This window comes from Choloepus didactylus, chromosome X (genome assembly GCF_015220235.1).
Source record: "Choloepus didactylus isolate mChoDid1 chromosome X, mChoDid1.pri, whole genome shotgun sequence".
NCBI lineage: Eukaryota > Metazoa > Chordata > Mammalia > Pilosa > Megalonychidae > Choloepus > Choloepus didactylus.
In genome coordinates, this window is record NC_051334.1 from 120,477,154 (window position 1) to 120,599,049 (window position 121,896).

A 121,896-nucleotide genomic window follows, 5' to 3' on the forward strand; every position below is an offset into this window, starting at 1 on the left:
CGTAACCCTACCTCAAAGTAAACACGGAAAAGCAACTCTAAAGATAGGTGGTAGATCTACATGAACCACAAAATAAGGTTTCTGGAAGGTGTTCATAAGGATGTTTTTTTTGGCGTCGACCTCAGCACAGATTTTTCAAATAAGATCAAATGTCAAACAATTGTATGCATGTGTTGATTTAAATATTTAAATATAAGTACTTATAATAAATCATTCAAAATTACATTTATAGCAGGACATTTTAACATACATTATATTGTAGATTAAATATGTGACATTAAGATATATTATAAAAGTAATAAATTTATGATGAACATAAGATATAAAATGGATTTATATCTAACACATACTCTAGTAGCAAAAGAATTTAGCATAATTATAATATTATTTACAAATAACATCATATAAATATATGTGTATATCAGAAATGTAAATTTGTAAATTTAAACAGTTGTATACTCCACATATAATGTCTCAGTGTGTTCCCAAGATATGCAGATGTGACAAATAGGGGCAGTGAATGGGATTTATCAGTAGCTGCATAACCAGATATTTAATCAATGGATTACACCGGCAAGAAAACAGGCAACTGCTCCATAATGTAACAAGTCCTCCAGTGGGAGAGTTATTAGGTGCTGTAAGAAACTATGATTCTTTTCCCCATAATCCTTTTTAGTCCCTGGCATGTTGGTAGCAGATAACAAAGGGCTCACAAAGATATTTAGGGCTAATGTCAGGTGACCATTGGGGACGGTCCAGTTCAGTGGACATTACCACAAGGACCTAAGGAAGTAAAAGGAAGATGACGTTACATGGGAATTGACACCTACTGCCCTTGCCATTTGTCCCAAGTTCCGTCTTTAATTCTGCTTCCTATAAGGTGTGCTCAGACGCGTGTCCTGGAAACATCTCTCCTTCTCTTACTTAGGGCCAAAAGGATTCAACGCCTTTCAAAGAACAGACCCATAATTTATATTTTCATGCCCCACAAAGAAAAATGTTTAGGTAGATGTGGGCCCACAGTCCCTTATGAAAAACCCTTCAGAATTAAAAATAGTTTGAAATTTAAGAAGTTGATAAGACATATATAGTAAAGAGACTTTCTCTGAAAAACTCAGTAGAGAAGTACTGCATAACGGGGTAGCATTTTTCAGAATTCATAGTTGCTAAAGGATATAGTATTACAGTCAAAACAATGTGATAGCAGTTTGGCCAGAATTAAACAGCAGTGTTTCTGAACACTAGGTAGCAGCTGTGAGCTGGACCCTTGGCTAATGAAACTCCTGTCTGAGGAAATCGTCCCCACTCCCTGCAGAGCAAGGAAAGGAGATGCTGTGATTTCTGGGATGGAAAGGTTCACTCCTTCCTATATCCTTTGTTAGGAGGACTTATCTTTGAAGTGCCACATCTGTGTTGGTCCTGTATGGTTTTTAGTTTATCCAGTAGGTTTCCATTGACCACAAAATTGACTCAAGAGTTTTCAATTCATAACCAATAAAAATATCAGACAGAAGGGAAAAAACAACTGTGTTAACAGTAGTGATCCAAGGAATTATAATTTGTTAACCAAAGGAAAATTGATAAAGACTTTTGCGACCTCTCATATGTTCAGGTTACTTCAAACCATGAGGAGCATGTGATATTTTAATATAATAGGCTTTAGCAAAAGTTATTTCAAAATTGATTTTCATGGAAACAGTATGAAACATTAGCCATTATTGTGTGTATATATATATGGCAGGTATAATTACTGCTCAACTAAAAAATGCAAATAACTGTTTGATATATATAAACAGTCCCCGTCATACAGGCACTGCTAATATTATTAGTGGTAAATAAGTGGTAGATAACTGGGGTATGAGTAGATATTAAGTGTATTTTATGGTCACATAAATATTTTTAATGAAGGGCTAATCAGTGGTAACAGATTTGTTATGACAAGCCTTCCCTGGGATTTCAGTATGTCAAAGGATGTTGCAAATTGTCCAAGTGAGACATGTTTTATGCAATATTTATAAAAATTATTTGATCGAGAAACCAACATCTTGCAGAGTATCATGAAAGATTAGTGATCTACAGAATATTTTGAAGAGCATTTACATAAACAAATCCCTAGGGCTCTGAAATGGTGATTCCATGACGATGATTCAATCAGCTAATATTTAGTTATTTTGCCTGTTAGAAGCACTGGTTGCAGATATGGAGATATAACTACTGTCCTTGAGGAACACTTTTGCAAGTGGTATGAGGTACTGTTGATAGTGTAGCCTGAGAAGTATCGTGAAGTTGCTTAAGATCCTCATTCTATGTACGTTAAAATTTAATTCCTTCTTTTCTGTCTAAAGTGAAATTGGCAACATTGATTTTAAAGCCTCATACTCAAGAAAAAAAATCCTTTATTCTGGACCTTAGGACTTGTCTCATGCTTCATTTTGTGAAACATTCTTTGGACCCAGGACAGAATTTCCTTGGCTTACATTTTGGGATTTCTAATTGAAAGTTGTCATTGCTTTGCCTATAGAGAAAGCCCTTCCTGTTTAACTCAGACCTGGAATCTGTTCCCCACCATATCCCTTCTGGCTTAATCTGTGGCCATCCAAACCTTCTCATGGTTTCTTTCTGCTGACTCTCTCCTAGGGGTTGGCCTTCTCGTGTGTTTGGTGATGGGGTCTTGGAAGCTCTTGTTAGATTTTCTTCAATGGGTGTCCCATACATTAGAAATACAAGATCCTTCAAAAGCTCGTGGAATCACTTAGGAATTCCAGTAATTTGTCTGGAGATTTCCTTGGACTTGGTATGTACAAAGAATATCTTCTGTGAATGGTGAAGCTTTTAGGTCTTCCTCTCCAGGACACATGGGGTACATTTCTATTTTCCTTACACCATTTCGTTAGGGTGTCTAGACCAATGATGAATAGAGTGGCTCTTTCTTTTCATAGGGATTTCAAAAAATATTTTACCATTGATCACAATATTTGTACCAGATGTTTTGTAGCTATCCTTTAGCCTATTAAGGAAGAGTCTGCCATCAATACTAGGCTAAATTTTTTAAATCATAAATGGTTTTTACTTTGTCATGTCTCTCGATTCATCAAAATCATGTTATAGTTTCTCTTTTCTGTTATTTATGAACCACTTTGATTTTTTTAAAATGAAAATCCATCTTTCAGGTGGAAAGGATTGTTTAGTTTGTCTCAGGCATTTCATTCAACAGATGACCACTGTAAACTCCAAACAAAACAAGAATGCCTCTTTAAAGGGACTACAGAATGATATAAAGCAGACATAAATTGGGCAGACTCTGGATCTTGAAATAAGGGAACCATGTCGGGTGCATTTAAAACATATACGCCATTTGGTGTTATGCAATTATCATCCGTGTTTGTTAGACAAATAGATCTAAAGTACAAACTTTGTGTCTTATGTTTTTGAGGTATCAAAAGATAGAGTTTGAAGAGGAAACTCCCAGAAATAATGATTAAAAACTCCACTCACATCCTGGGATGACATCTGAACTCTGTGTGTGTGTGTGTGCACATGCACGTGCACAGGGGTTGCAAGGAATCCAGAAACAAACAAACAAAAACAGCTAGGAGGCTCAAACATTTAAGCAACAATTTTAATTGCTGCCAACTGCAGTAGAGAGTTTGGATTAGGCGTCTCTTCGAGTTAGAGGGTTTAAGACTCTGAGTTTCCCAAGAAAATCCCAGGAGCTTTACACCTTATGAACAATTATTACATAATAGAATGAACAGATTAGCATAAAACTAATTATAAAACCAGACTACAACCACACTAACAAAACTAAAATCCATTGTTTAACAAGTGCAATGGTGTAAGCCAATAATTTAAATAGAACAACAACCAGAAACAGTTTTTGGAGGCAGACAAAAGGACCTAAAATCTCTGTAATGTTTGATCCAGAGTTCAGTATACAATGAAAATTTGATGACTATGTAGACACTTGAAAATATGACCCACGATTCAAGAGAAAAATTAGTGGATAGAAACTAAAGGCAAGATTATGTGGAGGTTGAGATTAGCAAACAACTACTTTGAAGACACAACGATAAATACCTTCAAGGACGTCAAGGAAGTGATGACTGTATGAGTTGAATGGTGTCCACGCAAAAGGCATGTTCACGTACTAGCCTCAGAACTCAGAGCATGACCTTATTTGGAAAAGGTAATTAGTTCATACAACATGAGGCCTTATTGGAATAGGATGAGTCTTTAATCCAATATGTCTGCTGTCCTTATAAGAAAGGGGGTAGAGATACAGAGACACGCAGAGGAGGAAGTCATGTGAGGACAGACACAGAAGCTTGAAGAGGCAAAGAAAGGATTCTCCCCGACAGGATTCTGAGGGAGCACAGCCCCTGGCGGTGTGGTGTCAGACTTCTGGTCTCCAAAAGTGCGAGACAATAAATTCTGTGTCTGCAAGCTGCCCAGTGTGTGGTACTTTTTATGGCAGCCCTAGCATCATAAGTAGCGTATAATTGGGAATGCCTGCGGGGAACAAAAGGAAAATAATTTTTCCCTTTGCAGTTTTTCAAAAGGCAGCTGGTAGTTCAGAGTACAATTTATAACATTTTATTTTGGAGTCATAAACCTGAGTGGGTATAAAACTTATGACGAAGCACAAAGTACAAAACGTATTGTAAAGTTTAATTTTAAGTGAAAAAGAATGGTATTAACAATATTATTATATAAAGGCTACATTAAATTAAGGATACCTGTGGAATGTCCTAGAGCAACTACAAAAAGAATAAAAAGAGTTATGACTAAATAACCAATACAATGAACCATTAAAATTTGATTAACCCAAGAGAAATCAGGAAGTGTCCGTAAAGAAACAGAATCAATGGTACAAGTAGAGAACAAGTAGAAAAATGCCAGACATAAACCCACCCATATAATTAACAGCACAAAATATAAATGGACTAAAATTCCAATTAAATAGTATGTGTTTCATCTCTGGAGAAATTGGTTATTTAACAACAAAAACAAAAATTGCTAAAGGAGTAGTGCAAATTACGTGATTTGCTATTAATTTTGCTCTGGGGAAATTGCAATCAACCATAGCATCTGCTATTTTGTTTAAAGTATGAAGAGGCATTTTCCACTTATACTGAGGGTGGGGATTTGTTTGAGGAATGTCATAGAAATGGCTGTGTCAATAATAAGGGAAAGCATGTAGGCAAATACCATTTGTATTAGTTTGCTAGAGCTGCTGTGACAAATACCACATAATGCTTTGGCCTAAACTGCAAGCATTGATTGGCTAATGACTTTAGAGACTACAAGTCCAAAATCCAGATGTCAGCAAGGTCGTGCTTTCACTGCAAAGTCTGTAATGATGGTTGTGGAGCGGACTTGCTTCGTTGTTTGGGTTTCCTTGGCTCACATCTCTGCTTCCTGAAACTTGATCTCTCTCTCCTGTCTACTTTTCTGGTTTCCTCTGAGTTATAACTTCTACCTGTGGCCTTTTTTTATTCCCTCCAATTTCTGACTTCTCTTTATAAGGCTCCTAGTAATATGGGCTATAATCTGTCTGCATTCAGTTGTGCCACAGCTAAACAGGATTTTAGAAGATCCTATTCACAAATGAGTCTGCATCTTAACCGGCCATATGCATTCAAAGGGACCTATTTACAATGGGTTCACGCCCACAAGAATGTGGGTTAAGATTAAGAGGACGGTTTTTGTCAGGTACATAACTCAATCTACCACACCATTTAATATGTAAGGCGTTACTTCATATTGACTGTATTCTGGACTTTTTTGTTAATTTTTCAGCATTAGATAGCCGTGCTTTGCAGGTGTAAAGATAAGTGAGAATATGCTCAATATTGCCATTTTTTGATAAGTTTTTGAAGAATGGCCATGGGGCCAGGAATTCTGCATGTTAGAAGAGAGACTGCATCTGTACACTGAGCTGTAGGGAAGAAATTCAGGCGAGTGTGAAGCTGTGCAGAAACAAGTTGGGTAAATCACGTGAAATTCTTAACAATATCAGGCAATATGGGTAGTGGAAATGATGAAGGGAGCCAGAAGAAATGGAAATTGAGATCAGGTCTGAGACCTTTCAATTTTGTATTCAGATAGGAAACATTTCCTGTTGTGGCAGTACCCAGGAAAGGTAGAAAATAGGGTGCCTAGGTGAGCTGCAGGCTGGAGGAGGCAAAACATGAACAAAAGAGTCTATTCTGTGAGCTTCTTTATCTTCGGTTGCTGTCTTTCTACATTCCTGCACTTCTGAACTTTGCTCAAAAGCCAGTTGCCTTTAAACCGGTCCTGCAAAATAAAATATTCCCAGTGATCACACAGTTCCTTGAATCAGCAAAAGCCACGTGATCCTTTTGGCATTTCTAAGCTATAGTAAAATATTTCAACATTCTTTGTACTCTTCTTGGTTTAGATATTATACCAGGCCTCAAACCCATCTGAAAATGAAGAGCTGTGTCCCAGTTATGATAGGAATTGCATTCAGAAATAAAACCATTTAAAGAGTTTTAGAGAAATTTGAGTCTTGTTTCTTTTGGTGCTTTCCTTCTTATTAAAGTCTGCAGGAGACTTAGAAAGCATGAATGGAAAGATGTTAGAAAACATATTAGTGGAAGGCAAGGGAAAAAATTACATGTACAGGAGGTAAACATAAAATAGAGGTGGGAAACAGGATGGCAAGGACAAAAAGAAGAGAGAGAGAAATTAAGATGGAGAGAATGTGGACGTGCAACACAGCCTCAGCTCGACACAAATATTTTATGGGTGCCACTCACAGATGTTCAAGTAGGGCCATGAGTTCATTGAATTATAGATATCCTTGTATCAGGGAAGGGTAAGAATTGCTTGCAAATGTTTGTTTTTATCTAATGAAAAACCGAATCCCATGGATTTGTAGCACAAAATGCAAAAGTTTGGTATCATTCAGGGACATTTTAAATCCCACACAAGTTAGAGCTAATGGCTGCAAAACTTTTAATTAAAAAAAAAATTTACATGATAGAAATACTTTATATTCCTGCTGTATCATTATAAAGATATGTTTTATTTTTTATAATTGAATATAAATCATAACATATTTATTGCACATTTAGCCTATAGTGTGGACTTTTTGTGCATAGCTTAAAAGAAAAAAAATGTTTACTATTTGAGCGCTTTAAATGTGTTCTATATTTCTAGAACTCATAAATTAATAAAGGTGTATAAATCTGTTTCAAACCCACATATTCAGCTGCAATGCTATGAAATTTGAAGGTACTTCTGACATCCTCAGTCTTCATACTTTATGGAGAATCTGAGGACCTGAGAACCTTTGAGATTTGTTAGAGGAAGAAATGGAAATATAATGTATACAAGAAGATCTGAATCATTTTGGACCTCAGGTATCAAATATAGCAGAGAAGTTCAGTCATTTTTACTGACTGTTGCGAGTCTGGATGAGTTAGTTATCATTTTTGTGTCTGCTTCTTGTTTAGGTAAAAGATAAAAATAAGCATTCTCTAACAGAGTGATTATGAGGGTGAAATGTTAATGTTTATAGAATTCTTGTAAGGTTGGATGGCACACAGTAAGGTACTATTAATAACATATTGCTATTTTAAAAATATTTTTCATGTTTAATACCTCAGTTCACAAGGATTCGTTTAAATTATAGCACGAGATAACCATAAGGTCTGTGTCATTAGCAGCCATGGTGACATTTTGACTTATGTAATTAGCACATGAAAAAAGATAATAGGGAATTACTGAAATTATCAACTAAAAAAAATTAATTGGCAAAATCAACCTTCACTCTTCCAGGTTATGCGATCTATTTTTTTTTTCATTACATTTCTTAAGAGCTTTGTATGATAAGAATTAAAATGATATATATGAGGAAAACTACCACAGGGAAATTAAGCTTATAATAAATACATGCTGATAGTCTGACGTAGGTTCTTAGATTCCGTATCCACCTTTAAACTGCAGTGCAGTGAGAAATAAGAATGAGAAGGACCTTTCACATGTACAGAAACTGTACATCAGGAGAAAAAATTTATACAAATAAAGAAAAATTAAATGTTTCTAAAAATGAAAGAAATAGCTTAGAACTGCAAATAGAATATTTTTCTTGTTTTTGCATATTCATTGAGCTGACATTTCCTGGAATTATCTGATGGCCAATTCTGACCTTCTGGAACCTTTGAGAAACAAAAGATATCTACCATACTCCTTTGTGTCTACGAATAGATGTTTCCTTTCTGTGGAAGAACACAGCTACACTTGTCCATTCTCTGGCACTTCATATGTTGTCTTTGGTAGTATTTGTCCATGAATCTGATAGGTGACCATGGTGATAAACCCACTTGCCAAGAGTGTTTATTGCATTCTCATTGGACTACCTTTAAACATCCGATCCCATTGGCATTCTCCTGATTCTTTGTGTACTTCCAGATGAGTTCAAAATGTCATTTCCTGCCTGGAACATTTCTAGACACCCAAGACGAAGAAATGTTCTCTGTCCTCCATGCTTTCTTTGTGTCTAAACCTTCTATTGTGTAGACTTTACTTAATGTAAAAAGCAAAAGTTATGGTCTCATTGACCCTTTTTTCTACATGACAGAACAAAATTCTTATGGTCTTGATCAATTTTCTTATTGCTGGGATTGGTGGCTAAGCCAACAGGATTCCAGTTTCTTGTAAACTCTAAATTTCTCAGCTGTACAAATTAGACACAGAGAGAGACAAAAGCAGGTCATTCTTGTGATATTAAGTTTTTCTTTACTTTTCTTCAGCACCTAAAAGCTTATTCCCAAATGATCAGAAATTATGAATACCTGGATTATTTCATAGCATTTGTTCATAGGGCATTGCATGTCCCCCGAGCCCGTATTGGCTTTAAATAGTTTTAAATGATCAAGAGTCGCATCCTGGTTGGCAATGACGGACTTTAAATGGCATTTTTATGTAACGGTTGAATTTTTATATTTGATCTTTAAGCTATTTAGCAGGTCATAATGACCAAATGATTTTTCGAGGACAATGATATTTTCTTTTCTTTCTCCACTGTGTAGTTATTACAAGTTTGTAGCCCATATATTCCTGTTTTTCCTTTAGCTTAAGTGATATGTTTATCTATTTATATCTATTTATATATTTATATATATATACTTATAAAATTCTTTTTGTTTCTACTTTAGTGCTCTGTCTTCCAAAATCTGCTTAACTGAACCAAGTGTTCACCTCTGATTCATAGATCATGATCATAATTCTAATGCAAATAAAACTACGTCAATCATGACAAGTCCATCTTATAAGCCTTACATATCTTTTTAGCTGGTGTTTTAATTTCTTAGGGTTGCTGTAACAAATGACCACAAACTGGGTGGCTTAAACTCCACAGTTGTGGAAGCCAGAAGTCTGAAATCAAGGTGTCGGCAGGGCCATGCTTTCTTCAAAGTCTGCAGGGGAAATCTGTCCCACATTCTCCCCTGGTGTCTGGTGGGGGCTCGCCAGCACTTCATGACCTTCTCTTCCTCTTTTGCCACTTGGTGTCCTCCCATAATTTCTCTGTGTCCCAATTTCCTCTTCTCTCAAGGACACCAGTTTGTGTTGGCTTTCGGGTCCTGCCCTACTCAGCTGCAACTTCATCTTGACTTGCCTAATCCCATCTGCAATGACCCTATTTGCAAACAAGGCTACATTCTGAGGTCCTGGAGCTGAGAACATCAGCATTTCTCTTTGGGGTGGGGATGTGAGTACAATTCAATCCCTAACAGCTTAGAGAAAGGAAAGCCCTAGTATTCTCTCTATTAGGGGAAATGCATGCACAAAAGGAATTAGGGAAGGCTGGGGGAGCCATTACAACATAATGCAAGGTCTAACAAGGAGTGAAGTTGAAAAGGAGAGACGTTTGGAGAGAACATAATGCAGTGTAAGAAAGCTTCATTGGCATCACCTGAGGAAAGGTGATGTCAGTACAGATGCTGGATGGATTTCAGAGGTCAGAAGCTGGCTCTCCGTCTATGACACTCCCTGTGGTAGGAAGTCTGGCAGGCTCATCTCCAAGACTGCCATACTATGATATTCCCCACATCTGCGGCTATTAAAATGCTTAAATGGTTTATCTTAGCGTCCTTGCTCCAAAGGCACTCCGTGCTCTGCTTACGTTCTGCCAGCAGTTTGATGACCTGACGTGGAGTGCCAGACTTCACCTTTGTGGGATCTGCTTCCTGATGGTCTTATTTTACTGTGCAAACCCACTTTCCCATTGAAAAGGAATCCCCTTCATTAAAAACAGCCTTCCTTGCTCCTTTTGTGTAGGGGTAATGCGTTTCCCTCCCAAACACCCTTTCCAGCAAAGTACCCCTTTCATCTGCCTAATTATTCAGAGGCAAGAAGATCCCAAAATGTCCAGGAAGCACAGATTAGCACTATACAGGGATACTTTAATAAACCCTCAAAGATATTAGAAGCTGTAGCAGTTGAAGGAAACATTACCTAGTATAGATTCCAAAGCACAAGCTCTGTGATGCATTTGGGTATTTGCAAGTTACCCCATGTGTGTATAGCACAGGTGGGGAAAAAAAAAGTGTGTGGTGGATAGTAAGTCTTGTTGACATGAAATCATTACCTGTAATCTCTGCACAACAGGACAGTGAAAAAGAGCCTGCTTTTATGACAACATTATTATAGTTGTTTTAGAAAGGTCTTCCACTTTCATGAAGGTTTATTTGGAGAAGTCAAAAAGAAAGTGTGGGAAACCAGTTGATGAGTCCATGCAGTAATCCTTTACAGAGACAGTAGGTTTGCAAAGTAAGTCAAGGTTACTGGATTGAAGGCGGAAAACTCTTTAATAGAGATTAGGTATTAAATTCTGCATTGTCTGTCCTGCGAGCTGTTGACCACACATTAGTGCAGCTTTCTTTACAGAGAATACTTCAGCTCAAGCAGATTTTTTTACCAATGAGGCACTCAGCTGGTGATATAACTGATGAATGTACCTAATACATTGCCCTATTTTTTCCTCGAAAGGATGACAGTGATAGCCTAGCAACATATTGGTCATACTTGGAGACTTATTCCATCTTTCATACGTTTACAAAATATTTCCACCTACTTATAATGATGACATCCATTGACACCACTTAGCTCAGCCATGAGTATCTCTGTAACAAAGTTGATGATCTGTGATTTCCTACCAAACCAAATAATTTGATATATATATATATTTAATTTACCTTTCAAGGATTTTTGAATTTGATGTCAGATTGCTCATTATTTTGAAGCAATTATAGTATCCTAATGATGTTGCATCTTTGGAAAAAAACACAAATCTTGCTTTGATTTGGTTAATTAGATGTAAACAAAAATGTTGACTGTTTTGTTATGGTGCTGTGATGTTTTCAGGGCAATTGAAAAAAAGCATCAGATTAAATGCTTGTATTCTGTCTGGTGGCTAGCATTAGATACTCTGGTGCTACTATTTTATTATATTATATTATTTTATTTTATTTTTCTATTTCTATTCTATTCTAATTTTCTTTTAATTTAATTTTAATTTTACTTAGGAGAAAGAAGGTGTGCAAATAACAAAAAGTAAATGACAGAATGTGGGCCACGACACAGTGTATGTTGTCCTAGAATTACTGATAATGATTGACAAATTATGAATTCAATATCTGGGTGTTTTTGTGAGTAGTAACAGGAAACCTACGACAGATAATAAAAATTCAAAGTTAGAGAATTCACATTTTTTATCCAGTATGTTATAACTGTATCATTACAAATTAAATTAAACCAAAAATTAATGGAATCTATTAGTTGCCAAGAGATTTTTGAAAATATTTTTCTGTATATTTTAATTTGTTTCTCTCAAAAAAGTTTTTATAATTAAATTGCAAATTTATTTTCACCAGTGCTTGTGGAATTATTTTTATTTTGAGAAACACTGAATATACTGAATACAAAGAATAGTGTAACAAACATAACTAAATAGTGAAATAAAAGTATGATCTGAATGGATCACTCAGTATGCGCCAGGGATGAGTATTTATGATTAGTTCAGTTCTCACACTGGGGTCTGATAAAGGAAAAATAATTTAAAATGCACCCATACTTTTACAATTCAGAATAAAGAACTGTTCCCATTTTCCATAGAAAATTTCACTATATGTAAGCTAACATCTTATTTGATCATAACCTACAGCATCATATGATGGACTGATGGATGGTTAATTTACAATTTTTCATGCTTACAAACAAGTTGACATGAATATGCTGCGTATTCCTGAATATACACATGAGCCAGAGTTTCTGTGGGGGTCTAAATGTGTATTTTGGATGTGAAGGTGCACATTTTCTGTTGTACAAGGCACTTCAATTTCCTCTTTAAGAAGGCTGTAATAATTTACATGTGTTTCAGAGTTTGTGATAACATTATTTCCCAGAATCTCCAAAAGTGGATATTGTCAGATTCTTAAAGCATATTTTTCACAATATGAATGTCTACATGACATCGTAATACTGCATGAAAATAGACAGTTTCCATATAAACTTGTGATGTATGTGGGCTATTTCCTTTCAATTAGCTACCTTCAAATGTGTTTTATATCTGTATATATATATAAAATACTTGATCAAATTATCTTTGAGAGCTATAGGATTTTTCTGTACAATTGCAACATTTAAATAAAAATAAATGAAGCATGCAAAGAGAGAGGTAAGACCAAATGATCAAAAAAGGAAGAGAAAAATGGTCAAATAAACATAGACCTCTAATTAATCCACATATCAGAGCTATAATATTCACCAACAGCTCATCTGTTTGTTTGCTTCCTTCTAGTAGGATCGGCTCACAGTTTCCATAGTTGGTTGTTCAGTGCCCTGATTTGGAAAATTTCCAGAGTGTGAAATTAGCGGCACTCCCCAGTTCCTGAACTCCCCCTAATTCAGGGTTTTTAGTCCTTGTGAACCTTGCTTCCTCCATGACTTATGACAGCTCATATAAGGTATTTTTTTTTTCAATCCTGCTTTCCTAGTGATTAGCAATGGAATCATTTGCTTGCTGTCTACTTCTTTGTAGGGGAAAGTGAAAGCTCTTTGTTTATTTGAATGATTGTCCTATTCCAATGTTTACAGCTTTTTAAAAACATGTGCTAATCACACACACACATAAACACATGGATATATACACAAACATGTATAGACTTATATGCAAGCATGCATATATGTAATGTGTGATACATGTAAATGCATGCATCCAGGTTGTATTATATGTATGTATGCATCCAGGTTGTATTATATGTTTGTATGACTAGCAGATATTTTTTAAAGTTGAAAACATTGGAAATTCATGTATGTATCCATGCTTTATAGATACATACTATATATATATGCATCATATATGGAATAAAATACGTATATATATGTGAGTTATTTTATTGATGCCTCTCCCTCTTTTAATACATAGAGGACTTTATTCATATTTATTTAAAGTTTTTCACTTAAATGGTCTGATGATCTCTATTTTCTCAGGTGGCAATTTCCCAGTGGCATGTTGGAGTCTCTGTACAAAAACTCTCTTATTGTTGCAATGTCATATGCCTTCTATATTTACCTTAAATGGTTCCCTCAGTCAGGATCTTTGTTCCATGCATGGGCCTCCCAGAGAAGGGATTTGACAGTTCTGTAGACCCAGATGCAATGGCACAGTGCTTGACATAACATTTTAATAAAACAACTCTTGTAGGGGCATCTGCCCCAATAGATGGTCAGTTCTAACCCTGCACCCACTTATATCCTAAGCCTTTTGCCTTGTGATTAAACCCTTCTCTGTTCAAAGTCCCCAGACTGTGAAGCATTGTAGACTGAAAACCATTTGCTTAGAAGCAGATATTTCAGTCATCCCCATGAGCAGACACACACACACACACACACACACACACACACACACACACATACACACACACATTCAATCTATTTTTTATGTTGAATTGGAGCAGAAGTGGGGGGCGGTTTCCAGGTGCTTCCTATAAACCGTCAAGAACAAAAGAACAAATATTTAAACTAGAGTTACAGAAAAAAGAAATCACTATACACAGTTCTCTTAAAACCTCAGCACTGTTTGGAGAAAAATACATCTGAAAATTCACCACGGATTTAATCTCCAGCAGCTGGCAGCCTGTCCCAATGATTTATAAACAAATATTTAATGCATTTAATTGTCTTTCAACAAAGTACCCCACTTTTCAGCTTCTCCTTGTGCAGAGGGAAAATGTTTCATCATATATTTTATGTTGATTTGATCAGTGATTTTAACAAAGACAGAACTGTAAATCTGACAAATAGCTTTAATTATACGTGTTAGTATATCTGATATTGTCAAAACAGTACCGATCCAAGAGTTCTCAACTTTAATAGATTTCATTTATTTCCTTTTACCCAGAACATATCCTAAAAAGTAAAAGTCTCTACTCTCATAAATTTTAATAAGGAATTCCTTAATATTTGATCTAAATGCATTCTCAAAACTTTATTAGTGGTGTCTTGTTTTTATTGAAATTGCAGTGGATTTCCTGCTTGCAGTCATTTTTAAATCACGGATACAAGACTAACAAGCCTTGTAGCAGAATAACATATAGTAGTTCTAGACCTGTCCCAGTAGCAATAAAATTAGTTGAAGGATATAGCAAGATGTGAGCTATCTCATGTATACATCGACCTGTAAATATTTCACATTCACTTACACCTTGAATCCATGAAGTAAACCAAAGAAACTCATTCCATAATATAGAACAATCATAACAACTAAAAACCTAATAAAGAGTATCAGTGGAGAAGAAACAAAAGTTACAGAAAGGGAATTGGAGAGTGAGTTGCAATAATGGTGTGCCATGGGGACACAGGTGCAGGGCATGACAGAAACTTTCAGCAAATGATCCGTTTATTGTACAAAATGAAGAGTCAGAAAGGTCACATATCCTTGTCACTTTCATGATGCTAAGAGTCCAAAAATACAGGGGAAGAAGTCTTCCCCAGAGAAGGGGTTGGGTGTATGTGACCCAGGCATGGCCCTTTAACAGATGTCTGTGACTTCCCTAACAGGAATCACGCATGTTTGTCTTTCAATCATCAGTTCACTTACATGAGGATTGATACGTGATAAAACACTAATTTAGCTCTGTTTTCTGTGTCTCAGATGATCTGTGATAACATGGAAGGCTACCGTATTTCATATAATTTTAAAATCATATTAGGATATGTATATTTTCAGTTTCTAATGTAGTAATAACCCTGTTTAGAATTGCGGATAAAGAGAGATTAAAAATTTCAAGTCTGGAATATGATACATAGAATTTCCCAAAGGAGTTTGACTTTGACATCTTTTCTTCAGAGCATTTTGAAGGAAATTTATCTGTGGAATTCACTTTAAGATGTACTGGCTTAAACATATCCTTCCAAAGTTTAAAAAAAAAAAAAAAAGTTTACGTAACAGAAGTGATTTTGGTAGCTTGCTGAATTGGGCATGAGTGAAAATGATGATCTTCCAATGAGCTGCAGATATAATATTAATATTTTACATGAATCTTATGACAAAGTATGTATAGTTTAGCAAGGAGACAAATGTAAAAACAATAATTTCTAAATGAACCATTGGAAAGAAGCAAGATTTTGATGCCTAGAAGATTTGATATCTACTGAATGGTTATTTAGTATTCTGTAAATTGTCTCATTAAATTCCTAATAGCATAAATGTCCAGGACCCTGAATATAATGCTTCATCACTACCACACTTGGTTTTATGACTAATTTACATTTTTAATCTTCTCTTAGGAAACTGAGTCTTCTTTAGGAAAGTAATTGACATCCTGAGTTTCTGTCCTTCTCTCACACCACCCTAATACCAATTGCATTACAGCCTGGGTATCTAGCCATTGCCATGCGCCCCTCCCTTCACAATGCTTGAACATTGAAGATATTTCACTCCAAGTGTATGTTCATATAGAAAATACATTCCTTTTGAGGGACTGGGCATAAGTGATTATACAAGCAAAAGTAAATATATATGATTACTGAAGTAAAAGAACAAAACTGGGTGAGTGAATAGAGTCTGGGAAAATAGGCAAAAAGACTGCTCTGAAGATTTGAGACGAGAATGAAATAGCTAGAGGAAGGACATCATCAGTCTCGTGCCCTGAGCTCTATCTACTGCCTTCTACAAGCTGTCCTGAGATCGTTGCTCAACCGTCTCCAATGCCAAGAGACCACTGGTCACACTTCACTCTATTTCTGGCTGGCAATAGCTTCTCTGGGGCCAGCTCTGTCTTGCCTGCAAATCCATCCAACGTGCTTTCTCTATTCCCCTCTCTTCAGGCATGTTGCATTGGAGAGTGACTCTTGGTTAAAGGCCATGTCTAGGAATACTCAATAGAGTGTGCAGATGATAACTCTCCCACATCAACTGAAATAGCTCAATCCTAATCCTATTCCTAAAATTGCTGGGAGTTTTTCACAGAAAATTAAAATCTGATGGTAAAATTCATGAGAAAGTATAGATATACAAGAGCCAAGAAAAGATGAAGAAAAAGGGTGCCTTCCTGCATCATTTTTAAGAAGTATCATAAAATTATCATGATTTAAACAATTGGTTGTTAGCACTTTTATAACCAACAAATACCTATTGGTTACCTACAATGGATCACACATTTTTACAGATGTGGGAAATAAGGTAGAGATCCCAAAAGATAACGATCCCCCCAAATATTCCTTTTAATGGGAAAACAGATTATAAAATTACAAATACATAAATGTATAACATGTCAGGTGTCAATAGGTGCTATAGAATTAAAAATCAAGATGCAGACTCCCCCACTTTGGGTAGAGTTTTTTATATGTTGTTGTCTTCAGAAAAGGAAAATCTAAAATTCAAAGATGTGTAAGAAGTTGGGGGCAGTAGAGATGGGTTATGTGAGTGTCTGGATCAGAAACCAGCCTCGCCAGAGGGAAAAGTAGAACAAATGGACCAATGGAACACAAAAATGAGCTAGAAAATTACCCATATGTGCCTGAGTCTTGATTTGGAGAAAGGGAGAACAACAAGTTATTTTGGAGAGTATGGATTATTGAATAAACAAGACCATTATGATCGGCAATGCATATTTTAACAAAAAGTATATTTAAGTTCTTAACTCACACCGCACCCAAAATTGAATTCCAAATGCACTGAAGTATCAGTTACTATTTGAAACTCTCTACCTCGAGTGTCATCCCACCTCATCATGTTTTTTTAACGGGACCATCATAACAACAAATCCTGATGTTAATTAAAGCATTTTGAAGAAAAGGCAACTCCATAAATTTTGAAGACAGTATTCATGGAATTGTCTTCCTTTATTTTAAAAACCTGTTTCTAATCTAATCGTCCCATCCAGTTCAAATCTTGAGAATTTTCTCCTGATATTTCATAGCATCTTTCCTATCTTTACTTCTTGACAACATTTTGTTTTAAGCAAGTCGTGCCTTTTAATCACTTCTAAAGGGCTTCTGTTTGATATACCCAACTGGCTTTCTTGGCCCTATCTATTGACCCTTTTCATAAACTTCAGACTCATTCTGAGTCCTGGTTCAAGGACCGAACCCAACTTTCATGTACAACTACTTACACATTAGTGATGCATCTTTTTATAGACAACTAGAATAAGATTATCTTTTTAAGGTCTCTCTTGCTGCAAGCCCAAGCTGTAAACCACTGCGTCCTTGACAATCCATGGGCTTTAGTTAGCAAATGGCAGCTCTGGTTGGGACTGTTTGCTTCCATACTAAAATAGACATCCACTTGTTGCTTTAAATTTTGTTTTATTTATTTGTTTTGAGTGGCAAGTGCACCAATTATCATGTGTCGCTTTTATTCATTTAAATGTTGTACGTTTTATTAGTATATACTATTTCCTCTCTCCCTGGAATGGATGCCTGAATTTTTTAACCCATCCCACCAAAAGAGTTCCATTGCCAAATTCATTTTGATGACAAACTGGGTATGCTATTCACCACAGACAGGGGTTAAACATGTTCTATGTCCTTCAACAAGGGACTGTGAACTCTCCTGAGAAATGGAGCTGCTTTCTGCTCTCTGAATATCATCTTTAGACCTTGTGCCTTATATGTATAGCTGCAATTCCTGTGTTTGCCTGTCAACTCCACCAATTCTCCAAGTGTTGCACTGACCCTGTTTGGATCTCATACCAGGTAGCAGCTGTCACAGCACCTCTGGATACCACTGATCTGACCTGAAGGAACCAACAAGCCCTCACTCCAAAAAAGAGCTTTGCAGAATGAAGGCTCATAGCATGACGTGCCCACGTGGAAGCCTGAGTAGGAGTCTCCTTCAAAAGCACATCCCTGCTCTTGGGGACTAATTTTTTGAGATGTTGCTTGTTCTCATCTTGTTCAGATAAACCCTCCTTTCTCTCCCACCCCCCAAGTTGTACCAAGTTGGAAATTCCGTAAGATAGTCAACACACCGTACATGACGCTGGCAGTAACTTTGTTAATCCTACCTTGAGTCTTCTCTAGCCATTCTCTTAGAGACATGTAATTTTGTTGTAATTGTGTAAAATAAGAAATGAGGTCTATGATTTAGAAACGAGGGAGCTTTCTCCACAGGTCCACATGAGTTTGTGCACAATTTATTGAAATCAGCTGAAATCTGTTTGCATCAGATAAAATGTAAACAGTGGAGCAGGAGAAGGGATGTGGAAAAGAGTCGATGGTATTCCAAGAAAAAAGAATCTCATTTGAAGGCCAAAGTCACCTTTGTCATCTTTTCTTCATATTGATGATTCTGCTGCCATCTTCCTTGATCACATAATTTTCTTTGGCATGTGAAAAAATAGCATACATTTAACCTGGTGCAGCCTGACAGGGCTGAGGATAAGAAAGAAATACTTAAATAGTTGCATAAGACATTATTGTGACTGTCTTTGGGAGAATTTAAAACACTCTATTTTAAAACAATTTATTTCTGGAATGTGGGGTGGTTCCATCTAGAATTTTTCCTGTGGATGCACACATTGTGAGACCTGATAAGAGGACTACTCCAGGAGCTATTAAGATGCCTAATCATGGCCACAAATTGTTCAAAGTTTATTTACTGTGCCTTGTCTGAGTCACAATGCTCTTCTAAATATTATCAGGATTAGGACATAATCTGTGGCTTCCTGAGAGTATATTTATCTTGAAAGCCAGCAGGTTAAATCATATTCCATAGATCCTCATTTCCCAATTTTTTACCCTATGGGGCACAATGTGAAAATCCCACTGTGTCATTTATGTCAATATTATTTTCAGGGGATGTCTTCATTATGGAAGTTCGGACATCAAGCTTTCAAAGAAATCTTGGCCTTTTAACATCCACCAAGAAATATTTGTTTTTCTTATTCAACTACTCAAAACAATGATTATCATAACAAGATATTCTTAGCCTCCCAACAAATATTGAAAGGTGTTGGCATCCCAGTTTCCACTCACCTAATTGATATCCTTAGGACAGGTGTCTATGAAAGAAAATGAAAAGGAAAAAACAACCAATCAATACATTGAAAGTTTTTTTTAAATAAATAACATTGAAAAATGATAGAAACAGTATGCTTCACTGTAGTAGATTTTCATAAAATGTAAATTGCACATTCCTGAAAAATGTATCATCCCATTACCTGAATCTGTGATTCTTATAATACTGCTTTCTGGGATACCATTTTCCTCAGCAGACTCCACAAATTCATTGTAGTCTTTCTCACTGAGATCATTTATAGAGCCTGCAAACCATAGGGGAAAGTCAGAGAGCATTTTCCATTAGGATCTGTGAGAAATTCTGAGTATGTATGTGAGATGAATGAATGTGGCGAGCAGGTCTTAGGATGGTATAACTGACAGAAACCAAATTATTTACTATTGAACAGATGCCAATCACTGGTTCTAAAGAGTACTGAGGAAATTCAAGACAATTCAACCCATGACTGTGAGCTTCCCTATATCAGAAATAGGCTACAAGACACATCGGAGGGACACAAGAAAAGTTAGGGCTGAGCTTTCAGAATCTCAAAACTGTAACTTCTCATTTTCTCTCTACCATGTCTTGGTACTCAAATCCCATTTCCTACTCAACTGAACATTGCCCCCTCCAAAAAAATAAAGAAGAGTTGACTATTCCATTGTGAATATTAGCCTTGCCATGCATGATAGAGGGGGAAATGTATCTTGTTTTCTTGTGTGTTTAATACCAGTTCTACCCCATCCCTTCCTCTTTTAATCATACACCATGACAGCTGTGACATCTCTCTCCTTGTCCAATGTGGTCAGCAGGAGGGAGAACCTTGGATGTAAGGGATGACATTTAATTTGGGTGCATTTACAGAACAGCAAATAAGATAAAGGGTTTGGGGTTGAGCTCAGTGCAGTTATGAATGTAAACTTGTTCTGCCGAGTTGAAGTTTTCACTTCTAGGATTCACCAAGGTGATACCTCCTACTTATATCAGAGAGACGGGTACAAAAGAAAAATGATGAATGAGAGTATGAGAAGGTGACCTCCTAGGTCCTTTTAGGAATATTCAGAATGGTGTGTTTTCTATTAAGAAGTCTTCCCTGAAATGGTGACATGGTCTCCTCCGTTTCCTGCAGACCTCTGTCTAAGATCTCTGATGCAGAAACAAGTGTCTCTCTGTGTGTTCACATCTCGCACCTTGCAGCTTCATTATAAATAATGAACTCGCATGCTTGTTTGGTTGTAGCATCCCTGACAACACAATCCTGGGGTTGGACAGGTAAACATACCGATGGCAGCCATAATGCAGCTTTCTTTGCTATTCTCATCCACGTTGACCACGTAGAGCACAGAGTGATCCGTTTCTAAATGAAGGATGTTGAACTCAACTTTGCCTTCATCTGTGAAAGAACATGGTATATGTATCACGTTAGGGGATGTATTCCAATTTAACTTTCTCGTGTTTAGCATAGCATTAGAACATTCTCCAAGAACAGTCACCTCTGCTTTGTTCTCTTACTTCAGAAATGGTTAGAATCAGTTATGAGTGGTAGGAAGTAGGGATGAGTTTTGCTTATTGCCACTGCCTTACCTTGGTCTTCCAGGGTTATCAACTTTATTTTCAGAATGCTCCTATTTAGATGCCTCTTGGAGCATAAGGAGCTTTATGTTTATAAAGCATTTTGTGTAATAACATTTTCAATATTTTCTATATTTAGTTTCTGAAAACAACAGAATTGCATAGACATGGGGACATTTAGAATATTGCTTAAGTAACTTCTGAAGGTCTCAGAGTGCTACTGTAGGCAAGATTTCTTTTAGACATTATGCATTTGTTATTTAGTTGTGTTCTCAGCACTATCCATGGAGAGTACTTGGATCTCTCCTACAGTCAGTTAATAAAAGCCATGAATGAATTAGCTAACTGGCTTCATCTTTTAAATCTGTACCAGTGTGTGTGTCCCACTGAAATTCTCTCATCAAGCAGTAGGTGAAAGCAAATCCTGTTTCTCAAATCCCCTGTGTTATGTAAATACACTCTAGCTCTTTGTACCTTGGGTTGATTGGAGAAATTTTAAGTTCCAAGTTAAATGAAACTTTGGGGTAGTAATATGCAAGGATATTATAGTTTTGGTTTAAAATAGGGAATTTAGAAAATGAGTTTCTAAAAGGGATTATTGGATCTAAAGAAGTGTGCTTTATTTGCCTAGATTCTTGTATATTGAGGAAACTGCTAGGACTTGGATTAAGCAGGGTCTCAACTATTTCTTTACAAAATAAATAAATAAATAAATAAATAAATAAATAAATGGGTAGTTGTCAATTCCTAGTTTTAAAGGAATCTGGGCTCTAATTTCAGCCAATTATATTGCTTTTCAATTCCTATATCACTGTCCAAAGTCCAGATAAAGAAGAGAACAGAAGAAAAGATGGTAAACAAATGTGATTATTAGCACAATAGAAGATGATATAGAAATAAGAGAATTTGAAACAGAAGTGAAGAGTATATGAGGGATAATAAGAAAACAGAGCTATTCTTAAGGCTATTGAATGATGACTTGGAAGGCAAAATATCAGCCAGGCATTTTAGTTATTTGTATTTTATTGTGGTTTAGCTACTGCTTATTAAATGTTTTTGCCATTTATTATGCCAGGTAAGGATTTGTTCCACAGATTGTACATATTTTCTTTTACCAAGTATTTAGAAACCTGGCCATTTTTGGTTTGAAATACCATATTTAGAAAATAATTTAAGCCCACTTATACCTCTGGGGAAATAAAAATGAAATCCTGTCCACCTTGCTTTTTACCGAAGCTCTAAATATGTGAAATTTATTTGATTATTTTATTTGATTATTGATACAACAGATTTGTTGTGATTGACTTCAGCTTTAAAGTTAGTCAAATCATTCCTCACATGTTTATCTAAGAAGCAGCTTCTAATGTACAGTTTTTTATTAAAGAAAAAATGAATGTATTATTTAGATTATAGGTTCATTACAGATACACTTGCCATTTTTGTTGTTTAACTTTTTATATCAAAATAATTTCAAACTTACCAGACAGTTGCAAAAATAATACAAACCCCATATGGAGAACTCCAATTTACTCCCCCAACACACACCCCAGATACCCAGATCCACCAATTTTAACATTTGGCTACTTTTGCCTTCCCTCCCTCCATCTTTCATTCTATCTATCTATCTATCTGTCTGTCTGTCTATCTATCTGTCTATCTACCTACCTAGCTATCTACTATCTACCTATCTAACTATCTTATGAAATGTTAGGAGCAGGTTGCACACATCATATTCCTTCAACACATAATACTTCCATGCATATTTCCTAGGAACATGGATATTCACTTACGTACAAATACACTTTTTTTTGTTTTTAATTTAAAATTTAGTTTTAAGTTTTTCTGAACTCTTCTTATCCTGGAGGATCATAGGAAATAAACACACTGGGATATATTCTTAGAGACTCACAGGAAACAAAAAGATAATATGAACTTAAGGGTCATATAAATCCCACTCTTGAAAATGAAAAAAAAAAAAAAAAAACAGAATAGTTGAGAATTTATGGGACTTTGGCCAGGACGCACTCCTAAATGGTAGTAGAAACTGGATGAAAATCCTGCCATGCAGATTGTTGTTTGAAGCCAGGCAGCAGGAGACTGTGGAGTCACAGTTTGCCGTGTACATTTCCTCATCATCTGTTTTCATTCCCACCACAGTCTGCAACTGACATACACCATTGATCCTGGAAAGCAAAACAAATTCCAGATTATCATCAAATGCAACTTCCAATATGTAAGGATAATTTATAGCAAGTGATATTTCATGCTCCATATTATTTACAATTTTTTTTGTTAGAGAAGTTGTGGGTTTACAGAATGGTGATGCATAAAATATAGGATTCCCCTTTGCCACCCTACTATTAACAACTTGCTTTGGTGCAGAACATTCGCTACAATTGAAGATAGCACATTTCAAGAATTGTGCTATTAATTTTAGTCCATAGTTGAACTTAGGGCTCATTGTTTGTGAAGTGTAGTTCCATGGGTTTCTTTTAAAAAAATTTATTCTGTTACCAAATATACAATCTAACATTTTCCCCCTTTTAAAAACATTCAGATATATATTTCACTGCTGTTGATTACATTCGCAATGTTGTACCACCATCACCACCATCCATCACCAAATGTTTCTATCATTCCAAATAGGAACACTGTACATCTTTGGCCTTAAATTCCTATTCCCTTTCCTCGCCCCATCCCCTGGTAATCTATAGTCTAGATTTTGATGCTATGAGTTAGTGTCCTGATTTGAAATAATTAGAATAAGCAAAGTATAGAACTACCATATGACCTGGCAAACTTACTACTATGTATATACCACAAAGAATTGAAAGCGCAGAATCAAACAGACATTTGCACACCATTGTCGTATTTTAACTTTTACAGTATCCCTGATTCTGACATCGTCATTGTACACCTAGAGGCAAAATGGTTTTCAGATCAGAAGTGACTTGCACAAAGTCACTCCACTCCCAGATGTGAAACTTAGTTCCAAGCAGAAATAAGACTATATATAATCTATCCCAAGCAAAGGTACTGGAACATAAAGGAAGCAAAATTGCATAAAATACCCAGAAGAAATAATCTCTATCTAAACACGATGCTTTCTGGAATTGCAAGAAGCCAATCCATTTCATCGGCTTATTTACAAGCAAGATCCTGCAAGATTCTTGAATTTTTGATGTTTTACTTTTTCTGGTGCTATTCTGGTTTTGAATTCCCTCCTTCCTTCCTGCCTCCCTCCCTTCTCGCCTCCCTCCCCTCTCTCTCATTTGCTTGTTCTCTCATTTATTTTTGCTTCCATTTCTCTCTCTCTCTCTCTCAATCTTCACCCCTATCCTTTCTATATCTAATTCTTTCCACATTGCAAAGACTTCATCCTCTACTTTGTCCTCTAAGAACTTGTTTTTTCCTCATTTTGTTTTTTCCCACAGGCCCTCAGCCTATGAGAATTCACAACTCTTGGCAAATTCAAAAAAAGTCTCTCAATTTTGGCTTTCCTTGCTTGTGCTGCCCCTTAGCTGTTTATCTTTCTGCTCTTTGCCACACTTCCTGAAAAACTAATCTTCATTCCTTCATCCAAGTTTACTCTTTTTTTTTTCTTTTGTTTATTTTGAAATATTTCAAATTTACAGGAAAATTGTAAAAATAATACTGAAACAATACATAGAACCCCAACATAACCCCCACCCAGATACACCAACTATTAATTAGCATTTTGCCACATTTTTTTTATCATTTTTATCTATCTATCATCTCTTCATTATCTAAACATTTAAAGTAGGCTGCATACATCATGTTCCTCTAATATCTAACAGTTGCATGAACATTTCCTAAGAACATTCATCTATAAAGCCAGCTTAAATACAGCTATCAAGTTCAAGAAATTTAAAATTTCTATAAAAAGCATACAATCCATATTCCAATCTTTTCTATTGTACTAATAATGTCCTTTTGGCAATTTTCTCCTCTATTATTAGATCCAGTACAGGATCATGTATTGCATTTTTTTAATATTCATTTTATTGAGATATATTCACATACCACGCAGTCATACAAAACAAATCGTACATTCGATTGTTCACAGTACCATTACATAGTTATACATTCATCACCAAAATCAATCCCTGACACCTTCATTACCACACACACAAAAATAACAAGAATAATAATTAAAGTGAAAAAGGGCAATTAAAGTAAAAAGAACACTGGGTACCTTTGTCTGTTTCTTTGTTTGTTTCCTTCCCCTATTTTTCTACTCATCCATCCATAAACTAGACAAAGGGGAGTGTGGTCCTTATGGCTTTCCCAATCCCATTGTCACCCCTCATAAGCTACATTTTTATACAATTGTCTTCAAGATTCATGGGTTCTGGGTTGTAGTTTGATAGTTTCAGGTATCCACCACCAGCTACCCCAATTCATTAGAACCTAAAAAAGGTTGTCTATATTGTGCATAAGAGTGCCCACCAGAGTGACCTCTCGGCTCCTTTTGGAATCTCTCTGCCAATGAAGTTTATTTCATTTCCTTTCACATCCCTCTTTTGGTCAAGAAGATGTTCTCCATCCCATGATGCCGGGTCTACATTCCTCCCCGGGAGTCATATTCCACGTTGCCAGGGAGATTCACTCCCCTGGGTGTCTGATCCCACGTAGCGGGGAGGGCAGTGATTTCACCTTTCAAGTTGGCTTAGCTAGAGAGAGAGGGCCACATCTGAGCAACAAAGAGGCATTCGGGAGGAGGCTCTTAGGCACAATTATAGGGAGGCCTAGCCTCTCCTTTGTAGCAACAGTCTTCCCAAGGGCAGGTCCTGTGGTAGAGGGCTCAACCCATCAAACCACCAGTTCCCGATGTCTGTGAGCACTTCAGCAACCATCGCGGTGGGGCAGGCCAACACCCCTGCATTCTCCACCAGTCCTCAAGGGGGCTCTGCATATTTTTTTCCTTGTTTTTTTTTTTAAACTTTTTTTTTTAAATCAACTGTATGAAAAATAAACAAAAAATTTAAAAAAATTTAAAAAAACATACAATAAAAGAACATTTCAAACAGACCATGACAAGGGAGTAAGAAAAAGACACCTAACCTAAGATAACTACTTTACTTCCAACATGTTCCTACTCTACCCCAAGAAAGTAACCTAATGTAGCAACATTTCTGTGAACTTGTTCCTACTATACCCATCAGAAATTAACAGACCATAGTCATTCCTGGGCATTCCCAGCATGTTAAATTTACCCATGATAGCTTATCTGTTCTTCTTGGATTATTGTTCCTCCATCCTTAATTGCTCTCTATCGCTAGTTCCCCTACATTCTACATTATAAACCATTTGTTTTACATTTTTCAATGTTCACATTAGTGGTAGCATATAATATTTCTCTTTTTGTGCCTGGCTTATTTCGCTCAGCATTATGTCTTCAAGGTTCATCCATGTTGTCATATGTTTCACGACATCGTTCCTTCTTACTGCCGTGTAGTATTCCATCGTGTGTATATACCACACTTTATTTATCCACTCATCTCTTGAAGGACATCTGGGTTGTTTCCATCTCTTGGCAATTGTGAATAGTGCTGCTATGAACATTGGCGTGCAGCTATCTGTTCGTGTCACTGCTTTCCGATCTTCCGGGTATATACCGAGAAGTGCAATCGCTGGATCGAACGGTAACTCTATATCTAGTTTTCTAAGGAACTGCCAGACTGACTTCCAGAGTGGCTGAACCATTATACAGTCCCACCAACAATGAATGAGAGTTCCAATTTCTCCACATCCCCTCCAGCATTTGTAGTTTCCTGTTTGTTTAATGGCAGCCATTCTAATCGGTGTGAGATGGTATCTCATTGTGGTCTTAATTTGCATCTCTCTAATAGCTAGTGAAGCTGAACATTTTTTCAAGTGTTTCCTGGCCATTTGTATTTCTTCTTCAGAGAAGTGTCTTTTCATATCTTTTGCCCATTTTATAATTGGGCTGTCTGAACTATCGTCATTGAGTTGTTGGCTTTCTTTATATAGGCAAGATATCAGTCTTTTGTCAGATACATGGTTTCCAAAAATTTTTTCCCATTGAGTTGGCTGCCTCTTTACCTTTTTGAGAAATTCCTTTGAGGTACAGAAACTTCTAAGCTTGAGGATTTCCCATTTATCTATTTTTTCTTTTGTTGCTTGTGCTTTGGGTGTAAAGTCTAGGAAGTGTCCGCCTAATACAAGGTCTTGAAGATGTTTTCCTACATTATCTTCTAGGAGTTTTATGGTACTTTCTTTTATATTGAGATCTTTGGTCCATTTTGAGTTAATTTTTGTGTAGGGGGTGAGGTAGGGGTCCTCTTTCATTCTTTTGGATATGGCTATCCAACTCTCCCAGCCCCACTTGTTGAAAAGACCATTATGACCCAGTTCAGTGACTTTGGGGGCCTTATCAAAGATCAGTCGGCCATAGATCTGGGGGTCGATCTCCGAATTCTCAATTCGATTCCATTGATCTATATGTCTATCTTTGTGCCAGTACCATGCTGTTTTGACAACTGTGGCTTTATAATAAGCTTCAAAGTCAGGGAGTGTAAGTCCTCCCACTTCGTTTTTCTTTTTTAGAGTGTCTTTAGCAATTCGAGGCATCGTCCCTTTCCAAATAAATTTGATAACTAGCTTTTCCAAGTCTGCAAAGTAGGTTGTTGGAATTTTCATTGGGATTGCATTGAATCTGTAGATGAGTTTGGGTAGAATTGACATCTTAATGACATTTAGCCTTCCTATCCATGAACATGGAATATTTTTCCATCGTTTAAGGTCCGCTTCTATTTCTTTTAATAGAGTTATGTAGTTTTCTTTGCATAGGTCTTTTACATCTTTGGTTAAGTTTATTCCTAGGTACTTGATTTTTTTGGTTGCTATTGAAAATGGTATCTTTTTCTTGAGTGTCTCTTCAGTTTGTTCATTTCTAGCATATGGAAACATTACTGACTTATGGGCATTAATCTTGTATCCGGCTACTTTGCTAAATTTTTTTATTAGCTCTAGTAGCTGTATCATCAATTTCTCGGGGTTTTCCAGATATAAGATCATATCATCTGCGAGCAATGACAGTTTTACTTCTTCCTTTCCAATTTGGATGCCTTTTATTTCTTTGTCTTGCCGGATTGCCCTGGCTAGCACTTCCAGCACAATGTTGAATAACAGTGGTGACAGCGGGCATCCTTGTCTTGTTCCTGATCTTAGAGGGAAGGTTTTCAGTCTCTCACCATTGAGTACTATGCTGGCTGTGGGTTTTTCATATATGCTCTTTATCATATTGAGGAAGTTTCCTTCAATTCCTACCTTTTGAAGTGTTTTTATCAAAAAGGGATGTTGGATTTTGTCGAATTGTTTTTCAGCATCTATTGAGATGATCATTTGATTTTTCCCTTTTGATTTGTTAATGTGTTGTAATACACTGATTTTCTTATGTTGAACCATCCTTGCATGCCTGGAATGAACCCCACTTGGTCATGGTGTATGATTTTTTTTTTTTTTAATGTGTCTTTGGATTCGATTTGCAAGTATTTTGTTGAGGATTTTTGCATCTATATTCATTAGGGAGATTGGCCGGTGGTTTTCCTTTTTTGTAGCATCTTTGCCTGGTTTTGGTATTAGATTGATGTTAGCTTCATAAAATGAGTTAGGTAGTGTTCCATTTTCTTCGATGTTTTGAAAGAGTTTAAGTAAGATTGGTGTCAGTTCTTTTTGGAAAGTTTGGTAGAATTCCCCTGTGAAGACATCTGGCCCTGGGCATTTATTTGTGGGAAGCTTTTTGATGACTGATTGGATGTCTTTGCTTGTGATTGGTTGGTTGAGGTCTTCTATTTCTTCTCTGGTCAGTCTAGGTTGTTCATATGTTTCCAGGAAATTGTCCATTTCCTCTACATTATCCAGTTTGTTGCCATACAGTTGTTCATAGTATCCTCATAATTTTTTTAATTTCTTCGGGATCTGCAGTAATGTCACCTTTCTCATTAATTATTTTGTCGATATGGGTCTTCTCTCTTTTTGATTTTGTCAGTCTAGCTAGGGGCTTATCAATGTTGTTGATCTTCTCAAAGAACCAACTTTTGGTGTTATTTATCCTCTCTATTGTTTTTTTGTTCTCCATGTCATTTATTTCTGTTTTAATCCTTATTATTTCTTTTCTTCTACTTGGTTTAGGATTGGTTTGCTGTTCATTTTCTAGCTTCTTCAGTTGATCCATTAGTTCTTTGATTTTGGCTCTTTCTTGTGTTTTAATATATGCATTTTAGTGCTATAAATTTCCCTCTGAGTACCGCTTTTGCTGCATCCCATAGGTTTTGGTATGTTGTGTTCTCATTTTCATTCGTCTCTATAAATTTAGCAATTTTTCTTGCTATTTCTTCTTTAATCCACTGATTGTTTAGGAGTGTGTTGTTTAACCTCCAGGTATTTGTGAATTTTCTAAGTCTCTGATGGTTATTGACTTCTAATTGTATTCCATTGTGGTCAGAGAATGTGCTTTGAATAATTTCAATCTTTTTAAATTTATTGAGCCTTGTTTTATGTCCCAGCATATGATCTATTCCGGATAAAGTTCCTGAGCACTAGAGAAGAATGTGTATCCTGGTGATTTGGGATGTAATGTTCTATATATGTCTGTTAAATCCAATTCATTTATCAGATTGTTTAGGTTTTCAATTTCCTTATTGGTCTTCTGTCTGGTTGATCTATCTATAGGAGAGAGTGATGTGTTGAAGTCTCCCACAATTATTGTGGAAACATCAATTGCTTCCTTTAGTTTTGCCAGTGTTTCTCTCATGTATTTTGTGGCACCTTGGTTGGGTGCATAAACATTTATGATTGTTATTTCTTCTTGTTGAATTGCCCCTTTTATTAGTATGTAGTGGCCTTCTTTGTCTCTCAAAACATCCCTGCATTGAAAGTCTATTTTATCTGAGATTAATATTGCTACACCTGCTTTCTTTTGGCTGTAGCTGGCATGAAATATTTTTTTCCATCCTTTCACTTTCAATTTCTTTGTGTCCCTGTGTCTAAGATGAGTCTCTTGTATGCAACATATTGATGGTTCTTTTTTTTTTTTTTTGATCCATTCTGTGAATCTATATCTTTTAATTGGGGAGTTTAATCCATTTACATTCAAAGTTATAACTGTGAAGGCATTTCTTGAATCAGCCATCTGATCCTTTGGTTTATGTTTGTCATATATATTTTTCCCTCCCTCTATTAATATCCTTTAATGTACCCATACCGAATCTCTTTAGTACTGAACCTTTCTCCATGTCTCTCTCTCCTTTCTTTGTTTCTCTGTCTGTAGGGCTCCCTTTAGTATCTCCAGTAGGGCAGGGCTCTTGTTAGCAAATTCTCCCAGCATTTGTTTGTCTGTGAAAAATTTAAGCTCTCCCTCAAATTTGAAGGAGAGCTTTGCTGGATAAAGTATTCTTGGTTGGAAACTTTTCTCCCTCAGAATTTTAAATATATCGTGCCACTGCCTTCTCGCCTCCATGGTGGCTGCTGAGTAGTCACTACTTAGTCTTATGCTGTTTCCTTTGTATGTGTTGAATTGCTTTTCTCTTGCTGCTTTCAGAACTTGCTCCTTCTCTTCCGTGTTTGACAGTGTGATCAGAATATGTCTCAGAGTGGGTTTATTTGGATTTATTCTATTTGGACTTCGCTGGGCAGTTATGATTTGTGTATTTATGGTGTTTAGAAGATTTGGGAAGTTTTCCCCAACAATTTCTTTGAATACTCTTCCTAGACCTTTACCCTTTTCTTCCCCTTCTGGAATACCAATGAGTCTTATATTTGGACGTTTTATTTTATCTATCATATCACTGAGGTCCATTTTGATTTTTTTTATTTTTTTCCCCATTCTTTCTTTTGTGCTTTCATTTTATGTTCTGTCATCTTCCAGGTCAATGATTCGTTGGTCAACTTCCTCTAGTCTTATACTATGAGTATCCAGAATTGTTTTAATTTGGTCAACAGTTTCTTTAATTTCCATAAGATCATCTATTTTTTTTTGTCTTGCAATGTCTTCTTTATGCTCTTCTAGGATCTTCTTGATGTCCTTTATATCCTGTTCCATGCTCTTCTTTATATCCTGTATATCCCGTGCCATGGTCTCATCATTCATCTTTAGTTCTTTGATTAGTTGCTCTAGGTACTGTGTCTCATCTGATCTTTTGATTTGGGTGCTTGGGCTTGGGTTATCCATATCGTCTGGTTTTTTCATATGCTTTAAAATTTTCTGTTGTTTTTGGCCTCTTGGCATTCGCTTAACTTGATAGGGTTCATTTAGGATTTGTAGACCAATTGAAATCCTTATCTCTAATTTGTCTGATCTACAGCTTCGTGGAGTACACTTTCTCTAACTAACCAGCAGGTGGCGTCTACGAGCCACCTGTCCCCCTCAAGCCAGTTCTCCCCCGCTTTGCCTTTGTGGTGGGTGGGGGAGTGAGTCTTGTGGGGTCCAATTGGTGTACCAAGCTTGCATGTGTAGTTGGTATTGCCCGCCCTGTATATGGGGCTTGTTTCTGGGCAGTCAGGGAAGGGGGATGGCTCCAATCTCCCTGGTGGTCCTGGAGTTTTAAAGCTGCTGCAATAGTCTAATCTTTCAGTTCAGTCCTTCCACAGTTTATCTCTGCCACTGACCCACAAGTCCTTGGTATGGCCCCTGAGACTTGCGAGTGGGTCCCTCTTCCAGGCCTTGCACCCCCTGGTCCTCTGTTGAGGGATGACCGTGCTATGTCACAGGTGAGTGCCATCCCCCCAGGGCAGTTCTGGGCTGCAGGGTTGTGTAGGGAGGCTCCCAGTCTGCTGAGTGGATGCCCCCCTTTTCTTGGGTAGTTGTGGTGTTTAGTGAATTTTCTCAGCCACTGGATTATTGTCTTTTGTCTCAGCGCTCTCTTAGTTCTGCTCTTGTCTTGACCTGCCCAAATTGCAAGTCTTTGAGGCTTTCTGTATTGGGCTTCTTAGAGTAATTGTTTTAGAAAAAGAAGAAAAAAAAGATTAAAAAAAAGATTAAAAAAAAAAGGGCCCTCCTCACAGATCTAATGGGTTATTGAAATGCTAAGAGACAAAGCAATTAGGGCCATTAAGGAAAAGTCCAGGGGGCAGAGAGATCAGTTTTTCTTCGGGATTTGCATATGAGCCTCAGGGCCTGAGCTCTGCCCTTGCACTTTCTATGTTCACCAGAACTCCAAAAAGCCTTCTCTTTTCTTTTTGGGCTTTTCTTGCTGTTTCTCACTATCCCTATCTCCTCTCTGCTGGGCTGGCTGCGCTCAGATTCTCTGGTGTCTGCTCTCAGTCTATCTATGATTGGAGTTTGGATCAGTAGAATGAGTTTCTGATAGGAGCTGCCACTGCAGTTCTCCCTTCTCCTTCCCAGCACTGACGGCCCCTCTTCCCACGGGACTGAGCCTGGCAGGGTGGGGCACGGGTCCCCTGGCCACAAAAACTTACAGATTTCGCTGATCTCAGCAGTTCGACGTGTTCATGAGTGTTGTATGAAGTATGCCCAAAGTCAGATTGCTCTGCAGTGTCCAGTCCATGTAGTTCCTGGCTTTCTACCTACTTTCCTAGAGGAGTAACTAAAACATACACCTCACTAATCCACCATCTTGCCCCGCCTCCCCAAGTTTACTCTTAAGGACAGGAATATTTGGCTCAGAGAGTCTTGAAAAGCTTGCAAGTAACCTTCTAATTGCCAGATCTCTTTATTTCATTGCCTAATCCATCTCTCTGCACAATTGGATGCTCTTGGCTATCCTCAGTTCCTTTGATAGAAATGATTCCAGTCTTTCTGTGTTCTCTGCTCCATAGCTTGTTGGCGTGCCTTCATCTTCAACGACAGAGCTTCGTCAGGGTCTATACTAATTATTTTTGTATCTCCTGTTATGATTTATTGTTCATGAAATATATTCTATGCATGACCACAGAGTAGAATGATCAAATATTTCCTGAACAGCTCATGTTCATTGACACAGCTTCTCACTTTCTCTGTTTTTACATTCATACTTTTGAAGGCACCATAAATCCATATAATATTTGTATTTTGAAAACTTTCCCAACAGATGACAGATGTAATTATTCCTTTATTGTGGCATTTATCACAAATTACTCTTATTGTCTGCCTCTGTATTTGGGTCCCTTTATTTTGAACACTCAAGGCAGAAGAAGATTCTACTCTAATTTCTATTGTAAATTAGGAGTGAATCCTTGGAAAAGCCTCCTATACTTGCAAGTACTCTTTTACTTCTGTTTTCCAGTTTTTTAAAAATTATCCCAGTGCACGGTATAATGTCCGAGATGTAGTGGGTGTTGCATGTAATTAATATATGATTAAAAATTAAATGGAGGAATTAATTGCTAATTAGTTATTAATTGTAATATGACTGCTCAAACTGTGAAGTGAAGATAATATTTCCTCCACTTTTGCACATTGGAGGGTTTCTAAACAAAATTGACAAATTTCTGGGGCTGGGTTCTACCACCTGTGAAACCTTGGATAGAACCTAGAGATATGTTTACTGAGAAGGAAAAGCTCATGGCAGAACCTTCCGGGTTTCAAGGCACTCTTTCCCCACTCATGCCTTAAATTCTGAATTCTTTAGTGAAATAATCCAATGAGGGCTTCCTTTACCTTCTGCTCTCTAAGCAAACAGTATGTGGGCTTTTCCAAGAGATATATGGATATGCAAGAAAGACCTAAGAACAGCTCTTGAGCATAATTCAGATATTCCACTGCAAATATGAATGTCTCACCTTACCTCAAGGCTGAACCACTTTTAGAGCCTTGGCTCATTGTAACTGGTACTTACTTGGTATAAAAAGTGACAGAGAACATGGTACCATCCTGACTTGTGTTCAACTCTCTGGACAAAGCCCCTCAGTGGACTGTTTTCACGTATTGCCTCTGGGTTGTTGGATCCTATGTATAAAGTGTGCAGTGATTCCATAACCTAGAAAGCAAACGTCTCATAAGAAATGCTATTCAGTGAGAGACAGACACATGGCAGAGTAGAGGCAAAAGTCTTCCCTCTACCCCTAATTAGTCTATTTCTGTTACGTGTGGGGTGTCTTCCTCAAATGGAAGGTCATCGTCTGCGCAAACCAGAACAAGTGCAAGAGTCAGCAGGATTTTCATCGCGTTGGTGTTTGTCAGTCCTTCTTCTTGAAGAGTCGAGAATGTATGTGTGGGGGAGACCCCAAAGTCTGTCCTCTTTTTATACCATCTGTCTGTGGATGTGTCCATTTGTGAAACGCTTGTCATTAACAATAATAATACAGTGAGCTAGAAATAATCTTGAAACAACAACATGCATCCTGGTTGGCAATGATAGATTGTGAATATCCTTTTGCTGTTGTCTTGGATGTCAAAATCAGGTCCTCATGTGGTAGAATTTTATTGTTCATGAAAATATTCTATGCATGACCACAGAGTAGAATGATCAAATATTTCCTGAACAGCTCATGTTCATTGACACAGCTTCTCACTTTCTCTGTTTTTACATTCATACTTTTGAAGGCACCATAAATCCATATAATTTTGTATTTTGAAAACTTTCCCAACAGATGACAGATGTAATTATTCCTTTATTGTGGCATTTATCACAAATTACTCTTATTGTCTGCCTCTGTATTTGGGTCCCTTTATTTTGAACACTCAAGGCAGAAGAAGATTCTACTCTAATTTCTATTGTAAATTAGGAGTGAATCCTTGGAAAAGCCTCCTATACTTGCAAGTACTCTTTTACTTCTGTTTTCCAGTTTTTTAAAAATTATCCCAGTGCACGGTATAATGTCCGAGATGTAGTGGGTGTTGCATGTAATTAATATATGATTAAAAATTAAATGGAGGAATTAATTGCTAATTAGTTATTAATTGTAATATGACTGCTCAAACTGTGAAGTGAAGATAATATTTCCTCCACTTTTGCACATTGGAGGGTTTCTAAACAAAATTGACAAATTTCTGGGGCTGGGTTCTACCACCTGTGAAACCTTGGATAGAACCTAGAGATATGTTTACTGAGAAGGAAAAGCTCATGGCAGAACCTTCCGGGTTTCAAGGCACTCTTTCCCCACTCATGCCTTAAATTCTGAATTCTTTAGTGAAATAATCCAATGAGGGCTTCCTTTACCTTCTGCTCTCTAAGCAAACAGTATGTGGGCTTTTCCAAGAGATATATGGATATGCAAGAAAGACCTAAGAACAGCTCTTGAGCATAATTCAGATATTCCACTGCAAATATGAATGTCTCACCTTACCTCAAGGCTGAACCACTTTTAGAGCCTTGGCTCATTGTAACTGGTACTTACTTGGTATAAAAAGTGACAGAGAACATGGTACCATCCTGACTTGTGTTCAACTCTCTGGACAAAGCCCCTCAGTGGACTGTTTTCACGTATTGCCTCTGGGTTGTTGGATCCTATGTATAAAGTGTGCAGTGATTCCATAACCTAGAAAGCAAACGTCTCATAAGAAATGCTATTCAGTGAGAGACAGACACATGGCAGAGTAGAGGCAAAAGTCTTCCCTCTACCCCTAATTAGTCTATTTCTGTTACGTGTGGGGTGTCTTCCTCAAATGGAAGGTCATCGTCTGCGCAAACCAGAACAAGTGCAAGAGTCAGCAGGATTTTCATCGCGTTGGTGTTTGTCAGTCCTTCTTCTTGAAGAGTCGAGAATGTATGTGTGGGGGAGACCCCAAAGTCTGTCCTCTTTTTATACCATCTGTCTGTGGATGTGTCCATTTGTGAAACGCTTGTCATTAACAATAATAATACAGTGAGCTAGAAATAATCTTGAAACAACAACATGCATCCTGGTTGGCAATGATAGATTGTGAATATCCTTTTGCTGTTGTCTTAATGAGATTAGTTTAAAGAGCAGCTTAAATTGGACTGAATGTTTGACCTTTGAGTGAGAGACTATAATTTACAGGAGACATTTCAAGGAGTGCAGTGTTTGCTCACTTAGGCTTCCTGAGACATGGAGAATACAATATAAGATATTCATCACCCAATTAAGTTATTGTACCTTTAGCCCGCTGATTAAGATATCGTAAATTATGAATTACCTTAAATATTTTGTGGGACAACTAGCCCAATATGGTAACCTAGCTACTGGGACATTTGCCTGAGGGGCCAACACTTGGTTTTCACAGACTTTTTTCTGGAAAATCCATAGGGGAGTTTCTCCCCTGAATACAGAATTCTCCCAACCCTAATATTCCAATGAGGGTTTGACAGAACTAGAAAACCCAAACTCAGTATCATTTATGATTTCCCTGCATATTCTATGCCAGATATCATGGGATTCTTATTTTCTTGAGGAATTAACTTAAACTGTCCATATAGCATTCAAGCAAGAATACATGCGTAGCAGATCTGAAATAATGGTTGAAGTCATGAATTTTCTGTAATGGTCAACACCAGTTAAGCCTGCTATTAATTACTCAAACAGTCTAAAGTTGAGGATAATATACCAATCAAGTCCCTATAAATGAAAAGAATATGCTTGGAACTGAGCATCCAAAGCTCTTGAAAGGTTACAAGACATTTCAGCTAGACACTATATTTCTTTCCCTATATACATGAACATGTGCAGATACACATGCCTGTACAGATAAATGTATATTCCAAGTTATTTTATTTTTGGTTTGGTTACATCTGCCTCACTCAGCAGTTGTGATTGCTAAATACCTTACAGGTTCATTTTATTCTTCATGTAATCTAGGTTGCTTGGAAGAAATTGATCCTCTTTCAAGAACATTTGCCCGGTTAGGAGATTGTGTCTTGATCACTTACAAAAAATGTCAGAACTGTAAATCTGCTTTTCCATTTTAATTTTTAAAAATTTCATTTTTTTTCATAGTATGTTTTACAACATACCTGTTGTTCAGGCTGATATATGCCAGGAATACAGCACTGAATGACTTACATGGGAGAGACATTTGTGTAAACTAATAACTGCAATATATAGTGATAACTATTATTATGGTGTTGTGACATGCAACTCTCACTGTTGTTAAGAAAAGACTGATAATGCTGTCAAATTGGTCAGGAAACATTTTGAGTGAAAGAGACTTTTGATGTAGGTTGTAACAGTGAAAAAAGTTTTCAGGTGGAGATAAGGAAAAACATCCTACATGAAAATTCCAAGGCACTAAGATATATATACTGTGTGGTGTTCAGGCCCAGAGAAGTTTATCAGTGTGGTTGGAGTAGTGTCTGTAGTGACATAGCCATAAAGTAGAAAGATCCAGTTGTTGAGATCTTGTGTAGATTGAGAAAGAGTTTAAATGGTAGCACTGCAACAACCAGGATCCAAAACAATGGGCTTGATTGGTTTTATTTTTTATTTTGAAAGTGAGCAGCTTCAAAGACACTAGCTTTAGAAATGCCAGCAGTATTCAAGTAGGCTAAATTGTAGAAATCTAAATGAGTATCTGCCAAACCAATGTGCGCTACGGAAATGTTGAACGTCAATGGTCAGATTGAGTGTGTATGAAGATGCATGAGCACATTAGAGTTATGAGATTTATTGATGAGAAAGGAGGCATCAAAAATCCATCATTTTTGGATTTTCAGCTATTACATTCTTCAGCCAGAAACACAGCTACATATCCAGAAGCCTGGCGGCTCAAAATTAGCCTAATAATTTAGTTAGAACAGACCTTTTAGAGGCAGAAACAAAACTGCGAGACAACAATCTGTGTGGCTATGTTCTCATTCATATCATAGTACTATATATTTGTGACTTGTTTCTTTTCACTGAGAATTTTTTTTTTTAATTTTGTTTTCTAATACTTGGTTCAATTACAAATTCGCCAGAATACAGGCCACCAGGTGAGGGAGTAAGTAGAAAACTGGTCGTCAACTTGGGGCAAATTTGTCCCCTGCTCTCTGGAACCTATGAATATAGGTTGCCTTACATGGAAAAAAGGGACTTTGCAGATGTTCGTAAATAAGGACCTTGAGATGGGGAGATTATCTTGGATTATCGAGGTTGGGACAATAGAATCAATGGGGACCTTGTAAGAGAAAGTGTGGAGCAAACAAGGCCGGGAGTGTGAAGGTGGGAGCAGGGACTGAAGCCAAGGAATGCAAGCAGCTTCCAGAAGCAGAAAAGGACACAAAAATCTTCCTCTCTAGAGCCTCCAGGAGGACCCAGCCCTGCTAAATACTTTGATCTTAGCTCGGTGAGATCCAAGGCTGGGCTCCAGAACTGTAAGATAATAAATCTGTGTTTTAAACCGCAGAGTGTGCAGTAAGGGGTTGCACCAGCAAAAGGAAGCTAATATGCTGCTCTAGTTTAGTCTTCTGCTTTGATGCCACATCACTTCCTATATCAGTGTGTTTATGGTGGCCAGACGAGTTGGGATCTAAGATCCACTGAACGGACCTTGAACCCTAACAGAATGTGTGTGAATCTGACTGCAAAAGACTCGTCACGTGACCTTTGCCGATTCCCTATTCAAGCCTTCTGTTGTCCTATCTCTAAAATAAGCTGGGGACAAGCCTACCTTTCTCAGGTAGCACCCGCTGTTCCTGCCTCCCCAAACAGCACTTCACTAGGATGTGCAATCTCCATTATTTAAAATCCATCCCGGTCTCCTATTCAAGGTAAACACATTAAGGCAAATGTTCCTTGTTCCTTGGTGAAGGACAGAGAGGCCAAGTTAGCTCAAAGGCAGCCTTGCCAAGATGCCGAGACGTCAACAATGAGGCCATGGTTTTCTGAGGCTCAAAGGAGAGCAGGTGCCTTAGGAGGTCTCTTGGGGGACGTTGTTTTGGAGGAGACTTATTTTTACATTTTGTCCTTCTGTTAACTCCTGACTCTTTTTCTCCATTTCATATTCCTCAAAAATTTGTTGAGTGAGTTAATATATACAGTGTGCTGTATGCTTGTATACAGCATATGTTCAATGCTTATATATAGCTTATATGCTTGACAGAACATCCTATAGAAGTCACATATTTGCTGTTGTATTTATCTATAAGGATAGCAAATGGATAAATTATGAGAATAGCTCAGTTATTCCAGAGAATGCCAATTTTCTCACACTTGAATGAGATTACTATTCATCATAACAAAAGCATCTCTGTAACCATTTGCTCAAGCTTTGACAAGTATTAAACATAAGGAAAGAACTCTAGAGTCTACAGGAAGACGACAAGGGTAGAGACTTTCAGGCTAAATAGCTATTGATTTTAACAAAAAAAAAAATCAAAATTAGTGTTTTCCAGTGCCAGCATGTTGGACTGATATCCCCTGAATTTCTGCATTATCTATGTTCCCTTTATGGCATGTTAGCTAAGGGCTTGGAAACTTACCCCAGTTTGTGGGTGTCATGAAAGAATCCTGGAAATTTTCTCATGAATCTGAGGCTATGACTTCAGAGGGAGAAGAGATGTAAAATTCCCTTTCTTCTCCCAAAGCAACACTTTTGGGCCACCAAAGTGACAACTATGGAGAAGGGGTCAGTTTCCCACCAACCTTTGGAAGTTGCAAGTGGGAAAATACCCTGCTGTCTGTATAGATTCAGTTGGGATCGAGGAACATAAAACAACCAGAGAATAATTTCTTTAGACATATTTTCCTATGTACAGTATTTATTTATTGCTTAGCAGTATATTATCAGACAAAGAATTGTTTTCAATTTTCTCCTCCCTAAGACAGAAAAATGGTTGTGTGATGGATAAGTTCCAAGTCTGATGAGCCTAAGAACCCACAGTCTTTATATAAGGGGCCTCCTCCCCAAAAGGCCTTCAAACCCTCAGAATCATTTGCTCATTCTGCTCTCTGACCTTTCAAGAAGGCTCAGCCCCCAAAATAAATAAACTAAAATGATACCTTTTCCACCTACTTTCTGTCCTTAGCCTTTTTACAACCCAAAAGGCCATGAGCGATGTTCATTCTGATTGCGTCCTTTCAGATTTTAGTTTTGCTCTTTCCTGTTGTATCCAGATTTTTAAAAACATTCCATAGGTGACCACACAGATGAAATATAAAAAGGTGAGAAAGATGATATTTGAAATATTTGCATGAGACGATGATCCACAACAGTTCTTCACCCTCACTTTCCTAAACTGGTGATAATCACCAGATTTGCGTACCTCACACAGGTACTCAAGTTTTGTCCAATTTGGTACATTTTCCACAGACTTTCTCTTAGCATCTTAACTCCACATATTTTCTGGAATGCTGCCCCAGTATCTCCTTGAAACTCAGTAATTCTTTAGAAAATTTTGAGCTTTATGAGCTTCTGCTTTCAAATTCATTCAGACTTAAGCAACCTCTTAACTAGCTTTCCCGTGCTAGGTTTCAATCAGAAACATTTTATCCAAGTGTAAGTTTATATCTTTATTTTGATTCACACCACCGAACTGTCCTTGAGGCCTTCGTACTTTTTGATCCCCCTTCGTAAATGCCCTTCCCTAAGATACACACATTTGACTCTCCAACTGATTTCAGATTTATGTTCAAAAGCATTTATCATACAAACAGTTCCCCCAAGTAAAAGAGTATGCCCAGAATACCTATATACATACATACAAAATAAAAATATGTTTTGTGGAGGATTTTAATATGTATATTATGAGATACTTTTCTATAATTTTCTTATTTTTGTGTCTTTTTTTTTTACTCTTCATCTGGTGTGGTGTCAGGGTAATGCTGGACTTATAAGTTGGAAGTTTAGCCTCTTTGATTATCTGGAAGGGGCTCTGTACAATTAGGGTTAATTCTTTTAACGTTTGGTAAATTCTCCAGTGAGATCATCGGGGCCTCAATTTTTCTTCGTTGGAAGCTTTTAAGTTAGTTATGGGTTCAATATCTATACTACTTCTAGGACTATTCAGATGACTTATTTCAACTTGGGTGAATTTTAGTGATTTGTGGATTTCGGGGGATTGGTCTATTTCACTCAGGATTTGAATTTATGCACATAGATTTTTTCATCATATCCCCTTGTTTTTCTTTTAGCGTCTGTGTGGTCATGTTTCTGAGAGCAGGAACTACAAAGAAAATTAAATACAAGCTAAATGTCTGCCATTGTCCTCCCCAAATCAATTTCAGAGCTCTAAGGGGCTTCATGGAGGTTGGTCTTTAGTTTTAAGATTCTGTAACTCCTTTGTCATTTATCTGCTCCTAGAATCCATTTTAGGCTTTGCTCTCAACCAGCCACACTATTAAAAATTGAATATTCCACCAAGAATAACTGTGCTCTCACACATGGTGATGAAATAACATACTAGTTTTCTTTTAAAGATAAGTCTCCACCCCCTTTTCTGCCACCTACATATCGTAAGTCATGAAGGCTTAAATACATCTGCCCATGAATGTGGATGTTAGTTGGAGGTGGAAACTGTTGACTTATATAACAGTACTGTAGTTGAAGGATAAAATCTGATTCATGTGGTGCCACATGGCCAATTCCTAGACTATTGTAACAACTGTGATAAAATAAATAATTTGAGTTGAATTCAATATAGTCATGTCAGGAAATCAGAAGGTCCATTTTTATTTTCAGTGCCACACATTTTTCAATCCCAATTCACTTAAATCATACAAGTCACTTCCCTCTATAACAGTGGCACTTTAGAAGAATAATCTATGTGATAAGGAAATGTGGCTTCCTTAGAGTGTATTTTGGAATCTCCAGAGCAAGTTTGTGTAATTTTAAAAAAGATTTTTGGGAGGTTCTAATATGAGTGTCCATGACTTTATGCCACCTTTCTCAGTACTCTACCATCTGGGATTCTGGGTGTAATATTTCTAAATTCTTGGTTTACCTATTTTTACACATCTTGTACATTGGTTTCCTTAATAGCCAATAAGGCCAGTAACCACTGGTCTTACTAATTATACTGACAGTGCAAATAATGTTTGATTTGGATGGGCAATGAAACATAGCAAAGATATCTGTCATGTTTGCAATCTCATCTTCTTTATCCACATCAGCTGCATTTATTTCCAAGACATTGTTTTTGAATGAAATATTTTGAAACATGTGGTGCCTGAATCTGAGAGAGAAAAAAAGGATTTCAGTTGAATTTATTCATTCCATTTTAACTTTATAATGTTTTTTCTTTTTTTTCTTTAACGTATCATTAGAATACTTTTCTCAACAAAGAGTTATGTTTCACACACCTTACGAATCCATCCCAAGAGTTGGGAATGCAGAGAAGAGTTTAACACATTAACGACTTTTGACACTGAAAAAGGTCTCAAGGCAGAAAATCTTACCTAAATAGTTCCATAACATGTTTTCAAATGTTTGCATGATATTTTTCAAGTAGCATGATCTTTCTTGTTACATGGAATATTATATATTCTTAAATATATTTTTGAATCTGTACATATTTTAATCAAATTGCACTGACTTTTGGTTCAAACTTAGAAAATCAAAATGTTGCTTAAGTATTTTGTATACTGACTGCTCAGTCTATTCCAGGCACCATTTTGGATAATTTTTATGTATTCTTGCACTCTATGTGTTCAACAACCCAGTCTGATTACCTACAAATGTAATTTTACCCATAATAAGGCAGTTATGATATAAGCCAGTTTTGTTACTGAAGCTAATGAGTCTGAAACAATGTAAACCAACTTCCTGATATCACTTATTTAATGATTAATTTTGTGCTTCTTTCCTCTGTATCTATTCCCATGAACACTGTCAAAATTGTACAAAAGACATCAATGCATCTTTGGAAGATAAATTAGTGCCATTTTTAAGACTTACACAGGCCTACCCATGTACTTAACCTATGAAATCCAGATGAATCATTTTTTTTTACATTATTTATTGTGAAATATAACATGAAACAAAAAGCGAAGACTTTCAAAGTTCAATTTAACAAGTAGTTAAGAGAGCAAATTTCAAAACTCTTATGGGTTACAGTTCCGAAATTTCAGTTCCTTCCTTCTAGCTTTTCTAATACCCTAGAGACTAAAAAAAAGTATTTAGATAGAGATTTTGTATTTGTAACCCTTTGTTAAATCCTATCTTGTCTGTGGCTACTCCACCCTCTCATTTGATCACTGTCTCAATCTTGAGGGATATTTTAGGCAGTGACAACCCTACCTTGTCATGTTGAAAAGGCTGTTGAATTATGGGGACAGGGATCCATCTGGTTGATATTCTTGACAAGACTGGTTGTCTATGGGTTTTGGGACTTATCTTCCATAGGAACACTTGAGAGGATTTAAGTTTATGAGAAATAAATTTAGTGAGTGAAATGTGTATACGAGTCTCCAGTGGGGACTTGGGTATTCTTTAGGATTTTCGGGACAATGGTTGATTTGGGCTTGTCATACTGTGGCCAGTTGGACTATCTAGGTGGAGACTGCCTAAGAGTAACCTTCAGGACAGCCTCTCGCCTCTATTTGAAATCTCTTAGCCACTGAAACCTTATTTTGTTATCTTTCTTTTCCCCCTTTTGGTCAAGAAGGCATTCTTAATCTCTTGATGCTAGGGATAGGCTCATTCCTGGGAGACATGTTCAACGTAGGGGGGAGGGTGATGGATTTATTTGCAGAGATGGTCTTAGAAGGAGAAAGGCCACATCTGAGCAACAAAAGAGGTTCCCTGGAGGTGACTCTTAGGAATAAATATAGGTAGTCTTAGCTTCCCCTTTACAACCATAAGTTTCATAAGAGCAAGCTTCAAGATCAAGGGCTTGACTTATTAAGTAGAGGGTCCCTAATTTCACATAGCATATATTCTTCCAAGATGAACAATCTGTGTCTCACATTATCTTCACTTAGTTGTACAATCATCATCACTCTCAATTTTAAACAATTATGACCCCAAACAACCCAAAGTTCTTAACCCCTAATTATTTATCCCTAGTATTAGTGGGGTACTAGTAAGGTATTCCTAATATAGCCCACAGTAGGTCATAGGTAGTTTTTCCCATATATCACTCTGTTGTTAATGCTTTGCACCAGTGTCAACCTCAGAAGCTGATCATGCTAGCACTTATTTATATTCATAGTGCTAATGTGTGGGATACATGTCTTTAAATAACCCCTTTCAATCATATTCGCTTCAATGTGGCACTGATACATATAATCACATTAACGAACTATCATTACCCCTGTCCATTCCCATCCCATACCTTTATGTTCAACCTCATTAACAGGTCTGTACATGTTAAGTAATCATCCCCCCTTCTCTAGCTTCTATCTCTGGGTCCCCTATATTCTACGTTAGACACTGATTTTACATTGTTCAGGGAGTTCATACTAGTGATAATGTACAATATCTCTCCTTTTGTGTCTGACTTACTCAGCATTATGTCTTCAAGGTTCACCCATGTTGTCTCATGTTTGAGGACCTCATTCCTTCTTACTGCTGCATAATATTCCATCATGTGGATACACCACATTTTGTTTATCCACTCAACTGTTGAAGGAAACTTGAATTGTTCCCATTTCTTGGCAATTGTGAACAATGCTGCTATGAACATTGGTGTACAAATGTCTGTTCTTATCACTGCTTTCAGATCTTCTGGGTATATACTGAGTAAAGGAATTGCTGGGTCATAGGGCAACTTGATATTTAGTTTCCTGAGGAACCACCAAACTATCTTCCAAAGCAGCTGTACCATTATATATCGTCACCAGCAGTGGATAAGAATTCCAATTTCTCCTAATCCTCTGCAGCATTTGTAGTTTCCTGTTTGTTTAATGGCAGCCATTATTATTGGTATGAGATGGTATCTCACTGTGGTTTTGATTTGCATTTCCTTAATAGCTAGTGAAGATGAACATTTTTTCATATGGTTTTTAGCCATTTGTGTTTCCTCTTCAGAGAACTGTCTCTTCATATCTTTTGCCCATTTTATAATTGGGCTGTTTGTACTATTGTCATTGACTTGTAGGATTTCTTTATATATGCTGGATATCAGTCTCTTATCAGATACATGGCTTCCAAATATATTCTGCCATTGAGTTGGCTACCTTTCACCTTTTTGACAAATTCCTTTGAGGTATAGAAGCTTTTGATTTCGAGGAGTATCTACTTTTTTGTTTCCTTGCTTGTGCTTTAGGCATAAGGTCTAAGAAACTACCTCCCATTACTAGATCTTGAAGATGTTTCCCTATATTAACTTCTGGGAGTTTTATGGTACTGTCTCTTATATTGAGATCTTATATCCACTTTGAGTTAATTTTTGTATGGGCTGTGAGGTAGGAGTCCTCTTTCATTCTTTTGGATATGGATATCCAGTTCTTTCAGCCCCATTTGTTGAAGAGACTGTTATGTCCCAGTTCAGTGGATTTGGGGGCCTTATCAAAAATCAGTTGACCATAGATCTGGGGGTCTATTTCTGAACTCATGATTCAATTCCATTGATCAATATGTCTGTCTTTGTGCCATTGCCATGCTGTTTTGACCACTGTGGCTTGGTAGTAGGCTTTAGAGTCAGGAAGAGTAAGTCCTCCCAATTTCTTCTTCTTTTTTAGAATGCTTTTGGCAATTTGAGTCCTGTTTTTCTTCCAAATATGTTGGATAACTTTTTTTTTTTTTTTTTTTTTTTTTTTTTTGCAAAGTAAATTGTTGGAATTTTGATAGGAATTGCATTGAATCTGTTGATCAGTTTGGGTAGAATTGACATTTTAATGATGTTTACCCTTCCTACCCATTAATATGGAATATGTTTCCACCTATTTAGGTCCTCTTTGATTTCTTTTACCAAAGCTTTGTAATTTTTTGCATAGAGGTCCTTTACATCCTTGGTTTAAGATTATTCCTAGGTACTTGATTTTCTTAGTTGATATTGAGAATGGAATCTTTTCTTGATCGCCTATTCAGGTAGGTCATTACTGGTATATAGGAACATTACTGACTTTCATACATTAATCTTGTATCCCACCACTTTGCTGAATTTGTTTATTAGCTCAAGTAGTCATTGATTTCTCTGGATTTTCCAAATATAAGACCATATCATCTGCAAATAATGAAAGTTTTACTTCATCCTTTCCACTTTGGATACCTTTTATTTCTATGTCTTGCCAAACTGCTCTGGCTAGAATGTCTAACACAATATTGAGTAATAGTGGCGACACTGGATATCCTTATTTCATTCCCCTTTTTAGGGAGAAGGCTTTCAGTCTCTCACCATTGAGTACTGTGCTGGCTGTTGAGTTTTTTATATATGCCTTTAGCATATTGAGGACGCGTCTTTCAATTCCTACCTTTTGAAGGGTTTTTATCAAAAAAGGGTGCTGAAATTTTTGAGCAAAACTGATTGATTTCCTTATGTTGAACCACCTTTGCATGCCTAGAATCAATCCCACTTGGTCATGGTGTACACTTTTAATGTGCCTTTGGATTCAATTTGCAAATATTTTGTTGAGAATATTTGCATCTCTACTCATTAGGGAAATTGACCTGTAGTGTTCCTTTCTTGTAGTATCTTTATCTGGTTTTGGTATTAGAGTGATATTAGCTTCATAAAGTGAGTTAGGTAATGTTCCTTTTTCTTCAATTGTTTGGAAGAGTTTGAGTAGGAATGGTCTCAGTTATTGTAGGAAAGTTTGGTACTATTCCCCCGTGAAGCCATGTGGCTCTCAGCCTTAATTTGTAGGAAGATTTCTGATGACTGATTGGCTCTCTTTACTTGCGATTGGTTTGCTGAGGTCTTCTTTTTCTTCTTGGGTCAGTCTAGGTTGTTCATGTGTTTTCAGGAAATTGTCCATTTCCTCTAAGTCATCTAGTTTGTTGGAATACAATTATTCATATTATCCTCTTAGGATTTTTAAAATTTCAACAGGATCCATAGTAATATCCCCTCTCTCTTTTACAATTTAGTTCAGGGTTTGTCAACCTTGTTGATCTTCTCAAAGAACCAACTTTTGCTTTTATTTATTCTCTATTGTTTTTCTGTTCTCCAGATCATTTATTTCTGCTTTAATCCTTGTTATTTGTTTTCTTCTACTTTCTTTAGGATTTGTTTGCTGATCATTCTCTAGCTTCTTCAGTTGTTCAGTTAGGTCATTGGTTTTAGCTTTCTTTTTTTTTTTTTTAAATGTATGCATTTAGAGCTATAAATTTCCCTCTCATCACTGCTGTTTGCTGCATCCCATGGGTTTTGATATGTTGTGTTCTTATTTTCATCCGTCTCTAGATATTTACTGATTTCTCTTGCAATTTCTTCTTTGACCACTGATTGTTTAGGAGTCTGTTGTTAAACCTCCATATGTATGTGAAACTGCTGGTTCTTTGGTGGTTATTAATTTCCAGCTGAGTTCCATTATGGCCAGAGAATGTGCTTTGAATAATTTCAATCTTTTTAAATTTATTGAGACTTGTTCTGTGCTCCAGCTTATAATCTATCCTGGAGAACATTCCTTGAGAATTACAGAAGAATGTATATTCTGGTAATTTGGAATATAATGATCTACATATTCTATTAAGTCTAATTCATTTATCACATTGTTTAGGTTCTCAGTTTCCTTATTGATCCTCTGTCTAGTTGATCTATCTATAGAGTGGTGTATTGAAGTCTCCCATTATTATTGTAGATGTGTCTAGTGCTCTGTTCAGATTTGCCAACGTTTGTCTTATGTACTTTGGAGCTCCTTGACTTCGTACATAACCATTTGTGATTGTTATTTCTTTGTGGTGCATTGTTTTTTTTATTAATATATAGTGTCCTTCTTTGTCTCTTATGATATCTTTGCATTTAAAGTCCATTTTGCTAATATTGGTATAGCTACCCCTGCTTTCTTTTAGCTGCAGCTTGCCCTAAATATTTTTTCCATCCTTTCACTTTCAATCTCTCTGTGTCACTGGGTCTAAGAGGAGTCTCTTGTAAACAGCATATTGATTGGCTCATACTTTTTAATCCAGTCTTCTAGTCTATATTTTAATTGGAGAGTTTAATCCATTCACATTCTAAGTTATTACTGTATAGGCAGTTCTTGAATCAGCCATCATCTTATCCTTTGGTTTTTACTTGTCAGATCCATTTTTTCCCCTCTTTTTTTTTTTTTCCTTTAGGTTATACCCTTACTAATACTCCTCACTTCCATGCCCTTCTCCAGACCACTCTCTTCTTTTTTTTTTTCTCAGCCAGTAGTACTTCTTCTTTTAGTATTTCTTGCCTGGTGGGTCTCTTGTTAACGTATTATCTCAGCATTTGTTTGTCTGTGAAAATTTTAAACTTCCCCTCACTTTTGAAGGAGAGCTTTGCTGGATAAAGAATGCTTGGCTGGCAATTTTTCTCTTTCATTATGTTAAATATGTCATACCACTGCCTTCTTGCTCCCATGGTGCCTGCTGAGTAGACAGTGCCGAGTTTCATGTGGTTTCCTTGTATGTGGTGACTCTTTCTCTCTTGCTGCTTTCAGGACTTTCTCCTTTTCAGCATTTGGCAATCTGATTAGTATGTCTCAGAGTGTGTCTCTTTAGATTTTTCTAATTGGAGTTTGTTGGGCTTCTTTGATTTTGTGTATTTATGTCCTCAAATATTCTTTTTAGCCATTTACTCTCCTTCTGGGACACCAATGATTCTTACATTTGCATGCTTCATATTGACAATCATCCCCGAGATCCATTTAAAATTTTCAATTTTTTAAAAAAATATTCTTTTATGCCTTTGCATTCAATTTTACTGTCCTCTAGTTCACGTATTCTTTCTTCTGCCTCTTCAAATCTGCTGTTGTGTGTCTCCAATATATTTTAAATTTGATCTACAGTATCTTTTATTTCCATCAGATCTGGTAATTTTTGTTTATCCTTTCAAATTCTTCTTTATGCTCCTCTAGAATCTTCTGTCCCTTACATTCTTTGTCAACCCATTGAAGTTGTTTTGGAGATTTGTATGTATTCTTTGATTAATTGTTCCAAGTTCTGTGTCTCCTGAAACTCTTTAATTTGGGCATTTGGTTTGTCGTATCGTTATTTTCTGTTGATTCAGTGCATTTGCTTATCTTGATAAGGTTATTACGGGAAATGCAGGATTATTTGAACCTTTATATAGAATTTGGCAGAACCACAGCTTGCTGGAGTGCACTTTCCCTGTCTTCCCAGCAGATGGCACTCTTAAACCACCTCTTACCCTCAAACCAGCTTTTCCCTAATTGCAGCCACACTTTGGGTGGGGTCCAAATCAGGTAGAAATCCAATCATTGCAGCCATTCTCTGTACACTGGGGACTGCCAGCCCTGGGGATGGGGGGGCGGGAGTTTGCAGTTCTGCAGTGAGTCCTCTTAATGGCACAGTGGGTCTGGTGATTCCTAGGACCCCGAGTGGATCATTCTCAGATTGTGAGGCTGTGTGTGTCACCCTCCAGCTCTAATGTGCCCCAATCTCTACCTGCCATGTGCCTGCAGGCCTCTGGGAGGGGGAGGGGCTCCTGGTGCTGCCATGTGGAACCCTCACTAATCCCTGCCACTTGCCCATGCACACCATGGGTTTCCATGGTGGAAGAGTAAATGCAATGGGTTTTCTGTGTGTGGCCAACATAGGTCCACTGGGGCTGAGAAGGATTAGCTCCCCAGCTAGTTGCTCAGATGTGTGTGTGGGTGTGGAGAGCTGCTCCCCACTGTTGGTCCTGGTTGAATAAACTCACCCCACCTTTTTAGACATCATTTCTCTGCTTTTTCTTCTAAGTCCCCACTATATATTGTAGAGGTCTTTCTCTGACCACTTGTACCCTGGAACTGCTGTCCCGGGTGTTTTGTCTTTTCTCTAGTTTTTTCGTGGAGGAGAGGTTTGCTCTGCCTCTCCTATTCTACCATTTTTTCCAGAAGTCCCCAGACGATTCCTTAGGACAACTTACTGCAAATCCAAACACATACTAGACCTAATTGCAAAAGCCATACCAAAAGGGATATTTTTTGCAGAAAGCATATTAACATACATGTGGGTACATTGTAATAAATGCTAATTCATAGAATGTATCATTTTCTCTTCCTTATCAGAATAAATAATTTAAAAGAAGTTTGCATTCACTTGGAGCAGAAAGCACTATATTCAGTGTGTCTGTAACACATTGTTGTAGAACCTACCTTGTCATAATATTCATGACATAATTTTATTAAGTCCAGAGCGGCAAGAGGTGAAAACTACACTGGGGACTTGTTAGGATAGTCACCAGTGGGTGAGAGAATAAATGTGAAAGTCATTTCATGTACCAACAACCCAGCAATGTTTTTATTGATTGCTTTAAGTTTTTGGAAATTATGAATAAAACTGCTACAAATACTCACATGCAGGTTTTTGTGTGGTTATAACTTTTTAAATCAGTTGGGCAAATGCTTAGGAATTTAACAGCTAGATCATATAGTAAGGCCTTTAATATTATAAGAAACTACCAAGATGTCATCTAAAATGCTTAGACCATTTTTTGTTCCCCCAGCAATTGATATTGTCAATTTTCTGGATTTTAGCCATTCTAATAGATATTTGGTGGTATCTCATTGTTTAAATTTGCAATGAGCTTATAAAATATGAAGCTGAGCATATTTTCATATGCTTATTTACCTTATTTTTTTTTTCTTTTTTTGGTGATGTCAGTTCAGATATTTCTTATGTATTTTTTTTCTTTTTTTTTGAATTTAAATGTTTGTTGCATATTTTGGATATAAATCCTTTAGCAGATATGTATTTTGCAAATATTTTCCCTCAGTCTGTGGTTTGTCCTTTAACATCCTTTTCTTTCACAGAATAGAAATTTTTAATTTTAATAAAGTCTAAAATCAATTTTTTCTTTCACAGGCTATGCTTTTGGTATTGCATAAAGTCTCATCCACAATTCCAAGGTCACCCGTATTTTCTCCTATATTTTTCTAGACGTTTTATCATTTTTCATTTCATATATTGGCACATGATTCATTTTGAATTATGTATAAAAGACCTTTTGTGCCTACATTAGTTTTTGAATATGTATGTTCCAGCCCCACTAATTAAAATGACTCTAATTTATCCATCGAAATGCCTTTGTCCCCTTGTCAAAAATCAGTTTGAATACATTTGTGTGGGACTATTTCTGGCCCTTGGTTCTGTTCAATATTTTCTATTAGTCTATTTGTGTGGCAATACCATGCTGTCTTGATTACTAGAGGTTTATAGTAAGTCTTGAAATCGGATATTTTGAATCCTACAACTTTGTTTATCTGCAGCATTTGTGTTGACATTACATGTATTTTCCTTTCCATGTGAGCTTTTTAATCAATTTATTGATATCAATAAATTAGCTTAATGGGGTTTTGATTTGGATTGCATTAAATCTATAAATTAAGCTGGGAAAATTGAAATCTTACTACTGAGTCTTCCAAATCTTTAGTATGGAATATCCTCCTATTTATTTCATCAGTTTCATTTTCTGCATATAGATCCTGTACATATTTCCTTAGAATTATGCTTGGAGATATTGACTTTTGTATGCTTCCCTTTGTATTCTGTGACCTTGCTATACTAACTTACTACTTCCAGGATTTTTTTGTGTGTGTATTATTTGGTGTTGTCTACATCTATAATCATGGCACCTGTGTATGAACACAGCTTTGTGTTCCTTTTCCAGTCCATATAACTTTTCTTTTCCTTGCTTTACTGTACTCACCAGGGATCCAGTATGAGGTTGAGCATGAGTGTTGAGAGCATATCCTTAATTTGTTCCTAAGCTTAGGAAAATAGCATCTATTTTCTCAACATTAAGCATGATTTTAACTGTCAGTTTCTTTTATATATTCTTTATTAAGTTCAGGAATAAACCCTCTTTTCATAATTTACCATGATTTTTTATCATAAATGAGTGTTGATATTTTTTCAAGTGCTCTTTCTACATCAGTGATAAGGACATATGATTTTTTATTTAGCCTCTAGAGGTGCGGCACTACACTGGGCATAGTTTTCTGGCATTTTCCTTTTACTATGTGATCAATAGTGAAGGCCATGCTTTCAAATCTGATATTTTTTCTTTTATCTTTTTTCATAGTTGACCTGACTAGGGACTTACCAATTCTGTTGATCTTTCCAAAGACCAAATTTGATTTTCATTTTTTCTATTGCTTTCCCATTTTCAATTTCTTTCATTTCTGCTGTATGTTTTTTCCTTTCTTATCCATGGTTTAGGCTCTCATTGCTAGTCATTCATTCATTCTCTAGTTTCATGAGTCAGAAGCTGAGGTTTTTCTTTCCCCAAGTTGTCTGCTCAATTCATCATTCCTATGTGTATTAACACTGTATGTCAATTATTACACATCATCTTGGGTTGTACATTTTTCAGCTAACATTCAGTTACTTTCTTATTCAAGCTAGTCATCATAATTATGTTAAGAGTGGTATAAAAAATAAAAACTGACCAACATAATAGAATTTTCAGCCACAGCTTTTCGTAAGTGTTGTCAAATACCAAGCTATTGAAAAGAATTTTGATATCCTTCTCTAATTCTCATTGCAGAATTCTGCATTTGACAGTCCCAGATCACTTCACAAGCCTACATTTTATTTATTTATTTTCCATTAAGAAGGGATTAGGCAAAATTCTGAATTCATGGTTGAACTGTGTGGTAAAGCATTCTTGGATGTTTTTCCCACTCTGGTAGTCCTCATGTGAGCTCTAGCTGAAGGCTTTTCCACTTTGATTTTAGGGTTGACATTTCCTCAGCAGGAGAAATTTAACATTGTTCAAGAAATTCAAAACCACTGAAGACTCTTTATTCTATACACAGTTTGTTTTATACAATGTGAAACCTCACATATTTTCCACACATTGCTCTGTAAGTAAAGGATTTGTCACATTTTTTCATGGAATAATTACTCTTGTTCTTCTGGAGTTTGCTCCTCGTAGACTTTCCTATCTAGTTTCCTGGTTTAGTAGTTATCCCTACTCTGAGCTATGCTTGTGCATGCCAAATTTGGAAGACAGCTGAATTCTAGTATAGGTAACTACAGACATGGGGTTCCTACCATGATAGTACAGTCATGTTGTTTAAGGATGGATTATAATTAATGGCACATGGATTGCACTGTCATGGATTTAGCCTCCTGTAATTTTTTGGCGTGCTATTGTACAGAGACTGGGCTACTCGTATGCCAATGATCCCTCTCCAACAAGACAAGACAATGTCTTGCCAACCATTGGTGCTACCAGGAGATGATACTAATTTCCAACGTTCATTAACATAAGAATGGACTGATGAAAAGAAATTGAAAAAAATGTTATTAAATAGGACTTCAAAGTAGAATTACAACTATACAAGTAAGAAATCTTAAGTTGAGAGAAGGGAAAACTGACTTGGCAGAGTTTGCTAAAACTTCAAATAAAAGCAACATAAAACCATCTCAGAGAAGAGACCCATTGGGACATAAAAGAAAAAAAAAAGAATCATTGCTAAAAGTCACTTGTATATTTGAAGAACATGGTTGAGAATTAGAAAAAGGTCATTAAGTTAAACATTGTAAATGAGTACAGAGAAATTAGAGAAGCTTAGGTTTTTGATGAAAGGTATTCCTCATTCCCAAATATATGCATTTGATGTATACAGTTCTTTTTAAGCAAGTTCTTCACTCAGTTCCACATTTTTTCATTTTAATTTAATTCAAAATATTTTTTGTGGAATTTCCAGCTTTCTGTTTTGGATCTTGAGTTTAATTTTATTGTGGACTGAGAAAATCCTTTGTGGGATTTCTTGTTTTAAGTTAGGTGAGAGTTCTGTTTCACAACTTAGAATGTCATGTATCTTAATGCGTGGTCTATGCAAGTATGGGTAGAATATTCTAAAAATATCACTTATGTCAAGTTGATGTATAGTGTTATTCAAGTCAACTGTTTCCTTAGTGGCTTTTTTTTTTTTTTTTTTTTTGCCTGTTTGATCAATTACAGGAAGAGGTATGCTTAAGCTTACAACTATGGTAGTCTATTTCTCCTTTCAATTCTGTCTTTTTTGTTTTGTTTTGTTTTTATGGTCTCAATTTTTGATGTCCTGGTAGGTACATACACTGTCAGGATTGTCACCATTTCTTGGAGATTTGACCCCATTAACATTATGTAATGGCCTACTTTATCCCTGATAATTTTCCTTGTTTTGAATTCTGTTTTATCTGCAGCTAATTCCAGTTTCTTTAAAACAATTTTTTAGAGGAATTGTAGATTTACAGGAAAATCATGCATAAACTACAGACTACCCTATTATTAGCATATTGTATTAGCACGGTACATTTGTTGCAACTGATGAAAGAAAATTTTTATAGTTACACTATTAACTATAGTCCATGGTTCACCTAAGCTTCCCTTTTTGTGTTGTACAGTCCTATGGATTTTTTTAAGGTTTTACTCTAGTAACACACACAACCCTAAATTTCCCCTTTAACCATATTCAAATATATAATTCACTGCTGTTAGTTACATTCACAATGTTGCGTTACCATCACCACCATCCATTACTGAAACATTACAGTCAATCCAAATAGAAATTCTGTACAATTACAGCATTTACTCCCCATTCCCCTCTGCCACCCTTGCCACTGGTAACCTATATTCTACCTATACAGATTTCATGGGTTTACTTATTCTAATTATTTCATATCGATGAGATCATACAATACTTGTCTTTGGTGTCTGGCTTACTACACTCAGCATAATGTCTGCAAGATTCATTGATGTTGTCACATGTGTAAGAACTCCATTCCTTTTTTATGGCTGTGCAACATTCCATCGTATATATACACACTTGGTTTATCCATTCATTGGTTGTTGGATACTTGGGTTGCTTCCACCTTGTGGCAATTATGAAAAATGCTATTAAGAACATTGGTGTGCAGATATCTGCATGTATCCCCGCTTTTATTTCTTTTGAGTACATATACAGAACTGGGATTACTGGGTCATATGATATGTCTATACTTAATTTTCTGAGGAACTGCCAAACTGTATTCCACAGTAGTTGCACCATTTTACATTCTCACCATAAAAAATTAGTATTCCCTCTCCAACACTTGTACTTTTTCGTTTCTTTAATATTAGGCATTCTAATGGGTGTGAAATGGTTTCTCATTGTGGCTTTGATTTGCAACTTCCTAATGGCTGATGATATTGAGCATCTTTTCACATGATTTTTGGACATCTGTATATATCTTCTTTGGAAACATGTCTATTCAAGCTTTTTGCCAATTTTTAAATTGAGTGTCTTTTTGTTGATGAGTTGTAGTATTTCTTTATATATTTTGGTTATTAAACTGTAATCTGATCCATGGTGTTCCTGTTTGCTAATTCTGACGTCTTGCAAGACACCAGAAATGGATTGGCTTTTATGAAGGGGGTTTATTTGGTTACAAAGTTACAGTCTTAAGACCATAAAGTGTCCAAGGTAAGGCATCAACAATTGGGTACCTTCACGTGGCTGGTGTCCGCTTGCTCCCAGGTTGTGTTTCAAAATGGCACTTTCCAAAATGCTGTTCTTGGGGCATTTTGTCCTCTCTTAGCTGCAGCTCCTCCTCAAAATGTCACTCTCAGTTGCTCTGAGGGTCTACTGTTTGTGAGCCCCCCTTATAAGACACCAGTGAACTAATCAAGGCCCACCGTGAATGGGTGGGGCCCCATTTCCATGGAAACATTCAATCAAGAGGTCACACCCTAACCAAAGTTGTCAGTCACAGTTGGGTGGGTCGCATTTCCATGGAAACAACCTAATCCAAAGGTTCCAAATTAATCAACACTAATACACCTGCCCCCACAAGGTTGCATCAAAGAACATGGCTTTTTCTGGGGGGGGGGGCATAATATATACAAACTGGTACACATGGATTCCAAATATTTCCATGCATATTTTAGGCTGTCAATTTACTTTTATAACAAAGTTTTTGATGCACAAAAGGTTTTAATCTTGAGGAGGACCCATTTATCTATTTTGTTGTTGTTGTTGCCTGTGTTTTGGGTACATAATCTAAGAAACCATTGCCAGCACAAGGTACTGAAGATGCTTGTGTCTTTTCTTCAAGGTGTTTATACTAGGGTCTTTGGTGCATTTTGAGTTGATTTTTGTATAAGGCATGAAGCACAGGTCCACCTTCATTTTTTACATACAGATATCTGGATTTTCCAGCACTAGTTGTTGAAGCAACTATTCTTTCCCCATTGAGCAGAATTTGCTGTGTATCTGTGGATTAATTTCTGCATTCTCAGTTTGATTCCATTGGTCCATCTGTCTGTCCTTGTGCTGGTTTGATTATTGTAGCTTTGCAATAAATTCTAAGATAGGGACTCCTCTTTGTCTTTTCTGTATCTTATCCTGGCTTGTGCTTACTAGTGGTCTTATGAGTTTCCCTGTTTATTGGAAGTTAAATTGCCCCTTCAACTCCCCAGGAAATGGATCTTCTCCCTCTTTCAGTTGTTTCATTGCAGGATTTAAAGGTATTAAAGCCTTTTTCCTGGGCCAGGAAACTCAACTGTTTCTTACACTGCTTTTGCTGTCTCAATTTGCTTCTGCCTGGAGAGTGAATTCTAGGAGGGGGCACACTGAAGAGGAATTTCCCATCAGACTTTCCCAGCTAGGAAAAAGCCAGGGACATACACAGGGAGTGCCAGCCAGCTCCAACCACAGCCCTGGGGAGATGGTGAGAGACGGGACCAAAGGAGTTCTAGTGATTTTCTTGTCTAATAATTCCTTGCATAAAAATGCCCAGGATACATATTATTCTTACCTAAGATTGAACAGTTGTACAGTCATGAGTTCCAAAAAGGTAAGTGAAAATACCTACAGTTCTGACAAAAGGGGCCCCGTTCCAAGAACAGGGCCTGAGAAGTAGTTTGGTAGTTTGGTAGCTATGTTGTTTAGGAGACTTGGCTGAAAGAAGGCAACTCCAGGCTACTTCTTCAACTGGTCACAGGCCTTCTCACTCAGAAAGGAACAACATTTCTGGTTCAATATTGTCGTCTTCACTTCAGGACCCAATTTTTCCACCTTCAACATACTTCTCTGTATGTTGTGTGATACTCTCCTACAGTGAAAGACATAAACGAGAACTATTTCATGTATGATCATGTTCAATCCCATTCATTCCAGTGTTATCTCCCTGATTTGGATAATTTCAAGAATAGGGATAATTCTATCCATTATGTGGATTTAAGCCATTATCCCTCTCTTGAGCTATTCTTAAATCTCTCTCTTCTCCCCAGATCAGTTACTGTAGTCCTAAAACCATATATCCCCCAGAATGTGTCTGCCAATCATTAAGCTTACCATGATCACCCTAACTGCAGAAAAGGAAAAAATAGTGTTTCTAAGAGATGATCACAACAGATTGACATTTAGACTATGTGAATCCTTCTCTTATTTTATTCCTAAAGGAAGTCCTAAGATCTTCATATCAATAATCTTTTTCTATGTGGGCAAATACTTGGTCAGGAAATGAAAAAAGAAACAAAAGAGGCCCCCAATGCTAAGGATAACTCCTGGAACCCAACAAAGGATGCATTAGGTGTTCTATGTAGATCTTCTTGGTCTTTCATCTCTCCCATGTGTCCCAGTTTCTATAACCCCTTCTCATGTTTGTTACAAGTAGTTTCACCCTTCTTAGATCTCACAAGTCCTTGCAAAATAGTGCAAGGAAGCCTTAGTGCCTGGCCAGGAGAGAAACCCTGTCCCCTTCAATGATTCTTGACCAATATTCCAGTGTGTTCAGAATCTAAGATAAATAATCACATGTCTACTTGTTGGGATTCTCTAAAATGGGGACTTTGGACTTTATTGGGCCAGAGGATTACCAGAGGAATTTGTTCAAATATAGATTCTGATACACTGGGTAAGGGGTTGGGCCTGAAACTCCACTTCTAGCAAGCTCCCAGCTGATGTCATTGTCAGTGGTCCTAGGACAACAGTAGCAAGGGCTTAGAACATTCTCTCCAACAAGAAGATGTCTATGTCTAAGTTCTTATCCTGCAGTTTTTTGCTAGATTTAGGGCAGAGTGCTCAACTGGAGAGAATTTTACCAGAAAGAAGACATTTGGCCATGTCTTGAAACATTTTGAGTTGTCAGAATGGGGGAGACAGACAGAGCCAGGGATGCTGATAAACCTCCTCCAATGCACAACATAACAAGGACTCACTCATGTCAAGCAGGCTCAAGTTGAGAAGTCCTGATTCTATGTGCTAGCTTGACAATCCCATAACAAGTTAAAACTCACCTTCCTACAATGTTCAGCAGTTCCCACTCTTCTCCAACTTCTCAATCTCTTTCTGACTCTGTTCTAGCCCCACTGAGCTTTTGGCAGCTCAGTTGTATTTGTATCTGCTGTACCCACGCTCACTAACTCCTTTCTCCTTTCCCTTTATAATTTTTGCTTCCCTTATATGTAATCTCCAAACCCTGGAGAGTATCACTGTACTTTTGTTCTTGCCTGCATCCATCATGCCCAGAACTGGTTAATGGATGGTTATGTCCGAGGGTATTCTTTTCATTGGGAAAATAGAGACAACACTGTAATAAAATAGATGATTCCAGGTAAAAGAACATGCCAAAGTAACTGTTAAGACTGCAGGATCTGGAATCATGCACATGGGTCATAAACTCAGACTCAGGCTTAAAGAGGAGAGATTGTTACCTTCAGAGTCATTGGACCATGAGGCATGGCTCTTGAAGTTTGGAGTGTGCCCTGGTGCAGGCGTGTTGTAGGAAGGACAACTGGGGTAGCAGTGCTGACTGTATGTGTAGACAACATAACATCCTGAGATAAGAGAGTCAAGACATGCTAAGACAACATGGGAATGCATAATGAAGAAAGAGAGACAAAAAGTCCTTACCTTGTGAAGTTCCCACCTGAACAGGAAAACAGGAATTATTAAACAAAGTTCTGGTTTTAGTGTCACTCCAATGGGCAATTTAGTCTGACCCAGTCAGGGGACCATCCTTTCCACATCAAAAGTTATTCCTTTGGAAATGGTTTGTGGTCTAAATCTAAGAAGAGACTGAGCCCTTCCAGAGTTTGTGCTGAGGGCAAACAGCTGGGACAGTGTGAGAAACAATTACATTGAAACATACTGGGGCAAAGACTACCTGCATTAATTCACTCAAAAGAACACCTAGGAGGGAGAGGAGCTCTTCCTCAAATCCAGTAGAAGTTTGATTCAAACTCCTATAGACTGTAAACATGGAATTCCTGGGCAGATAAGATAAGACAGAGGGAACCCTACATTTCCCATTTGAAAGGAGGTTCAAACAACTAACTATGTACAAGGAAATCTCCATTAGATTAAGTGCTGGTTTCTCTACTGAAAGAAAACAATTATCAACCAATAATAATTTTATATCTAGCAAGACTTTCTTTCAAAATGTGAGAGAGATTTAAGACATTCCCAGATAAACAAAAGCTGAGGGAGTTCATCACCATTGGACCTACCCTACAAATAATGCTAAAGGGAGTTTTTCAGACTGAAATGAAAAAACACTAGACAGTGGTTCAAAGCAGCATAAAGAAATAAAGACATCCAGTAAAATAACCAAATGGATAATTCTAATCATCTGTACTAGTGTATTTTATTGTTTGTTATGTACTTCCACTTCTTGCTTCATATAGGTATTAAAATACAAATGCATAAAATCTATGATAAATCAATGGTCTTGTACATTGTATGTCAAAGGATATAAATTGTAACAAGCATGCAAACAAGGGGAGATGGAAGGGTCAAGGCACAGTGTATAAATATGCTATTGAAGATGAGGTGGTATCAATTAAATGCTTGCTATGGATTTAGGATGTTAAATTTTAACTCATACTAACCGAAACTAAAATAAATAAAATATATATGTTCAGAAAAAAATGAGAGGGGACTCAAAATGGTACAATAAAAAAGACAAATATATATGGAAGTAGGCATTATCAGAATTGAGTGTCAAAAAAAAAGGTATAAAATTTTCAAACACAAAATGGCAAAACAAAGTCTGGCATTGTTAGTAGTTTCTCAAAATATAAATAATTAAGCTCCCCAAATAAAAAGCAGAGATGGAGAGAATAGATTAAAACAAAAAGCATGATCCAACAATATACTGTCTATAAGAGATGTGCCTTACATTTAAAGGCATCAGCAGGGTGAAGATGAAAGGATGGAAAGATATATACTATGTGGTTTAGTTTGCAAGTCTGCTGTCATCAATATACCATGAAATAAGATGGCTTTTAACAAGGGGAATTTATTAGCTTATGGGCTTATGTTTTCAGGACAGGAAGGTGTCCAAATCAAGGCATCCTGATGATGCTTTCTTCCTGAAAAACAGCTGCTGGTGATCCTGGACTCCTTTGCCTCGTGGTAAGGTATATGGTGGCATCTGCTGATCTTTCCCTTTTCTTCCAGTTGCGGTGATTTCAGCTTCTTGCTTCCATGGTTTTCTCTTTTTGTCTGAATTACATCCCCTTTATAAAGGACCTCAGAATGAGGATTAAGACTCACTCTGGGTCATGCCGTAACTGAAGCAACTTCATCAAAAGGTACTACTTCCAAAAGGATTACACCAACAGGAATGGATTAGCTTTTAGAACCAGATTTTCTGGGGTACATCTAGTTTCTGGGGTACATCTAGTTTCAAACTACCACACCATGCAAGGTGTAACCCAAAAAGGGCTGATAACAGATAAAGTAGACTGAGATCAAGGGGTCAATTCAACAGAAACATTCAACAATCATAAATATAGATGCACCTATACAGAGCTCCAAAATATATGAAGCAAATATTGAAAGATTTAAGGGGAGAAATAGACAGTTCTACATTAATAGTAGGAGACTCCAATACACCAATTTCAATAATGGATAAAACATCTAGAGAGAAAATCAATAAGGAAAAGAAAAGACTTGAATAATATGATAACTCAACTAGACCTAACAGGCATATAGAAAATTTCACCCAACAGAATACACATTCTTCTCACCCAACAGAATACACATCCTTCTCAAGTGCACATAGTTCATTCTCCAGGATAGACCTGTAAGTTAGGTCACAAAATGCATTTCAACTAAATAAAAATGTTGAAACCATGCACTGAATCTCCTCTGATCCCAATGGAATGAAGCTAGAAATGAATAACAGAGGGCGGTATGAAAAATTCACAAATATGTGGAAATAAAACATACTCTTAACCCGTTGGTGAAAAACAAAATCACAGGGGAAACAAGGAAGTATCTTGAGGTGAATGAGAATGAACCAAAACATAGCAAAACTTATGGGATGAGGAAAATTTATAGCTCTAAATGCTTACATTACAAAAGAAGAAAGATCTCAAATCAGAGACCATAACCTCAAAACGAAAGCTTCCAGGAGAAGAACAAAGGAAAGCTAACATAAGCATAAGGAAGGAAATCACAAAAATTAAATGAAATACAATCAATAAAATAAAAAGGTGGTTCTCTGGAAACTTCAACAATCTGAACAAACCATTAGCTAGACTGATAAAGAAAAAAGAGAGGATGCAAGTAACTACAATCAGGAAATAGTGACTATGAACAACTATATGACAACAAATTGGATAATCTAGATGAAATGCACAAATTCCTAAAAACACACAGCCTACCTATCCTGACTCAAGAAGAAATAGAAGATCTCAACAAAAAAATAACTGGTAAAGAGAATGAGTCAGTTATCTAAAACCACCCAACAAAGAAAAGTCCAGTACCAGATGGTTTCAAAGGTTAATTTTACAAAACATTCCAGGAAAAATTAACATATACCCTGCTTAGTGTTTCCGAAAAATTGAAGATGTGAGAACACTACCTGATGAAATCTGTGAAACCAACATCATCCTCATACCAAAGCCAGAGAAAGATACAAGAAAACTAGAGACTCTTCTCCCTAATGAATATCTGTGAAAAAATCCTCAACAAAATACTGACAAATCAAATCCAGCAGCACATCAAGAGTTATACACCATAATCAACTGGGATTAATCCCAAGTGTGCAAGCATGGTTCAACAAAAGAAAATCAATAAATTTAATACCCCACATTGACAGAATGAAGGAAAACACACACAAACACACATCATATTCCCATTGATGCAGAAAGGGTATTTGACAAAATCCAGCACCCCTTCTTGATAAAAATACTTAGAAAACCAGGCACAGGAGGATATTTCCTCAGCATGATAAATGGCATATATGGAAACTGCACAGCTAACATCATACTCAACGATGAAAGACTAAAATATTCTCCTCTAAGACTTGGAACAAGATGAGGATGACCATTGTAAACACTGATACTCAACACTGTACTGGCAGTTCTAGCCAAATCAATTAGGCAAGAAAAAGAAATAAACACTGCAACAAATGGCCTACAGATTTGGAATGATTTGATGATCTTTCTTGTTATCTGAGGGAGAAGCTATTGGAAAATAAAGTATAGGTCAACACAACCTTTTTTCCGAGCATGTGTTACAGAGAATGTATCTTTTGGAGTAGCTCTACCATAAACTGGTCTGCACTCAGTAAATACTGATGCAGTGCCTGATTATGCCACTGAGAGAACACAGTGTTCTGGAAGTTCTATCTTGGATGGAGAAGTTATTTTCATAGGGAAGGGTTTTAAGCAGAGCAAGTTATGTGTGTGTCTATGTGAAGAACATGCTAGACAATGAAATAGAAAGTTCCAAGGTCCTTCAAATGAAAGTCATACTCTCATGTTCCCCTTACTAGGATGATTTCATTAAATTTATTAATATACATACAAGAGAATGGCTGGAAGGCCATATGTAAATCTCATGATTATGCAAATTGGAAAAGTAAGTATGCAGGAATGACAGCTTCTCCATACCTAATTTTCCAGGATGAGTGTTGCCTGGACAAAGGGGAGTCAGGATGATTGTATAATACCATGAATTGGACCTTTCACTCACAAACAGCTTTGCCAGTGTCCCCTACTCAGCCAACCTCTGCTACTTCACCCTAAATCACCATCATTTGCATAATGCTTTGTCACAACTTCTTCTGCCCTATTTACCTCATCCATTATGACTTTGTAAGGTCCCAGTAGAAACAAAGTTACCTCTCATATAGAAAATATTCTATCTTGACATAATTTCACTTATTGGTCAAGAATGTAAATTACTTTCAAAAATATGGTTCCTATTCAGTTACAATATTTGCTTGTTGAATTTCTTTATTCATGGCTCCAATAAGAGTAACATGTAACCTACTGAGAAAATATAACAGGCTTTGAAGACACTGCTTCCAATCACCTAATTAATTGGAGTTCTTAGGAAAGGTATCTGAAAAAATAGGAACAGAGGAAAAAGGAAGTGATCAGTACAGATTTTATAGAGAGGGTAATTTTTGGAAAAAGGAATTTGAAAGAAAGAAATTTGTTTCCTGATTGTACATTTATAGACCAGCCATTTAGGAAAAAGTAGAGTCACATTACCTGTTTTCTTCTGGAAACCCCTGTTGCCTAGGGAAGTATGAAGTTCTCAATGAGTTCTTCATGAACATACATTTCTCTGCCTGAAAATCATCATGTAAAAGGAAGAATGTTGTTCATTAATATCCAGCAGACATTCTCAGTATGTGAGATGAATGGATGTCAAAATCAGGTCCTCATGTGGTAGAATTTAACAATGTCTCAATATTTAACAAGTATCACATCACAGATATCAATAGCTCACTTCAGTCCATAATGGAAATTAAACACAATCCAACTCTGTGAACTTTTACTTGCCCCGTCATCGGCAGGCCTCCAAAGATACATCAAGAACTCAATGAACTTTGAACCCAACTTCTAGAATCTCTACTTTTTGCTCCTGTTATCTATGGAATCAATATCTGATATTCTTGACTTGTTCTGAAGCCAAATAATCTGGAACATGCTCTATTCTTTCTATCAGAGACAACTTATTAGTAAATCACATTCCTTGTCGATAAATTCTTGTTCTGAAAATTTGAACCTCGTATCACAGAGAATACAGCACACCTCTCAATAGCTTTACATTCATTCTGGATTTGACAATGTCAATGTGTATGAGATCAATGGATTTGATGGATAAATATCTGAAGGTTTATTTGAAACTCTGGAAACTATATATAATCTATAATAAAGGGAATAACTTGAGGTTGACTTGAATTAGCCATGACATGAAATCAGCCATGATTAGACAGTTTAATCCTTTGAGATTGGGATGTGATACATACCAAAATTTGCAGTCATCTTTGTGATGAAGCTCTTCTCCTCCACATTGATAGCCTCTGGTATCATAATATCTTGTGTTGTATACATAACTTAGCAAAAAAGGTTTACCTGCATATGTAAGGGGAAAAAAAAGTTGACCTTCACCTTAATTGGTTTATTCTAGATTAGTTTTATCCTGGCTTATTGAGCAAATTGTTGACAATATCTACCATGTAAATGTTATCTATCTCACTCTGTCTTTGTAGAAAATGTTATCATCTATTACAAAACCAAGGAAGCAAGTCTTGCATATGGTAGCAGGGCTTTTCCTTAGGGGCATTTCAAATACAGGTCCACATTTCAGATCTTCTCTTCTTGAAGAAGGGGCACATCCCAAATATGGGTTCATTGCTTGGCACAGCTAATAGAAGTCACACCAAACCTGGCTGAAGAGAAAAAGATGGTTTATTTTATGCTGGCAGAAAGCAGGGGAAGTTTTCCCAAATCTGCTTCCCCAAAGTGTTTCTCCAATTTGGTTTTATACCCAGGTTTAGAGACAAAGAGAGAGAATTATGCAGCTAACAGGCAATACGAATGATAGACAAAAGGCCCATCTATTTAGGAGGTTTGGGGCAGTCTCCCAGTGATTCTTTAATTGGCTATACCCATTAGAGACAAAGGGAATCAATTTAGTTATGTCCCATTTTCTTCAGGAGTCAGGTGGCATTTGCAAAAGGTGCAAACTTTACATTTACAGATCATGTAACAGGTTTGGAGAACTTCAGTAATTTAGTTATTTCCCATTTTCCTGTTTTCTTCAGGAGCTAGGAGACAAGGTGCAAACTTTCATTTTCATATGTTTGCAGACTTACATTTACAAATTGCTCCTTTGTGAGAACAAGAGCCTGCAGCTTTGAAGGTTACATTTTATGATTTCCTGCCTGTTACAGTTTTTGGTTATATTTTAAAAGTTACTGTTACATTCTTACTACAACATCTCTACACATGTGATATAATGTTGCCAAAGTGTTTAAACAACATGAACCCACAGTTTTTATATATATATAATCCCTTATAACAGCAATGAAATTCTTCACAGCATGGCTGAAGGGACATGTATGTGTATTGTATGCCTGCCCTGGCCCACACTGGGTTCTGGACACTCGACAGCAATTCTTGCCTTTCCTCGTACCACAGTGCAGGAATACAATGTCTCAGGTTGAACTCTGTCACTAACAAAACCAACATGGGATAAAGTCACTTTTACTTGTGAGGAGAGGAAGGGGATATGTGACAATTACTTCACATCCAGCTAGGGAATCTGGCCATGCATCCAGACAGCTTTGCCTATTGAGCCAGGAAAATAAACCTTGATCTACTTTTCAGAATCACTGAACCCTATAACATTCTATCTTCTAGTCACAATATAGTCCACATCCTTAATTAAATAACTTATCAGGATTTGTTTTTAAAACTACACCAATGTGTCCCTTCCAGAAATATCTTTAGTTCTTCACAATAAAAATCCCAGTAGCACCTTAAAGAACCTCAAAAATTTATAGCCCCAAACATGTATAGCAATCTTGCAAAATCTCACTGTAGACCCATGGATCTTGGATGACAAGATAATCTCTTCATATACTTAGTCATCAAAGAACTCATACAGCGACTGTGCAAAGGAGAGGTTTTACGGTAAAGCTATCAAAATAGGTGTATAAATGTACCAGTGGTTATGATTCCATGATATAAGTATGTTTTCTCAGTCTTCTCAGAGGTTGTGTGGAAAAGCTACTGCTGGCAATTTGCTTGTGATTATTCCATCTTATTTTCTCCAAGATAAAGCTATTCCAATTCACAAGGGACCCATGTCAGCCTCTGTTTTTCCCCTTCCATTCTTACACTTTTTGTTGCATCAAAATCCTCATGAAATATGACAGAAAATGCAGAGAAATAAAGATGTTAGACAACATTCATGAGAAATACAAAACAAACCAAGTTTATAATAAATGAAAACCAAAAGAAACATATTGGAAAGTGTGTACTGTTGATGTACACACAGTGAAACTAATGAACTGTAGGGCAGTATATCTGGAATATATATTTTTTATTCATATGTTCATTGCATAGTCATTGTGCTATATCTTTTGTGAGGCAAGAGTTAGAAACCACATGTCATGCAATTAAATTTTAAACAAATATTTAGACACTGTGCCATTTAAAATTTGGGGTATTGTTTATGGGCACTGAAAAGAACAAGATACACTTCTGAATACCTCCTTGGTCTTTAAGAGAAGCTAAGGTTATGAACAAATGTGCTTGATTTATAATAACTCTGATTTCTTTAGTTTAAATTAATCAAATGATTCCTTAAATAGATTTATTAGGATGTTTTAAGATTATTGGTTAAGACTTCTTGGTTATAGAAAACAGACCTTGGTATTTAAACAAAATTGTCAGCTGATATGGAATTCAGGCATATGAAGATCTTGTGAAAATGTGACCAGCAATTCAATTCTGAATATACTTTTACCAGGAAAACATTGGTACTTACATTCAATTTCAGAAAAATTTCCTTCTGTTTTGTTCCAGTTGAAAGTTTTCCTTTATATTTTCCATGAACACTTGAAAACAAAGAGCCTCATGTTAACTGACATACATAATACAATGACCATATAAATTTTTTCCTTAGGCAACCCTCACAAAACCCAGGGTAGGTATAATCTGAGTATCTTTACCATAGGATCTTCAAAAAAATAAAAAAAAAAAAGTAGAAATGCTGGTTTTTCTACTAATGGAATCAGAGCACTGGTCCCAAGGAAAAACAGCCACCAAATAAGACATGCTTAAAGCTAAACAACACAGGAAAAATGTAAAAGTTCAGAAAAGAAGAAGAAGAAAAAAATCTTCCTTTCCTTAAAAAAAGTCCTTAAACTAGGTATATAGGTGTAAAGATAAGTATTTATGGTTCTCAATATCAATGATTTCTTAGTTGACAGAAATCATAAACCATGACTGGAAAAAAATAACATTGATCTCATAAAAAACATAAACTTCTAAAAACACGATTAGGGCTTTAAACACGAAACCTCCTGTACTCACACGTATGTATCCAGAATTGATAGACATAAAGATAGATTATATCTGCCCATTATATATGGCTATATATATATACACAAATCTATACATATATATAGACACACAAAACATTCAAGATAATTGTGTGACAAAATACTTAATATGTGTGTGTATATATGCAAAATATTTGTGTTCAGAATATATGAAGATTGTATACAATAAAAGTAAAATGAGAAACAACCAAACTGAAAATTGGTAAGTTATTGGAACATATGCTTCACCAAGATGGGTCACCTGTAGAATGGTCACGATTATTAGTTATGGGGTAAATGCAAATTAAAACCCCAGTGGGATGCCACTTCTCATCCACTAAATGGATAAAAATTCAAAAAAATGGCAACACCAGGTTTGAGAAAGAACGTAGAGTTCCTGACTATCATACATTGCTGGTGACAATGTAAAATGATTCAGTCACCTGGAATTCCATTTGAAAGTTTCTCATCTTTTATTAAGCACTTAAACTGCGATGAGCCAATTGCACTCCCGGATGTTTACCCAAGAGAAAAGAGAACACATATCAACACAAAAACCAGTACAGAAACCCTCAGGGTATTGGTGGAAACCTCCTAACTGCTGGTTAATTGGAGAATATATGGATTGTGGTATTGCCAAACCCTAATTCCACTGGGCAATGAAAACAGGATGGACTACTGAGAAATGTGTCCACATGGATAAATTTAAAACACCGTGCTGAGTGAAAGAAGCCAGTTGCCAAAGACACCATCCTATATAATTCCATTATGTGAAGTTCTAGAGCAGGGGAGAGAAAGGAGAACAGATCAGTGCCTGGTAGACGGGGAGGCATGAACTGGGAAGGGAAACAGGGGACTTTCAAGTGGGGTGGTGTTTAAAGGGGCGTATGCGTTTCTCAAACCTGACCTACATACTCCAAATGGTGAATTTTATTACATGTAAATTACACCTCAATACATTGAATTTTAGAAGGAGTGGCTACATGTAAAGCCAATTAAACATAGAAGGAAACAAAAATATAAAAAATGGGAAAGGAAAAGGCCATATGATGTTCTTGAAAAATTACTAACAGCAATTTGTATCGGGAGAATTCTGTGTGATCAAGTCATGACCTGCTTTCCTAATTGTACCAGAATTCATTACAAGTGATTTTAAGGTTTTTCTTTTTGTTACTTGAACTATGCAGCTTTGTTTTGATGTGGGCTTGTATGAGGGTGGGGGAAGAAGAGAGAGAGGTAGACAAATTGTCCGTTTCTTGAGTAAATAATGAAGGTCCTCAAAAATCTACTTCATTCAATTTCTAAAACACACTTATTTCTACCTGACCTTAATCCCTTTATAATAGGAAACAAAATGACCTCCTAGTTTGATTCAGTACATTTTTGTTCCAATGACTCCAAGATTATTTATTCCTCTTCTGATTCCAACCCCTTACATTTATTTATACTAATACTTTGACATATAATTTCCTAATGACAAATCTAATTGTTCCTTTCTTCCAACCAGGACATTTTCCCAGTTCTTCCAAAATATAAAAATATTTCCCTCAAATCAGTTTTCTCCCACAGTAGCACCCTGCAAATTTCCTCTTTTTAAAGCAAACTCCTTGAAGAAACCCTCTTCCTCTTTTTATTCATTTACATTCATACTAAATGCCTTCAGCAGAGTGAGCATTTCATTAATAATCATTGAGAAATTGAAAGCTTTAATAAATTTCATAATTTTAAATGGTCACAATTAAATTAATCATGGTAGAGAGCATATTGTGTTTCACCTTCTATGCACAACTCTTTGGAGCATGTTTCCCCTAACTTTGAAACTTTTTAAAATTCATACTTGGAAGATTGGGCTGGTGGTGAAGACCTCTTGGATTTTAGATCACTCCTCATTCTTTGCTACCTGCCCATTGATACTTTGGTGACATGAGTCAAATTCAGCTTCCCTGGCTCCTTGTCCTGTAAGCCAGTGACCCTGGTGTTCCCAGGATCGTACGTCAGTGTAGAGGACACAACCGTGAAGACACTTGTGAGGAAAAGCTCCTGGATTTTGCTCGATCAAAATCCAGATGTTTCACTACAAACATGGAGTCAAACATTTCTGTGGGGTTTGTTCTGCGTAATCTTTACTTACAGATATAATGTTTGAAGAGGACTCTGTCATCTGCGTCATTAAAATCAATACTATGGACATAAGTCTTGAATGGCCACATTTTCTTTCCTGTCTTTGTTACTACCTGAAACAAAAAGCAGGTTCCAGTGTCCTGAAAACTATAAACAAAGCTCCGATAAGAAATCTTAAACTCTATTTTTCCAAGACCATATATCAAGAATTACCCTTCACCTTTATCTTTGCATTAAAAACACAGTATTAGTAACTAATGTAAAAACCAAAATCAGTGGTAACAGGAAATTGAGATGCTCCTGATATAGTTTAAGCACAGTTATGAAATGCTATGAGGAACTCAAATGACATGCCTGGGATCTTTGGCTAATAACCCAAAGCAGGTTTAATAGAAACTTAGTGGCTGAATGAGGGAAGCTGGTTTGGAAGGTAAATGGCTAGACTAGGTCCCCCTGCATAGATGCCCACATAAAAAATACAAAAGGGGAACACACTCCTCCTGCCCAGTCACCTGCCCTTCATACCTTTGGAGAGCTCTCCCACAGATATGCATTTCTGATCAGCACACATCCAGAGCAAGTGCAAGCAGCAACCGTAGAATCTTCCTATCTTTGTGGCATGTCAGACTCTCTTCTGGAGGCTCTAGGAGTGAGTCAATGGTTGGTGGAAGATTGGGAGTTTCTGCCTCTTTTAAAACCATCTCTCTCTGGACATGGCAGTTTGTAATCATCTTGTCAAACATAACACATTATTTTGAAATACTGACAGTACACATCCTGGTTGGCAGTTATGTGGCAAGCCTCGGGCAAGTCTTCCCATGTCTCTTTAAAAAGTTCAGGAACAGGGCCGGGGGGGGGGGGGGGGGGGGGGGGGGGGGGGGGGCTTAGCTGAAATTTACATGTCCCAGGTGACCTGCAGGTACCTGTCTAGTGTTTCTTTTATTTGCATGAGCCATGCCTTCTTGCTTTGGGTATCACTTTTTTTTTCCTTCATGGAAAACCGGTTGATTTAGTCAATCTATTGTAACTAATTTGGATTCTGATTCCTACGTGATTTGTTGTTGTAGTTGTTATTTGTTATATCTATTTTCTGTAGATATACTTGAGGAATTCTTTAGATTCTATACTCCATTTACAATCTGTACTCTAGAGAGTGTATGCAGTCTCTGCTGTGTGTGGATTTTTAAAAAAATTCCCTTTTTCTTCTTTTTTAGTCCTGGCTCCCGAGGAGTCATCCCTGAGCCAGCACAGCTTAGTATTCATGGAATGATTTCTCACTCTTCCTTAAACACCTTGAGTTAACAAATGGACTTCAGTGTGCATTGAGGCAGACCCTCAAATCTCAGGCAGGTTATAATTGGCGAGGGATGGGTCAGTAACAGGAGCCCTGGGTCTTTCCTCAGTTCCTGCAACCCTTGCTCAGCTTTCCAGACCTTCAGGAATAAATCAGAGGATTCCAAAGCTTCCTATGAAATTCTCATTTTCCATACCTCCCATTTACATTGGTGACTACCATCTTGCTTGCTCCAATACTAATGTAGTCTTAGGGGGCTGTGACATTCTCCTCCCCTATCCTTTGCTAACAGTCAATTGCTCTTGTTTTTGACAGTGCCTCTGGGTTTGGGGCATTTTTGCAGCATGCCAATTAAAGACAGCCCTTGTCAAGGGCAGTGAGAAGGCTGGCTCATGGGTCCCAGCTGTAGAGCTGAGTGGGATGATAGCAGCTCCAAGGAAAACACTGTGGACCTCAGTCTTCTCAGCAAGGTCCAGTTTATCTTGAATGAATATTTATCAAATTATTGTATGCTTTTGGTAACTTGCCAGATTTCTGAAATGGTTGTCTTTTGCCATTTTCTCAGATTTGAAATTGTTGGTTGGGGGAGAGAATTTGCCAAGCTTCTCGTTTCACCACTCTGGAAGCCCCACCTCAACCTCTGGGTTCTGCAAACTGAAGCTGCTCCTTTGATTCATCCCATTAATGGGGTTGCATTGAGGAAGTGCACAATAAATGTTTGGGTCAGCATGGGTAGATATTTATGTATTCTGTCCAACAAAAACCAGGCTTCAAGTTTCTGTAGATATCCTAGTGGTTCTGGCTCTCTGAATTCTGTCAGCATTAATGCGGCCTCCAGAGATTATGCATTGTGAATGCAAAGACAACTCTTTCATTTGCATCTTCATTGGATCTGCTTCCTCCATGTCAGCATCTTATCCGATCTTACACCATCCCTCAATTGTGGTGATTGATGAACATAATGTAAGGAAACATGAGGTCCCCCACTCAAAGCAGCAGCTCCATGAGGCTGAACGTTGGTGGATTAACAGCAGTAGTGGTTTCTTCTAAATTATGCCTTGGGACCTATCATATCTTCTGGTAAATCCCAGTCTTTAACCCTCAGGCAGCATGTCCATTCTCTACAACCATGCCATGATTAACACATTGCCTGGTGTCTTTTAGGAATACAGGAGCTGTTTTTAAACATGTTCTGGCCATCCTACCTCATCCCATGAATATCATTGGACAGAATGCTTACACCATGTTTTATAAATAGCTCCCATGATGCCATACCTAATTTTTCTCCCCTATGACCTTCCTAATAATCCTGCCGTTAGTCTTAATTGGAACTGTTTCTCCTTCCATCATAAGCATGCTTTTCTGGATGATTATATTCAAATAGATATTTTTGTACATTACAAACCAGGTCCCATTTTTAAAAGACACATCTGAGAATATGGATGAAGTCAGTTCATTTAATCATGTAGATATCAAGTAAGAAAACAGAGCCTAGAAGTTGACTGGAAGAAAAGACATGAGGCAAATATCATGGCTTCCTTGGATGGGAGAATATATGATTTGAAAGCAAAGGCTGTTTATCTTCCCATTGATGGTTGTGAGGCCATGGAGAAGATGGTGTAGCTTCTATATTTCATGTCATTATCTTCTTCAACCACGTAAAATAATTTAACAGTATAGATTAACCAAAGTTTGATATGATAGGGATGAGGGTGTCAAAAAAAACAAAAACGCAATTGTTAAGAACTCCCCCCATGTTTGTGCATGTGTAAGGCCAAGGTAAGGGTGCTTGTCTGGAGTTACTAGTCTACTTCTTCAGGGCTCCAGAATATATAAATTATTTTCAATTTATTTCTGTATGACACACTTGTCTGATAATCTTATTTGAAGTTACTAAAGACAAGGCAAATTTAAGGTAATTTATGCACACTGAAGGAAGAATTAATTGTGTCACCATCCATTGATTTCATTCCTTCATCCCCGATGGATGGAATCCCTCTGTTTAGCCTAGATCAATGTCCTTTTTTTGTGTGATGATTTAAAACCAAACTAGTATGGAAGTCATAAGCTTTGTCACCCTCCAAGTAACATTTGTTATTCAATGCCTAAAAATCAATAACCTTAAGGACAAGGAAGTTTCAATGTACAGAAAAGTCAGGAGGCATAAGTAGCATATCTCTACTTACCTAATCAGTGCTTTCAGGGCAGGTGTTTGTGACAGAATGAATAGAAAAAAAAAATCAAGGTTTTTCAATATTTGTAAGGATTATTTAAGAAACAGCTTTTTGCAAAGATGTTTGTGAACAGGAATTTTTTATGGCCCATTACTAGTTGACCATTTGTTTTTGTTTTGCTTTTCTTTCATAAATTTATTTTAGAAGTTTCAGCTTTATAGAATAGTCACAAAGATAGGACAGAGGCTTCACATATATCCTGAATCCAATTTCTCCTATTCTTCTATTAGCATGAATATGTTTCTCACAAGTAATGAACCATGGTAAAGTCCATACTTTATTCAGATTTCCTTAAATTTTGCTTTCTGTCCTTTTTTTGGTCCCAGAATGCCATCCCGTACACCACCTTACATTTAGTCATCATTCCTCCTTAGTCTCTCCTAGACTGTCACAGTTACTCACACTTGACTTGTGCGGGACACTGATTACGTGCTTTGACTTGGCGGGCCTGGGCTGGGGGACCTGATCAGCCCCTGGGGAGGGTGGTGGGCACGGGCGACAGCGCCCTCCACAGCCCCCCGGGCCTGGGAAAGTGAGGCCGGAGGCAGGCCCCATTTCCTCACCCAAAATACTACTGTTGGGAGAGGCTTGCCGGAGGGAACCGCCTTTTCCCCACCCCCTTATCTCGCCTGGACACTCCCCGTTGCCAGAGCAACTCCCCCACCGCCAGTGCGCATGCACAGTCACCGGAACTACTCCCGCCCCTTGTCTATCAACCTCCGCGCCCTCTCTGAACCAATCCAAGCCTTTGACCTCTACAGCTACCCCGCCCCCTAAGCGCCCAATATAAGCTGGTGTTCTCCCCTAATAAAGCTCTCTTGGTTTCATCCTCCCTCAAAGAACCGTGTCCCGCCTGCTCCTTCTCGCCGCCCTCCTTGCACGCCTCCGCCGGGGACTAGGGCCCAGTCCCCCGCCTCGCCCTCGCCTCCGGGAAAGAGCCCCCGCCGCCGGTACCCTCTGAGCAACGCCGAGAGCCGAGGGTTCAGCAACCGGCCGCCCCCCCCCCCTCAGACAAATAAACGACGACTGCAGACTTGTTTCGGAAGTCCTTGACGGTTTTCAGGAAAAATGGCCAGGAATTTTGTACAATTTCTCAAAATATGTTATCCCTAGGATGTCTTTCTTTTCTTCAATGTTTGTTTTTCAATAGAGTAGTTGTGGTTTTATAGAACAATCAAGCATAAAATATAGGATTGCCGTATGCCACCCTACTATTAACATTGTATTGGTGTTTTTTTGTTTGTTTGTTTGTTTTTTACAGTTGGTGAAAGGACATTTTTATAATTGTACTATAACTATAGTACAAGGTTTCACTTAGGGTACCCTGTTTATGTCGTGCATTTCATGGATTTTTTTTACATTGTGTTCTGTTACTATATGTACAACCTAAGATTTCCCCTTTTAACCGCTTTCAGATATATATTTCCATGCTGTTAATTACATTCACAATTTTGCGCTACCATGACCATCATCCATTACCAAAACATTTCTGTCATTCTGGATACAAACCCTATACATTTTAAGCCTTAACTTCCCATTCCCTCTCTCCACCTCTTCTCCAGCTAATCCCTATTCTAGATTCCAGCCTTATGAGTTTTCTTGTTTGCTGAGCAGGAAATTTAAACCAAAAATCATCATGGTGTAATTTTACATCAGCTAAATTTTATACTCTGGGAAAAGTATAGTGGTTCTACCTGTATCAGTGACTTTTAAGATGTTTTCTTTTGGAATACCCTTTTTGGTAGTCACCTCTTCAAACTTCTCATATTCTTGGGCACCAACATCATTGCCTCTTGCTGGATAAGCAGAAGAAATGCCCATTAGTATATTCAAGTACTTGAGTTTTCCAGTGAGATGGCAGAATGTGGAAATCGGGTCTTCTTTAGTAAAATTTGGTGGAGTCCAAACATTTTATCTTTTTTGCCTTTTCTTAGGACTACTGAGGCAGTTAAAGGCATATCATCTAGCAACCTTGACCATACCCATACCAAACACAGGGACTTGATTATAATTGAGCCTGAGCCTTCAGAAGTTTCAAAATGGTAGCTGTTCCTTTTCTCTACCAACTGCCCCACTTGATAAGAGCAAACTCACGCTCCACTTTTGTCAAAGAAAAGATCATTCTCCATCTATTTCAAATTTGGTTCTGATAGTAGAAAGACTACAAAGCAACTCTCAATGGCTTTGTGGAATTATTTAAAGACATACATGATCCACTTGGGTGAGAACAATTGATTGAAGGAATAAAATATGATTTAGTGTTTCTTTTTATTTATTTATCATTGCATAGCAAGAGAATCATAACTGGATTCTTAAAAAATGTGATAAAATGAAATATTTGGGGTTGAGATGAACACACTGAATGCTGGAGATGAGATGGAATGCCAAAATTGCATTTAAAATCCCAGTTCATTTGGGTGGCATAACCCATCTCTATGAGTAAGTAGTATTTGACTACAAAGTCATGGAACAACCAGGGTACTACTGGATATCCATAGCAATTTCATGGTGTTGTTAGAATAGCCTTCTGATAGGGGTGACAAAAGCATGTCTGCTACATGGCTGTATCACAACCTTTCAACATCTGTGACTGAGGAACTACAAATTTTGAATTCTCATGGGTGAGCATTTCTCCACTGTAAAGTGCTTAATACAATCATGCCCACCCATAATTCTGTTCATCATAAAAAGAAAAGTGATGTTAATACAGTTTATTCTACAGAAAATACACAATAATACATACTCTTGAGTGCAGTGAAATGCATGGTTTTACTGCTGTCACCCACATTGACAATATCAGGTATGAATTACTTGCATCAACAATACTGAGAGTATTTTTCCATCAACTGAAAGACAGAAAATATTTCAAACCTCACTCTTACTTGTTCCTTTTTAATTCTGATATATATTTTTTAGACATAGCCTTATCTATATTTTCTTTCACAGTGATCTCTGACTCATTAACATGCCTCAAACAGGTTGGAATCAAATATGAGCGCTAGCGTGGTAGAGCTTTGTTTTACCTACCATCATCCTAATCCATCTTTCATAATTTCCTAAATATGATCACAATGTATGTCTGTCAATGATAGTAAAGCTCCTTAAGTCATGTGAACCCTGTGGATTCATGGCAAATGGAGACATGGAGCCACTTCATACAAACTCACAAGAGCTGACTGTTGAATTTTCAAAAAATTTGTGAGCCAATTGTGAAGTATAGACATTACCTATGTGCATCCATTTAGAGAGCCTCTCTTCTTACCCACTACTCAGTGATTCCAATATTGATACATTCCATGGTTCATGGTGTTTTAAATCATCCTAATGCAATTTAACTCCAAATTCTCAGTGACAAATTATTTATGTATTCATATATAGTCTAGTAATAACCAGTAATTGCATATGCCCAGGTTTGTCTTCTTATTACGGCTATGATTAGACTTGACTGGGTGAGTTTGGGTTGACTAGAGGGAATTTCTTTACTGCACAGTGCCCATAACCAAGCCCAATAAAATCCTTTTCTCATTGCTTCTTACAGAAATACCTGAAAATACCAGAAACAGGAAAACCTAGAATGCATGGAAGGAACACAGTAGACAATGTTGCTTTTATTATTTTCTTCTGTGGATAATCAATGAAAGAAGAAGTACAATAAGTAATTGAAAGAGCAAACTACAAAATCAGGTATTGGCAAAATCTTGGGTATGCGTTGTATGCATTTGTACTCCAAGTAGATCCGGCTGCTTGTTTGTTAAAACATATCATCAGCCACAATCAGGACTTAAATTATACTATTTCTTCATAAAAAAATCAAACGCTTAAAGATCTGGCCCATTAATTTTATAGTATTTGTGTCTGAATATTAGCTACAGCTCCTTTGAACCACATGGCTAGAAATTTGTTAATTCTCTCACTGTTTTCAACTAAAGCTCAAATTACCTCAAAATACTCTTGGAAGTTTTACTGCATTCTAAATTACACTGACACTTATTTTTTAGAATTTAAAATAAGCAGATCATATTTACTAAACAGTTTCATGTCTTTGTAAGATTTAGATTGATTATTTTAGTTATAGGCAAAAGTAGTCTTGGTGGCAGAATAAGAGATAAAATACTGTTGAAAAAATTGGTTTAATGTGAAGTAACTATAAACACTTTCCCATGCACATGGACCCTATCAAATAAGTGTACGGGGTCATATTCTTGAGAGACATTTATTAAAAACGTTTTCTACTTGGACTTTCTATGACATAACATTTATCCTGAGTCTGTAAGACAAAAATGAATGTTTGGAAAATTAATTGACTTTTCAGGTTGAATATGCTAATTAGCATAGGTATTGTTGTAGAATCCAGACATCTGGAACCCCTGGAGAGAACAAAGACCATGAACTAGAACACCCTCCATGGTCTGAGATATGTACTCATACGAGAACATCACTACTTACAGTCTAGGTTGTATGTTTGGTCTTCTCTTCTCACTCCCTCTGTGGTGGCCTTTTGACATTCACCATGAACCCTTGAAACAAATGAAACATCTGTGATTCCTTATTCACATGCTTTTATTTGGCTTGAGGGACTGCCAAGGTTAAATAACATGTTAATTGCTAAAAACAGTAGATTTTTCAGTCTTGTGATCATTTCATCTCCCCAAAAGGTGCTGGAACAACCTATTCCAGGGTTTCTCCAACTGAGCGCTTATCGATATTCTGGACTGATAATTATTTATTGTAGGGGCAGTCTTGGGCATTGACAGATGTTGAGAATCCTTAAGTTTCCACCCAATAGATGCCTCTAGCAACCACTGCCCTACAAGTGGAGACAACAGTGGTATCGACAGTCATTGCCAGGTGCCCACTGTTGGGCATGTAGAAACAATTCCACTCTCTCTATTTTTCTATCCTGTAGACCTTCCCTCCACCTCTTTCCTCAATATTGGTGCTTTCCTACATCTCAAGTGTTCACTCTCTCTGAGCTAAGTCTGCAATTCTGTGAATTCATGGAATCCTTCTTGAGCAAAAAGTATTCAAATAAATCAGAGATACAGAAAGTGATGGAGCAATTTGAGATCAAAGGTCAGGTAGACATTATTTTGGGTACAGCACATCACCTTAAAGTGGATGTTAGAAGAAACTTCATGTAAGTTGTCTCCAATACACATAAAAACACAGAAGTAACAAGCATGTAGATTGTTGCAGATGACCTCCGCTGGTCTACATGTCAGGCTTTTGGGACAAAATGTTTCCTCATTGTCTCCCTCTCTCCATTACAAACTTTTCCAGCTGGGCTACCTCCCTCCTTGCCCTCTAAGAAAATACAACATGTCTATGTCCAGTTGGGTTATTATAATACTGGCCATACACCACCACACTAAGAGAACCCTTCTAAGAATGAATACCCAAAGTGTAAATCCTGGAACATGATTCTGACATTTCAGTGCAAATTTGATGCCAGACCCTATCTGAGATGTCAATATTCTTGTTCCTTTAATATAGAGCAAATTTTACTCACTTGATATAAAAAGCAAAGACGATATTTTTGCCTCCATTCTTGGTATCCATCCTATGGGCATAAAACCAATGTGGGCCATTATTAGCTATCTTGCTTATGTTATCAGATGCTAGGTAAATGGTTTCCCATGCTCCTGTAATCTAAAGACAAAATATTTTCATAAGAAAGGTTAGTCTGTATCTGCTCTAAACCATAACCATCCTAAACATTGCTTCTACATTCTTTCAGAAAGGAAAAAAATTCCTATCATATTGAACAAACACACAATTCCAATCACTGATGAGTAGAATTACATACAATGAAATAATGATCCAAATTCACATATGAAATATGGAATTAGGAGTCTCTTGAAAGAGCCAAAATGTCCTGGGACCTCAAAGCCAAATTCTGGTTATTCAGCTTTTTCACTTATAGACAAATAAGATGGATCCATAGAGCTGGAAATAGAAGTATTTAACTACAGATTATAGAAAGAGAGAAGAAGATTCAGGTAACTTTGGATACACCCATATGTAATGGAAGACTAAGAAACCCACCTCCTCCCCAGAACCCTCTTCCTGCTACCTTAGACCCCTGCACCTCAGGTGAAGGGTCCTGATCAGCACAAACCAAACCGAGTACAAGGGTCAGCAGCAGAATCTTCATTTTGTTAATCTGTTGGTGCTTGTCAAGCCCTCTTCTGGAGTTGCAGAGACCGAGCTCCTTGCTGGAGAGAATCTAAGCTTGTGCCTTGTTTTATACTCTTTGCCTGTTGGCATGACTACATCTGTCATTGATCATTAGACAGTGGTTATTTTTAAGTTCTGATAACATCCTGGTTGGCATTGATTGGCTTTATTTAATTTGATTAATGAGACATGTTTCAAGAGAAACTCAACCTGGCTGGATACCTGACTTTTACCCTAAGTGAGAGAGCACAATATATCCAAGATATTCCCAGGGCAGTGATATTTATTTTCTCTTATATCTTGAGTTCAAAAATGGGTTACGCAGTATAAGAGATCAGATCCAGACCCCTGCATTCTTTCTTTCACTGAGGAGGTACATCCAAACCAACTTTCTAAAACTGTTACTGCTATGGTGGTTTAACAACATTAAAATGTGGCACCAAACCATGAATCACAATTTTCAAGACATCCATCAGAGGGGACTTGTGCTAGTTTGGACATATTATGTCCTGCCAAAAGCCATATTCCTTAATGCAATCTTGTGGGGGCAGACATATTAGTGTCGATTAGATTGGAATTCTTTGATTGAGTGTTTCCATGGAAATGTGACTCAATCAACTGTAAGTGGAACATTTGATTGGATAATTTCCATGGAGTTGTTACCCTGCCCATTGAGGTTGGGTGTTAATTGGATCACAAGTTCACAGACAGAAGGACCTCAGAGCAACTGAGAGTGACATTTTGGAGATAGCTGCAGCTAAACATTTTGGAGAACACCATTTTGAAACACAACCGGGGACCAAAGGAAGAAGATGCCAGCCATGTGCCTTCTGAGCCAACAGAGGTTTTCTGGATGCCATTGGCCATCCTCCAGTGAAGGTACCCTATTGTTGACACCTTACCTTGGACACTGTATGGCTTTAAGACTGTAACTTTGTAATCAAATAAACCCCCTTTATAAAAAGCCAATCCATTTCTGATATTTTGCATAATGGCAGCATTAAACAACTGGAACAGACCTATATTTAAATCTTTCAGAACATTTTCCACAAGAGTGCATTCTCAACTCTAACCCTACAATGGTATCACTCCCAAATCTATTTCTACAGTTTTGGTTTACCATGTGTGTACAACTAACTCTCATTATTATTTTTTTCATTCCTGCTGTATTTATGCTCTTTCCACTCAACCTGTTGAAATCTTCATGCAGTGCCCAAGTAGATCCCATTTGTAGATTTCCTAAGTGAATCTAGGCAGGTTGTCAATCTCTCTAAGGTCCAGATGTCTAGAGGACATGAAATTTATCTTCCCCCAAATAGCCTCATTTAGCACCTGTGATGACCATTCTGGTTAAAGGCTCTCCTCCTTATTGGAGGAAGAGTAGAAAAACAATTCATTTTTCTAGTTCTATTTTTCTAACACATTTATTAGAAACTAATTTTAAGCCACTATATATTGATATGAATGATAGCCCAAGCAACCACAGAAAGCTGCTAGAGATCCCCTGCAACTTTGACTCATGCCCCCTGTGATGGTCTTAGCATCACACTTTGTGGCAGCAAGGGTTTAAGAGCTGTGTTTCCAAAGCACAGCCTGTTTTAAGAATCCCCTGTGGTACTGGTTAGGAAAATTTTCTGTATCTAGGTGTTTATCCAGGAATTTTTTTTTATAGGAGTTGGGACAGGTTCTACTGATTAGGGTATTGATGCTCAACTGGAGAAAATTTTACCAGACAGAGTTCATTTGGCAATGTCTTGAGACATTTTAGGTTGTCAAAACTGGAGGTGGGAGTGTGTATTGTTGCTGTTTTGGTTAAGAACCAAACTGTTTGGAACCTGTTAAGAACCCAAAATCTGGACTCATGCCCAAAGGACATACAATCAGACTCAGGCCTAATTTATTACCTGCAGAGTCAGTTGGGCCATGAGGTGTGGCTGTTAGAGTGTGCCCTGATCCAGGTCTGTTGAAGGAAGTAGGAATGGGATAGTAGTCCTGATTCTATGCCTAGACAAACAGAACATCCCTGAGATAAGAGAAAGTCAGGTCATGCTCTCTAAGACACATGGGAATGCATAATGAAGAAAGAGAGACAAAAAATCCTTACCTGGTGAGGCCTCCACCTGAAACAGAGAACAGGAATTAAAAAAAAAAAATCCTGGTTCCTACATTTTAGTGTCACTCCTGTTGGGCAGTTTAGTCTGACCCAGGTAGGGACATCCATCCTTTTCACATCCAGAGTCATTCCTTTGGAAAGCCTGGAGTCTTTAGTCTGAGAAGGGACTGAGATCTCCCAGCTGTGGGCAGAGCAGCTGCTTGCAGACAGTTGGGACAATGAGAGGAACAATTAAGTTGAAACAGCCTGGAGCAAACGCTACATGCATTAATTCACTCAAAAGAACACCTAGGAGGGGGAGGAGCTCTTTCTCAAATCCAGTAGAAGTGGTGTTTATTCAAACTCCTGTGGACTGTAAGCATGGAATTCTTAGGGCTTCAGCAAGCACAAGACCACAAGAAAAAGTAGGCTCCCCAGCTTTGGCTCCAAACAGGCACATATAAGACAGAGGGAACCCTGCCTTTCCCATTTGCCACAGGTGGATCTTCCTGATAGGAGTGCCAAGCAGCTAATTATGTGCAAGGGAAATCCAGTAAGATTAACTGCTGACTTTTCATCAGAAACCATGGAGGCAAGAAGGCAGTGCTGTAAAACATTTACAGTACTGAAAGAAAACAATTACCAACCAATAATTTTATATCCAGCAAGACCTACTTTCAAATATGTGAGAGAGATTAAGACATTCCCAGATAAACAAAAGCTGAGCAAGTCCATCACCATTGGACCTGCCCTAACAAGCAATGCTAAAGGAATTTTTCAGACTTCAATAAAAGAACACTAGACAGCATTTGGAAGCAGCATCAAGAAATGAAGACCTCCAGTAAAGCAACCAAATGGGTAACTATAATTGTCAGTACTACCATATTGTATTGTTATTTAATTCAACTTCTTGCTTCATACATGTGCAAAAACACAAATGCATAAAATCTATAATCAGTGGTATTAGAAATACAATACAAAAGGATATAATTTATAATAAGTACACAAAAAAAAGAAGGAAGGGTCAAGGAACAGTGTGTGTGTGTGTATGTGTATATATATATATATATATATATATATATATATATATATATATATGCTATTGAAGATGTGTTGGTATCCAAATAAATGATTTTTATGGAAGTAGGATGTTAAATTTTAACTCATAGTAACTGAAACCAAAATATATAAAATACATTCAGAAAGAAATGAGAGGGGACTCAAAATGTACAATAGGAAAGCTGCATGTACATGGAAAAAGGCATTAACAGAAGAATTGAGGGTCAAAAACTTTTAAAAGTTACACATACAAAATAGCAAAATGGCAGAGGAAAGTCTGACATTATAAGTAGTTATTTGAAATATAAATAAACTTCCCGATTAACAAGCAGAGATGGCGAGAATAGATAAAAAAGCATGATCCAACCATCTGCTGTTCACACAAGATGTGCCTTAAATTCAAGGGCATCAGCAGGGTGAAAATGAAGGAAAAATATATAATATCTGTTTTAGTTTCCTATGCTGCTGAAGCAATATACCATGAGATGAGATGGATTTTAAAAAGGGGGATATATTAGCTTACAAGCTTACAGATTTCAGGCCATAAAAATGTCCAATCAAGGCATTAAGATGATGCTTTCTTCCTGAAAAAACAGCTGTTTGATTTCCTGGATTTCTCTGTCACATGGCACGGCACATGGAAGTGTACACTTGTTTCTCCTTTTCTTCCAGTTGTGGTGCTTTCAGCTTCTTGCTTTCATGGTTTATCTCTGACTCTCTGTCTAAATTACATACACTTTTTAAAAGATCTCAGGAAGAGGATTAAGACCTACCCTGGGCCATGCCTTAACTCAAGTAACCTCATAAATAGGCACTACTTACAAAAGGATTATACCCACAGGAATGGAGTAATTTTAAGAAGCTGAGTTTCTGGGGTACATAGAGTTTCAAACTACCAACACCATGAAAGGTATAAGTAGATTTAATAGATAAAATAGATTTTAAGTCAAAGACTGTTTTCAAGGACAAAGAAGGCCATTATATACTGACACAAAGGGGTCAGTTCCACAGAATGATGTAACAACCATAAATATAGATGCACCTACAGCAGAGTCCCAAAACATATGAAGCATATATTGAAACATTTGAAGCATGAAATAGATGGTTCTACATTCATAGTAGGAGATTTGAATACACCACTTCCAATAATGGATAAAACATAGAAGATCAATAAGGAAAAGAAAAGACTTGAACAATACTCTAAACCAACTAGACCTAACTGGCAGATATTGAACATTTCACCCAACACCATCAGAATAATTGTTCTTCTCGAATGCATGTGGATCACTCTTCAGGATTGATGAATATGTAAGGTCACAAAACACATCTCAGTTAAATTTTTTAAAAAAAAGTTGAAATTGTGCAATTTATCTTCTCTGACCCCAATGAAATGGAGTTAGAAATGAATAATACAGTGAGAAATGGAAAAGTCACAAATATGTGGAAAGGAAAAATATACTCTTAACCTGGGGATCAAAAAAGAAATCACACAGGAAATTAGGAAACATTTTGAGGTGAATGAAAATGAAAACAAAATACACCAAAACTTATGGGATACAGCAAATTCAGTGATGAGACACAAATTTATAGCTCTAAACGCTGACATTAAAAAAGAAGAAAGATCTCAAATAAGAGATCATTACCTCAAAATGAGAGGATCTAGAAAAAGAAGAACAAAGTCTATTTTGAGTATATGGAAGGAAATTAAAAAAATTTGGCAGAGATAAATGAAATAGAATAAATAAAACAAAAGGTTGGTCCTTTGAACACATCGGCAAGCCATTAGCTAGACTGACAAGGGAAAAAAAAGAGGTTACAAATAGCTAAAATCAGAAACAAAAAGGACTGTGAACAACTGTATGCCAACATATTGGAAAGCTTAGATGAAATGCACAGATTCCTAAAAATGCACAACCTACCTACTTTGACTCAAGAAGAAATACAAGCTCACAACAAAATAACTAGTAAAGAAAATGAAATCAGTAATTTCAAATCATCCAACAAAGAAAACTCCAGGACCAGATGACTTCACAGGTGAATTTTACAAACATTCTAAGAAGAATTAATGCATATCCTGCCAAAGTCTCCAAAAAACTGAAGAGGAGGGAACACCACCTAAGTGAATCTTTAAGGCCAACTATATCCATATACCAAAGCCAGATAAAGATACTACAAGGAAAGAAAACTACAGACCAATATCCCTTATGAATATATGTGATAAAATTGTCAACTAAATACTAGCAAATCAAAACCAGCAGCACATCGAAAGAGTTATATATAATAATCAAGTGAGATTTCTCCCATGTTGCAAAGGTGGGTCAACAAAAGAAAATCAATAATTGTAATACACCACATTAATAGAATGAAGGAAAACACACATACACACGAACACACATGATGTTGATGCAGAAAAGGTATTTGACAAAACACAGCACCCATTCTTTAGAAAACTATTTAGAAAACTAAGAACAGGAGGAAATGTCCTAAGCTGGATAAAAGGCATGTATGGAAACTGCATCATACACAATGGTGAAAGATTTAAATCTTTCTCTCCAAGACTTGGAACAAGTCAAGTATGCCCCGTGTCACCACTGTACCGGAAATGCTAGCCAAACCAATTAGGCAAGAAAAAGAAAGAAACACTGTAAAAAATGGCCTATATATTTGGAATGATTTGACAATCTTTCTTGTTATCTGACAGGTAAGCTATTGGAAAACAGAGTACAGGCCAACGTTGTCTTTTGTCCAACTATGTGTGTGTGCTACAAAGAATGTATCTTCTGGAGAAGGTCTACCATAAAGAAGTTGGCACACTCAGGCATGGTATCAGTATTTAATGAATACAGACCAGAGTCTCATCCTAGAAACACAGCCGTGAACCAGACAGCTGTGAACAAAATGTAGGTGATGTGGTTTAACTACCAACCATTTAATCTTTAATCAATAAAATGTCTAATCTATCATTTTTGTCAAGTTCTTGGATGAACAATAAACAAGATAAGAACACAGTGTTCTGGGAGTTCTATCTTGGATGGAGAAATTATTTGCATAGAGAAGGTTTTTAGGCAGAGACCTGAAAACAGTTGGAAGAATAATTTATTTGTGTATCTGTGTGGAGAATATGCTTGGCAATGAGAATAGAAAGTTCCAAGGACCTCTGAAAGGTCATATCTATCAAAATTACAAATGGACATTCAATTTGCTTGGTCATTTACCTTTGCAGAACTTGTTAATGATTGATAAGTCTTAAATGACTCATTGGTTTGTAGTTTGAGCTATAAAAACATTTAAAGATATTTAAAATGGTGTAGCTATGATACATTCAAAATAGCTAATATAAATAATTAGGATATATGAGGTCTCTTTGCATAGACAAATGAATAATCTGTAAAATATCATTAACTGAAATAGAACAGAAATTATTCTATTTGTCTTATGTACCTCATTTTGTGCATGTTTAAAACAAATACTATATTCTATTATATTGGTATGCATATACCTTATAAAAAGCCATGTGCACTTATAATGAAAAATGTATTCCAAAGTGTCAGAGTACTCAATTCTCGCAAGGGGCAGCAAGAGAAAGTTTTCATGGGAAATATTTTAATATTAACTTACGTGTGCATGTACCTAGAGATGTTTTTGCCATACTTCGGGATTAAAGCTATACTTGCCTGATACAATGAGTCTGGCAGAGTTCCTTTATCCCCTTTCTGAAAACATAGTCAAAGTTCAGTGGTTTCTCTTCCTTGAATGCCTGATAGAATTCAGTATTGAAAGCTTCTGGACCTGAAGAAACTTTATAGTCAATTCATATCACCTACATTTTGTATTTTGTTCACAGCTGTCTGGTTAAATACTGATGCATTTCCTGAGTGTGCCAACCACTTTATGGTAGACCTCCAGAAGACTATATCCAAAGTCTTTAATAGGTAAAGGACTATAAATATTTTCTCATTCTTCTATCCTCAATTTTGGTCACATAGTTTTAAAACATACTCCCATTTCAAAGTTGTGGACTTTGAGAATACAAACTAACTGAAAGCTTTCTCTTCATACCTGTAGAATTTGTGATGTGTGTGAGTGCTCTATAATGTGCACAACAGTTTTCAAATTCATTTCTGCCAGCTCTTGTCTTTCAGCCTGAGTTTAGGTGTTGGGTTGGAATTAACCTCCTTCAACTGTATACTTTTGCCTATGTGTATGTCTACTCACACTCATGCCAATCACCAGAACTCCAAAACCATTCCCTCTTTAATGCCAGAAGCAAAATGAAACCTTTCCTTTGAGATCCCTTTCACCACTATCTGCTGCCATAATTATATCTGTCATTGATATTCCTTGGGTTTTGCCAACTGTTGGTTCTTAAAGCTAATTGATTCCTGTGGGTGTGAACCCATTTTAAGTAGGACCTTTGGATGATGCTACTTCATTTAAGGTGTGGCCCAAATCCATCAAGAAAGATCTTAATCTTCTTATTGAATTCCTTTGTAATACAATAAAATTCAGACAGAAAGCCACAGAAGCAAAGAGCTAAACATCCATGGAATCCTTAAGTGAGAAGAGAGGTCACTGTGTACATTGCTATGTGACAAAGTAGCTCAGGATCAATAATCACCAGCAGCCAACCACAGAACACAAGTCTTTGGGAAGAAAGCCTCATCCTGATATTGCCTCAATTTGGACTTTCATTTAACTAAGAACCAAATGCTAATAAATTCCCATTGCTTAATCTGACTCATTGCATGGTATTTTCTTGAGAATCCTAGGAAGCTAAAAACATAGGCTATGTGTGTCTCCTTAACTAAAGCACTCATTTTACTTATTCTCCTAAATATTGCTCAGCTCCAGTTGTATTTCCCAGCACAGTGGGATCTCGGAATGTTGACCTGACCCTTTGGACAAGCTCTGTGCCCGTGTTGCTCATCTCTAGGTGGTAAACACCTTTTTATTGGGGTACATGGTGGATGTTCTCTGTCCATTTTAAAGGCATGGTCCTTACTCAGAAACACCCCTGCTGTCTGAAGCACATCAGAACTTCCCTCACTGTGTGAGCTGCACCTATCCACTGGAGCTCTCCACCTGATACCTCCCGCAGGGACACTTGGACTGGTTCTAATCCTATGCTTCATCTTTACTCTAAGGTAAGGAAGCAGGAGCTGTCCTCACAATTTCAGAGGATGGTGGTGAAATAGGAGTCTGCTGGTGGCATCTTAGACTGTTTCTGTGCAAATCACCCCAAGCATCCTACAGTGTTCCCATTTCCCATAATGGGTAAAGTGCTTCCTGGGGGCTCTTTCCCAGACCCCTGCCCATACCCTCATCACAATACAGGAAAAGTAGCCCCAGGTAATGCTTTAGTTCCTTTTCCCACTTTCACCTTGACACCTCCTGGGATAATTCATTTACTTATCACCAAAATTTTCTCAGTGGAACACTTATTCCCTGAGAGACATAGTCTTCTGGAGATCTCTGTTTAAAGGGGGACATTTTTGTGTTTTAACTTTAGATGGCATTTCTCACAGAGACAAACGTATATTTTGTTTATTTAAAAAAAATTATTTAAACATTTAGAAAGGAAGTGACTAGTGGAGATTGAAAGGCGGACATCTTGTGGGTGAGAAAGTAAATGTTAAAAAGGAACAAGGGCATGGCTTACTGTGGCCTTTGGGATTTCTAGTTGGAGCTTGCATAAGAGAAAGCCATGCCCTTACCAATAGTAGACCTGAAATACCTAGGTTCCTATCTAATATTCTATAAAAGGTTTACTCACTAAGTTTTATCTCTCAGAAATGTAAATCCACCAGTGTTCCTATGCCAGACAATTCCTAAAACCCAGAGGCAATAGCCTCTTTAAGAACATCAGATGCAGCCCCCTTCCCCCTACTGTTGACACCCCCTTTCAATAAGAACAAGTTAGGGTGCTCACTGCCTAGACACCCCTGAAGATCAAGAAAGTGATTAAGCAAGAGGAAGGGGTAGCAACATACAAGATAGGATTTAACAAAAGATCAATTCTGAAACATATATATATATACACATACATATATATATACATATATACACATTTATGTTAGAATAGCTAGAAGGAAATAACTGAAATGGTGGAACTGTAACCTATAATATTCTTTGAAATTTGCTATATAGCTATTCATTGAATTGTGCTTTGAAAGTTTTAACCTTTCTGTATATACCCTGCATTTCAGAATAAGGAAAGAACTGTAACTACGGAACTGTAACCCATAACAATTTTTGAAATTACCTATATAACTGCCTGTTGCAGTATACATTGAAAGTTCACACCTTTCTGTATATATGTCACATTTCACAATAATGGAAATAACTGAAATTGTGGAGATGTAACCAATAACATTCTTTGAAATTTGCTAATTATTTGTTAAATTGTACTTTGAAAGTTATCACTGTTACGTATATATGTTAAAGTTCATAATTTTAAAAATGCATAAAAACAGAAGAAGGAATGCTTTCTTTATATTGATTATTCTGATTCTATGCAGAAGTTCATGTTTAGGCTACTTGATGTCACTATCTTCTATAGGGCAATGAAAACAGGACAAAGTGTTTAATTGAATTCACCCTTTAAGAGCCTGATAGGGTGTTCAGGTATAGAAAATGGGGGGGGGTACATCTTAATTTGTACAGAATTTCTATTATTTAAGTTAATTGTAAAGTTTTGGAAATGATGGTGGTGATGGTAGCACATTTTTGTGAGTGTAATTGCACTGTACTATATATATGTGAACATGGTTGAAAAAGGAAATTTTAGGTCATATATATGTTACTAGAATAAAAATTAAAAGATAAAACATAGGACAGTATAACACAGTGAACCCTGTTTTAAATGACAGGCTAGAGTTAAGACGACTATTTTAATATTCTTTCATCAATTGTAACAAAGGTACAACAGTAATGCAAAGTGTCAATAGGATGCATATGAGAATAATGTAATCTTTACATGATATTTCCCTAAATCTACAAATTCTATAATAAAAAGTAGTAGTGGTTCAAGGATTGGAGGAGCTGTAGGTCTGTTCATAAGTAGATGAATTGTCATGTGGAAATTAAATCATTGTGTATCTATAACTTGGCAGGGTCCATTTGTAACTTTTCCAGGAGATATACATACATATATATAAATACAATATATATGTGTATTAAGTGGTTCTAAGATTGAGTTCTACTCTTCTCCTACAATTTAAATTATTTGTAGCTTCAATATATCATTTAAGCACCCAACAAGTTGGTGGTTTTGCTTATTTCCTTTTTTTTCTCCTGTTTTATTTAGCAATGGGAAGAAAATTCATACTTTAGCATAGTTCAATGTCATTTTGTGAGCCTAGCACCCTTTAGGAAGTATAAAAGACACAGTTATTTCCCCATTGCTAGGATGATTCATTAAATGTAATACACATGTAAGACAGTGGTTGTATGGCCACCAGGTGACTCTCATGATTATGTAAAATGGAAAAGTATATTTGCAGTAATCACAACTCTCCATACCCAATTTTCCAGGAATACTGTTGCACAGACAGAGGGAAGTCAGAACTGATTGTATAATACCATGAACTGACCCTTCCTCTCCTGAAATGCTTTGCCAGTGTTCCCCTAATCAGCAAACTTCTACTACTTCTCCCCAAATCACTATCCTTTCCATGATAATGCTTTGTCACCAAAACTCCAGCTATAATTACCTCCACCAGTATGACCCAGTATTGTCCCAGTAGAAACAAAGTTATCTATTATATAGAAAATATTCCCTAGTGGCATAATTTCAGTTATTGGCACAAAACTATGTTTCTTTAAAAGAATATAAGACCTGGGAAAAATATAAGCAGAGGGATACAAGTACCGGAGAAAACAGAGAGGGATGTCCCCATTCACTGTAGCTGGGGAAGTAGAATGGTGCAGCCCATCTGGAAGGCAGTGTGGTGTTCCCACAAGAAGCTAAGTATGGGGTTGCCATATGGTCCTGCAACCTCATTATTGGGTATATACTTGGAAGAACTGAGAGCAGGGACATGAATGGACATTTGCACACTGGTGTTTATGGCAGCAGTGTTCATGATCTGCAATGGATGGAGGTGACCTAAGAGTACTTTGACTGATGAACAGAGTGGTGAACTGTGGTGTATGCACACAACAGAATATTGAGCAGCTGCAAGAAGGAATGAAGTTGTGACTTATGCAACTAGGTGAATGATTGGATTCTGAGGACAGCATTTTGAGTGAAGTACACCAGAAATGAGAAGACAAACATTATAACGCCTCACTAATATGGACTAACTGTGATGTGTAACCTCTAAGAATTGAATCTTACAGCACAGGTTATCAGGGGAAGGTTTATTGTAAAGGTCCCTAGATTGTAAGCTCTTACAGCAGTCACATTTATTGCTGAGTTGTAATGGTTTTCTCTAAATTCTGAGATGCTGAGCTCTTTGTGTATGAACTAGTCAGTCCATAGAACTTTGAGTATGTGTGTGACACAAGAGACTCAAAGACAGAGTGTGGCAGCTATGAACATCAGTATTAGTGCATACCACAACTGCTAAAAAAAAAATCTGAAAAACAGCTCAGAATTCAATTAGAGATACAAATGAAGTGGATCTGGTTAGGACTAAGGGAAGTCAGACTAAGAAGAAAAGGACGATACTGACTGTGTTTTAAAAGTTCATGTTTTGTGTGAGACCAAAGAAAGATATGTTTATTTGTTGCAAAATCTATATATTCTGTAGCACACCAGATAATTTAACTTGTATGGTCAGTGTACTCAAACACCATGAATACATAGAACTTTGAATAGGGAGTGAGTTTTAGTTGGTTTATTCAGGATATTGTGAAACCCCCATACATCCCAAAGTAATTTGGCTAGAGAAAAAAATATATATTTGCAAACCCCCCTGAGGGACTGGTGGAAAATGTGGAAATATTAAACTTCCCCACCTGGGGAATTACTGATATCCTCACAAGCATTGGGAATTACCAATTTAGAAGGCTGAGCCCTCAATCACGGGACTTGCCCTTGGGAAGACTGTTGCTGCAAAGGAGAGGCTAGGCCTCCCTATAATTGTGCCTAAGAGCCTCCTCCCGAATGCCTCTTTGTTGCTCAGATGTGGCCCTCTCTCTCTAGCTAAGCCAACTTGGCAGGTGAAATCACTGCCCTCCCCCCTACATGGGATATGACTTCCAGGGGTGTAAATCTCCCTGGCAATGCAGGATATGAGTCCAGGGGATAAGCCTGGGCCCAGAATCATGGGATTGAGAAAATCTTCCTGACCAAAAGGGGGAAGAGAAATGAAACAAAACAAAGTTTCAGTGGCTGAGAGATTTCAAATGGAGTCCACCTAAAATAGCATGGCCCAAAATCGAGAAAATTAAAGGAAAGATGTTAGAAACCTTCCTGAGATGTACAAAACAAATAAAGTTTATAGGTATAAATATACCATAAAACATATTTGTACTAAGTGTTCTGGTTTGCTGATGCTGCCATTATGCAAAATACCAGAAATGGATTGGCTTTTATAAAGGGGTTTACTTGGTTACAAAGTTACAGACCTAAGGCCATAAAAGTGTCCAAACTAGGGCATCAACAAAGGGTACCTTCACTGGAGGATGGCCAATGGCGCTGGGAAAACCTCTGTCAGCTGGGAAGGCACATGGCTGGCATCTGCTCCAGGGTTTGGTTTCTAAATGGCTTTCTCCCAGGATGTTTCTCTGTTAGCATCTGGGGGTGTTCTCTTAGTTTCTCCCAGGCAAACTCTGGGCCAGCAAAAGTCTGCTTTCAATGGCTGGCTCCAAAATGTCTCTCTCAGCTTCAGCAGTCTGGGCCTGTGATGGTTCTTTTTAAAGGACTACAGTAAACTAATCAAGACCCACCCAACAGTTGGATGAGTTGCATCTCCATCAAAACAACCTAATCCAAACATCCCACCAGATTTGATTAAAAGATGATGTCTTTGAGGGAGACGTAATATATCCAAAGTGGCAAACTAGGTACTATTGCTATATAAGCAGTGGAAGTAGTGAATTGTACGGCAGTATATCTGGAATACATATTTTTTATTATTATGTTCATAGCATAGACATTATGCTGTATCTTATACGAGGGAAGAGTAAATTGTAATCAAATATGTAGTCACTGAGCCGTTTGATGTCTGGGGTACTGATTTTTTGCCACTGAAAAGAAAAAGGATAAAAATCTGAACAAACACCCCCTTTGCTTTTAAAAGAAGCTCTGATTATGAATCTGTGCTTGATTTTTAATAATTCTGAATTCTTTAGAGTTTAAATTAATCAAAAAATACCTTTAACAGGTTTATCAATATGCTTTATGATATATATTGATAACAAATATATATATTTATTCTCAAGATAGGTATTATCCGTTAGTTTGTAATGTCATTTTTAATTATCTCACAGCACTTTCTGATAACCTTAAGAAACAAATTATCAGCAAACATACTTAGTGACTTATTGAATTACCTTCAGAGTACTATGTGCCTCAGAAGACAAATGATTTTTCCCACTATGTATGACAAAATTATGTGCTTGAAAACTTAAGTAGTTTCTCTTCTAATTGTTGGATGAACTGGAATTGAGATATATGAAGATCTTTAAGAATTTGACCAGGAATTCAATTCTGAATTTTCTTCTACCAGGAAAACATTGGTACTTACTTTCAATTTCATAACAATTTCCTTCTGTTTTTGTTCCAGTTGAAGTTTCTTCTATGCATTTTCCATTAACACTTGAAAACAAATAGCTTCATGTTAATTCATATACATAATACAATTTCCATATACATAATAAAAATTCCATTACAAAACCTGGGTTAGGCATCCTCTGAGTGCATTTACGTCAGGACTTTCAAAAACAAGGAATGTCTATTCTCCAGCCCAAGGAATCAGAGCAGTGGTGCCAAAGAAAAACAGTCAACAAAACAAGTCATGCTTAAAGCTAAACATGGAAAAAAAAAAAAAGTAAAATTTTAGGAAAGAATAAAAAAAGAATCTTCCATATCTAAAAAAAAATGTTAAACTAGAAAGTATCGGTATAAAGAGGAATATTCATGGTTTTCAACAACAATCATTTCTTAGAAATCTAAAGAAATGATGGAAAAATTGTTTCATCTCCTCAAAATCACAAATTTCTTTTGTCCAGTAATACCACAAAGAAAATTAAACACCAAGCCTCATGTACACATCCATGTACCCCTAGAACTGTGTATGTGTGTCTAATTGTATCTGGCCATGGTACATATAACATACATGATAATTATGTGACAACATACTTAATATATGTGTATATGTATATAGATATACATATATGTGTATATAGGCAAGATATTTGTGTTCAAAATATATGAAGACTCCATACAATAAAAATAATAAAATGAGAAACAACCAAACTAAAAATTGGTACATTATTTGAACATATGCTTTATACACTTGGGTCACATGGAGAGATGGTCACCATTATTAGCCATTAGGTAAATGCAAATTAAAACTCCAGTGAGATACCACTTTGTACACACGTGAATGGATAAAATTGCAAACAATGGGAGCACCATGTTTGAGAAAGACTTTAGAGTTCCTCACTATCATACATTGCTGGTGAAAATGTAAAATAATTCAGTGAACTGGAAATCTATTTGAAATTATCTCATAGTTAAATAAGCCCTTAAGCTGTGGTGTGCCAATTGCACATCCAGATGTTAACACCAAAGAAATGAGAACATATGTCAACACAAAAAACAGTGCAAGGAAACACTCAAGAGTATTGGTGGAAACCTCCTAACTGCCTATTAATCGGAGAATATGTGGATTGTGGTATCACCACCCTAATTCTCCTGGGCAATGAAAACAGGATGGACTACTCAGAAATGTGTCCATGTGGATAAATTTAAAACACCATGGTGAGTGAAAGAAGCCAGTCGCCAAGGTGCCAACCCCTACAATTCCATTATGTGAAGTTCTAGAGCAAAAGAGAGAGAGGAGAACAGATGCAGTGCCTGGTACACAGGGAGGCAAGAACTGGGAAGGGAAATGAGGGGCCTTTCAAGTGGGGTGGTAGATATGGGGTGCATGCATTTCTGAAACCTGACCTACACACTCCAAAAAGGGAATTTTATTACATGTAAATTACACCTCACTACATTGAATTTTAGGAGTGGCTACATGTAAAGCCAATTAAACACGGAAACAAAAAATGTAGAAATGACAAAGAAAAAGGTCATGTAATGTTTCTGAAAAAAATACCAAAAGCAGGGAGGTATTTGTATTGGGAGAATTCTCATCGGTCTGATCAAGTTGTGACCTGCTTTGCTGATCATCATCGAGTTCACTGCAGGTGACTTTGGTGTTTTGCCTTTGTTATTTGACATGTGCATCTGTGTTTTGTCATGTGCTTGTATGTGTTTGTGGAAGGGGGAGAGGGAGAGAAATTGGTCATTTCTAACTTAAATAATTAAGGTCCTCAGAAATTTACTTCATTCTATTTTTAAAGACCCTTATTTGTGTCTGACCTTCAATCCTTTACAAGTGAAAAACAAAATGGCCTTCCCAGTTTGATCCAGTACACTGTTTTCCTAATTATTCATAAATCAACAATTTTGTTCCTCTAATTTCAGCCTTTTATATTCATTTAAAATAATACTTTGACTTATAATTTCTTCATAACAAACTAATTTTTCTCTTCTTTCAACCAGAGAGTTTGCCCAGGTCTTGCAAATTATAAATTTCCCTCTAATCTTTTTTTCTCCTAGAATAGCACCCTACAAATTTCCTGTCTTTTTAATTTCAAATTCATGAAAAAACAATTCACCTTCCTTTTTTCATTTGACTTCTTACCAAAATAACTTCAATGGAGCGTTTTATTATTCACTGAGGAATTGAAAGCCTTAATATTTTTAATAATTCATTTTAAAAGGTCATGCTTTTATTTATCATCATATAGATCATTATGTGTTTCATCTTCTATGTACACATTTTTGTAGCAGGTTTCCCTTAACTTTGAAGTTTTTGTAAGGTAATATTCATGACAGATTTATTTGCAATAGTCAATAACTGGAATCTACCCAAATATCCATAGATGAATAGATAAATGAATCGTTATATATCTGCATAACAGGATACTGTGCAGTAATGTAGAAAGAATGAACTACTCATATAATCACAGTTGATGAATCTCAAAATAATTATGCAGTATGAGGGGAAACAGAAATTAAGAGAAAATGAATCCAATCAAATGAAATTCCAGAAAATGGAATTACTCTACTATAAAGAAATAAAAAATACTATAACAGAGCATGAGGCAAATATAGGTGTGACAGATATATTCATTATCAGGATTATGAAATGCTTTCACAGGTTTCCATCTTTTCAAAACTTAAATTGTACACTTTGAATAGGTGCAGCTGATTGCATGTCAGGTAGACACTAATAAAGCTTTAAAATAGTTCTAAATGACCATCTAGATCTCACACGCTTTGGAAAGTCAAGTTTGGCAAGTCCATATTGACGCTGACATCTCTCTCCTCATGGGAGGGGCAGCCTTGCCTTAGGGAGCTGCAAATATTCACGAGCAATGAAGGACATTCCCACCTGAGTCAGCGGGAAGGCTGGCTGGGGCTCAGGAGCCACATCCCTGCACTGTGGGGTCTCTCCTCTCTATCCTCGTTTCCCTGCCTGGGCAGGAACAGCCCTGTGTGAACAAACCAGAGAGGCCATGGGACTCCCCAAACCTTTTTCTCTAACAGTGACCTTGCACTAAAAGACCCGCAAGATTGGAGGTCCTGAGAATGTACATACATTCATCCCACATGCCTCTCTGGCATATTTGTGGATGTGCTTTTAGAAAAGGCACATTCCAACTATGCTGCAGTCTCCTCTATTCTCTAATAATCCAGTGTTTCTGTACCAACTGCAGCCCCCCTGCCTCTCTAACCTCACAACCAGTGACACTAGCCCAGTCAATTCTGGACAGCAGGGCACATGGCCACTTTGAAGGACATAAGGGATAAGATTTCCCTCTGCACTGCAGAGCATTAGCTGTTATCCCATTCAGGCTATGCCCAGAAGCACTGGACATTGTCTCAACTGCCACTCCACAGAGTGGCCTCTGAGTGCACAAAAAATCCAGGCCACAGATAAGAATTGCAAAGCTCCGGAGTCTTGCCTAGGAGGCCTAGGGCAGCATTGCAAATTAGCCCCAAACTGGAGAGGCATTTTCTGTGCTCATACTGTCTGCTGATGGACACAAAGTTTGGGATGTCCACAAAAACCTACTCACTCCTTCATGCTGACAGAATACAATTATGTCTTTAACCCAACCCACACACTGAATAAAACCATCAGGATTAAAGGTGGCTTAGGCAAGCCAGAGCAAAATAAGGAAGGTATTTCTCACAGTGATGATGTGGAGGCTAGAAAATTCCATAGCAAGCATCACTTGAGAATAACAGTGTCCCTGAAAATGTTTGTCCTTCTGTGCAGGCACCAGCAGAACATAGATAAGATCCTCTGGGCCAAAATTTAGTGTAAGCCATGCTCTAACCTATTCCCAGGGAAAGAAACAGGATCCCATAAGGGCTCAGGCTATTCATGATTTCTTCTAGTGAGTGGGATAGAGCACAGAGGCCTGCTTCCCTGGTTACATGAAGTGAAACAGGTGAACTGGCTCCTGCCCCAGCAAATTGCAGTGACAGAAATCGAGCTAGGATCCTGAGAAGGTGGGAGAGTAGAACAGAGCTCCTTAAAGCTTTCCATGTACCAGGAGTTTATGGGGAAACTCCCCACTGGGAATGTTTGCATATGACTTTCAATACAGAGTGATAGTTCCCTCACAAAAGTTCTCCTCCAATATATTATCATGAACAAGGAAACAGGACAGTCCCAACACATCTAAAATATTTCCCGTGTGAACTTTCTGGTACACAGGGAGGTAAGATCTTCAACTGAAGACTTTCTCCAGTATAAGTTCTCCCATGTTGAATGAGGCCAGAATTTTCACCGAAAGTTTCCCCAGATGCAGCACATTCATAAGATGTTGCTCCAGTGTGAACCTTCTGGTGTTGTTTAGTTGCAATCCTTTGCAACTAAAGGATTTCCCACATGCATTGCACTCATGAGGCCTTGCTCCTGCGTGAACTCTCCAGTGTTGAATTACACCAGAGCTTTCGCAAAAGAATTTCCCACGTTTAGCCGAACTCAAGGCCTTGCTCCACTGTGAACTCTGGAATGTATGATGAGGTAGGAGCTTTGGCTAAAGGATTTCCCACATTCGCTGCACTCATAAGGCCTGAATTGAACTACGTTGAGGTCAGAGCTTCGGCTAAAGGATTTAGCAACTTTGCTGCAGGTATAAGGCCTTGCCCCAGTGTGAAGTCTCCTGATGAATGAACCAGGAGTATAGGGAAAGAATTTTCCATTCATTGCATTCAAAAAGGCTTTCTCCAAGTTGGATTTTCTGGTGCAGAAAAGGGCTAAACCTTCATTTGCAGGTTTTCCCACATTTGCTGCATTTACAAAGCCTATTTCCAGTATGTAGGCTCTTACATTGACTTTCTGAGGCTGAACAAGTGGCTGAAGGCTTTCTTGTACTGTCTACAATTGTAATCACTGTTTCCACTGTGAAGGGCACTCCACACTCATTGCCATCATTTGGCTTCTCCATGGAGTGTCTGGAATAAATCAGAGAATTCCAAAGCTTCCTATGACAGTCTGGTTTTCCATACCTTCCTTTGACATTTTTGGCTAACTTCTTGCTTGTTCCAACACTAACATAGTCTTAGGTGCCTGAGATGTTCTCCTTCCCCATTCTTTGCCACCAATCAATTGGTCTCATTTCTTAGAGGGCCTCAGCATTTGGGGCATTTTTGCAGCCTGCCAATTAAGGACAGCACTAATCAAGGGCAGTGAGTGGGCTGGCTCTTGGGTATCATTCGTAGAACTGAGTGGGACGATAGCAGCGCCAAGTGAAACACCACAAACCCCAGTTTCCCAACAAGGTCCTGTTTATCTCGAATGAACATTTCTCAAGTCACTGTATGTCTTTGGTAACTTGCCAATGTTCTGAAATGATTGTCTTTAACCATTTTTACAGAGATGAAATTGTTGTTGGGGGAGAAATTTTCTAAGGTTCTCATTCCAACAATGTGGAAGTCCTACCACAACCATTGGGTTTTTGCCAACTAAAGCTGCTCCTTTGACTCATCCCATTAATGGGGTTGTGTTGATTGAGTGCACAATAAATATCTGGTTCAGCATGGGTAGATATTCCAGTATTTTGTCTACCTAAAAACAGGTCATTAGTTTCTATAGATATCCTAGTGGTTCTAGCTCTCTCATTCCTCACAGTATTGATACACCCTCTGGCGTTTATGCATTACATATGCAAAGACAACTCATAATTCATATCTTCCTTGGATCTGCTTCCTCTATCTCAGCATCTTATCAGATCTCAGATACTCTCTCAATTTTGATGACTGATGATCATAATATCAGGAAACATGAGGTCCCTCACCTGAAGCAGCAGCTATATGAGGCTGAAACGTGGTGAGATGACAGTAGTCGTGACTTGGGACATATCATAGCTTCTAGTAAATCCAAGCCCTTACCCCTCAGGCAGCGTGTTCATGCTGTTCAACCATGACATGATTAACACATTGCCTGGTGTCTTTTAGGAATACAGGAGCTGTTTTTAAACATGGTCTGGCCATCCTACCTCATCCCATAAATGACACTGGATGGAATGCTTACACCATCTTGTATAAATGGTTCCCATGATGCTGTACCTAATTTTTCTCCTCTATGACTTTCCTAATAATTCTGGTGTTAGTCCTAATTGGAACTGTTTCCCCTTCAATTATAAGCATGCTTTTCAGAATTACTATACTCAAATAGATGTTTTTGTTCGTTGCAAACCAGGTACCATTCTTCAAAGACACATCTGTGTATATGCATTAAATCAGTTTATTTAATCACTTAGAAAAGAAATAACAAAACAGAGCTTAGTAATTGAGTGAAAGAAAGCCATGGGGTAAGTATCACAGCTTCCTTGGATGGAAGAATATATGATTTGAAAGCAAAGGCTGTTTATGTTCCCATTGATGGTTGTGATCCATGGAGAAGATGGTGTAGCATCTATACTTCATGTCATATGCTTCAGCCATGTAAAATAATATACAAATATAGGTTAACTGATGTTTATGATAAGGATGAGGATGTCAAAGAGAGATGAACTCATGCAAAACTCATCTCACAGAACTCCCTCCATGTTTCTGCATGTGTAGGGAATATAAGGTCACTTGTCTGGAGTTACTAGTCTACTTTTTCAGGGCTCCAAAGCATATAAATTATTTCCAGTGTATTTCCATAAGATACAACTCTTTGATAATCTTATTCAAAGTTATTACAGATAAGATTAGATTAAGGTAATTTACGCACACTGAAGGAATCATCTTTCACAATCCATTGCTTTCATTCCTTCATCCCTGATGGATAGAATCCCTCCGTTTAGTCTTGAGTAATGTTATAGATTTTGATTGCTTACAACCAAACTAGTATGGAAGTCATAAGTTTTGTCAACCTTTAAGTACAAGATGCTATTCAATGCTTAAGAAATCAATAACCTGAAGGACAAGGAAATTTAATGTACTGAAAAATCAGGAGGCTAAGTAGCATCCCTCTACTTACCTAATCAGTGCTTTTAGGGCAGGTGTCTGTGACAGAATGAATAAAAAGGAGATGAATTTCTCAATATTTGTAAGGATTATTTAAATAAAAGTTTTTAAAAAGATGATTTGTGATAAGAAATTTTATGGACCATAACGCGTTGTCCATTCTTTTTAGTTAGATGTACAGAAAGTTCACATATATCCTGTATCAAACTTTACATTTGTATGTCTTCCATTAGTATGAAGACATTTATCAGAAGAAATGAACCAGGGTGAAATCCATACTTTCTCACATTTCTTTAATTTTTGCCTACTGTTCTTTTTCAGTCCCAGGATCCATTCTAGGAACACATCTTACATTTTGTCATCCTGTCTCCTTAGGCTCTTTAAGATGTCACAGTTTCTCATACTTTCCTTGTTTTGGAAATCCATGCTCTTTTCACGAGTAAGGGTCAGGTATTTTGTAGAATGTCCCAGAATATGGGCTTTTCTAATAGTTTCCTTGGAATCTCTTTCTTATTTAAAATTTTTAGCATAAAATATCAAGCATAAAATATAGAATTGCCATATACCACCCTATTATTAACACCTTAGATAGACATAGAATGTTTTTTAAAACTGGTGAATTATTAATTATAATTGTACAATTAATTATAGTCCATGGTTTCATTTAGGGTTCCCTGTTTGTGTCATGAAGTTCCATGAATTTTTAAAAAATGCTATTCTTTTACATTTGTGCATCCTAACATTTCCTGTTGAAACCACATTCACACATATATCAGCATGCTATTAATTACATTCCCAATTTTGTGCTACCATGACTAGCAGCCATCACCAAAACATTTCTGTCACATTTTAAGCCTTAACTTCCCGTTCCCTCTGCCCACCTCTTCCCCTGGTAATCCAAAGTCTAGATTCTATCTCTATGAGTTTTCTTATTCTCTGAACAGGAAACTTAAACCAAAAATCATAATGGTATAATTTCATATCAGGTACATTTTATATTCTAGGAAAAGTATAGTGGGGTTACCTGAATCGCTGACTTTTAAGATGCTTTCTTTTGGAATACCCATTTTGATAGTGAACTCTTCAAACTTTTTATATGCTTGGGCACTGACATCATTCCCTCTTACTGGATGGTATAGAGGATAAGCAGAAGAGATGCCCATTAGTATATTCAAGTATTTCTTAATTTCCCATTGAGATGAAAGTCTGTGGAAAACAGGTCTTCTTTAGTAAACTTTGGTGGACTCCAAATATTTACCATTTTATCTTTTTGCCATTTCTTAAGACTCTTGGGGCCATTAAGGGCATGTCATCATGCAAACATGATCATGTCCATATGTGATACAGGATACTGTGGATAGTTGAACCTGAGGCATTCAGAATTCTCAAAATGGAAGTGGTTCCTTTTCTGAACCCACTGCCCCACTTTATAAGAACCATGGCACTCTTCACTTTTATCAAAGGAAAGGTGCATTCTAAATTTCAAATTTGGATCTGATATCAGAAAGCCTGAAATGCACCCATCAATGTCCTTGTGGAGTTATTTAAAGACAAACGTTGTCCACTTGGGTGAGGACACTTGATTGAAGGGATAAAATCTGATATAGTGTTGGGTTTTTTTTGTTTTTGTGCATAGCAACAGTATCAGAATTGGACACTGTCTTAAAAATTGTGATAAAATGAAAGATTTGTGGTTGAGATGAACACACTCAAGGTTGGTAACAAATTGGAATGCTGAATTTGAATTTAAAATCCCAGTTTACTTATGACATAACCCATGTGTAAGAGGAAGCAGTATTTGGCTGCAACCACATGGCCCAACTTGGGTACTACTGGATATCCAGAGCAAGTGCACAGTGTGGCTGGAAGAGCCTACAGACAGGGCGCCACAGCACATGTGTTTTTGTCATCCCTATAGACAACCTTTCAACATCTGTGACTGAAGAACCACAAAAGCTGAATTCTCATGGTTAAACATTTCTCCACCAGAAAGTGCTTAATAAAATCATTCCTACCCAGGATTCTCTTTCTCATAAAAATATAAATGATGTCAATACAGTTTATTCTGCAGAGAATACACAATTATACATACCCTTGAGTGCTGTCAAATGCGTGGTTTTACCACTGCTATCCACGTTGACAACAGAAAACGTCAGGTACGAACTTGAGCCAACAATACTGAGTGTACTTTTTCCATTGTCTGAAAGACAGAAAATATTTCAAACCTCACTCTCACTTGTTTCTTTTAAATTTTGATAGGCATTTTTTAGGCATAAGCTTTTCTATATTTTCTTTCACAATGATCTCTGTCTCATTAACACTCCTCTAACATGTTTGAATCAATTATGAGTGCTAGCATGGTAGAGAATTGTTTTACCTATCATCATCATCCTAATCTAGTAAAGATACTCTGTCTTTGATGATTTCTTAAATATGATCACAACTTATATTTACCGACGGTAGCAAAGCGCCTTAAGCCACGTGAATTGTGTTGGTTCATTGCAAATGGAGACACGGAGCTATTTCACACCAACTCACAAGAGCTGACTTCAATTTTCAGGAATTTAATGAGCCAATTGTGTAGTACAGACATTACTAGACTATATATACATATATATCTATAGATATATATATGTATATACACACACACTCAAACACATAAATTATCGCTGAGAATTTGGAGTTTAGTTAACATACGAAGGGCATAGATGAACTAAAAGACTATGAACCATGAAATGTATCATTTTTGGTATCAATTAGTAGTGGATAAGTAGAGAGGGTTTCTAAATGGCTGCACTTAGGGAATGATCAGGAAGTGCATGTGCCGAGGTGAGTCTTCTTATCGTGGCTATGTTTAGATTAATGGTTGAAGTTGGGTTGCCCAGGGGCTTTTCTTCACTGCATGGTGCCCAAAACCAAGCCCAAAAAAATGCATTTCTCATTGCTTCATACAGAATTACCTGAAAATACAAGTAAAGAAACAAGAAAACCTAGCATGCATGGAAGGAAAGATGGTAGACAACATTGCCTTCATTATTTTCTTCTGGTGATCACTGATGAAGGCAGAAATGAAGAAATATAGTTTGTGATTGAAAGACGAAGCTACAAAATAGCTTACTGGCAAAATCTTGGTTATGTATTATACATACTTGTACTCCAAGTAAATCCTGCCCCTTGTTTGTTAAACCATGTTATTAGCCACAAACATGACCTAAAATTATACTGCTGTTTCATTAAAAAAAATCAAATATTTAAGGAACTGGCTGACTAAGGAATAAAACACTGTTCAAAACATCAGTTTAATTCGAAGTTAATTAAAGCATGTTCCCATCCACATGGACCATATGAAATAAGTGTACTGGGTCACGTTCTTAGATACAGTTAATAAAAACATTTCCTCTTTGGAATTTCTATGACATAACATTTATTCTTAGTCCTTACAACAAAAATGAATGTTCAGAAAATCGCTTGACTTTTCAGGTTGCATACGCTAATTAGCATAGGTATTGTTGTAGAATCCAGACATCTGGAACCCCTGGAGAGAGCTAAGACCATGAAGGGAAACACTCTCCATGGTCTGAGATGTGAACTCATACGAGAACATCACTACTCACAGTCAACTTTGTAGGTTTGGTGTCCTGTTCTCACTCCCTCTGCAGTGTCTTTTTGGCATTTACCATTAACCCTTGAAACAAACAAAACATCTGTGATTCCTCATTCACTTATCAACACACTTCTATTTGGCTTGAGGGACTGCCAAGGTTAAATTACATGTTAATTGCAAAAAAAAAGTACATTTTTCAGTCTTATGATCATTTCATCTCTCCAGAAGGTGCTTGGACAACCTATTCCAGGGTTTCTCCAGTGGAGCACTTCCAATTGTTTCTTGTGGCAACTGTCCTAGGCATTGACAGATGTTAAGAATCCTTGGTCTCCACCCAGAAGATGCCAGTAGCAATCTCTGTTCCCCAAGTTCAGTCAAAAACGGTATCTATAGCCATCGCCACGTGCCCACTGTTGGGTATGTAGACACATTTCCACCTGAGAATAACTGTATATTCCTGTGATACAAGCAATTCCACTCTCTCTTTTTTTCTATCCTGAAGACATTCTTCCACCTCTATCCTATGTATCAGTGATTCCTGACTCTGAAGCATTTACTCTTTCTTAGCTAAGTCTCCAAATCTGTGAATTCATGGAATCCTTCTTGAGCAAAAAGTATTCAAATAAATCAGAGACAGAAATGGACAGAGCAACTTGAGATCAAAGGGTCAGGGAAACATTCTTTTGGGTACAGCACATCACCTTAAAGTGAATGTTAGAATAAATTTCATGTGACTTGTTTCCAATACATGTAAAAATGCTGAAGAATCAAGCACATAGATTCTTGGCAGATGACTACCATTCATCTATATTTCAGGTTTTTGAGAAGAGTTTTCTGCACTGCCTCCATCTTTCCATTTTTAATGACACTTTTCTAGCTGGGCTACTCCCCTCATTACCCTCTAAGAAAATACCATATGGCCATGCCCAAGTGGCTCATTATGATCCTGACTATACACCACCACACTAAGAACACACTTCTAAGTATAAATTTTGAAGGTCACAATCCTTGAACATGATCCTGATGCTTCAATGCAAATTTGATATCAGACCCTATCTGAGATGTCAATGTTTTCATTCCTTTAATATACAATAAATTTGCTTACTTGGCATAAAAAGTGAAGACGAGAGTTTTGCCTCCATTATTGGTATCTATCCTACGGGTATAAACCTGAAGTGGGCCATCATCAGCTATCTTGTTTATATCATCAGATGCTATGTAAATGCTGTTCCATGCTCCTGTAATCTAAAAAGAATACATTTTCCTAAGAAAGGTTAGTCGATATCTGCTCTAGCCCACATCCACCCTAAACATTGCTTCTATGTTTTTCAGAAGAAAAAACAGGTTTCCAATAACTGATGAGTAGAATTACATATAAAGAATTAAAGAATTAATGATCCAATATGAAATATGTGTGCCAGTTGGATATATTGTGTCCCCCAGAAAAGCCATGTTCTTTGGTGTAGTCTTTGTGGAGGAAGAGTATTTAGTCTGTTGACTAGGGTGGAACCTCTGATTGAATTGTTTCCATAGAGGTGTGGACTCTGCCCGTTCAGGGTGTGTCTTAGATCACTGGATTCCTTTAAAGAGAGCTCACACAGAGAGCAGAGGAGGACATTTTGGAGAGAAGTTAAGAGCTGACACTGACACTTGGAGATGCTTGGAAATCTTTGGCGATTCTATCCCTGAGTTTGCTCCAGAGAAGCTAAGGGAGGACCCCCAGATGCTTAGATACACAGGAGATGAGGAAGCTAAGAGAGTCAAGCCCAAGGACATTTTGGAGAAAGTCATTTTGAAACCCAGGAGCAAAGGATCAGCAGATGCCAGCCATGTGCCTTCCCAGCTAACAGAGGTGTTCTGGATACCATCAGCCTTTCTTCAGTGAAGGTATCCTCTTGTGGATGCCTAAGTTTGGACACTTTATGGCTGTAGAACTGTAAAATTGTAACCAAATACCCCCCCCCATAAGAGCCAGTCCATTTCTGTAGTTTGCATAATGGCAGCATTAGCAAACTGGAACAAATATGGAATTAGGAGGTTTTTGAAGGACAAGAGTGTCATAAAATATCATGGGAGTGGGAGGAACCTAAGATGGTGACTAGGTGAGACAAAGAAAAAAACACCTCCATGGAAAACACTAGATAAAAAACCAGAAAGGACCCAGAACACCACTTCCAAAGTAGCACCAGCCAGACAAGTTCTGCTAAAGCCACAGGGAATGTGCTTTTGGCGAAACCAGGAGTCTGCATTCTGAAACGAGTGAGTGAGTAGGCTGAATCCCTTGGCCATGCTGCACTGGGGGGAAACGGTGGGCTGGACTTTTAAAACTATATATATATATATATATAAGCCTGGGAACAGCTGCAGATAAGACGGGAGTGGTCTGGACTAACGCCTCGGTGTCTGGGGTGGAGGATACCCCTTCCCACACCCACTGCTGATTGTCTCAGGTCCAGGAAACAAAGGGGGGATGCGCGGCTTGCAGCGGTCTCCCCAGTGGGCGGGGCTGCTCCTGCCCGGGGCGAGCACACGGCGTAGAGCCCAGCCGAGAAACCCAGCCTCACGGCCGTCTCCCCAGTGGGCGGGGCTGCTCCTTCCCGGGGCCGAGCACACAGTGCAGAGCCCAGCCGAGAAACCCAGCTTCACGGCTGTCTCCCCGGCAGGCAGGGCTGCTCCTGCCCGGGGCGAGCACACGGCGTAGAGCCCAGCCGAGAAACCCAGTCTCGCAGCCGTCTCCCTGGCGGGCGGAGCTTCTCCTGCCCGGGGTGAGCACACGGCATAGAGCCCAGCCGAGAAACCCAGCCTCACGGCCGTCTCCCCAGCAGGCAGGGCTGCTCCTGCCCGGGGCCGAGCACACGGCGCGGAGCCCAGCCGAGAAACCCAGCCTCGCAGCCGTCTCCCTGGCGGGCGGAGTTTCTCCTGCCCGGGGTGAGCACACGGCATAGAGCCCAGCCGAAAAACCCAGCCTCGTGACCGTCTCCCCGGCGGGCGGGGCTGCTCCTGCCTGGGGCCGAGCACACGGCGCGGAGCCCAGCCGAGAAACCCAGCTTCACAGCCGTCACCCCAGCGGGCGGGGCTGCTCCTGCCTGGCTGAACACACAGCACAGAACCCAGCTGAGAAACCCAGCCTGACAGGGAGTCTTTCCTGCAGCACCGCTCACATGACACAATATCGGCCATGGACAGTGGCCTTGAATACACCCATGGCTGATTGTCCCGGAGCTGGGAGAACGGAGCTGTGCGGAAAGGGGGAGGTTAACGCTTCCCATTCAACCATCTTTGAAGCGGGCTGGGAACGCCCCTACACATCCCGGTGGCCCAGGGCTTCCCTGGAGGCCGGCACTCACTTGTGATGTGGCATGGCCCGCCCCCTCCCAACAGAGGTCCTGGAAAAACACAGCAGGGAGGGGGGAACTGCTTGGAAATCCCAGAGAACCTACGCCAATACCAAGGACTTTTGTGTCAGCAGCAGACAACAGCCTTAAATCTCCAGGAACACCTGGGAGATTTGATTGTTAAACCTGCCCTTCCTCCCTAACCACTCAGGCACACGCCCCTCACTGGGGGCAGACAGCACCGACAACACACCCAAATTAAGTGCACCAATTGGACCCCAAAAGAATCAGATCCCCACATACCACAAAGTTGGGGAGAACTGACTTGAGGGGAATAAGTGACTCACAGACACCATCTGCTGGTTAGTTAGAGAAAGTGTATGTCACCAAGCTGCAATTCTAACAAATTAAACGCTCACAGATGCCATCTGCTGGTTAGTAAGAGAAAGTGTATGTCACCAAACTGTGTCTCTGAAAAATTAGATCTATATCCCCCCCCCCTTTTTTTTGATACAACTTGAAAGAACCCTATCAAGCAAAACAAATGCCAAGAGGCCAAAAACAACAGAAAATCTTAACGCATATGATAAAACCAGACGATATGGAGAATCCAGCTCCAAACACACAAATCAAGATTTCGGAAGGAATGTTATACCTCGCAAAATTAATTAAAGAACTACAATCAAAGAATGAAAACATGGCAAAGGATTTAAAGGACATCAAGAGGACCATGGCCCAGGATATAAGTGCCATAAAGAAGACCCCAGAAGAGCATAAAGAAGACACTGTAAGAGTAAATAAAAAAATAGAAGATCTTATGGAAATAAAAGAAACTGTTGGCCAAATTAAAAAGACTCTGGATATTCACAATACAAGACTAGAGGAAGCTGAACATCTCAGAGTCCTAGAAATCCACAGAACAGAAAATGAAAGAACAAAAGAAAGAACGGAGAAAAAAATTGAAAAAATCACAATGGATCTCAGGGATACAATAGATAAAATAAAACGTCCAAACTTAAGACTCATTGGCGTCCCAGAAGGGGAAGAGAAGGGTAAAGGTCTAGAAAGAGTATTCACAGAAATTGTTGGGGAAAATTTCCCCAACCTTCTACACAATATAAACACACAAAGCATAAATGCCCAGCGAACTCCAAATAGAATAAATCCAAATAAACCCACCCCAAGACATATTCTGATCAGACTCTCAAATACTGAAGAGAAGGAGCAAGTTCTGAAAGCAGCAAGAGAAAAGCAATTCACCACATACAAAGGAAAGAATATAAGACTAAGTAGTAACTACTCAGTGGCCACTATGGAGGCGAGAAGGCAGTGGCATGACATATTTAAAATTCTGAGAGAGAAAAATTTCCAGCCAAGAATACTTTATCCAGCAAAACTCTCCTTCAAATTTGAGGGAGAGCTTAAATTTTTCACAGTCAAACAAATGCTGAGAGACTTTGCCAATAAAAGGCCTGCCCTACTTTAGATTCTAAAGGAAGCCCTACCAACAGAGAGACAAAGAAAGGAGAAAGAGATATAGAGAATTTTAACAGACATATATAGTACCTTACATCCCAAATCACCAGGACACTCATTCTTCTCTAGTGATCACAGATCTTTCCCCAGAAGGGACCATAAACTGGGACATAAAACAAGCCTCAAGAAATTAAAAAAAAAAAAATTGAATATACTCAAAGGACATTCTCCAAACACAATGGAATACAAATAGAAGTCAATAATTTTTGAACTATAACTCCACTATTTACTTCCTACATGATAAAAAATACACAAACTCTAAGGACAAATCAGTGGTTTTGAACTCAATGTAAAATATGTAATTTTAGACAACTATATAAAGGTGGGGGAATGAAGGAGTATAGGAACATAGTTTATGTGTCCTATTGAACTGAAGGTGGTATCAAAGAAAAACAAGATTGATAGGGATTTAAGAGGTTAATTTTAAGCCCCACAGTAAACACAAAGAAATTATCAGAGAATATAACCATAGAGATGAAAAGTAGAGTTTGGGTTAAGAGAAATGGGGGAAGGGGCAATGGGGAGTTAAGAAAGGAGTGTAGGGTTGCTGTTAGAGGTGAAGGGAAATTTCTAGTAATGGATGGTGGGAAAGAGCATTACATCATTCTAAATGTGATTAATCCCACTAATGGAAGTCTAGGGAGGGGGTGGAATGGGAAGATTTAGGCTGTATATATGTTTCCACAATTGAAAAAAGAAAAAAAAAAAAAAGACAGTCTAACTAGACGACAATTGAATGCTAAGGATGAACTTGGATGGGATTGGAGGGTGGAGGACAGGTGGCTCGAAGGGACACAGTTGAGACATAAGGAAAAGGAAATATAGAATGTAAGTATTGTATCATTGTTGAATCTCTTATACTTAGCTGTGCTTAATGGAATTACATAAAAGAATGTTCTTGTTCATGGGAAGTACATACGCGAATTATAGTGTATGTTCAAGGATGTGTGCAGCTAACTCTCATATGTTCAGAAGACAGAGAAATATATGATGGATGATAGGGAGGGAGGGAGGGAGGGAAAGAAATAGTGATGTGACAGCATGTTAAAGTTGGTGGATTGAGCTATCGGGGGAGGGGGGTCAGGGTATGATGGAATTCTGTGTATGGGGCTAGTATTGTTTTTGCAACTATTCATGTAACTTTGAATTTACCTCAAAATAAAAAAAAAGTCATGGGAGGCCTGCAGCCCCTGGCTTCCAGGTGGGGAGAGAGGGGAGTGGCAATCTGAGTGTGGAAGGCCCTCTGGCTGGGACCAGGTGGCTGTGGCTAAACAAGGCATTATCTTCATTAACTATGTTGTAGAGCAAGTTGCAAGCAACAACAATCACAAACATCAGAGACAGAAAAAAAACAAAGTTCTGTTCCATTTGCAGAATGAACTTCAGTATCTTGAAAAACAAATAGCATATGTCTCTGAAGACAATAAAGAAACAGAAAGGCAAATTTATCAGCAAGATGCTGTCATTGAAAATACCCAACATCAGTGTGCAAGCCTGGAAACTCAAATCAAGGGCTTACATACAGAAAATGTAAAGCTTAATTTTGACATAGAGCAACCCAAGAAGCCTTTAAGGAACAAATGCTAAGACATAATGCATATTATGCAAAAATAAAAGCATATAAAGATAGTTTGGGGGAAGTAGAAAGCAAATGGTCATTCATGACTGACCTCCGGGAAAAACGAGATCTTGGTAAAAAACTAAAGATGAGTAAAGAAGAACTTATGCATGATCTCCAAAATCCAGAAGGAACCCAGATACAACAAGTATAGGAAGATATTATGAAGCTATAGGACAAAGTTTTAACTGTAAAATAATCTATCACTAAAAATATTGTTTTCTTGAGGAAGAAGAAAATTCACATGATAAATCAAGAAAAGAAATAGAGGTACAACATAAGAGATACGATACAATTCTTAAGCGTTTGCACTGTCAGGTGAACAAGCTCCAATCAAATAGAAGACAATGGCAATGGAACATTGAACAACTGGAAAAAAACTGCAGCTGATCTAATAAAATGCATTGGAATGCAAGAAAAATAATGTCATGGAGCAAAGTGAAGCACAGACCCTGCCCAATCAAATTATGGGACAGAATATTAAGAAAAACCTTTGGATTTTTAACAACCATCCTGCACCATCAGAAATCTATCTTGATGATGGATATATTTTCTCTCTTTTAGATCAGTTATTAAAGTTATTACAGTTTATACCAACCCTACAACTGATAACGTAGACAAGCAATAGGAATGTTTACTGGAGAGCAGTGGAAGATGTCATGAATGCTTTGAGTGGGTACAATATATTGTACTCAGGAGTGCCTGTTTATAACCTTGTGACATTCACCACCATATGTTGTAAAATTTTAGAAGAAAAGGAAAATCTGATTTCTCCATGACTTAAATTGTCAAGATAATAAAGAGGTTGTCTATTAAAACAAAAACTCAAAGCCAAATTCTGGTGATTGGGCTTTTCGTTTATAAACAAAAAAGATGGAGACATAGAGCTGGAATTAGAAGTATTTAACTACAGAAGGAGAGAAGATTCAGGTAACTTTGGATACACCCATATGTAAACGAAACCTGAGAAACACACTGTTGCCCCCCAGGATGGAACAAGTCCTCCTTCCCAGAACAGTCTGCCCCTAGTACCTTAGATCCCTGCTTCTCAGGTGCAGGGCCCTGATCAGCACAAACCAGACAGAGCACAAGGGTCAGCAGCAACATCTTCATCTTGTTGATTCCGTTGATGCTGGTCAAGCCCTCTTCCGGCACCGCAGAGACTGAGCTCCTTGCTTGGAGAGAGGCTGAGTTTGTGCCTTGTTTTATATTCTTTATTTGTTAGCTTGATATGTATCTGTCATTTACCATAAGACAATGGTTATTCTTAAGTCTTCTCATAACATCCTGGTTGACTGTAATTGGCTTCATGTGGCTTTATTTCATTTGATTAATGACATTAGTTTAAGAGAAACTCAACGTGGCTAGACATCTGACCTTTATTCTAAGTAAGAGAGCACAACACATCTGAGATATTTCAGGGGCAATCATATTTTCTCTTATACACTGAGTTCATAAATGGGGTGTGCAGTACAAGACACAAGTTCCAGACCCCTGTGTTATTTCTTTTACTGGGGAAGTACATTCAAACTAATTTTCTAAAACTGTTACCACCTGGTTTAACAACATTAAAATGTGGCACCAATACTCTTGCTCTTGAACTTTCCATGTGGGACCCAACTACATCCAATTTATAGATTTCCCGAGTGAATTCAGGCAGTTTTTATATTTTTGTAAGGCCCAGAGGTCTAGAGGACATGACATTTATCATCCCTTTCTACCCCCAAATAGGCTTGTTAATCCTCTCATGATGACCATTCTGTATAAACACCCTGCCTCTTATTGGAGGAAGAAAGAAAAATAATTCTTATTGGAGGAAGAAAGAAAAATAATTTTAGGCTACTATATAGAGTCAATTAGAAACTAATTTTAGGCTACTATATAGAGTCAAGTGATTCCAACAGCATCCAAAAATGGCTTCTAGATATCTCCTGCAACTTTGACCGATGCCTCTTTTAATGGTCTTAGCATCACACTTTTGGGTAGCAAGGGTTTAGAGCTGTGTTTCCAAAGCTCAGCCTGTTTTATGAGAACCCTGCGGTACTGGTTAGGATAGATTTCTATGTCTAGATGTTAATCATGGAATTTTTTATTAGATTCGGTACAAGGACTGAGAAACTGATTAGGGTATTGGTGCTCAACTGGAGACTATTTTACCAGAGGATATTTGGCAACATCTTGAGACATTTTTGCTTGCAAAAACTGGAGGTGGGACATGTATTATTACAGTTTGTCAGAATTAGAGTCAGGGATGCTGGCAAACCTCCTCCAATATACCATGCAAGGAGTCACTCATGCCAAGGGAACTCAAAGTTGAGAAGAACCCATTCTCTGTGTTCGGAAGATCATCCCATACCAAGTGGAAACCCTTCTCCTTACCATGTCCTGCAGTTCCCTGCAATGCTAGCTTGTTCTCCTCACTCTTCTCCAACTTCTCTACCTCTTTCTGTTCTGGCCCTAGTAGGCTTGTGGCAGCTCAGTTGCATTTGTGCATGCTGTACCCACACTCACTCATTTCTCCTTTCCCTTTATGTTCTTGCTTCCCTTATAGACAATTGCCAAACCCTGGAGAGTCAACTCCACAGTGGCAGCATTTCTGAGCTTTTGGGTTTTCCTGCATCCCTGGCACCCAGGATTGGTTAATGAAAGAATGGTTGTGTCCATGGGTAATCTTTTCACTGGGGAAATGGAGACAACACTGTTCTAAAACAGGTGTGCTTCCATGTGAAAGATAATGCAAAAATACCTGATAAGAACCCAGGATACAGAATCATACCCAAGAGTCATAAACTCAGACTCGGGTCTAAACAGAAGGGATTTTTACCTGCAGAGTCAGTTGTGCCATGATGCATGGCTCTTAAACTGGAGTGTGCCATGGTCCAGGTTTGTTAAAGGAAGTAGGAATAGGTTAGCAGTCCTGACTCCATGGCTAGACACACAAAACTTCCCTGAACTAAGAAAAAGTCATTTCATGCACTATAAGATACATGGGAATGCATAACAAGAGACACACAAAAATCCTTAATTAGTTAAGTCCCCACCTAGAAACAGGAGAACAGGAATTATTAAATAAATTTCAGGGTCCTACATTTTATTGTCATTCCTATTACAATAAAACGTAGGACCCAGAAATTTATTTTATGCAATTTAGTCTGACCCAGCCTGGGGGATATGATTTTCACATCAAAAGGCATTCTTTGGAAATGGTTTGTGGTCTAAGCCTGAGAAGGGACTGAGCCCTCCCAGCGTTTGTCCTGAGGGCAGAGCAGCTGCTTGCAGACGGCTGGGACAGTGGGAAAAGCAATTAAGATGAAACAGCCCGGGGCAAAAGACTACCTGCATTAATTCACTCAAAAGAGCACTAGGAGGGGGATATGTTCTATCTCAAATGGAGTAGAAGTGGTGTTTATTCAAATTCCAATGGACTGTAAATGTGGAATTTCTGGGGCCTCTAGCAAGAAGACAATCAGGAAAAGAACTAAGCTACCCAGCTTTGTTTCCAAAAAGGATCAGATAAGACAGACAGAATCCTGCATTCCGTTCCTCATGTGATAGGAGGGCTCAGCAACTAGTTATGTACAAGGGAAGCTAGTTAGATTAAGTGCTTCTTTCTCTACTGAAAGAAAACAATTAACAACCAATAATTTTATATCCAGAATAATTCTATACCCAGCAAGACTTTCTTTCAAAAATGTGAGAGAGATTAAGACATTCCCAGGTAAACAGAAACTGAGTTAGTTCATCACCACTGGACCTTACCTACAAGCAGTGCTAAAGGGAGGTTTTCAGATGGAAATTAAAGAACTCTAGACAGAGTATAAAAGCCACATAAAGAAATGAGGACCTACAGCAAAGGAATCAAAAGCATAACTGTCAGCATTATTGTATTGTATAATTTTAAATTTAATTCTATTTCTTGCTTCATAAAGGTGCTAAAATACAAATGTATACAATCTTGATAAATCACAGGTTCTAAACACAATGAACAAGGGTATAATTTATGAAAAGCACATGGATGGGTATAGGAACAGTGTAAGTGTATGCTGTTGAAGATGAGTAGGCATCCAATTAAATGATTGTTAAGATGTTAAATTTTAACTCACAGTAACCAAAAACAATATAAGTAAAATAATATTCAGAAAGAAATGAGAGGGGTTCAAAATTGTACAATGAAAAAGCAAAATATATATGGCAGTAGGCATTAAAGGAAGAATTGAGGTCAATAATGCTATAAAATTTACAAACAAAAAACAGCAAAATGGCAAGTCTGGCATTTTTAGTAGTTTCTTGAAATATAAATAAACTCCCCAATTAAAAGGCAGAGATTTAGAATATAGATTAAGAAGCATGATGCAACCATATGCTCTCTACAAGTGATACACCTAAAATTCAAAGACATCAGCAGAGTGAAAATGAAATGATGGAAAGATATTTACTATGTGCTTTAGTTTGTTAGGCTGCTGAAAGCAATATATCAGGAAATGGGATGGCTTTAACATGGGAATTTATTAGTTTACAAGATTAAAGTTGTAAGGCCATAAAAATGTCCAAATCAAGGAATCAAGATGATGCTTTCTTCCTGAAGAACAGCTTCTGGTGATCCTGGACTCCTCTGTTATATGACAAGGCACTTGACAACATCTGCTGGTTTCTCACTTCTTTTCCTGTTTGTGGCTTTCAGCTTTCATATTCTTGCCTCCATGACTTTCTCTGTCTCTCTGTCTGAATTAAATCCCATTTAAAAAGGACCCCACAAAGATGATTATGACCCACCTTGGGCAATTACTTAACTGAAGTAACCTTATCAAAAGATACTACTTTCAATAGGTTTACACCCACAGGAATGGATTAGCTTTAAGAATCTGATTTTCTGGGGTACATATAGTTTGCATCTACCACACCATGCAAGGTACATACAACCAAAACAGAGCTAGTACAGTGATACTAATAACATATACAATAGACTTGAAGTCAAAAACAGGAAGGACAAAATGACCATTATACTGAAATAAAGGGGACAGTTTGATAGAAGATATAACAATCATAAATATATATGCACCAAAATATATGATGCAAATATTGAAAGATTTGAAGGGAGAAGAGACAGTTCTACATTAGTAGCAGGAGATTTCAATACACCATTTCCAATAATGATAAAACATCTAAACAAAAGATCAGTAAGTAAAAGATAAGTCTTGAATAATATGCTCACCCAACTAGACCTAACAGGCACATATTGAAAACATTTCACTCAACAGCAGAAAAATACATGTTCTTCTCAAGTGCATGTGGTTCATTCTCCAGAATTGCCCATATGTTAGGTCACAAAACACATCTCAGATAAATTTTTAAAAAATGTTGAAATCCTGCAATGCATCTTCTCTGACCCTAATGGAACGAAGCTAGAAATAAATAACAGAGGGAGAAATGGAAACTTCACAAATGTGTAGAAAGAAAACAATATACTCTTAACATGTGAGTCAAAGAAGAAATGATGGGAAATTAGGAAACATCTTCAGGTGAATGAAATTGAAAACAAAACATAGCAAAACTAATGGGGTACAGCAAATTCAGTGATGAGAGAAAAATTTATAGTTCTAAATGCTGACATTTAAAAAAGAAGAAAGATCTCAAATCAGAAACCATCACCTCAAAATGAGAAGGTCTTGAAAAAGAAGAACAGAGTAAAGCCAAATTGAGCATACAGAAAGAAATCACAAAAATTTGGCAGAGATAAATGGAATAGAATCAATAAAACCAAAAGTTGTTTCTTTGAAAACATCAACATCAAGTCATCAGCTAGACTGACAGAGAAAAAAAAAACAGAAGATGTAAATAACTAAAATCAGAAATAAAAAGGACTTTTAACAACTGCATGCCAACAAATTGGATAATCTAGACAAAATGCACCAATTCCTAAACACACACAACCTAGCTTTCTTGACTCAAGAATAAATAGAAGATCTCAGCAACAAAATAACTAATATAGGGAATGAATCAATAATCTCAAACAATCCAACAAAGATAGGACCAGATGGCTTCACAGATGAATTTTACCAAACATTCCTAAAACAATTAACACATACTGTTCCAGTTTGCTAATGCTGCCATCATGCAAAATATCAGAAATGGATTGGCTTTTATAAGGGGGGTTTATTTGGCTACAAATCTATAGTCTGAAGGCCATAAAAAATGTGCAAAGTAAGGTATTAACATGAGTATATCTTCACTGAAGGAAGGTCAATGGCATCCAGAAAACCTCTGTTAGCTAGGAAGGCATGTAGCTGGCATCTGCTGATCCCAGGTTGTGTTCCAGCTCCTCTCTCAGCTCCAGTGCATTCTTCAAAATGTCACTCTTGGGGTGTTTTGTCCTCTCTTAACTTCTCTGGGCTAGCATCTCCAGGGTGTCAGCAAAAGTCTTCTTTCAGTGGCTGTCTCCAAAATGTCCCTCTTAGCTGCTCTGAGCTCCTTCTGTCTGTGAACTCTTTTACAGGACTCCAGTGACTTAATTAAAACACACCCTGAATGGGTGGGGTAACAGCTCCATAGAAATTATCTAATCAAAGGTCTCACTCAAATTGATTGAGTCACATCTCCATGGAAACACTCAATCAAAGGAATCTAACCTAATCAACACTAATACATCTGCCTTCTCAAGACTGCATTAAAGAATATGGCTTTGGGTGGGACATACATCCAAACTAACACACATACCCTGCTCAAAGTCTTCAAAAAAATTGAAGAGGAGGGAACACTACCTAAGTAAATCTATGAGGCCAACATCATCCTCATACCAATGCCAGATAAAGACATCAAAAAAAAAAAAAAAAAGAAAATTATAGACTGATATCCTTAATGAATATAGGTGAAAAAATCCTCATCAAAATACAAACAAATCAAAACCAGCAGCACATCAAAAGAGTTATACACCATAATCAAGTGGGATTTATCTCAGTTTTGCAAGGGACATGCAACAGAAAAAAATCAATAAATTTATACACCACATTAAAAGAATTAAGGAAAACATATGCACACATGATATTCCCAACTGACGCAGGAAATACATTTGACAAAACTCAGCACTGCTTCTTCATAAAAAATACTTAGAAAACTAGGAACAGGAGGACATTTCCTCAGCATGATAAAGGGCATATATGGAAACTGCACAGATAATATCATACTCACTGGTGAAAGACTAAAATATTTCCCTCTTAGACATGGCAAATATATATTCAACAATCTACTGGAAGTTCTAGCCAAAGAAATTAAGCAAGTAAAAGAAACAAACACTGTAACAAATGGCCAATCTATTTGGAATGATTTGATGACCTTTCTTGTTATCGGAAAGATAAGATATTGGAAAATAGAGTATAGGCCAACATTGTCTTTTATCTAAGTATGTGCTACAAAGAATGTACCTTCTGGTCCACCACAAAGTGTTTGGCATACTCACACACTGCATCAGTATTTACTGAATGCAGACAAGAATGTCAGCCTAGAAACACAGACATGAACCAGAGAGCAGAGTACGCAATGTGGGTGAGAGAGATTTACCACAAACACTTGAATCGATAAAAAATTTCAAATGCACCACCTTCGTCCAAGTTCTAGGATGAACAATAAACAAGGTTAAGAACACAGTGTTCTGGGAGTTCTATCTTGGATGGAGAAATTTTTTGCATAGGGGAGAGTTTTATACAGAGCCCTGAAAAGAGCTGGAAGATTAAGTACTATAAATCTCTGTGAAGAATATGTTGGGAAATGAGAATATAAAGTTCCAAGTTCCTTTGAAAGGGCATGTCTAACAAAATTCAAAATGTGCATTCACTTTGGTTAGTCATTTACATTTACAGAAATTGTAAATAATTGATACATATTAAATGGCTCATTGGTTTGTAGTTTGAGCTAAAAAAATATTTAAAAATATTTAAGACAAAGTAGTTATGACACATTTAAAATAGCTAATATAATTAGAATATACGTGATCTCTCTGCATCGACATATGAATAATCTGTAAAATATCATTTACTGAAATGGAATAGAAATGTTTCTATTCATCTTATAGATCTCATTTTGTGCAAGTTTAAAACAAATACTATACAATAGTATATTGGTATCTGTATATCATATGAAAATCCATGTGTATTTACAAAGAAAGAAATGTATGCCAAACTGTCAAGGGGCAGGAAGAGTAAGATTTCATGGGAAATATTCTAATATTGACTCATGTGTGCATGTACCTATAGACGTTTTTGCCATGTTTGGGGATTAACACTATACTGGCCTGATAAAATGAGTAGGAGAGAATTCCTTTATCCCTTTTCTGGAAACTTCATCTAAGTTTAGTGATTTCTCTTCCTCGAATGTTAGAAAAAATTCAGTAGTGACAACTGCTGGACCTGGAGAACCTTACAGAAAATTTCCTACTACTAAGTGCTATGTCTTTAATAGGTAAAGGGTTATAAAAATTTTCTCATTCAGAGTTTCTCAACTTTGGTCACACTGTTTTTAAGATATACTCCCATTTCAAAGTTTTGGAATTTGAGGATATGAATTAACTTAAAGTTTTCTTTTCTTGACCGTAGAATTTTTGATGTTCACAAACAGTTTTCAAATTTGTTTCTGTGAGTCTTGTTTTTCAACATCAGTTTAGGTGTTCCTCATTGTCTATGCTTTTCCTGTGTATATGTCTAGATACACTATCATGCCAATCATCACCACTCGAAATGCATCCATTCTTTTACACAAGAGTCAGAATAAAATGTTGCCCTTGAGATCCCCTTCATGGCTATCTGCTGCAACAACAGTATTTGTCATTGATTCTCCTTGGGTTTTGCAAACTGTAAGTTCTTAAAGCTCATCCATTCCTGTGGCTGTGAATCCATTTTAAGTAGGACTTTTTGATGATGCTACTTCAGTTACGGTGTGGCTCACCACAATCATGAGATGCCTTAATCCCCTTATTGGAGTCCTTTGTAAGAGAATGAAATTCAGACAGAAAACCACAGAAGCAAGAACTAAAGATCAACAGAATCCCTAAGTGAAAGAGATCACCATGTACCCTGCCATGTGACAAAGTAGCTCAGAGACAGGAATCACCAGCTGCCAGCCCCAGAACACAAGTCTTTTGGAAAAAAGCCTCATCTTGATAATGCCTCAATCTGGAGTTTCCTTTAGCCTAAAAACCATGAGCTAATAAATTCCCATTGTTTAATCTGGCCCATTGCATAGTATTTTCTTGAGAATCCTAGGAAACTAAAACATAGGCTATGTGTGTCTCAGTAACTGAAGCCCTCATTTTATTTATTCTCCTAAATATTGCTTGGCTTTAGTTGTATTTCCCAGGTCAGTGGGATCTTGGAATGTTGACCCAAACTTCTGGACAAGCTCTGTGCCCATGTTGCTAAATCTCTAGGTGGTAAACATGTTTTTATCATGGTACATGATGGATAATCTCTGTCCATTTTAAAGGCATGGCCCTTCCTCAGAAACCCTGCTGCCCTCCAAAGCATGTCAGAATTTCCCACACTGTGTGAGCTACATCTGTCCACTGGAGCTCTGCACCTGATACCTCCCCTAAAGGGACTCTTTGGATCTCATCCTGTGTCTCCACTGCAAACTCATGGCTTCTTCTTTACTCTAAGATAAGGAAGCAGGAGCTGTCCTCCGAATTTCAGAGGATGGTGGTGAAATAGGAATTCCCCCTCAGTTCTGATAGTGGCATCTTAGACTGCCCTTTTGCAAATCACCCCTAGCCATCCACAGCGTCCCATTTCCCATTATGGGTGAAGTTCTTCCCAGGGTCTCTTTGCCAGACCCCTGCCCATCCCCTCATCACAACACAATAAAAGTAGCCCCCTGTACGCCTTAGTTCATTTGTCCACTTTCACCTTGAAACCTCCAGGGATAATACATTTAGTTATCACCAAAATTGTTTCAGGTGGAACACTTATTCTTTGAGAATCATAGTCTTCTGGAGATCTTTATATAAAGTAGAGATCTGAGTGTTTTAAACTTTTGATGACATTTCCCACAGAGACAAACATATTCTCTCTGTAATTAAAGCAATTTATTTAAACATTTAGAAATCTGGCGATGCCATCAGTAAGGGCCTAAAGGGGATGGAAAGGGGGACATTTCCTGGGAGAGAAGGTCAAGGCTATGCAGGAACAAGAAATGTTTTCTTCTTATTGACAATTCTGATTCCAGGAAGAAGTGCATGATTTAGTTCCTTGGTGTCATTATCTTCTATAAGGGAGTAGCAACAAGAGAAAATATTTAGTTGTGCTAACCCTTTAACAGTCTGATAGGGTCAGCATAAGATGGAGGAGTTTAGTTGTAGAAAATGGGGAGTTAAAGCTTAAATTGTACAGACTTTATAGTTAGGCTAATTGTAAAGTTTTGGAAAGAGATGGTGGTGATGGTAGGACCTTATTGTGAGAATAATTAATAGCAATTATATATGCAAATGTGGTTGAAGTAGGAAATTTTAGGTCATATATGTTACCAGAAGCAAAATTAAAACATAGGATTGTATAACACAGTGAACCCTATTCTAGGTGATAGACTACAGTTAATAGTACTAGTATAAAATTCTTTCATGAATATAGCAAAGGCACCACATTAATGCAAGTTCAACAACAGAGAATATATGGGAACACTGAAAATTTTACATGATTTTTCTGAAAAGCTACATTTACTCTATTTTAAAAAATTAAAACAAGGGGTTCAAGGAGTGAAGGAGCTATTAAGCTCTTCATATATTAAATGAATTTTCATGTGGAACTTTATAGCATGAGAGGGTCCATTTGGAACTTCTCCAGGATACACACACACACACACACTCTTACATAGTGGTCCAGGATGGAGTTACAGTCTTTGACTATAATTTCAAGTTTACTTGTAGCTATAATATATCATTTTAACCCCAGAAAATGGTGGGTTTGTTTCCTTTTTCCTCCATATATTTTTTTTTTTTTACAAATAGGAAGAAAATTCATACTTTAACATAAATCGATGTCATTTTCTGGGGAATCTCCCTTTAAGAAGTATGACGGTCACACTCCCATTTCCCCCTTGCTAGGATGATTTCATTAAATATAAAACACATGTAAAAGAATTGTTGGAAGGCCATAGGTAACTCTCATGATTATGTAAATTGGAAAAGTGTGTATGCAGGAATGACAGCTACTCCATACCCAATTCTCCAGAATTAGTGGTACATGGACACAGGGAAGTCAGGATGATTGTTTAATACCATGAATTGAACCTTCCTCTACTTATCTGCTTTGACAGTGCTCCCTCCTTAAGCGTCTTCTGCTACTTCTCCCTAAATCACCATCATTTGCATGATAATGCTGTCACCAAAACTCCTTCTGCCCTATTTATCCCAACCAGTATGACCCTGTAAGGTCCCAGTAGAAACAAAGTTGCCTCTAACATAGAAAACATTCTCTAGTGGCATAATTTCAGTAACTGGCAAAAAAAAATTTTAATTAGAAAATATGGCACTATTCACTCACAATATTTGCTTCTTGAATTACTCTATACAGTAGCACTGCAAAGAGGAACATTCAACCTACTGAGAAAATACAGCAGGACTCAAAGTCACGGTTTCCAATCACCTAATACTGATAATTCTTAGGACAGGTGTCAGTGAAAAAAAACAGGAATAGGGAATAAGGCAAGTGATAAGTACAGATTTTATATAAACAATTTCTGGAAAAAAAGAATTTAAAAGGAATAAATTTGTTTCCTGATAGTATATTTATAGATCAGCCATTCATGGAAAAGTAGTCACATTACCTGCTTT

At 37.5% G+C, this 121,896-nt stretch overlaps 1 long non-coding RNA gene and 1 pseudogene across 2 annotated transcripts; one reads left to right on the forward strand and one right to left on the reverse strand.

Annotated features, from left to right (window-relative positions):
- Nucleotides 1–60,417: 60,417 nt before the first annotated feature.
- On the reverse strand, nt 60,418–68,286 carry LOC119522881. Of its 2 annotated transcripts, none has more exons than XR_005214555.1 (6): nt 67,760–68,286; nt 65,934–66,830; nt 64,233–64,338; nt 63,469–63,548; nt 63,186–63,316; nt 60,418–60,477 (listed from the first exon to the last, which is right to left on the reverse strand). It is a non-coding gene; the product is annotated as an uncharacterized LOC119522881 (long non-coding RNA). The 2 variants fall into 2 exon arrangements; XR_005214556.1 differs by having other exon boundaries at nt 60,446–60,490.
- A 33,813-nt stretch (nt 68,287–102,099) lies between these two features.
- Nucleotides 102,100–110,508, forward strand: LOC119522324 (annotated as a pseudogene).
- The last annotated feature ends 11,388 nt before the right edge of the window (nt 110,509–121,896 follow it).